The following is a 144,179-nucleotide window of genomic DNA, read 5'->3' as shown; positions in this document are numbered from 1 at the left end:
GCACCAGTGGGAGGTACTGGTGCCGGCGATGGACACGCGGGTTAGCCGGCAAGCCCCACCGGAACTCCTGGGTCCCCCCGAGACTATCCTCTAGGCCGGCGATCCTCCTCCACCACTGGAAGTTGGACACCTCCTTTGCCGCAGGCCTCACGGGCCAGACGACAGGCCCTTGGGTGCCCTGATGGAGCCAGTTCCCCACGGTGAGGTCGGTTAGGTCAGGCAGAAGGACCTGGGTCCTAGCCAGGGCTTGAGGCTTTGGCTCAGCTGCGTGTGCGGATGGCTTATTATTAGTCTCACAATAGGCCTCAGAAGACATCCATCTCTCAGAAAGTAACAGTGATGTGAAAACAGCCCAAGCTCTGCAATTTTATCACAGAAAGGAAAGGGGCTTTGCTGCAGGAGACTGGGGTAGGAAGGAAAGGGGAATAAAGGCTTGTTTTAAAGAAACCATCATGGCCATTGAAGGTACCTACCAGTGCTCTAGCTTTCCACCTGTGCTTGCCCTGGGCTCTTTTCCATGATAACGAGGTCAGTGTGCTTCCCAGTATCTGCCGCACGATGGGCAGTGGCCTCGGAAGGATTTGCTCCACACAGTGACCCCACACCCCACGGGGCCAGGCCACCCATCTGACCGCCCCAGGGCATGTTATGCTTCAGCACGGAGGCCCCTACTCAGGTGGCTGGGCCATCCTCCTAGGATGAAGACCCAGGGGTGATTGTGGTGTTCTGGGTTAGAGAAGAAGCCCAGCACCTGACTTCTAACCCAGAGCTGAGACCTGGAATTTTTATTTAATTTTTCCAGCTCAAAGGATTTTTTTTTTCATTACTTGGCAATACTGAGTGCATGTGGTGGGGGAGAAGAGAGTAGCTTTCCATTCATCATTAGATGTCACTCCAGAAGGAGGAGATGAGTTCTGGGACTATGGGATTTAGTCGTCAGCAAGTCAAGAAGAGGATTTTTTGAGACCGAGAGAGGGAGGCAAGGAATACTTAAAAGAGGAGATTGTCCTTTGCTTTTTCTGGCTCTGGTTTTCTTGTTCCAGCCCCAAACGTCAAAACGAAACACATTTGACCTTTTGTTGTTAGGCGCCCCCTTAAGAGCTCTCTGTGAGATGCACATTAAGGGCCCAGCTGGGGATCCCATGCAAACTCCTGTTGTCCACCTCTGCGTGCAGCTTGTCTGGGAAACGATCAATGGTGTGAGCTCCAAGACCCCACAGTGGGCAGGAAACGCAATGGGCAGCAGCCCTCCACTGATTTGATGAAGACTGCCTCTGTAACAGAATTAGCCAGAGTATCTCTCCAACAGGATTCACCTTATACGAACCCACAAGAAGATGGATGCTTGAATCCCACCACTTCCCACTGGGGAGGAGGGAACTTTAGATCGGACGGACGTATATTATAGATAATAAGAGAAAATAGCAGAAAAGGGCCAGAAATAGAGAAATCAGTGGGAAACGAAGAGGAATTGAGTTGGAAAGCAGAGAAGAATGAGTGTGCACACTCAATTTTCAAAATAAGGCTTTCTACTTCCAAAGAGTGATGGAGAGTGCACAGTCTTTTAACATATCAAGGTTACAACTCTCATCCATCCAAAGGAATACTTTACATGCCCAACATCTGTATGTAGCTTATCTCACTTTGCAAAATAGGTGGATCCCTGGGAAGGTGTCCATAAATGCATTTTTAAATCTTATTTTGTAAGTGTCAGAAAATCCTCTTTGTGACCCTGTCATGAACATTTTGGAATCTAGATGATCAAATTTGGTTTATAGACCCATGTGTTGGATGTTTTTAAATTTCCCAAGTGATAGGTGGAAACGAGTAATAAAATGCTAGCCTTTAAATAATGATCCAGATTAAGGATGAATATAGAAATTAAGCATGAAATTCTCTACTCTCCTTTTGATGGACCTGTCAATTTAAGCACATGCAATTTGGGAAAGCACAGAGCCTGGTACCATGTACTGAAATGCTGTCATTACTGTTGGAGCCAGGGGGTCAGAGAAGACCCCAAATGAGCAGTTCATACCTGGAATTAGCTAGAAATGACAAATCCAGATTGAGTAGCATGTTATCCTTGATATGATTTATTTCTGCTTTGACCCTGGCCATCCCAAGGTTATATAGTTTACACTATGTATGTAACTTGAGATGGTACTACTAATTTAATATTTATTGAGCACCCACAAGGCAGCAAACAGTGCAAGCCCCAGCCTGAAGAGCTTCATACAGTGAGTCAGTAACACATGCATCTTACACATATAACAAAGACATCAACGCATGGAGGGAAATCCATCGAAGATCTACTTGGTAAAAGTGCTCCTGACCTCTCGTCTGTGGGGGATGAACTCTGGGTTCACTCTCAGATCTAGCTATGCTCTTTCCTGGGTCCCCTTGATGTCAGCTCCATGCCTTGCATTTGCAAGACTACTAAATGTTCATAAATGCAAGCCACAGGACCGAGATGGTTAAGTAGCCCACCTGAGAAAATAAACCTGGAACTGAGCACCCGCAATAAAAGAGCAGGCTGAAAATCCACAAGAACAAAAAAGCAGGAAGGTTACATCAATTGGAATATTGTTACCTTAGCATCTCTCACAGTTGCTATTTCCAGGTAACTGTTGCCAACACATATTGAAACACTCCCCGGCTGATTTACTGAGATAAATCTATTGATTGGCTGCCAAAAGTGAGACCCAGTGACAATGCTTGCAAAGAGGATTACAGAACCTCCCGTCAGCCTCGGAATGGGCTGTTGCCAAGTACCCGGCTGGCTCCGCTCCCAGCTTTATGGGTTGGATGACTCCTTGCAGGAGGAGGACTGGATGCTTGGTATTAACTAAAATAAATTATATTAAATAAAATTTTCTACCTCAGCGCTATGTGAATTTCTATAGGACTCACTTCTGAGAGATTTTTTTTTAAAGTTGGTTTGTTTTACAGTCAAACTAGTCCCAGATAGATTTGAGATAGGGTAAGAATTAATTAGTTGCTGTTCAGGGGGCAATTTGGATCATTCATAAAGATGTTTATAAACACAGCATAATTCTCCAGCCTCTTTAGGCTCTCCATAGAGTCCATGTAAATGTTAAAATTTTTAACTTAAGTTGTAGGCTGGAAACAGCGGGCAGCTTTTCTAGTAATTAATGAGGACACTTTCTTCTCACAGTTGATGTAGATTTCAATCAAGCTAATCAGAGAACGCTTCAATTTTTTTAACACCTGGAAACCAGGATTTGGAATAATTCATGGTGTATAACTTTATACTGCAAATGAATCTAAAGTTGAAAAAAAAACTGGACTCATGCACTGCCTTACACATAGGAGATTTGTAAGGAAACTGTTGAATGAATACCTATATATTTTGATTATACGGATTTGCCTCTGTGTGATTCATGAATACTGGTTTGAAGGCTAAAAGAATATTATTCCCCAAGTGTAGCATGTAACACCCTGACAGAATTCAACTCCAAATTCATAATACCTTTGGTAGGTACAATCAAAGCTTCATTCAGATGTTGCTGAGATTCATTAGAGGATAATTCTTAAGGGGCTTAACCTTGGATGCATATTAAAGTCACCCAAAGTGCTTTGAAAAATGCTGAGGCCCGGGTCCCATCTCAAATCAGTTGGACCCTCTGGGGATAGGACCTAGGCACTGATGTCTCTTGAAAGCTCTCCAACTGATTCTAGGAGCAGCGAGAGCTGAGAACCAGTGACTTAAGGCTTCCAAAACTGAAACCACAATTAATCAGATCCTTCCCCCAACTAATCCAGCCTTTCCCCAATCCCCTCCATTCTCCACACATTCCCATCAAAAGAATGCTCTGAGGAAACATGAAATGCCTGTCTGTCCTTGAGCCTCCCAAGTAATAGAGCTGCTGGAAGCACCGGAGTCAGCCTCCGGGATGCCTGGGGGATGACTCGTTTGGAACGGGGGAGTGACATAATGCTGTTGGTGGGCTACATTTATTAGAGCATAGCTTTGTTCTCCACATCCACAGATGAAGCTCAAAGTTAGTTATTTGTGCCATTGCCAAAGGTAACTTGCATCTCCCAAGTTAACCTGCTTTTTTCTTTCTCCCAAGCCAGGCTTTTCCCGCCCTCCCCCATGCTGCGAACAGTCTGGTTATATAACTACTAAAGATACATACTGCTAACTAGCCCAACCAGGAATTCTTACTCTCCCATCAGTGGTTGCTGGCATTGGAGTGCTAGGACTTAATTCTTGTCATCCCCAAGTCTTTCCCCTCTTTCCCTTCCTTTCAGGGCACACTTTCATGAGTGAATGAGCTCATTTTAGAGAGTAAGATAAGGAGAGAAGTTAATTCTACTGTATAGTGAGCTAGGGTGGTACTGGAGTCTTACAGATGATAATGGACTTGCAGTTGCTGCACTAGCTCATGCCCTATATGCTCAGGGGCTGATCTGACAGGTGGATATCATGCATCACTTCCCAAGACTCTCACCCTCATTGTCCAGTCACTGCTCCCACATCAATGTGAAAACCCTTGTCCCAGGGCACTGGCCTCATATACAAAATTCTCAGGAGGTGAAGGTGAGGATTATCAGCCTGGTATCATGGCCCAACAGTCTTCATCTCTCCCCTTAGGCCTGGAAGGAATGAAATGTTTGATTGCAGTTGGGTGGTAGTTTATTTTTTGGTTCTGGCCTTAAGTAAACTTCTCCCAGTCCTTGCATTCTGGGTTGATTGTGTTCCAAGCGTGTCACCACCGAGCAGGTGCTGAGCAGTCAGATGACAGCTGTTGAACTGTTGCTACTGAGCAATTAGAGAATGCAAGAGAATGCTTTGGAACATGGTTTACATTGAATATTCAGAAAGCCAAATATCTGTGTACCTGCCTTGTGGCAAACACTGGGTGTGTATACACAAACACACACACAGAGATGTCTGTCCCATGCACAGTTACATGCCCCCTTAAGTGATTTGGACCTTTCCTTCTTTATCCCTGTATATCTACCCCTTCATTGACTAATTCATCTTATCATTTTCAAATAGAAGTTAGGGGATAAGGAGGAGGGAAACAATAGCAAGACCTTTTGAAACGTGGCTCCTGAGTGGTTTTGTGCTATAAATTCAAGTGAATTTCAAAGTAAAACCCTTTTGGTGTGGAAAGGTCTTATTCAGGAAATGCTGAAATCCCAGATACAGATTTGTAATACATATTTCCCTGGAATCCTAGGAATTAATGGATTCAGATTGACTCATCAATATCAGGTATGACAGCTCAGTTGAGTCTTTTTAAAAGGCAACCCGAAAAGCTTCACCAACCCCAACGCAGTCATTTTAAATCTCACCCCCATTGTTCCTTCAACTCACCATTGAGCAAGCAGAAGGGAAAGCAAGGAAGACAGCCACGGTTCTGAATTACTGTCGTGAACCAGGAGAAAGAGCTTTGTTTGGCATTCAAGGGCATAAAGAGGAAATAATAAATCCTCTCCCCTCTCCCTGGCCTCTTCCAAGCAAAGCACAAGACTCCCACCAAAGCCCACTTCACATTTTACATAGACATAAGGACAAGGCAAGACAGCTGGACAAGAGGCCTAAGCTGGAAGTTTTGCCACGTATTGGATTAGCCCTGGTGCTGGGAATAAGCGCTCCAGTCCGGCCCCAGGTGGGTACCCTCGAGCCGAGTGGACGTGGAGCTCCCCAGCCAAGCCCTGGCGCGGTGGCATCAGATGACCACGCTGACTGTCACGGTCTGGCCGTGCGGCGCGATCTTGCGGGGCCAGGCAAGCAAGAGCTTGCGCAGCTCCTCACGGAAGTTGTCGTGCAGCCAGGCGTAAATGAAGGGGTTGTAGCACGCCGAGCTCATGGCGAGCCAGTGGCAGAGCAGCTGCACCAACCCGAAGGCGTAGGGGTCGATGGCGTGCGGGTCGAGGTCCCGCAGCAGGTTGAAGACGTGCAGCGGCAGCCAGCAGACGGCGAACACCACCACGACCACCACCAGCAGGCAGAAGGTGCGGCGGCGCCGCGCACGGTCCCAGTCGGCCTGGCTCTGGGTCACGCAGCCCGGCACCACGCGGTTCCGCAGCTTCACCGACACCCGGACGTAAGACAGGAGGATGACCAGCAGGGGGAGCAGGTAGGTGACGAGCAGCAGCCCCCAAGCATAGAGCTGGCGCTGGCGCTCCTGAGACCCCCAGAATTCCTCGCAGAGGCGCACACCGTGCGGCTTGAGCTCGACGTGGTACGTGTGCACGGCGGCCGGCAGCGCCAGCACCGCGGACAGCGCCCAGATGGCCAGCACTGCGTAGGCGCTGAGGCGCAGGGAGATGCGCCGGCGCAGCGGGTGCACCAGCACGACGTAGCGGTCCACCGCGATGGTGGTGAGAGTGAACACCGACACGTAGACGGTGACAGGCTGCAGGAAGAAGACCAGGTGGCACAGGCCGCCGCCGAACACCCAGCCGCGTGGCTCGAAAGCGTAGGCCAGCGTGAGCGGCACGCAGGCGGTGCACATGAGCACGTCGGACAAGGCCAGGTTGCCGATGAGGAAGTTGGTCACGTTGTGCAGCCGACGCACCCGCGCAATCACCAGCACCAGCAGGCAGTTGCCCACCAGCCCCACAACCACCACGATGCTGTAGAGCAGCACGATCAGCCCCTTCAGCTGATGCACCAGCTGCAGGCTTTGGAAAGGCGTGACGGCCTGAGCGCCTGGGTCAGCCGCCGACCCATTGACCGCCGAGGCCTCCGTGCTCTGGTTGGCAGGAGTTGAGGCCGCCGGTGGCAACCCAGAAAATAAGTCAGGGACCGGGGGGCCCTGAGTCGCCAGTGAGGCCATGGCCACCTGTCCAAAGAGAATCAAAGCCCGTCACTTCCCATTGTCCATCCATCCCTCCTACACCAATCGTGCCTCCCTCCCCCACCTCAATTACCCAAATACTCCCTTTAGAATAACTGGCCAAAATAAATAACAACAATCAGAAGCGCTGTCATCCCCCCTATATAAAAATAAATCTATGGGAGATTACGCGTGCACAGGTTATTTAAACGCCTCCTATTCAATGTAGAGCCTTGGCAGTCCACGCAGGTCAGACCCAGAAGCATGGTCCTACCTGGTGAGTAGGGCTTGGCGGGCGGGAAAACGCTCCGCGGAATGAGGGGCCGAATCCCGGCTGTCCCCTAGCGGTCCTCAGCCCACGACGGCGGCGCAGGCTTCTCGCTTCTCCGCGGGAGCTCAACAGATTCAGGAGTTCCCAGTGGGCTCGCAGTTTTTGAGAGGGACCGGGAGCGCCTCCCCTCCGCCCCGCCCCCCACTTCAGCGCTCCCTTGTATGGAAAAATGGGGGCGGAGCGCGCACCACCAGAGTCGGTGCTTAGACAACTAGGTAGAAGGACAGTGTGAAGACAATGGAAACAGAAAAGGGAGGAGGGGCAGACAAACCTGGGTCAGAGGGACGAGGGAGAATCTCGATGCGGGAGCTTGTTGCGCCTTGGGAGAGTCCTGCTCCGGAGGAGGGAGCGGCGGATGAAGAGCGAGGAGCGGCGTCAAGCGCTAGGCTCTCAGGATGCCCTGAAGCAGGGTAAGAAGTGGAGTGAGGGATTGGGGCTACACCACGGGATGTGAGGGAGAGATGAGGGACCCGTCCTTAACAGCTGCTTAGAGGGACCCTGCTTAGAGTCTGGGCTGGAGTGGATAGGAGGTTCTGGCAGGGATTTAAAATTGAGAGTCTGGAGCTCGCCGCAGACCTTCAGGCCCTCGCCCTTCCCGGGACCCCCTGAGCCCTTCACCCAGGCTGCGGCGTGCCTGGAGAGCCGCGAATCCAGCCAAGTAACAGAGTTCAGAACAGCGGACAGCTCCAGCGGCACACACACACACACACACACACACACACACACACACACCCACGGGGCGGCGCGTGGGTCCCGGGGGAGGACAATTAAGGAGTTCCCGCCCCTCTCTGGGTCCGACGCTTTCAGAGAAGGGACCTGGCCTGGTTCAAACAGCTGCCTCACCACCTGTTTTCTGGGCTGGGGGCTGCCGACTCGAGAGCAGTAGGGTGGAGTGAAGGAAAATAAGCAGGGGTCCCTATGGGGTCGGAGGAGGGTGCTCGGGCTGTGGGTCACCGCACTTAGTGCCAATGACGACGCTGTCTTACCTCCCTAAGTCAGAAAATACTGCCCTCATGCCAGTTACCCTACACAGGCACACTTCAATACCTGGCCCCCAGTACTCCCCTACTCACCCTTGTCACTCTTTCTTTTTTTTAAGATTTTACTTATTTGTTGGAGAGAGAGCGCGCTCACCTGCGCGCGAGCGGGAGGGAGGGGCAGAGAGAGAAGCAGACTCCCCGCTGAGCAGGGAGCCCAACTGGGGGCTCATCCCAGGACCCTGGGATCATGACCTGAGCTGAAGGCAGACACTTAACTGACTGAGCCACCCAGGCGCCCCTGATCTTTCTTTCTCAGCCACCGTGACCTATCCTTTATCTGCCTGATTCTTCCAGGACAATAGGCAAGTTCCAGGACTGGGATCCTACCATCTTCCTCCTACATAAACACACCCAGGCCTCCTTACCTCATTTTAGGATTAAAAATAATACTAGTGATTGTAGGATTTCCACAAGGATAACAAAAGTAACAAACATTTGAGAAGCTTAAAAATTACATAAAACCGCCAGTAGCATTAAGTTGTCATTGAAATGTATATTAACGCGGACCACCGTGGGGGAGGGGATCAAGGAAGGAGGTTTTGTAACCTCCCTCCTTTGAAACTATCTCATCCCATCATTGTCCCCTCTCCGGTAAGCTCTTGTCCTTTGTCCTCTTAGCTGCAGATACCCCGCTTAGGCTGGAAAGAAGTAAAATTAGTCCACCCTGCAAATTCAAGTGATTCACTCATACAGGAGGAAAAGTCAACATCGGAAGAAAAGCAATCAATCTGATGCAACTGTATCTATTCTAAACCCACACACTCCCTGAGTTATAATCAATATAGCTAAAGCCAATATGATATGGAGAAAAAACATCAGAATGAAATACAATCTGGGCCTGTCTAATCCTTTACCTGGTAATGTTTCCCATCATGTTCACCCACAGGGTTATATGCACCCATGAGCAGAGGCACACTTTTGCTTCAAAATATCTTAAGCAGAGGAAATTGTGCTAATGAAGGTGAAAAAGGATTTGGGATGTAGTTAGGCCCCATAACTAGAGCCATCATTCTGGTCGCTATCATTGATACATAATACTAAAAATAATAAAAAGACAACCTTCTCAATATTTGCATGCAAATGTCAGTATTTGGAAGTTCACCATCGGGGCAACTTCCAGACAAGAGAGTTGGTCATTTGCCAAGTTCCTGATACAGACAGATAGATAGATAGATAGATGATAGATAGATAGATGATAGATAGATAGATATAGATAGATAGATGATAGATAGATAGATGTTTAAGCCAAACTGGATGCTAACATGTTCTCACCATTCCTGTCCAATAACTCTCTCAGGGGTTGTTCCCTTTCTCTAGCATGCTGGTTGCTTGGTCCCCACTCAACTCCACATTCTTCACATCCCACAAGACCCAACTCAAAGATTATCCTGTCCTCAAAGTCTTTTCCCTTTCATGATCTTTCTGTCCTTTATTATTTTCTACTTTTCAAAGTGTTTTAGCCCCCTGTCTCCACCAACCATGACAGTATACTCTTTGTGAATACCTACAACATGCCTGAACCCTGCAGATACCCAATACAGGTTTCTTTTGTTCCAATTTTAGTATATGTGCTGCCGAAGCGAGCACTACAGGTTTCTTTTGATTGAATGGATGAAAATAGCCACTCTTTGTTGAGGGCTTTTTACATACCAGACACTAGGCTAAGTACGTCACACGTCACATATTTATCTCACTTGATCGCCTCAGAACTCTTATTATACCCATTTTATAGATGAGGAAACTGGCTCTTCAAGGCTAGTTGAATAATGGCACAACTAATAAGTAGCAAGGCTGGAACTTCCACTTAGATTCACCTGATTCTGGAGCCAAAGTACTTCACTACTTTACTGCCTCTGAATGAATGAGAGATGCACCTGCACACACTGAAAATACAAGTAGATTCAAATGGGATTAAATAAATATAGGAATCCCTCTGCTGTTGTGGTTTATCAAGGGAAGCTCTAACAAATCTAAGGGCAACCCTAGCATTATTATGTTTAATTTAATGTTAAACAGATCTTTTTTTTTTAAGATTTTATTTATTTACTTGAGAGAGAGAGGGAGAGAGCACAAGCAGAAGGAGCAGCAGAAAGAGAGAGAGAAGCAGGCTCCCCACTGAGCAGGGAGCCCCTAGGACCCCAGGATCATGACCTGAGCCAAAGACAGATGCTTAACCCACTGAGCCACCCAGGCACCCCTAAGCTAAACAGATCTTTATGGCTCACCCCAAACGTCCCTTGCTTAGATCCCATGTAGGAGATAAAACCATGGGCTGTATGAACTTCAGGAGATGGTATTTGCTTTATGGTGGCAGGAGGCAACAGGATATAGAGAACAGAAGACAGAGACAACAGAGATAAGGACCGCAGTTAGAATTCTGGGAAACTGGATTAAGGGATCTGAAAATTTTATGCCAGCTAAGTTCATGCTGATACACTGCGGTTAGCCCAATCATATGAGAAACCACTAGGGATCTTTTTTTTTTTTTTTTTTTAATTACTAGTCGGGAGACAGCAATTTTTTGAGACTTGTCTAGGTCCAGGCAATAACAAAATAGATGCCCCCCAGAAGAGAGTTTTCTCTTTTAAGCCTGTCCTGTGTGTATTCCAAGAGCCAGGGTCCCCTGCCCCACCCGGGCTCCCCAGGCTGAGCCGTGCAGAAGATCTAGAGGCCACCTCAACATGGCAGGGCTGGTTGCATACAGAAGACAACAACCTGAGCCCAGCAGTGTAAGAACTGACATGACATTACAAACTAAAGTGGAAAAAAAAAAAAAAAAAAAACGTGTTTCCCTTAGATCACTTTGAGAAAGTGCTTTTCATCACAGACTCCAGACATATCAATTATCACTTCCAGCTTTGTCAGTGCACACCCTAGTCATTTTTAAATTTTCCAACACAACTTTGCCCAAACAGAATGGAGGCTTAAAATCTATTATGCTGACCAGAAACAGTCCTTGGCTGGGCTTTTCTTCTCAGCCTATTCAAAATCAAAAGTGAGCCCCAAATAGCCTTGTGCCCTCTGCAGTGGTCTGTGGGGCACACATCTTGCTTCTGCCCATTTTAATCTGAGCTCTGGAGAAAGGAGTGGATGAGCCCCCAGAGTCACCTATTTACCTAAGACGTTGGGGAGGAGTAGGAAACGCTTCCCTGCCACAAGAGAAAAGGGAACAATGAAACCTGCTAAGTCAACAAATATTTGTGATACATCTATGTGAGAAGGGGTAGACAAGGTGCCCTGAGTGAGAGAAAGAAGTGTAAGTAAGATATATTCCTGCCCTCAAAGAACTCACAGTCAAGGGCAGAATTGGCTAGACACAGTTAGCTAGGTGAGGAAACTATGAAAACAATCCTAGGTGCTACTCTAGGAAACTCAGTCTTAAAACTGAAAAACCCTGTGGCTTTAGTAAATTAGCTATCCCTGAGACCTGATTTCCAGTTCTTTCCAGACTTATATATCTCCTTATAAAGCTGTTTCTTTATATATTTTTTTAAATAATGGTTTATGCATGAATTATGCACTCAACTAAAAATAAGACCTTGAGGGGTGCCTGGGTGGCTTAGTCAGTGAAGCATCTGCCTTCGGCTCAGGTCATGATCCCAGGGTCCTGGGATCAAGACCCACATTGTGCTCCCTGCTCAACAGGGAGTCTGCTTGTCCCTCTCCCTCTGCCTCTCCTCCCTGCTTGTGCTCTCTCTCTCTCTCTCTCTCTCACTCGCACTCTCTCTTTCTCTCTCAAATAAATAAATAAAATCTTTAAAAAATAAAAATAAGACCTTGAGTTAGCTATCAGGGAAATAAGAATAGAGAGAAGCACTGAAGTACTCCATATTGACGGGCACTCTTGCATCTGTCCCTACACCCACCTCTGGATAAGTTTCTTTACTATCCAAATACTTAAAGAAATAAGTGCAAAGGACCTTTTCAGACAGACATAAAAATTTCCTCACAACACACACTGAAAAGGTGATCAACACATAAAATTGAAATACTATATAAAAGGTTTCTCTAAGCAAAGCTTGTGCCACAGCAAACAAGAGCTGCCCCCTTGGCTGGGGGAGGAGGTGATGTCTCAATCCCTCCAGTTTTCTTTCACCTCCTCTAGGTCTGGAGTGTGACGCTGTCTGGTTCCTCAAGCAGGGCTCCCTCAGGAAGTAGTTCCATCTCCAGCTGCCACCTCTTCTGCCTGCTACCAAAGTCCTAAAGCCCCACATCTAGAGGCTATCAAGACGGGAGAACCTTCTGCCTTTTGTTTTAAACTGAAAACTCACAACGTTATTGAAAGAAAAGAGTCTTTGCAAAGGACCCTAGGTTTCAAATAACGCTGCCACTGATAAACCCTGTGCATCAGCCTGAGTTCCTCCTTGCAAACACTAGAGCCCACTCGCTGGTGTACATAGAGAAGAATGGCAGCTAGCCCACATAATTGTTGGGAGAACTGGTCAACCAGCCTCAAGGCTAAGCTTCCAAAACCATCGCTGGTGAAGAAAGCCCCACATACAGTTTTGCTGCCACTGTTTCTGTCACCTCCACCAATGCCACTTCCGCATTAGGAACGCAATCTTGTGGCCATCACTGTCCCTAAAATCCAGGCGCCTCTGCTGCACTCTGTCCAACAAAATGAGGCCCCCTTCCCTCGGGTCATTCATGTCTGAATGCAAGTCTCATCTGGGTACATCAGAGCCAGGATGCCAAACCTGAGTTTTTTTTGTTTTGTTTTGTTTTGTTTTGTTTTGTTTAAAGATTTTATTTATTTATTTGACAGAGAAAGACACAGCGAGAGAGGGAACACAAGCAGGGGGAATGGGAGAGGGAGAAGCAGGCCTCCCGCGGAGCAGGGAGCCCGATGCGGGGCTCGATCCCAGGACCCTGGGATCATGACCTGAGCCGAAGGCAGACGCTTAACGACTGAGCCACCCAGGCGCCCCCCAAACCTGAGTTTTAATTGCAAATTATTCTGGGAATTTGGAGTCTGACCTCCACTTTGGGAATTTAATGAGGAATTTCTCCAAATACAAGCAGATTATGAGCAGCCGTGAGTCATGACAAATATTCACTAACCCCTGTTATCAGTGTTTTATAGCGGTGACACTGTAAAGACCAAAAGTTATGAGGAGACCCCTATACTCTCTTAATTTCCTACCCTGCTTCTCTATCATTTTCAATGAAAATGTCAAGAGAAACATGAGAGAATTAAGGTTGTCTTTTGAATACTTTATAATATATTAATTTAACCTACCCTAATATATATAACTGATTGTGCTCCTCTTTATGAAAAATAAAAAATGCCAAATAAAACTAGTTTTCAAAGATATAAGGAACATAGCACCACATTATACCAGGGTTGCTCAACTTCAGTACTATTGACATTTTGGGCTGGATAATTCTGTGTCAAGGGGGGCTGTCCTGGCCATTGTAGGATGTTTAGCAGCATCCCTGGCCTCTACCCTCTAAAAGGTAGGCACACATACCCAATTATGACAACCAAAAATGTCTCTAGACATTGCCAATATCCGCTGGGGGTAGGAATAAGGGACAAGATCATCCCTGGTTGAGAACCAATGCCTCACATCAATACAGCACACTCAAAGTACACAAAGTACTCTCCTTAGAAATGCTACCAGCCTTCATGGCCAACTCTCTTCAGACATCTTGACCCCAGCATTGCATTTGAAAAACATTTCATTTCCCGTTTCTCACCACTTCCTGAAATAGCAACAGAGCAAACAGACAAAGATGATATTTAAGAGGAAAAAAAAAATCCGCAAGGTAAGGTAAGCCCAAGTTTGTCAAATGGAGGAGAGAACTGGTCCCAAAGCCCAAAGAAGGAATAGCACAGGGCTCTTGGGCTTGGGTAATAGCTGTACCTCTACTAAATGTGAGTCGCTGGGCAAATTCTTTTTTTTTTTTTCCTATTTCTCTATGTTTATTTATACACACAAAACACCTGTTAACTCAATTATTTTCACTTTTTAAGCTATGTCCAATCCTCTGCGGAGCAAAGTAAGAGATAAATGAACAAATAATTGTACGTTACAGAAAAGTTGAGAAATATGAATCAGAATAATAAAGGGAAAAGATGATCCAGAATCCTATTATCTAGAATATTCATTAATTCTAATTTAGTGTAGTTATTTCTAATATTTTTCCTGAATATTTTATTTTTTTAAATTTTATTTTATTATGTTATGTTAGTCACCACACATTACATCATTAGTTTTTGATGTAGTGTTCCATTCTTTATCCTGGAAGAACCCCAACCCTGAAAAATATAAGAAATCCATAACGATGCCCACCTCTGGAGGATGTGGAGAAGATCCAACATGAGTGAAAGAACTGGTACGTAGCTGGCATACAATAATGGTGGCTACTCTTGGATAATTCTTTGTCCTGCCTTATGTCACTTCCTCTTGTCAAGAGGGGGTCATTCTAGGGGACATTCCCAAACTCTTCCACTTGAACATTACTCCAGAAGACAGTCTTTTTGAGAAGAATTTTCTCTTTCTCAGTCTAAATGCTTTTCCTCATTTCATCATTGTTTACCAGGCACGCAAAGTCCAGGGCAAGATATTGTAAGAAGAATCAAAGACAAGAAGAAGGAGGAGGAGGAGGATAGGGAGGGGGAGGAGGAGGGAGAAGGAGAAGAACATTACTGTCTAAAAATCTGCAGTGTAGTAAGAGAGAAATCTACAAAAATCACTGAGGTGTATGACCATGGTCAATGCCACTACTACCACCTACTATGAAAGAAAGACATTAATGATCACTGGGAAATTTGCTAATTGATTTAGTAAATTTGAATTGTGTTGATCCTTATAGATCATATTTATTTTCAAGCACAAGAGTCTTTAAAGTGTTCATAGCATTTTTCAACTCAGCCATATCAGCACTGCCCATGTTACTTAAATATGTTCCCCTTCCTGTGTTTATGTGAGCCATGCACAACTTCAGACCCTCATGAATGTGTATGAGTGCTCAGGTGGCGGGAAATGAACAAGAAGTGAGTGCTCATTATGTCTTTCTAATCATCAAAGTGTTCTGCAGGCTGGAGTTTTGTGTCAGGAATCCATCTCCTTCTTTCCCCAGCCACTGCTTAGCGTCATTTCTTCCCAGAGGAGGACTGCCAGCAATCCCGGCTTCCTTGTCAGGGCCTGGGGTGGAATAACTGGGTGAAATTGCTTCCTTCTTCCTCTTTGCTGATTGTTTCATTTCGAAATGTAGTCTTTAACAATATCCCAAGTGGTCCACGAAGGATGCTGACAATGCAGCCTGTATTTGGTGTGATTATGCAGGGTTGGGGTGATCCAGTTTGGCTGAGTTGCTAGGGCCCTGGCAACATTCTAGAGCAGTTCTAGCCCCTGCTTGCCCATGGCATATCTGGGATTTCTCATCAAAGACGGCCTCACTGCAACCATCCTGGGCCTCATTGAATTCCTAAAGATCCGTGACCCAGCCAGGTCACCTTCTCTGGTGACACTCTGTACAAAGAACCTCTAAAAGACACAAGGCTTGACCAACTTGTCAAGATCTTCAAGATCTCAGCACATTTTATTTTTTCACTTTTGATTAGACTTTCACCAATACTTTAGACATTAGCAGCATGGATGATGGATCTCAGTTCTACTAGTAGAAAATATATACAAATACAAAAATAGATAAATAAACACAGAGACAAAAACAAAACACTTGAAAGCCATTTTTATTACATTCTTTTTGAAAGACAGAGACAAGGCAATTTGCTTTCCCATTTTGATCCCAGCCCTGCTTCATTATCAGCTAGAAATGGCTTTTATGGATGGCAAAAATCATCTTGCATCTGCATTGTGCCATTTAGCAGTGAAGGGCTCTTTGTTGTCACATTTAGATGGGAACCTTGACCTTGCAGAAGCCCCTCATTTGGGTTTCCATTAATATATGTCTCCTGACAAAACTCAGTGATGAACCCAAACCATATCTCATTATGTCCGTCTCTGAATTATTATGTAGACACATCTAAATTCATTCTAGTGTCACTATCTAGGGTGACAGGCCCTTTCCAACATTTTTTTAGACAAAATGCAGAACTGGAATGGTCCTCATGGTGTTTCTCAAGTGCATTATACATGTGTGCACACGTGCATGACATTCAGAGTTGGTAGTTTGGCAGCTGGAATGTCTGGGATGGTGCGTCTTCCCTGTGTCTTATCTTTGTCACCAGGGAGACAGCCCTGGCTTTCATACGAGGAGATCATGAGCAGTGTCCCTGCAAAAGGTGAATAGCAGGAAGGCATTATTCTTCTCCCGGTGTGGCCCAAAGACCACCTTCATCAGAATCAACTCTGGTGCTTATTTAAAATGCAGATTGCTAGATCACAAGACAGGCCCATTAAGTCAGAATTACTGATGGTGACACCCGGGAAAATGAATTTTTCACAAGCACTGCAGATTATTCTGATGGACGCTCAAGTGTGCGTGTCCTACAGTCTGCCATCAAGTGGTGAATCTATATAATCCTGGCTCCCTACTTCCCCAGCGTGGCTGGGATGCCAGCCAAGGGGGCACAAGGCAGCTGCCAGGGGAGCCAGCAGCGGATTCCAGCCCTCCCTCTCTCCTTACATGATAGGTATTGGAAGACAAGTCTATTATACCAGTTGGGTGCTTTCTCTACAGTTTATCTTTTTCAAGTTATTTTTAATGACATAAGGTGCACATGAACACATTCCCCTGTTTAATAAAAATGAAACGGATAAGCCTAAAGTCCCCTTGATCTTAATCCCAGTCCCTCCCTCAGAGGTTACACAGGCCCTTCCCCTGCACATTTACCTACATATGTCTAAACCCATAGAAAAAAAATACTGATGGACATTTAGGTTGTTTGCAACTTTTTGTTTTTTACAAAACTTACTATGATAAAGATGTTCCAGATGTTGGTCAAAGAATACAAACTTCCAGTTATAAGAGAGCTAATGTACAGTATGGGAACTATTAATAAGACTAAAGTAATAGTATATAATATTAAAGTACAATATATTTTAAAGTTGGCAAGAGGGTAGATCTAAAATGTTCATCCCCAAAAAAGGAATTGTAATTATGTGACATGATGAAGGGGTTAGCTAATGCTACAGTGGTAATCATTTTGCAATATGTAAGGGTATCAAATCAACTCATTGTACACCTTAAATTTACACAATGTTCTATGTCAGTGATATCTCCATAAAGCTGGAAAAGAATATTCCATATATTAATATTTGGATTGAAAGTAAAGCATATGATCAGTGATGATGTTTTCTAGCTGCCCAAAATATTCTTATACAGATCTGTATTCATTATTTATTTTGCAAAAACTCAGGATTTGAATTCAGAGAAATCAAAATCAAATCAAATCAACATGTTCCCATATTTCTCCTTGGGGAGAATTCTCCTGGGGCCATTCAGCAAAAGAAAATTTCTAAGTCACAAGATATGGCCCAATTCACATTGACCACCAGCGCTGCAGGGAACTCTCTTTTGCTTAATGAATTTTAAGAGCTCGTTATATATGACATGAGTTCTCATCATGGTCAGATGAGTATGGAAAAGAAATGCATCATTCTTCATGGATGTTGGGAACAACCACCACATCCTCCCAACTAATAGCTAATAAAATGTCTAAGGCAAAATCTAAGCTACTGGACCCCTGGATCAGGTGGAGTCCATAGGATAGGCTGGGACCTGAATCACCATCCAGGCTCTTATAGGAGTGAGCTGGACAGGAGCGAACTGCTTGAAAAGGTGTAAGGGGGACATGAATGTTTCCAGCCTATGAACCAGGACACCTGGGTGCAAACTCCCACACTTATAATAACTTTCTCAGTCACCCAGGGCAAGCCCTATCCAACTCAGGATCTCCATGTCCTCATCTGTAAAGCAGGTTGGGGAGGAGACCTAGACAATCCTGAAGGTCTCCATAAGCTCTCATAGTTCAGGAGTCTAAGATTGTGGCCCTGAGATAGTCAACTATCTACACACCTGGATGACATCAGCTGTCCATACACCTGCATGGCATTTGTCTCCAGTTCCACCTTAATAAAAAGTGGTCCCCCTTCTGTCCTATGTATTTGGACATCCTTGGCAGCCTCACTGTGGCTTTGCTCACTGCAGGTCTGGCCTTCCTACATATCTAGGAAATCACCTTGGGCCCTCGGATTCACACTTCACTGAGGAAGAATCCCTGCGGGAAATAGTTTGGTCCCTGCGTACACCTTGCCACATTTCAGCTCTCGAGCCCCAAGCATTGTGAAGAAAATCAGCCTGTGTTATTGTTGGCAGACTTCAGAGTTTAGTAAGTTGTGTTTTGTTTGTTTCCTATGATTCACCAGATGCAACCAATTCAGTTCCTCACCCTCCCTCTGCAAGCATTTTCGGAACAGGTGAAGGCTCCGCTGGTTACCAATGATGCGTGTGCATGCAAGATTTAAAAAGTTGCAATAGTCTGTCTACTGTTCCCCAGCTACTTTCCTTTCGTATCACAAAGTTCAAAAATGTAATTAAAGGAGGCAGAGGGGTTTTTCCCCTTACGTTAAACCCGCAAAATTAAACATAACTAGAGAGCAACCTGAGATATTTCATATGCAAGTATCTTCATTAACAAAAAAAGAAAACACACAGGACATAAGGCAATAAGGTGGGGGTCTTGGGGGATTTTTTGTTTTGCTTGTTTTTAGGACTTGTCCTGTCATAAATCGAATGTTTAAGCAACTGACAATCCTGGGAAACTATTCGATAAGACTTAAGACCTTCATGTTTTCATTTCACACGCAGACACACTCAGGCCAAAAATCACGTTCTGAAAAATCCTGAAATTCTGTAGCTTACCCAGACCCGGTCCTGTTCTTTCCAGTGGAAATACCTTACCGCACGCGCAGATCCCAGGCCCCATTTCGTTCACCCCAGCCGCCCCCCCCGCCATGTTCCTGCCCCCCTTGTCACAGGTGCGTGCGTGCGTGCACGTGTGTGTGTGTGAAGGTCAGATCCCAGCAATTACCGTCATCTGTCTGAGTAAGGCCCCTTGCCTGTAAATGTTTTATTTTTTCCCCTTGTCTCCCTTTATAGGCACTTACTCTAATGATTTCATATATATATCCTTGAATATACACGTAAATCCTTGAAATAAGTGCTGTGGGCTTGATGGGAGGCTTAATTTACATAAATGTTATTGTGCCATAAATCTTGTTCTGGGGACTCATTTTGTTCATTCAATACTAGCTTTGAAGGTCTATCCCTTTCGCCATGTGTCTTCTACTTCCCCGCTTGTACCTGCCGCCTTGCTGCCCGGGGAGACGGCATAGCATGCGTCTGGGGGGACGCTTCAAATCGGCGTGGAAGAGGTGAGCCGTGTGGACAGCCTCTCTCTGCCTCAGTACAGAAGAAGCTGCTGCCCCGGAATGCAGGCTGCGCTGGTTTTCTAAGAGGCCTCGAACATACAGCGACCAACGAAGAAGCTTCTTTTCCTTCCAGGGGCTCTGCCATCCAACACGGGGTTCCCATCTCTGGCGGCTCCTCGGCCAGAAGGAAAGCGTCAGAAATCCCGGGAAACACACGCCCAGCCCTTTCCCTGGCAAGACCCAGAAGTAAGATACCTCTTGTGCTCACAGCCCACATGGCCATCGCTTGCTGCAAGGGAGGCTGGGGATGTCACACATACCCAGCTAACGTTCTGTTCCTTGTCAAAGGAGCGGTTCCTGTGACAGCTAACCGTCTGTCACGCGGCACTGCTCCTAAGCTGGTGGGCAGGCTGTGCTTCGTGGCCCTGATCGTGCTTTCTGCTCTGAGCCGCCCAGGGCCCCCCCTCTGGGGCTGTCTCGTGGGAATGCACAGGGCTGCGAGGTCCGTATTTGCGTGCAAGGGGCACTCTTGTCTTTGTTGTTTCTCTAGCTTGGCTCTACTTTCTATCTGATTTCCTCACTTCCCTAATTTCTGCGTGATGGGAAACGATTTGTTATTTATAATCCATCTGCATTCTAAGAAGAGGGGCTCCCACAAAGAATCCTCTGTTTGCTAAGCAGGGAGGGAAGGGGGAGAGAAATTGAGATTGCCCAGCCTAGGGAATAGGATGGAGGTACGGGAGATGGACAATGTAGTCATGGGGGGGAAAAAAACCCCACAAATATCTTGAGGGAAGTTGGACACAGCTTTATTGTTGTAAGAAGTAACGTCTCACAAACCTTCAGGAAACCCTAAACCTTTCACCGGGGAATTTGGCATTTGATAGAGGAGGAAGTAAGGACTGGATCCAGAAAGTGCTGAGTCTGGCACGCAGCTGGGCGCGAGGTGAAAGTAGCGGCTGTCCGTGGGGTCCCGGTCGTTTCAGGTTGAAATTCCACGTGTCAGAACCAGCCTCGATCCTTCTGGTTTGGGGAAGAGGGTGTCTCAGCTGCTGAGAATGTGTTGTTGCTGGGTCACTGGCTCCACCTAACGGTGCTCAGCCACTGCCCCAGGTCCTTCCCAAAGGAGCCCAGGGAGATAGGCACGCAGCCCGGAACTCAAGGGCAAAAGGATTTTGTCCAGGTGAGGAGACTGAGGCCAGGGTGAGTGGCAGGTCAAGGTTACCCAGCTGTTCAGTAGTGCTGCAAAGTCCTGCCTCCGGGTCTCTGGAAGTCCCACCCTGTGCTTTCTCCCCGGGGTCCGGGTCTCTGGAAGTCCCACCCTGTGCTTTCTCCTCGGGGTGCAGGGTGCTTTTTTTGATGCCAACAACCACCTGGAAGAGTCACAGCTTCCGTCTGGTTTCCCCCATCTTTAGGACATGTCTCTCTATTCATTCAAAATAGAAATCCAGGCTGGTTGTGCTCCCACAGTAGGAAAAGTAGAGAAAAGAGCTGGATGCAGAGGTCAGCTTGGTTCCTTCCCGGCTCAACGCCTTTGGTGAGGCTGTGCCCACCCCCGGGGGTAAGAACATCCTCGGTCATGTTTACCTTGGAAAATCCTGCTTATTTGATAAAACCAAGAGAAAACTGGACTGCTTCTCCCCATTTTGAGTCCACTCTGACCTCTGTCCCCTTCGCAGCCCCTCCAACGCCGGCTGCCCACCCTTGTCAGCTCTCTCCTGCCTGGACTTCCTCCTTCTCGAGGTTTTATTTGTTTGGCTGAGGGTCCCCGTGAGACCAGCCAGGGACAGTGATTTATCCTTCTCCTGTTCCCCACGGTATTCTGTAAGTTCTGGTTAAATTACACCCAGATGAAGCCGACTTGACAACTTCCAGATTTAGCTGAAGCCGCCGTGAGCAGGAGGGCACCAGAAGACATACTGTTGGTTCCAGTCAGTTGGGACGCGTCAAGGGAAAAAAAAAAAAAAAAAAGCTTTCTCTGGAGATAGAGGGAGACAGTATTGTATCTGTTTTGTAAATTCAACCTTTGCCTTTTTCCTTCCATTCCTTGAAGGCAAAGCAGTGATTTTACAAGAGAAAGGATTGATGTGTACAATGTCCGTTCACCTTCCTCCTTTTCACTGAAATGGCCCTGGAGCCGAAGCAGACACCACTGGGGAAGAGTTCAACTTGGAGCAGAGAGCAGGTGGGCTTTGGTGTCTCTAAGATGTGAGGAGTGGGGCACGGTCCCCGCGAGGAGCAGTAAGAGGACTTGTGCTGACGGGTGTCTCCGCCCTCCTCAGCCCAGCCCCCTCCCTGCCATCCCAGGAGTCCTGAGACTAGCAGCATTCACGCAGCACATCCTCTGGATTAATTCCAAGAGTGGAACTCGTATCTCCTGCGGCATTAGCCTTTGCCTGCCCCGCTTCATTATCCCAGCGAGGTCTGGTGTCCAGAGCAGCCATCCCTAAGCTCGGTGGTTCAAGGTTACAAACTCCTAACATCCAAGTCTGGGCAGAGTTCTGGGCCAGAACCCAGAGACAGGAACAGGGGAAATGGGAAAATAGTCTCACTGCACACCCCCCGCCCCCCAAAAAAACAACTGCTCTGAAAGTTAGAGTCTCATGGGAGACACAAGCAGGTCGGGGAGAAGGATGGCTAAAGAGAGGCATTACACTTGGGAATAAGCTTGTCGTGGTTGGAACACACGCATGAGGGAGGAGGCATTGGGGTAAGTGAGTGGGTGCCCAGAGGTGGTCATCCGGAAGGCTTCACGGAGGAAGGAGTAGAGAGCTTTCCTAACCACCTTCTGGTGAGGGGGGTGGCTGTGGTGGGAGCATGTGGTGAGGACATGGGCTGTGGCTGGCTGTGATGCTGGGTGAGTCACCCGACCTCTCTGAGCCTGTTTCCTCTTCTGTAAATCAGTTTTGTATAGCCCTGACCTCCTAGCGCTCCTGTGAGTCTAGACGACACACTGCATAATGGGCTCGGGGCAAGCCCTTGCACGTGGTTAGTGCTCAGTAAACGTGAGCTGTCATATCAGTCCTTTACGGCTGTTCTCGGGGCTCCCAACGTTCCTTGTTTTGTTTCTATCCCACAGTAGCCTTGAGGAGTAGGTAAGATTGTTGTGCTCATTTCCAAGACTTGGAAGCTGAGGCTCAGAGAGATTGAATGATTTCCTGAAGACCCTGGACCCTGGGTCCATCAGCCTCCTCACCCCACCGCTCCATGTGAGGGCAGGACATCAGAGCGGTGAGTGCTGCTAAGAACACCAAGGAGCTTCTGACCTTGCAAAGCAGTTCATGCAGCACACACAGAGTCACTCATTTAATTCCTTCATAAGATAGAGAGGGCACCCGTTCTCACGCTCCACAGCTTGGGGTTAAGAGTGGGGATTATGAGCCAGATTGCTGGGTTCATCTCCAGACTCCACCACACATTAGGTATATGGCTGTGGGCCATTACTTAAACTCTAAGTGGGCTCAGTTTTCCTATCTCTAAAATGGACACAGTAATTTGTGTCCCTATCTCATAAGATCAAATGACTGGCACCTGGCATAGGGTTAGTGTTCAGTGAACCGTAGCTGTGATGATCCCCATTTTACAGACGGGAACCTGAATCCTAGAGGAGCAGAGGCTTAAACCTCGGTTTGTAGGATTCTTCCCATTCTCCCTTAAGGGCCTGGCCCATCTGCTCCAGACTCGACTCGCCAGCTGGAGCATGTCAGTGTGCGTCAGCCGCCCGCCCAAATGAGCAGCCACCTCATCTAACTGAATCCGTGCATAATGCCTCCTACTATCATGGGATTCTTTCGAAAGTATTAAATAGATTTATTTTTATTTCCAGCAGCTCCGTCGCTTTTTAGCCCAAATCAAGAATTTAAGTCTCAAGTGTAAAGAGCCATGTAATTACGACAGAGATTAAATCAGCATTGAAAGGCTAATTTTGACGTGTGCCTTGAGCAAGGAAAGTCAGAATGAAATAAGCAGGTTGAAGGCACACTCGGATTCTAGACTAGGAAGAGAAATGCCTTCAAGTTCAGGTGAAAACACTGGAAACGTGATGTGCTTTTTTTTTTTTTCCATGCCTAATAAAAATCTAATTAAGTCCCAGAGTTTGCCACTCCAACTCCAACAAAAGCATGATGTGATTTAATAAACAGGAAAATGCTCAAGGGCGGTAGGATCACGCACGAACAGATTCAAGCCATCAAGACGTGGTGTTGCCAGGATTTATATAAAACTGATAGTAAGCACAGTCTACAAATTTGAGAACTATTGCCAAACTGTGTATGAGTACCCGATGCTTCCAAAACAATTTTAAAACATCAGTAGTATAAACTCTCATTTACAAATGATGTCTGATCTCAAATCTTTTCTTCCCGCTCAAAGATAAGGGCTTGGAAAACAAAGATGGAGTACCTGTTATTTTTCAAGGGTCACAGGGCTAGAGTAGAGAATCTCTTCCCCAGGACAGAGGCAAGTCACGTGGACAAGGTGTGAGGGGGTTACCAGGGCTGTACGCCCAGCCCGAGCTCACTATGATGGGCAGTCATTAAGAAAATGAACACATATTTAGATAGCATTAATAATAATAATTACAATGATGATTAATAGGAGCATAGGGTCTGAGTATAAGGAAATGCCTGTCCCCATATTTCACTTATTTACTTAAGGCTCAGCCTGCCCTGAAGCCAGTCTGGAAGAAAGACGTGGGCAAACTGGTGTGCATATGACAAGAAGAAGTGCAAACTGATAAGAAACCTACAAGCCACATCCAGGAGGAAAGAGGAAGGCTCTGGAACTGTTTAGGTTAAAGAAACAAAAGAAGAGCAGTTAACAAGACCTAGGTCTACCGCAGGAGACGCTGAGGGCTCCAGAAAACTTACATGTGAGATTGTCTTCAATAGGAAGTGTCCTACAAATATATTCCTCATTAATGTATTTTTACTCATAAGAATATAGCAAGCAGGGGCACCTGGGTGGCTCAGTCGTTAAGCGTCTGCCTTCAGCTCAGGTCATGATCCCAGGGTCCTGGGATCAAGCCCCGCATTGGGCTCCCTGCTCGGCGGGAAGCCTGCTTCTCCCTCTCCCACTCCCCCTGCCTGTGTTCCCTCTCTCGCTGTGTCTCTCTCTGTCAAATAAATAAATAAAATCTTTAAAAAAAAAAAAAAAGAATATAGCAAGCAGACTCATTTAAATGCAAAAATATTATTTGTGCACATATTTTTCTTGAATATATTTTTAAATGAGTTAACTATATTCAATGACTATATCATCTTAAGGCTATAGTCTTATGAACATGTTCTTATAAATATATTCATGTCGCCTCCGCTTCCCGTCGTTTCCTCTGGGACTCCCACCTCTGTGGTCCTCATCATTAGTCTCTGTTCTCCAGCCTGACGTCAGCAACAGGGAGTGAGGGCAAAGACAAACTGAACTTCTTTAAAACACTTCTATGAAGCCAAAGGGAAAATCAGTAAGTTAAAACGACCTAGTTTTATTTGATTTTTTTTTTTTTTTTAAGTCAACGTGGTGAACTGACCATGAGTATTCAGCAAATTGATCTTTTGTGAATTAACCTGGTGGCAGGTTATCTGGAAGAGGTAGAAAGGTGTGCTTTTTAGCTGGCCCCAAGTCCAGTATGACCTCATTGTGTTAGTTGGTATCAAAATCATTAAAATAAATTGGTACATTGGCTAATAAGAAAGCGAAACATATTTAGATAACATTATTAATGTTAATGACCCTTCTTCTTGACCATGGGTGATTGAGTCAGAGGTGGTCAGCTGACCCTGACCCAAGCAAGGCCATCAGAAGTCTTCCCTAAGACTTCTCAAATTGAAAGTGGGAAGGGAACGAGCCCTCCCTAAGATAGATCCTTGTTTCACCCACCAGGTAAAATAAGCCCCCACCTGCAGGGAAAGAATAGAGCTGACCGGCACAGAGTGTCAAAGGACATGGAACAAGAGAGCATATTAACAGTGTCCAAGCACCCGGATCCCACTCTTCCTGAAGCCCAGGAGGAGAAGGTGGCTAGTTCCAGTCTCACTGGATGGGTCAGGCCACGCCTAGAATGAATCTTAGAAGATAGGAGAGATTGAAAGAGGAAAAAAAACAAACAAACCCAAAGACCTGGGAGGTCAGAGTGGCCCAGCCCCGAGATGCCAGTGGCGCAGGTGGCTGGGCAGTCTGGACGAGGAGAGTTAGGTGCACAGAAAAGTCCAGCTGGGGAGACAGGCCACATCTGGAAGAGCCCTCCAGGCCGGGCTAAGAAGCTGGAGCTTTACTCTCTAGGAACCGGGACCCCCTGATGGGGGCCTTCAATAGGGGAATGAAGCTCACTGGGGGTAGGGAGGATGAAGGGGACTGAATGGGGAAAGGCAGGAGATGGAGCGCCCATTGGGAGTTCCAGGGGAGCAGTGAGGGGAGCCCACTGACGCAGGGAGAGTGTCGGAACCACCCTTCAGCCCTTCCCACCACTGGGTGTGCCAAACTTCTGTGTGGGGCTGGGGGTGGGGAGAGGGGCCTCAAAGGGAAGGGAAGCTGGCACAGGCAGCAGCCTTCTGACTGTTTCACGCGCTACCCAGAGCACCTCGCGCGGGCACAACTGCCCGTCCTGGGTTCCTCAAATGCTGGCCCGGCGCATCTCCCCTCTAGGTCTGCCCGACCCGTGCGTTTCTCCCGCACTTGCCAATTTAGCTCTTATATCTACTGGCAGAACTTGGTTCCCCGTTCTAAACCAGAGATCCCCTCTGACCCATACGTTCTACCCAACTTCTTATCTCTCTACAAAAAAGGAGCTCAGATATCATAATTTCTTCCATCTGCCCTTTCTGCTTCATTTTTCCCCCTCCTCTTGTTCTACACTAAAACATACTGCCAATAAAATAATAATGCTATCCCCGTTGACATGATTTCCCTTATGAGGCTATATAATCAATTCCTAAACCCGTTCTTGGGCAGAGGGTCACCCTCTTACCCAGCCCAACTGCTATACCAGGGAGCTGTTTTTTTTTACCACTGCAGATGGAGGGCTTTGCTTCTTTGTCCCTTTGTCCTGTGCACCTCATAACCCCTGCCATTTGTTGGAATGGTTTTTTTAAGTGCCGTGCTGCCCATAGTCAAGGTAAGTTTCTTTCACGATGAGAAAAGGCACCTTCATTTTTTGCCACTGCATTTCAGGGCCTTCTGAGATGTCAACAGTGATGTCCTTTTAAAAGCACTGTTACTCGGGGCAGGAAAAGATGCAACCCGCTGCGGTAGCACTCTGGCTTGTGCGCTCCTCCAAACAGGGCTCTTCCCTGTCCTTCCACTGGGGTATCCCCAGTGTCCCCCAGGTGGGAGTGCAGGGGGCGGGGACAGGGGCGGGGTGGAGGGCAATAAAGCCTGGGGCAAACAGGCCTCTGCAAGGTGCAGACAGGCCCATTGTGCCCTCTCCTCCAGAAGGGATCAGCGATCTGTCTCCAGGGCCCACTGCTTTAGCTTCTGGTCAAGAAGCAAGACGGGCATCCATTTCCCTGACCAGGACGTGGGACACAGCCTTACTTTCCTTTCGGCCATGCTCAGAGCTGGGCAGGACCCAGCCCCCCATCCACTTCTGGCCCAGCTCTCCCATAAGAGTCCCAGACTCTTGGTGGGGATCCTTGCGCCCTGATGGCATCAGGCAGCACTGTCGGCCTTGGGGTCAGCCAGCAGCGCCGCCCACCCAGTGAGCTCACAGCGAGGGCACGGTACTCGACAACCTACCTCCTTTTACGCGTGTCTTTCCACCTTTCCCATAAGTACCGCCCACGAATCTCCTAGGTCAACAGAACTTGTGTTTAAATAACTCTTTCCCTCGAGGTCTACAAATTTCCATTTCCTTGGCTCGTTTTGACTCTTGGCTTTCTGGAACTGACTTCAAGGTGGGTAGGTGTAGGCATCGCCTGTCCTAGGGCATCATCCCTTGCAGACCAACCATCTGAAAAGAGAAACCCAAACCTCTCCCCAGAGAACCACCCAGGAGCCCTAAGGTACAGAGCGTCCAATGTAATTAAAAAAAACATTTTCATGCACTTAAAAGATACAACTGAAAGAGAAAGAATAACAAAATATCAGCTCCAACAGTTTTGTTCAAAATCCTCCTCTAATTTTCTCCACTGGAGCTCCATATTTGAATGTTTTTGAACAACAACAAAAAAGAAGTCTCTTTCTCCGTTACTCTCATACTGGGCTTCTATCATGTTCACATTCCTGTGACCAGATGTGCAGGCTTTTTTTCCCCCTCCAAGCAATTCTGCAAGTCTGATCACTAGTCGTATCGATCATGTTGAGAAAATAGATTCTGGCTGAGGGGAGGGAAGGACGGGCGGCAGATTCCAGGGGCTCTGGCTTGTGGGCTGGGAAGAGAAGCACGCTTGGGGGAAGATGACTGTTTCGCTTTGGGGCATGCTGTGTTTGAGATGTTGTTGTCCTGTTGTCCAACCAGGTGGAGATGCCATGCGGACGTATGAGTAGCTTTGATGGGTGCTTTCCTGTGCAGATGGGAGGTAAAGCCATGGGCACGGACCATCTGCCAAGCATGCTGTCACGGGGGCTTCTGATGCCTGCGAGCAACTGGAGCATCTGAGCCATGAGGATCAGCCAATTCTGGGGGGAAGAAAGGAATCGAAGAAGTTTTGCCATCCAGCAAAGCATCAGGGTGGTCAGCACATTTTGACCACAGAGACAAGCTCTGAATCTAGCAGTGCTACTCTTTCAGTGAGAAAATGCAAACAGAAAAGCTGAGGCCCAGCGCCCCGGGAGCCACGTCCCCTGCAGGTCAGAGCGGCTTCACACAGGTTCTTTTTTCTCGCCACACTAAGGACTCTCCGGAGACATAACTGCCTTGACACGGCCAGCATGAAAACTCCGTGAAAAGCCTCAGATGGAAAGGAAGAGGAAGGTCACAAGACAGCCAGTTGGAGGTCAGTGGGGTCTGTGCCTTCTGCCCCCCACCCCTACCCCACAGGGAGAAGGGCAGTGCTGCGAATAGGGCCACGGGTCAGAGGGCCCTGAGGGCCAGATCTCAGCGCTGCCTTGCAGATCAGCTGCACTGAATCAGGGAGCAGAAAAGAGTTGGGGACAGCAACTCTGTGACCAATGCAGCCCCTCTCCCCCCTGGATCTCCCCAGGCTTTCGCAGGGAGCGGTGGGGATGATTCTTCTGCCAGTCCATTCCCATACTCATTTCTGAGCATGCAGTGGACGTTCAGAAAAGGATGGGGCCTGTGCAAGGGCTGCTGGGACCTTCCCCAACCCCTCAGCCCTCAGCTTTCTGATGCCCCCCACAAGCTAGGGGACCCCCAAGATATTGTGGAAAGATTCCCTGAGCTAACGAGGTCTGAAAGCTGATGCCACATCTACTTGTGACTTGCTGTGTGATTATGGAAAATTACAACTCTTCTCTGTGACTACTTTCCTCGTAAGATGCGTAAGAGGCAGTTAGCACAGTAGAGGCTCGTGGCAAACGCTCCATGAATATCAGCTATTTTTGTGACAATGAGAATGAAAATGTTGATGGGCATTTGGACTAATGACCCTCCCGAACTTGTAGTGGGACAAGCAAAACATCTGTTTGTAACAAGCTGATACAATAATAATCACAGACACTGTTTACTAAGCACCTGTGTGCCAGGTACTGGAGCCACGTCATTTCCTTTACTTCTCAGACACACCTTGCAAGGCAGGTGATCTCAGCCCCTGTTTGGAAGATGACAAAACTGAAGCCCAGAAAGGTGAAATAACTTGCCCAAGGTCCCCAGCTAACAAACGGCAGAGCTTGAATTGGAAACCAGGTCTTTCCATTATCCCACTAAAGCCACCTCTGTAAAAAATGGAGAAGTCCTATCAAAACAGCACGCTGCTTACAAGAAATAAACATATAGATCCATAGAATAGAGTAGAATAGAATAGAATAGAATAGAATAACTAGAATAGAGAGCCCAGAAATAAATCCAAGCATCAACAGCCAAATGATCTTCAACAAAGTTGCCAAAAGCATACAATGGGGAAAAGGCAGTCACTTCAATAAATGGTGTTGGGAAAACTGGCTATCCATATGCAAAAGAATGAAAACGGATCCTTATCTCACACCATATACAAAAATCAATTCAAAATCGATTTAAGACTTTTTTAAAAGATTTTATTTATTTATTTGAAAGAGAGAGAGCACAAGCAGGGGGAGGGGTAGAGGGACAAGGAGACTCCCCACTGACCTGAGCCCAAGGCAGATGCTTAAAACTGAGCCACCCAGGCACCCCTAAAGGCTTAAACATAAGATTTGAAATTATGAAACTACTAGAAGAAAACAAGGGGATAGCTTCTTGATATTGGTGTGGGCATGCATTTTTTTGGATACGACACCAAAAGAACAGGCAACAAAAGCAAAAATAGATAAACAAGATTGTAGCAACCTAAAAAGCTACTACATAGCAAACAATTAAAAAAGCAAAAAGGCAATCTATGGAATGGGAGAATATATTTGCAAAGCATATATCTGATAATGGGTTAATATCCAAAATACTCATATAATTCCATATAAAAAAAAACAATTAAAAAATGGGCAAATGGCTTGAATAGACATATTTCAAAAGAAGACATACAAATGGCCAATAGGTACATGAAAAGATGCTCTACATCATTCATCATCAGGGGAATGCAAATCAAAACACAATGAGATATCACCTCATACGTGTTAGAATGGGAATTAGCAAAAAGACAAGATAACAAGTGTTGTCAAGCATGTGGAGAAAAGGGAACTTTGTACACTGTCAATGAGAATTTAATTTGTATAGCCATTATGAAAAACAATATACAGTTCCCCCCAAAATTAAAAATAGAACTACTTTATGACCCAGTATCCCACTTCTGGGTATATATCCAAAGGAACTGGATCTCAAAGAGATATCTGCACTCCCATGTTCATTGTAGCATTATTTACAATAGCCAAGATATGGAAACAACCTAAATCTGTCCATCAACAGATGAATAGATAGAGAAAATGAAATTAATCTCAAGTGTTCTCACTACAAACAAAGAAAAGGTAACTATGTGAGGTGATGGGTATGTTAATTAGCTTGACTGAGGTGATTATTTCACAATGGATACATTTATCAAAGCATCAATTCATATCCCTTAAATATATTCAATTATTTGTCAATTATACTCAATAAAGCTGGGGAAAAGAAAGAGAGAGAAGCCCTATGCCTAAAGTGGCCACCTAATTTATAGTGAGTGCAAACATTTCATTGGGTGACCAACTGTTTTGGTTTATCCAGAACTGGGGAGTTTCTTAGGACATGAGACTTTCAGTAATAAAATTGGGATAGCCCTGGGCAGACCAGAACATTTGGTCACTTTACTTTTGAGAGTGAAAAGAAACCCTATTATTCATTCAATTTGTTCTACTTTCTTTCTTTTAAGATTTTATTTATTTCACAGAGAGAGAGATAGTGAGAGCAGGAACACAAGCAAGGGGAGTGGGAGAGGGAGAAGCAGGCTTCCCAATGAGCAGGGAGCCCGATGTGGGGCTCGATCCCAGGACAGTGGGACCATGACCTGAGCTGAAGGCAGATGCTTAACAACTGAGCCACCCAGGCGCCCTGTGCTACTTTCTTATTCTCCTTACGATTTCTTCTTTGACCAATGGATTGTTTAAAAGTGTGTTGCTTAATTAACAAAATATTTGGAGAGTTTCTATTTTTTTTATTTCAAATGTAATTCCATTTTGGTTACAGAACATTATTTATGGGGCACCTGGGTGGCTCAGTCGTTAGGCATCTGCCTTCGGCTCAGGTCATGATCCCAGAGTCCTGGGATCGAGCCCCGCGTCGGGCTCCCTGCTCAGCCAGGAGCCTGCTTCTCCCTCTCCCGCTCGCCCTGCTTGTGTTCCCTCTCAAGCTGTCTCTCTCTGTGTGTCAATAAATAAAATCTTAAAAAAAAAGCATTATTTATATAATTTTAACTTTTTGAAATTTATTGAGACTTGTTTTGTGGTCCAGCATATGATCTATCTTGGAGAATCTTCCATTTGCAGGGGAAAAGAGTATGTGTTTTCCTATTATTGGGCAGAGGTTCTATAAATGTCAACCAGTTTAAATATGTTGATAGTTTTGTTCAGATCTTCTGTATGCTTTGTCTACTTGCTCCATCAGTTATGGAGAGAGGGGGTAATAAAATTTCCTGCTATGATAGATTTGTCTATTTCTCCCTAAAGGGAGTTCTGTCACTTTTGCTTCTTGTGTTTTGAAGCTCTGTTATTGGGTGCGTTTACTTTTAGGCTTGTTACATCTTCTGATGAATTGGCCTTTTTCATTATTATGAAAGGTCCCTCTTTATCCTTTGCAATATTTATCTTGAAGTTGAGATTAAATAATTCACAAGCTCCCTCTCACTCTAAAAAAGAAAAAGTTAAGAAAGTATGTATGTCCCTGCAGCAGCCCTGACTCATTTAAAGTCAGAGATATTCTGTGGGGTTCTTTTCACTTCCTTTCTTGGAACATGACATATCTCAACACTTAGAACATCCATTTATACAAAAAGAAATGTTTTGATTGGTTTAAACCTTCCCAGATGTGATTCCAACTTGGCTGCAAGAGAAGCAGCTATTTCTGTCAGCTGGGCTGATAATGCTTTTTGTCTTGGGAAAAAGCAGCAATTTATCAGCTCTCTTAGACCCAGTTCGCTGGGGTTGGGGGACAGATGCTAATGTTGCCCTTTGGAAACCTCAGAAACACAGGCGACCTTCTCGGGTAGCGGGCTCCTTCCTCGTGGCTTGTCTGTCATTTCATCTGCACAGGGATACACTGGGATAGGGCAGGGCCTCAGGGTCCTATGTCATCAAATCAACAATTTATTGAAGCTCACTATGAAGCCAGAACTTACCGAGGGGCCAGGATGTTGGGATGCTGGCGGCGAGTGTTATAAAAAAAAAAAAAAGCGTGAAAGGCCTATGTGTGGTTCCTAGTTTAGAAGACAGGAGAACGGCATTCCCCAAGCCTGGAAGAGGGGTGTTGGTTGGTACCATCTTATTTTGGTATTGTATCCCCCATGTTCAGCACAGTCATAGGCACTTAAGAGATGCTTAATTCATATTTTTGGATGGTTCAATAAATAAATGAGTAAAACTGAAGTCAGAATGTGCTCTCAGAAAGTAAAGGAATAAATCAGGGGTCAAAAACCTTGTTCCTTCAGGATCCCTATCAGTCGGGGTTCAGTTGCATACGATAACCACTCTAGGGGCGCCTGGGTGGCTCAGTCGTTAAGCGTCTGCCTTCAGCTCAGGTCATGGTCCCAGGGTCCTGGGATCGAGCCCTGCATCAGGCTCCCTGCTCGGCGGGAAGCCTGCTTCTCCCTCTCCCACTCCCCCTGCTTGTGTTCCCTCTCTCGCTGTGTCTCTCTCTGTCAAATAAATAAATAAAATCTTTATTAAAAAAAACAATAACCACTCTAGCTAGTTTAAGCAAAAGTGGCTTTAATTCCAGGAATCAAGTGCTTACAGAGTCATTTGGAAGGAACGGATGAATAAATAACCTCTAGGCTAAGAAGATTCCAAAAAAACTTCTCAGAACTGGTTCACCAGGGAAAAGGAATTGCTCCTTCTGCCGTAACCAGGAAACTGTGGCCCCAGGAAGTGACTGCTGGCTCCAGGTCTGCACCACCGGTGGTTGGAGGTCAGGAAGCTGCCCCTAGAATCACCCACTCCCGAGCTGCCCTGTGCCTAATGGAAACACTGCAGCAGAACTGGTGCGACTCTCCCCCTTAACTGAGGTCTGAATTCAAATACCAAGCAGATGCACCTGGTTAAGTGAATCTGAATGCCTTCTGGAGCCACACCTGCAGGGAGTTTGGAAAACCCTGATCTTAGCCTCCCAGCCTCTGCTGTGGAGGAAGTATCCCAGGAGATTGAAACAGACGCCAAGTGAGCCAAACTCTGTCTCCACCAAAGGCGCCAGGAGGGTAACCTCAGTATGGCAGGTGTAAGAAATTGGGGGCTGAGGGTTCACATTCTAAATGTCTCAAGAACATCGTGCTGGCCAGGTGAGACAAGTCTCAGCCACGTCTGCTTCTCTCTGTGAGCTGAGAGTCCTGGCATAAATGAAGAATGGCAGAGCCTGGGTAGGGAGATGGGGAGAGGAGAAGCCTGGAAGGGAAGCAGAAAGAACAAAGCGGGGAGAAAGCAGGAAGGTGGGCGTGGCCAGTCATCCTTAGAGAAGATGAAGCTGGTCAGCAGCCCCTGGGTTTGACCAGAGGAGGCCCCAGTGAGATTGGAGGCGGGAGCAGCCGGGTTGGGGCGAGGGGTAAAGGAGGGAAGAACACCGTGGTGTCAGGGAGACAGGTGCACGCACAGGCTCACAGAATTGGGGGAAATTACACCTGAATGTCCAGGGAGAGGAGCCGCCGAAAGCGGTCTATTCAGACGGTAACTACCGAAGTTAAAATGAAGTATGTGTGTTATCTGTGTGCGGAAGGGTCTACAGCAGCCCCGCTGAGGTCGCCTCAAGGGCATGGAGGAGAGAAATGGAATGAGGAAGATAGTTGAAAAAAACTTTAGCTCCACTGCTAATGTTTACTATTTTTAAAAACGCAGATAAAGGGCACCTGGGTGGCTCAGTTGGTTGAGCGACTGCCTTCGGCTCAGGTCATGATCCTGGAGTCCTGGGATCGAGTCCCACATCGGGCTCCCTGCTCAGCAGGGAGTCTGCTTCTCCCCCTTACCCTTCCCCCCTCTCATGCTCTCTCTATCTCATTCTCTCTCTCAAATAAATAAATAAAATCTTTAAAAAAAAACGCAGGTAAAGGGGCGCCTGGGTGGCACAGTTGGTTAAGCGTCTGACTCTTGATCTCAGCTCAGGTCATGATCTCAGGGTCATGAGATTGAGCCCCACATCGGGCACTGCGCTGAGTGGGGAGTCTTCTTCTCTCCCTATCCCTCTGCTCCTCCCCACCCCTGTTCTCTCTCTCCCTCTCCCTCCATCCCTCTCTCTCTAAAAATAAATATTTTTTTTAAAAAGCAGGTAAGAAAATAGGATAATATGTTAACAACTATTAAGTGGTGACAATATGGGTGTTGGTTATATTCTTTTTGTGCTTACTTTTCTGCAGAATTTAATGTCTCACAAAATAGATTAGTGTTTTTAAGAAACGGAGGCAAGTGATTCGGAAGGGGTTCTGCACGTTTAATGGAACTCAATGAACATTTGTTGCTCGCTGACACACTTGGATTCAATGATTGCAATCCAGAGGGGCCCCGCATATCCTGCCTCTCCTGAGGTTTAGGCAAGCGGATGGGGCTTCAGGCAGCTCAGCTCTGCATGTGGAGATGCAATTTTAAATCATCACAGCTTCTGCTCCTGGCCTTGAGTCTCTCCCACATCGTGGTGCCGGGGCACGGGGGCAGGCTCAACATCCTGGGGGCAGAGGGAGGGACAGACACCTCAGTATCCATGGTCCCCTCCCTGAGCTTTCTTTCCCCTCACCTTGAGGAGTCAGAAGGGAGTGAGAAAAGGATCTGAGGAGAACAGGCACACCAAGCAGGGAAGTGGAGAGTCCTCAGAGCAGATGGAGCCCCGGCTCACCACCTCACGTTGGGTGCTTATCTCAGCTTATAAACTCCATGTCAATAAATTCTCCTCTGAGCAGAGACTGGGAGAGAGCCCTGTTGGCTGAGCGTCCACGTTTACCAAGCTCTGAGGCAGGCACGTAATTATACTGGGAGACCCACTCTCCCATCTCCCAACAAACCTGTGGTGACTTAGGGCTCTTTAGTTACAAGCAAGAGAAACTAACTCCAGAGAATTTAAGCAAAAACGAATCCACTGGAAGGAGATTGGTTAGCTCATGGAAGTGACAAGAAGGCTAGAGAAAGAGGATCAGAAGAGTACCTGGAACCTGGGCACATCCAGGGGTCTTAGGAGAAGCAGGACTCACTCTGGAGTCTTGTCAGGGCTCGGCTGCCAGAGGTCATTCTGAGGGTGTCCCTAGCTTGGTCACACAATCACTCCGGCCAGGGGAGGGCAGGACACCTGGATCTATGTCCCTCTGATACTGCACATGGTGGAGATGGTAACTGCCCAAAAGAAAAGGAGCTGTTACCAAAGGACGGAAAGGAGACATTGAACAGCAGATAAACAATCAGTGTCCCTAGGACATGCACCCATTTTACAGATGAGAAAACTGAGGCTCAGAGGAGTCAAATCATTTTCCCAAAGCCACACACAGGGCAGAACTGGGATTCCAGCTCTATTCTTTGTGTTCCAAGGTCTATGTGCTTCCCACACACTACTCCCAGGTCTCCAAAGAACACACACTGGCCAAGGGAACAGACATCACCCCAGACGCAAGGCCCTGCCTGAGTTTTCCCTCTGGACACTGGTCGTCTGAAAGCTATGGCTTCTCAAAATTTCCGTGCATTCTCACCCCAGATGGAAATTAAGGCCGTGACCAAGCTCAGAACTTATTGCCGTGGTGTGGGACACGGCCAGAATAATTGTCTTATTATAGCAGACTCAGAGACATAATTCCTCAAACCGTCTGTCTAGAGTATGTGCCTGGGAAGGACAAATTAAGATGCCCTTGGTAAGACTAATCAAATAATAATTGGCAGACACACTCTGAGATTGCTGGTTCATGGAGAAGTAGCCTCGGAAGCTGTTAAGGACTCGAAGCCCGAGACAGCCCAGCCGGGCCTGCGCACCTGCTGTTGTGGCCTCCCCTCTCTGCATGAGAGGGCAATGTCATCACAGTGGGGAGATGGGGGGGCGGGGGGGGCGGGGAGGGAATTGGGTTCCAAATGGGAAGCTTTCCGAATGAATGAAAGGAGCTCGTTTCTCTCTTGAGGAACCCGGTTGATCATACTCGGGATAAGACCTTTTAGATACAATCTCCCAGGAAGCTTGTCACCATGATAGTGACCAATATTTGGGCCGTACTTTTCTCCTAGAGAGGCTATGGACAGACAGGGCGGGGACTAAACGTGTAGAAACATCTTACCTCCTAGAGCTGCTTTCTGAACAAGGAGCAGGCAGCTTGCCGCTGGCCTGATTGTATGCCAGACAGAGAGGTGGCCTCAGGAGGGCACTGAGGGGTAATCCCCTGCTGCCTGGCTCTGAGTTAAGGGTGCCCACGTGTGTGCATGTGTGCATGCACGCATGTGTGTGTATCCTACCATGCACAGAACAGCCCCGAACAGGAAAGATTCACTCAACCCAACATACATCAGGGGTTCTCAGCCTCAGCACTACTGACATTTGGGGCCAGGTAATTCTTGGTTTGGGGGCTGTCCCATGCATCGGAGGACTTTCAACAGCACACCTCAGGCCTCTGCCCTCTGGACACGGGGAGCGCCCTCAGCCTCCTCTTTTCCGCTCCTCTGTCCTTTCCAAGCCTGACTGCCCCTCCCCCGCCCACTTCAGCTGCAGCTCTGACAGCTGGGCTCCGGAACTGCTGGGCGGCAGGCCAACTGGGGCTGTTTGGGTTTGGTTTGCTAGTGTTTTAAAGGCTCTAATCAGCTACCTTCCAGCAGACAAGTCAAATTTCCATCTCATCCTGATAATTCAAAAAGTCCAGAAAACAGTTGATTTCCCTGGCTGGAGCAGGGTGGGGGCCTACAGACCCCAGCTGCCCTTTCGCCCACGGCAACCTCCCTTCCCCCGCTCACCCCCACCCCCACCGGGGGCACCAGCCCAGCCTTCAGGCACTCGTGTTTGTGCTGCTCCTGAAGGGGTGGGGTGACGGACTCTGTCAACACCCTTCCCAACCAGAGGTGAGCCTGACAGGTGGGGGTTCCCCAGGGTTCCCAGCTCTCCTTTCTCATAAGATGACCTCTCATTTTGGGGTCCCTGACTATTTACAAGGCTCTCTCCTAGCTTCACAGTCATCGTCATCTTCATGACCGTTCTGGAAGGTGGGAGGCAGAGGTGCAATCTCTCCCAGAGTACAGGAGGGGAAACTGAGGATCTCAAAGACGTCGCATCACTCCACCCAAGTGACTCAACATGTAAGCAGAGGAGCTGCTTGGAGCCCAGGGTCCTGCTCCAGAGTTTGCTCCTTGTTATGCACTGGACGTTTGTCCCCGCCCCCCAGAAGTCACCTTATGTTGAAGCCTTAGCCCTCGGTTTGGCTGTGTTTGGAGACCGGGTCTCTAAAGAAGTAACTAAGGTTAAATGAGGCCATGGATGGTGCTGCTCTGATAGGATTGGCGTCCTTATAAGAAGAAGCAAAGGCCGTGAGAGGACAAAGCAGAAGACAGCCCTTCGCAACCATCCTGGCTGGCACCTTGATCTTGGACTTCGGGCCTCCAGAACTGTGGGAAAACAAATGTTTAAGCCACCCAGCCCACGGTATTCTGTTATGGCAGCCTGAGCAGCCTAAGACAATAGTCTACACCATTTTATAAGCTGCTTTTTTAATGTAATAGGGTATAGTAGACATCTTTTAGGGTCCTTCCCTGCAAGGGCTACCCCCTCATTTTTAATGCTTCTATTCGGCATATACTAAATATTTCTGAAATGGAGGCTTCTTGTGTGTCAAATCAATGCCTCCTGTCTCGGGGCAGGGACTCCCTGAGAGCCGTATCCTGAGCCTGCTGAGGTGAGAGCAGGAATGGCTCCAGCCCGGAGGACCCAGGAGGAAACCCCCGGCCCACGCTGCAGAGCCCGCATCCCGGCCGGCACCTGCCAAACGGGCCCATCCCCTCCCCCCCCAGCCCCGGGACCAGAACCCCTCTCCAGGGCCTCCTTCCTGCGGGCAGGAGCTTCCTCCTCCGGTGGCTCAGGAGCAAGTGGTGCTGCTGCGAGCCCCCGTCTCCCCTCCCTCAACACCGGATCATTCTGGAGGCTCTGCGGCAGGAACTTGCCAGGCAGAGGTGTGGTGCGTTCTCCGCGTGATTAGGGATAATGGCGCTGAGTCACACAGGAGGTCTGACTGTTTTTCAGCTCAATTTTTCAAATTAGGGTTGGGAAGGTGTGCCCCCCATCATCACCCAGGCCGGCTGCTTGAAGCGCCAGCCCCCCCCCACCCCCACCGCTGGCCACCACAGCTGCCTTTTTCCAGCACAGGCCTCTCAGAAATAGAAAAATCCCACTTCCGATGAGAGGACATGAGAGGCCCAGCTCCCGTCACCAGGGCTGTGGACAGAAATCGGCAGGATGCTGAGGCAGGACGACTGAACGCCCCCCCAACACCAGCCACGTGCTTTTAAAGCCTGGGTGCCTGCCCCTGGCTTGGGCTGGGGACGAAGACCCTGAAGCCTCCAGAGTGGGGGCCCCAAGACAGCAGGGCATGCCGGCCTAGAAAACCTTGCTGCGGGCCCCCGATCCCTCCCCTCCCCAAGGCTGCCTCTAGGGGCCCCCTCCGTCCCCATTCCCAAAGATGGCACCATGACAAAGAACCACTCAGTGAACAGCTACTACGTGCCAGGCAGCGTCCTGAGCCTTTTACACAGACCATCTCACGTAATGCTCCATCTGTCTGTGTGTGACGGATCCTAACACTGTCCCCCTACAGATCAGGAGAGGAGATCAGACAGCTTGAGGACATTGCCTCGTTAGGGAGTGGCGGCGGCGGCAGCAGTGCTGGGCTTTGCACCCTACACCTGCTCTCAAGTATGCAGTAAGAGCCTGGACAGGTGGGTAAGGTGCGGAAGGCCCCAAGTTAGGGGCGTGGGCATCTCACTGGGGTGGGAATGAGCAGCCCCTCCATTGGATGCCGCTCCGATGTCACCCACATCAGATGCTTTCATCGGGTCAGCAGTCTCGGGAGGGAGGAGTCCCCATCCTCGTCAGCTCTCAGAGGGCACAGGGCATGCAGCAGCCTTGCCTGGTGCGGCTCTTTACACACCCGTTTGAGGCCTTGTGCCCAGATGGACCACAGGCCAGAGAAGTTCCAGCCTCCTTTAGCTGCGCTGACACCATGCCTGGCCCTGCCCCCTCCCCAGCGGGAGGCCGGGGTCCCAATCTTCAGGAAACTTCCAACCCTGTGGGTCAGAGCTCGGCCATTGGGGTATAGGTCCAGCCCCATGCCCCAGCAGTGGCTCCATCCCCAAAACCCCAACAGAAGGTTCCCGGTCATTTCCATTCCAGTTTTAGCCTTTGACACCTGCTCTGTCCAGCCTGTCCCTCACTCTGCTATCCACCGGAGACCAGGGGAGGGGGAGGCAAGGCAAGATGTGAAGGATAGCTGGAAACACTAGTCCAGCCCCAACCCTCCACCCCAAACAAGGTTCAGACCTGCCTCCCTCCAATCCAGACTGACCTCTGGGGCTCAGTTGCCTCATCTCTGCAATGGACATGAAAGTTACTGACCAGCCAGAGGCAGCGGCCCGGAGCCCATGAATTCCTAAAGGTGTGGCCTGCTCCCCAACGCCCGTTTGGGTGGTTCAGAGCTGCAGGAGGGTCTTCTCCTTTAGGGAACAAGGCAGCAAAGGAAGGGCAGACACAGGCATCTCTGTTCTCTGGCCCCTAAATGCCTCAGGGGGTCCTAAGAAACGGCCTTTGACCCTTCCTTGGTACTGCCATGGAGGAGACAGGGCAGGGGGACCCTCAGAGGGAGACGGTCATGCTGCGAGGGGAGTGGGAGAGCGAGGGTGCCGGGTCCAAACTCCTCCCAGCTCCCACCCCCAGTCTGTGCAGTCTGTCTGTGGCCCAGTGACCCCGTCGCCAGGAACTGCTTAGCCATGGGCTGGACTCTGCTGGGGAGTCGGCAATATAGGGTCTGAAGCATCTCTCTGGTCTAATGGCCTGGCTGTGCTATCTTAGGCAAGTCGCTTAACTTCTCTGAGCCTCATGTTTCTCAGCTGTCAACTACAGCATTTGAATAAAAAGATCTAGTTTTCAAACACATTTAGCAGCAGATTCCCCAAACGTAAAAGAAGTGAAGGCAGAGCCTGATAACTTTGGGGGTGGGAGTTGCTCTGGGGCAGTCAGGGGCTCACCCAAAGACCTACCTGTGTGGTTTCTCTGCCCAGGGCTGGCCAAAAGACTTCTTTGTGGACACCATAAGCAGCCCATTCACCGAGAATCATCTTGCCAAATATCAAGTCATGCAGATGAATTGAAAATACCTTACATGGAAAATTAGCATAAATGTTAAAATTCTCTAATGAAGTGCTGGTGATTGGCTTTCTGCTGATGAAATCTCCTAAGCAAAAATGAACTTCCCTTTAATAAGCTACCAAATATCGCCGCACTTACCGAATCAAACAGGAAAGCTGATGATGCAGACGCATTGGTCATTGGCAAACTGAAGGGTGACTTCTCTTCAAATGCAGATTCTGGGGCCCGACTCCACACTCACTGAGTCAGGACCTGGATTTGAAACAGGATATCCAGGATATTCCAGCCTCTTTCAAGGGTGAGACGTGCTCATTTACAGCAATGGCTGGCTTCCGGCCGTAGCTACACATTAGAACCGTGGAGTCACTCTCTCGCAAAGATACTGCACCCCCATGTTCATCCCAGCAGCCACGGACATGAGAACAACCTAAGTATCCACCAGTGGATCCACAGATAAAGAAAATGTGGTAGATATAGGTATCTATAAAAAAAGGAGGGAATCCTGCCGTTTGCTAGGACATGGATGGACCTTGAGGGCATTATGCTACGTAAAATAAGTCGGACAGAGACATACAAATACTGTATGATACTTAGATGTGGAATCCAGAAAAGCCGAGCTCATAGAAACTGAGAGTGTAGATTGGGGGGTGCCAGGAGCTGGGAGGTGGGGGCACGAAGGAGATGGTGGTTGAAGGCTCCAAGCTTCCAGCCAGAAGATGAGTAGGTTCTGGGGATCTAGCGCATGGTGACGGTGCTTAACAATACTGGAGTGTGAACTTGTGAGTTGCTATGAGAGTAGATCTTAAATGTTCTCACCACTCCAACAAAAACTAGTAACTGGGGTGATGGATGCGTTAACTAACCTTGTAGTGGTCGTCACTTTACAGTATATACGTGCATCCGATCACCGCACGACACACCTTAACTGACACAGTGTTATATGTCACTTGTGTCTCAGCAAAGCTGGGACAGGAAAAGAATCATCTGAGGCGGTTTTCAAAACAATCAGCACCCAGGCGCCGGCCCCAGAGAGTCTGAGTTCACGGCCTGGGGCGAGGCCCGGCTCCCGGTTTCTGAGCTCTGCAGACAATGCTAATGAGCAACCAAGGCCCCCCAGTGACTGCACCAGAGCCTCCCCAGGCTGTCCGGGGCCCACATTTCTCCATGTCCTCCTCCCTTCTGTTCCCCTGAGGGCCTGGGAGCTCCACACTATGGCAGGGGTTCTCATCAGGGCCCCTGATTGCAGTCATTTGAGACCGACAGTCAGTCACACTGAGCCGTCAGCCAGGAAGATGCACCCCTTTGCAAACGACCGAGTGGTGGCCTCGCTGTTCACACTGCTTCCCATGGGGCTACTTACTGGGCAGATAACAGCCTGAAAAGCAAGCCCTGCTGCACACAGCAGGTTCGTAGTGCCAGCCCGGAGCTGGGCCAGCAGCAGGGGGACAGAAGCGGGGCCAGCCCTCACTGACCACCCACCTCTCACGTCCACGGGCAGCTCTGGAGGGGAGGCGCTGTACGAACATGGGTCGGAGGGCAGCCAGGGCAAGAGGGGGCTGCTGGGCTGGGGAGGGAGTTTTGTGGGGACCAGTAGAGACAGCAGAAGCTGTGAACCCCAGTGGAACTCAAAGCCAATATTCTGAAGGCCCCACGAGCTACACTTCTCAAACTCTAGGGCCCAAGAATCAACCTGGCAGGCTTCTTAAAACACAGCTGGCTGGCCCCTCCCCAGAGTTTCTGTTGTTCTAGGGTGAGGCCCAAGAATTGACATTTCTAACACCTTTCGAGATGATGCTGATTCTGCTGGTCCAGGGACCACACTTTGAGAGCCACTGCCTTTGAGAATATACTTTGAAGCAGCCCTTCAACCACAGACTGCTTAGCACGGTGGTTAGTGGAGCAGACTCAGGAGTCAACCAAACCTGAGTCTGAAGCCCAGACTGCCACATCCTAGCTGTGTGACCTGAGGCAAGTTACTTAACCTCTCTGTGTCGATTTCCCTTTGTGCCTATCTGCCAAGTGGAGCCAAGGACAGTAGCTATGCCTTAGGGTCTTAGGGAAGAATAAGTAAGAAAATACCAGGTTCCTGGAGCACTGGGACACCTCTTGACTCTCATTAACTGAGCTGTGGTCAGGATGAACCTGGGAAAGTGAGTCCGTACCTCCTGTGGGCCTGGCCCCTGCCGGGGTTCAAGTGTACTTTACCAAATTATCTCTTTTAATCTTCAAACAGTTAAAGCAGATGCTAGTGATACCCCCCACCCCATTTCACAAATTAGGAAGCCTGCTCAGAGAGGGCAAGTAACATGTTCAAGGCTACACAGCTGGGAAGCTGTGCCTAGATTTGAACCCTGGCGACCAACTCCATAGCCCTCCTAACATTCTGTTCAAAGTCACTGCATCGACCTGACCTCAGCCTGTGAAGCCTTAGTGGCTACAAACAACTTGTATCCAGGAGGGTCCTGAAATGCTGAGAATGGTGAGAGTCTCCTGCGGCACGGGGCCCGCCGGCTGCCTCAGTTAATGCTTCCAGACCCGCGAGGTCCAGTACAATAGCCACGAACCACCCGTGACTATTGACCTTTAAATTTAAATGCACTAAAATTAAACAAAATTTAAAATTCAATTCAGTTGCACTAACCACATTTCAAGAGCTCAATAGGCACACCTGGCCGGGGGCTGCCGTATAGGATGGCACAGCTCTAGAACATTCCCACCTTCCCATAAAGTTCTGTTGGACAGCACTGCTCTAGAGCTTTGATCAAACTGTTCTTTGTACTACCCTGCATTTTTAAAAGTTTTTCCAAATAAGAAGAAAAAAAAAGAGAGCTTCGGTCCATTATCAGGAACAAAGTGACGCTGACTCAATGAAGCAAACATAAACACAAAGGGCCCCTGAACACATGACGAGATGCTCACATCAGTCAGTAGCAGAGAAATACAAATTACACTAGATTGAGATAAACAGCCTGTCTGATCGAGAATAAGCCAGAAAGTTCATAGCACACCCTGTAGGTGGGGCTGTGGGTAGACAGGCGGTCTCAGGTACATCAGCGGGAGTCTAAGCTGCTTGTTACCACTTCTGAGCAGGGTAGGTTGGCAATTTAAATGCACATGCTATTTTATTCAGCGATTCCGCCTCTGGACATTTTCATTAATCCTAGAGATAAACGTGTTCATGGTGCAAACGGCAGAGACGCAGGACTTTCACTGCAGCCTATATATCAGACAAAGATAGGAAGCACGCAAATGTTCGTGGATAAGGGGCCAGCCAAATACACTGGAGCGGGGGAATAGGATGCAGCCGTGCAAAGGAGAGAGGGCGTGGTCTCTGACCGTAGGGAAGGGGAAGGATAGAGTATGAAGGGGGACGAATTAGAATATACAGGTGTATTTGCTTATGTTCACCTGTTTTCAATATAAAAGAATACACGAAGCTGATTAAGGTGGTTGGCTATCAGTGAACAAAGGAAAGGTGAGGAGATTTGGGGCACAACATTTTTAGAGGGAGAGAGAGTGAGAGAGAAGGCAGGGTGAAGACAGCCCTGGCAGGTGCCCAGTGCTGGTCACGCCGAGCCTCAGCAGCCGAGCCCGAGCCACTGGCCTCACAGCCACCAAAAGTTGGCACACCTGGCTTCCCTCGCGCCCCCAAGCCCTCCCATCGTCTCTCCACCCAGGCCGTCTCCAGACGGCGCTGTTCGAGAGCTCTTTCGGCAAGATGGAAGCTACCCAGCCTCACGGGGCTACTGACTGCTTGCTTGCAAGGTGGCTGGTGCAGCTGAGCAACGGAATGCTTCACTTAATTGTAATGAAATAGCCACACGTGCCTAGTGGCTACGGTACTGGACGGGACTGCTCTCACGCATCTGGTTCTTGGGTCTGCCATCATCTATTCGGAAAGGCAGCTAAGAATCATGAAGCCAGATTTAAACCGTGCTCAATACAAGCTGGTGCGCTGTGCAGTGAGGTGTAGAAGTGTGCAAGGCATTCAGACAGAATTCCTGAAAAGATGGTCAAGTTAAAGAAGGAGGAATGAGAGAGGGAGAGAGGAAGGGAGAGAGGGAGGAAGAGAGCGCGGGAAGGAGAGAGGGAGGGCGGGAGGGAAGAAGGGGCATGAGTCCCCACGACAGCCGGCTCTGGGGAAGCTGGCCTCCCTGCACAGCCTTGCGGATGGGGCACTCCTGTAGGTCCTTGTTCCTGCGCAAGTGGGGACGCTGTCCTGGGGAGGGCTGAGCAAGAGCCATTCAAAGACAACGAGAGAGCCCAACTACTGCCCAGAAGACGGAATCTCCACCAGGACAGACGAGAAGCCCAGCACGCTCCTCTGCAGGAGCCAGACCTGCCTCTGCTGGGTTTCCTGTGTGAAGGCCTGGCTCAGAGGGCAGCCGGCCAGAGTGGAGGGGGAGGAGGGTGGTTAGCTCTGCCCTCGCCGTCTCCCCATCTGAGCCTGGCAGGAGGTTTTGAAGACGATTCCTCTGCCATGTTCCATGAGCTGAAGTGGGGGCATTTGCCTCTGCGTGGTGGGTGCGGGATACTGACAAAGGGATGCCGTCAGCCTCCCTGGGGAGCGGGGTCAGAGGGGTGGGACGGGACTGACACTGGAGTCCCAGACACATGCTCAGAAGCTTTAGGGCTCTCCCTGATTGCAAGGACAGTACCTGCACAAAATAGACACCAAAGAATTGAAGGAACAACTAACGTAATGGGTGTGGGTTCTGGAGCCAGACCACATGGGTCCACACTGCGTGTGCTGGCTGTGCCACCTCGCACCAGCGCCTACCCTCTCTGAGCCTCCCGTGGCTCCTGGGAGGCAGCAACAGATCACGTAGTGCTCAAGAAAGGGGGGCTGCTACAGTGAGGATGAGAAATCCACCTGAGCCCAGAAGACTGCTTTCCACCTGACGGGCCGTTGGCATCAGTCTGGTCTCATCGCTCATGCCGGGTCAGCACTGTCTGCAGAGAGAATTCTGAGCGGCTGGTAGTGTGGCCCGGTGCCACCCAGCTCCACTCGTCAGGGGTCCCCTTCCCAGTGCTCCTGGGGTCCTGCCTGGCGTCTCTGCGAAGTACAGGCTGCACTCCCCAGTTCCTGCGCTTCTTGCCTTGGGGGGAGCCTCACAATAGGGGGCCCCAAGAGCAGGGAGGGTAGAGGGCAGCACAGGGAGACTCTCCACAAAGCACCCTGACTCCCAGCTAGAGCCCTCCCCCAGTGCCAGGCAGCCGAGAAACCTCTCGGCACGACGCATCCTGGATCGGTGCTCCACAGACAAGTTCCGCGTGTCCTCGGGTGTCCGAACTGCGGCTGCCAGCTCGTGGTCCCTGGGGATGGGCCCACTGGCCCAGGACTCCGGGGCCTAAGAGTCCACACCAGACCTGCCTTACTTCCCCCGCAGTGCCTGGCCTCATACTAAGAGGCCAGCGGAGCCCCTTGAATGACATCCCTCCTCATGCCACCCCCTGGTCTCCCCACCCCAAACTCAGAGACTGTGAAATACAAGGACAAGAGGAGAGATCCTACCAAGCTCACTCTCCTTCCCCTGGATAATGAATGGAAGCAGACCTCGTTGCCAGAGTAACCATTCAAAATCCATTTATTTGAGGAAATCAAGAATCCTGTTTATGCTCATTAATCCATATTAATAAAGCCCTTGACTGCAGAGGGCTCTGGAGGACTCCGTTCCAAAGCACCCCCCACCCCATCCCATCCTATCCCCAGCTAACTGGGTTGTCACACCACCCTGAGTGGGCCAGCAGACAACAGGCTCCCCGGGGCTCAGCGGCCCCCAGAATGTGGTCTGTGCACTCCGAGCCGCAGCAGGGCTCATGGGCGGGAGAGCGGGGGAGCCCGGGCCAGGCCCCTGTCTGGGGAGGCTGAGAACGCTCAGGGAGAAAAGCATCGTCAAGTCCAGAAAACACATGTACCCTACATGCTGGGCCCCCAGTGGAGTGTTCAGCTCCTCCTTGTTGTTGCCAAGGGCTCTGTTATGAGAACCCTACAGCAGGGGGACTGGGACCGCTGTGTGTCCCTGTCAGCCCCCCATCCCAGGTCCTGGCACCAGAGTGGGTGTTCAGCGCATGGTGACAGGTGAATGAAAAGGTCAACTACATTGGGGATTCTAATTTCAGCCCTGGATGAGAAAAGTTGAAGGGTGACTAAGAATTAGCCTTCAATTAGACCACATGGAAATTCAAACCTTAGACCGGATCAAGCCTGTGTCCCCTTCCCACCTGTGGTGGGCCCCACGTGCATTCAAGGCACCTGGAGTGCCAGGCTGAAATGCAGGTGTCTGGGCCATGCTCCAGACCTAGAGAATCAGAATCGTAGGGGGGTGGCAATGATGGGAGTCACAAGCCTCCTGGGGGCTAGCTGTGCACACCGAAGCTCAGGAACCCCCTCTTCTTGCCAGCGAGAAGACAAAGGGGCAGCCAGTTGGCCAAGGGCCCCTTGCAAGGTAATGTCAGGAGAAGGTCTGCCACCCAGCTCTGATCAATGCCACACTTGCTGAGATGGGGGGGCAGAGACGTGGTGCCAGACCTCAATTTGTTGGGGGGGCAGGTTGACATAAGGCGCTGGGCGTTTGCAGTAAGATGGGTCTCAGCTGCACATGAGCGGACGGGGATCTGGCAGCCCTTTTAGCCAGTGGAGTAGATGCAAGACAGGCAGGGAGGCTCAGCCCAGTGGGGTCTTTGGGAAGAAGCACAGCTACTGGCCTGGGGTCCACGCCACGTGGTGGCAGCCAGCCAGCAGAGACGATAGTGCAGGGAATAGTTCAGGGGGGCTCTGATTCGGGTCTGACCATCTCGGCTCTGCCACCTACCAGCTGTGCGACCCTGGGTACCTACCTCCCTGAGCCTCCACTCCTCATCTGGAAACCGGGAATAGGGAGAGTTCCTCCTTCCTGGGGTAGCTGGGTTGGGGGCTGAGATGGTGTAGGCTGCTCAGGTCCTTTCGGGCTCCCTTCCGCCCACGCTCATCCCTCTCTGTTTCTATGCAGACAGAGGGGAAGAGGGCAAAACAGGAGCTCCCAGACCAAAGGTCCCCAGCCCTTCCATCGCCTCCTTCCCCGGCTCCCAGCCCCACCAGCCTCCAGGCTGCCTGCCCACAGTGCAATTAAGTGCTAACTCACCTTCTGTTTCATTAATCACATCTTTAACTGCCCATCAGGGCCAATTAGACTCCAGTTGGACTCCCAGGGTGGCCATGAAGAGTTAATAGCGTTTCAGCTGCAGAGTGAGCCAGCCCGAGCAGCCTTTTAGGGGTAAATGATTGGTTCCTATGAAGTGTCCTGAAAAGCTGAGGTGGCTCAGAGCCCCATTCCCACTCCGGGGTCCTCAGTGTGGCCCAGGACTGGGGGCACAGCATCTGGGGACAGACCCAAGTTGGACCACATCTCTATCCCCTGGCTGCTGAGGGACTTCAGATGGGTCACTGAAATTCCTCTGAAGCCCACTTACCCCTCCGGAAAATGGGATTGAAAATGCTAGTAGCCCCCTCATGGGACTCCTCTAGGGCTTAAATGCCATCGTGTATACAAGATGCTTAGCTCACAGCCTGACAACAGACACACTCAGTAATTGAAAGCTACTGTTTTTACCCAAGGACTTCCATTCCGGGACCGCAGCCTAGGTATGGATCTAATAAGATGTGTAGACACATCGATTACCATGGAGACCGCCTAATCTAATCCGTGGGGGCTGCTCTGTGGCTGTTTATTGAGTTAAAGGAAAACAGGCACCTAATTTTAGCCCAAAGAAGAGAAAGTTAAAAAGCACCCTGAATAGTGGACTTTGGCTGGACAGTATGATCAAAGCTGCTGTCATTCTCCGGCACGTGATAACGACTTTTAAAGGAAAGAAGTCATTCGCACTCACTGCAATCGGAGCCGCCCTGGTTTTCCTGGGACTACGACTAGCCCCACTCCCAGTGCCAGCCCCCTGATCGGGTGCGGGAAAGGCAGGCCACAACTACGCTGCCCTAAGTACTTTCCTAAGTGGCCTGGTTCCAAAGACATCCGCCTGCTTCCAAAGAACCGAGCGGCTAACCAGCACCCGGTACGCAACGTCAGGAAGAAAACCCCACAGCAGCTAACACAGCACGAGCTCTCCCACTTCTGTCTCGCCAGGTGGCAGGGGACCCATGACAAGGCCCCACACAGCACTGCAACCTCCCCCTCTCCAAGTAGGCACCCCCTGGTGCCGCAGGCCAGGCGCAGGTGCATGGATGGAGCAGTGTTGGAGAGGCGATGGCCCTGGGGCTGGTGCGGGGAGACCTGGAGTGATCGCCAGCTGGCTCCCCAGGACCACGGTGTAGCAGAAGCCCCCGTCGACTCAGACAGCCCTGCTTGGGACCCAGGACTGAGCCTCATGTGGGAAATGGGGTGGTAACAGCAGTGCCTGCCTCCCAGGGCTGAGCGAGGGGATGTGACACAGAGCTTGGAATGAGGACTTGCTCACTGGGGCTGTTCTCCTACACGACCTCATTTACAGACAGAAACTGAGGCCTGCGGTTTGCTGTCCTGCTCAGGGGGCTCCTTCCAGACGTCAGGTGGTGGCCCCCGCCCACCCCCAACTGTTAGAGCCCACTAGGTCCCCAGAAGGTGCCCGTGGCCTGCCCCCTCCCTCCAGGCTGCCCTGGCTCCCCCTCTCCCGGAAGGTCCCCTGTGTTCTCAAAGCCCCCGAGCCCCCATCCTCCCTGCTAGCTCGCACTGCTTCCGGGGATGGGAAATGCGTTTTCTTTTTTTCTTTTTTTTAAATTTAATTTAATTTTATTATGTTATGTTAGTCACCATACAGTACATCATTAGTTTTTGATGCGGTGATCAAAATAGGTTCATTGTTTTCGTATAACACCCAGTGCTCCATGCAGTACGTGCCCTCCTTAATACCCATCCCTGGGCTAACCCATCCCTCCACACCCCTCCCCTCTAACAGCCTCAATTTCTCAGAGTCCATAGTCTCTCATGGTTCATCTCCCCCTCCGATTCCCCCCTTCATTTTTCCCTTCCTTCTCCTAATGTCCTCCATGCTATTCCTTATGTTCCACAAATAAGTGAAACCATATGATAATTGACTTTCTCTGCTTGACTTAATTCACTTAGCATAATCTCCTCCAGTCCCACCCATGTTGATGTAAAAGTTGGGTATTCATCCCTTCTGATGGCTGAGTAATATTCCATTGTGTATATGGACCACATCTTCTTTATCCATTTGTCTGTTGAAGGGCATCTCGGCTCTTTCCACAGTTTGGCTATTGTGGACATTGCTGCTATGAACGTTGGGGTGCATATGGCCCTTCTTTTCACTACATCTGTGTCTTTGGGGTAAATACCCAGAAGTGCAATTGCTGGGTCATAGGGTAGCTTTATTTTTAATTTTTTGAAGAACCTCCACACTGTTTTCCACAGTGGCTGTACCAACTTGCATTCCCACCAACAGTGTAAGAGGGTTCCCCTTTCTCCACAAGCTCTCCAACATTTATTGTTTCTTGCCTTGTCAATTTTTGCCATTCTGACTGGTGGAAGGTGGTTTTCCACTTTGTCGGGCACCAGGGCAAAAGCAATTTACAAATAGCCGGAGGAGAGCGGCAGCGGGAAGTGTTTTGCAGTTCGTTAAGCTGTGGTAACCGGCCTTCGAGAGCCACGCTGGCAGCCACACGGGAGCACCTGCTCACGCAGACCAGAGGCCTGGCTGCGCCCGACAGGGTGGGTTAAGGACGGGGCCAAATCAAGGACGGGGGCTGCTAGGGACCCCACGCCTGGTTACTCCATCCTAGATCCACTGTGACGTCTCCCTTTACTTCCCAGAGAGAAAATGCAGAGGAGGAAGAAGTCCTCATCTCTATGTTCAATGTGTTCATCTATGTGTCCACCACCTCATTTCAGAAATGCTCCAAAGTGGATAACAGAGTCCTCACTCTAGGGAAGGGATCCTGCACAAGAGATCTTCTGGGGGTCTAGCCAGAGCACTTGGGCTGCAAGCACCAGTCACTGACTGCCACCCCTGAAGATGGAGGTAAGGCCACAGTGGGCGAAGGGAGGGTGGTCACCAGGTGGAAGGAGTGCTGTGAGCCACGCTTTGGAGCCCCCACACCTGGCACGTGGGCTATCTCCATGGCAGGACCCCCACCCAGTCCCTGCTGTCTCTGTTCTTGCGAAGGGCTGGCTCCTGCCCATTTCAGACTGCAGATTGCTCCACACACCATCCCAACTCCAGGGGAGAAAGCCTGGGTGGCTCGGGTGGCCTGCCCACCCAGGCTTCACCAGCAGCGCCCCTAAGACTGTGGTAAACAGGAGGAACGATCCCCCAGAGTAGACTACATGAAGAAGGGAAATGGAAGGTCAGAAGACCCAAACAATGATGTTCACCACCATGGGCCAATTTTTGGTTTTATAGATGAGGAGACTGGAGGTCAGAGTGGTTCAGTGACTTGCCCAGTGAATTAATGGTGGAGCCAAAATTCCCGGTCAGCTCCAGATTCTAAGCTGAGCCCTCCCTGCAACAGGGTTCAGTCTCCCCTGAGTCTGTTTGCCCTTGGCTTAGAGCTCTGTCCCTCCAAACAGCAAACAATAGCCACTCAATTGCGATTTCTGGCTGTGTTGGCAGGGCAGTCATTTTTTAGCCTCGGGAGTCTCTGGCTCTGCTGGGAGAGCTGACTCTTGACCACCTGTTGTGCACCTGTTCTTCCCAAAGTCTGGTCTTCTCTGAGGCTGGGGCACTCAGATGGGGCTCCATCTGCAGGCCGAGCGGCCACCCGGAGCTTAGAAGACACTGCCCAGCAGAGAATGCTGCTGGCAAGAGAGAGCCCGCAGGCTGAGGACTCAGCACCAGACGGGAGGCTGAGTTCACGCCCCTGGGACCCCTCTGCCATCCAGACAGCTGCGCCCTGGAGCAGCATAGCCACAAGGAAGCAAGTGAGCCCTCACTGGGCTTGCCAGGCTGTGTTCTGGTTACATCTTGCAGCCCTTACATCAACCCAACAGTGTGTGATCGTTGAGGACCGGCTGCTGTGTCCCTGGTGGGTGACCTTGGACAGGTCACTTCACATGTGAGGTCCACCTTTGTCACCGGAAAATGGAGCTGCTGTGAGCATCATTCAGACGATGGACAGAGTGCTTCGCACAGTGCCAGGCACACAGCCGACACTGGGTGATAGAGCGGTGGAAGAATCACCACAGTGGTAGTTGTCATCCTGAGAACTGAAGGATGAGAAGCATCTAAGCCATGGAACAAGTGAAAGCCTGAGCCCTCTGGCTTTACATCAGGAGAAACTGAGGCTCGGAGAGCTAAAGTGACCTGCACAGGGACATACCGCTCATGGACCGGGAGCTAACCGACCCCAACACATCTCTGTGTATATTCTTTCAACTGCACCATGCTGCCTCTGAGAGGTCCTGGTCAGTGTCCCAGCTACTTGCTTCCCTAGCCTGAGGCTCAAGCCCCACACCCCCCACACACACCCCATGTCTCCAGGCCATGGTGGCTCCCCATGGGCCCTGGCCCAGGATGGCCTGATGTGACTGGCAGTCTCGGTTCTTAAAAATGCCTTCATGGCCGGGGTGCCTGGGTGGCTCAGTCGGTTAAGCAGCTGACTCTTGATTTTGGCTCAGGTCATAATCTCAGGGTCATGAGATCGAGCCCTGCGTTGGGCTCCATGCTCAGCGGGGTAGTCTGCTTGAGATTTTCACTTTCCCTCTCCCTCTGCCCCTCCCCCTGTGAACGCTCTCTCTCTCTCTAAATCTTTTTTAAAAAATGCCTTTACATCCAATCTTCTCTGCAGCACCTGCCTCTCACTTGAATTTTCCCATTTTTCTTTCCGAGGCTCCCCTGTACCCTAAGATAGCACTCCCAGCAGAAAGCCTGCTTTCCTTGATCTCCTCTCCTGTATCAGCACATGGGGCTGGGGCCTTAACCTTCTTGCTGTGCTTGCACAGCACCTCCCCACCTCACACCTTGGATCAGCTTGACTTAGCATGATTTTCAGTCAATGTGAGAACTCCAGGTCTGTGGGAACTAGGGAGTATCTGACTAAACCCAGGTTATCCTTGCAAAACCTGAGAGTAGAGGGTGCAAGGAACCCAGAAGAGAGGGACCCCCCCCCAGGGCCCCGGGGAAGATCTCCCAGCTACAGGAGACCCACATGCCAGGGACTTCAACTGCCCCTTTCAAAGCTTCCTCTGACGGGTTGATGAGTTGCCATGTCATTCTAGCTAAAGTTAGGCTGGTAATACCAATACCAACCCAATTCTCCAATCCCTGACTGGAAGCCAAAAATGTACTGTCAACACCAGCAAGAGGGCAGTAGGAGCAAAACACAGGTGTTAACACAGACCCTTTGATTTGAAGATAAACATTTAAGTCATCTCAAAACAGATTTTTTACTGGCAGAGTTGGCAGCCTGCCATCAGGCCCAACACCACGTGCACGTTGGGATTATTGTGGCTTCCCTGTGAGCTTCGGAAAGAGGATTGGCAGCTCAGGTTCCTTGAGAACTGTTATTTCATACCCTTTTATAACCCTGAGAAATCCATGGGATTAAAAAAAAAAAACTTTTTGGGAAACAGTTTCTGATTTATGGAAGAGTTGCAAAGACAGTACAGAGCATTTCTATAAATCCTTCCCTCAGCTTCCCTGAGTGTTAAACCTGGTGTTTGGTTCGTTTATCCAAATTAGGAAATCATCATTGGTACCACGCTATTAACTAAGCCACAGATTTTATTCAGACTTCCCCAGCTTTTCCACAAATGTTCTTTTTCGATCCCAGGATCCCACATTGTGTTTAGTCGCCATGTCTCCTGGAGTCTTTTGTAACCTAATCACAGAAGTGACGCCCATCACTTTTGCTGGATTAGAAGTGAGTCATTAGGTCCAGCTCCCACTGGAGGGTGAATGAATACCAGGAGGTGGGGATCACAGAGGGCCATGTCAGAAGCTGCCTACCACACTTCTGGAGAGTGAGGCTAATAACTGCCTTAAATAATTGAATGCTCTTAAAATGTGCACAAAGCACCTGCCATACAGGCAGACAGCCAGTAAATGGCAACCATTACCCATAAAGTAGGCGCTTGGTTCACATCTATTTCCTTTCCCTCTTTTACACCGTTTGAGCCATCTCCTTTCATTGATAGACGTGTTCACCAAGCACTAGCTCAACTAACATGGCCCTTCCTTTGTTCCCCGATGCCCCGTCACTGTTACGTTGTTACACACCACCACCCTACCTAGCTTCCTTATGGGTGAAACCAGTCACACCCAAGAGAGAACTTTTCCCAGCCAGGGACCTGGTTTTCTTGGGACTCTGTTCAGCTAGTTCAAGCTCTGTTCGGCTTTGTGCTATTTCTTGTGCCCTGGCTATTACAGTCAGGGGTGTGCCTATATCCTTGTTTACAGATTCTAGATTTGGGCCACTGTGACTTTCAAACAAGAGTACATCAGTTCATGCTGGCCAAGAGGTGGTATGAGTATTTGTGCACTTGTGTGGAAAACAAAGTTGATGTAGAATCGGGGATGGGGGGAGGGTTGTTTCTGGCATCTCCCAGAGGCTCCTAAGTAGCAGAAGTCATTGCCCCATGCAGTGGATCCCAGCACCCAACAGTCGCCAACAGCCATTCTTCCCTTCCCCCTTCCTAACAGAGGCCTGGCTCAGTTCAGGTCCATCCTCCTCCCATGGCCACTGGGAAGTTGAGCCCAGCCTCAGCCCCAGCAGGGAGACATACCTAAGTCTCCCATAGTGGTCCCAATCTCTTTCCCACTTATTAGTTTGGGCATGTCTATGTATCCCAACTTCCCCAAAGGGGGTGGGGGGAAGCTGGGAACAAGGTCTTCTTCTCAAGTGGCTGGCCTCATGGTCTGACAACCATAGCAGCCAAGAGACGACCCTGAAGGAAGCAATTCCAGAACAAAGCTAACATACTGAGGCTGGCAGAGCAGAGAACTGGAAGAAACCTGGCTCCTTGATGATGTCAATGAGCTGCTGTATTTATCGACCCTGGCACTGCCCAATCTTGGGACTTTTGTGAGGTAACTCGACTCCCTTAATGTTGAAGCTAGTGGGTCTCTGAAGTAAAACAAGATGATCCACAGAGATGCAGGAAGAAAACATGAGCTGTATAGGTTTTTAAGAGTAAAGAAGCTTTACCCAAACACAGTGCACACGTAAGGGGTCAGGCAGCGCGCAGGAGACACGAGGTACGCCGCAAGAAGCAGCGAGAGCTCCACGAGCAGAGGCAGCGAGCGACCCATGCGCCATCCTCTTGCAGAACAGAGGAGTCTGTGTGGCAACTGGACTCACGGATTTGATCTTACATAAGAGCACGCTCACAGTATTTTATGCGATGGGGAAATTTAAATCCCAAAAGAGGTTGCTGGTTTTCTTAAAAGTATTGTCAAACTTAAAGATGGCATATATTTATTGAGAAAAGAAAATGTTTGCAATTTGCCAACCTTTCTTGTGGTGACAAGTGCCTGTCAGTAATATGCAATGTAAAAGGTATTAAAAAAAAAAAAAAAAAAGACTTTATCTGACCCTTCAAGGTAAAGAAGATATTCTAACAATGAGTAAGAAAGTAGCTATCTGTTCCAAAAGAAATTCATGTTAAAAGCATTTTGAAAATGGCTAGACATGTTTCCAGCTGTATAAAAATGTATTTACAAAAACTGTCACCTATAAAAACTCTCTTAACACTTAAAGCTTGGGAAATGAAACCCAAAAATGACTTTCAGTAAGTTTTGAACCCATTTTTTTTTAACCAATAAAAATGCCACACTTGCAATTGAGCAAGAACAAGGTACTGATAGTGAGAAAGATGGACATTTATTATAAAGATTTCAACAAACACTTTTGAAGACTAGTAGATGGAGTTGAAAATGAGCATTGTTTCTCAGTAAGCACAGTCATTTGGACCCACAGATCTTAATGAAGTGGTTTTAGCTACAATAGCCATTAAAACCCAGCATTAAAATAAACTTACCTTAGAACCAGAAATTAAGTAATTTTTATCACAAAATGTTAAAACTAGAAGTTTCAAAAATAATGAAGCATTTTTAATTGTATAGCTCTCACTAAAAGAAAAAAAATTTTTAGAAAGAGCAAAAGGTATTTTTTTTAACAATACACATAAAAGATACTTTAAACATTTTCACCTTTTTTTCAATTTTTTTTTTTTGCCTTATGTGTATTGGTATTATATGTAAACATTAATTTAAAAATATACATGTCTATATACACATGCTGGGGTGGGTGGTGCTCTACACGCACTCAGGTGACTGGTTTGGACAGCGATGTTTCATGCCATTGCTTACATCCTTAGAACAAACTTCTCCAATCCCCCAAATATTAACTATATTGTCTTCTAACTTTTATAACTTATTCTTAAATTTTTAGTCCAACTGGAATTTCTTTTGGCGAATGGTCTGATGGGAATAAATTTAATTTTCTCTACTTAAACCAGCACCTTTTACTGAGTAATCCATCATGGTCAGAATTATTTCAAAAAGCCACCTTTAATGTACTCTAAATTCTTAAAAGCATTTGGGTCTATTTTTAAAACTACTTTCCACTGAATGGTCCATTTTTATGAGTGTAAAAATTTAATTGCACTTTAAAGAAAAAAAATTTTTTTGGTACAGCAAGTTCCCTTTTTTCTCCCCTTACAATGATCCTCTTATTTTCACCTGTTATACTTCCATATGAATTTTTAATTTGTATTAAAAATAAATACTCTATGGCATTTGGATTGACTTTGCACTGAATATACACACCAACTCAAGAACTGACATATTTACAACGGTCAAAATGTTCCTATTATCAAGCGCTTATAAGCCCGTGTTCCTCTCTCCTTTCCTTCCACCCATCCCTAAGGACACCGTGATCTTACATGTTGTTAGTCTTCCTTTTCTTTAGTTTTACTACTCATGAATCATTCTGACTTCTTTAACTCATGATTTCTGAGATTCATGATGTGCAAAGCTCCACACTACACTTACTGCTCTCCAGAATTCCATTGCACTGTGGATGGGCATTTGGCTTTCTTCTTCCTTCTTTTTATTATAAGCAACGATGTTGCGACCACTCCTGTGGGTTTCCTGGGTGTATGCACCCACACAGGAGTTTCTCTGAGCGTAAATCATTGCCTGTAAGATAGATCTGTGGTCAACTAGATAATATTGTTTTCCAAAGTGATAGTACTGACTTACATGCCAACAGCAGCAGATGAAAAAGACCCTGCAGTCATAATCTCTCCAATTGTTGGTATTTTCTGATTTTTTAGTGGCTGCCAATTTGGTGGCCAGGAAATGATAATAATGGGTTAATTTCCTGATGACTAATCAAGTTAGCCATCTTTTCAGGTTTATGGGTCATTTCTGTTCCTTCTGTGAAATGCTTGCATCTTTGCCCATTTCTCTTCTTTTTGTTACTGATTTGCATGCAGATAGCTCTTTAACAAGTTAGGTATGTTGCGAGTATCTGTATTGTATTCCACTTTGGGCTTATTTTTTTCACTCTGTGGAATGTTCAGTAAACAAAAGTACTCTATCAGTGTAGTCAAATTATTCATCTTTCAATGTTTTGCACCTCCTCCTTTGTTTACAAAATCCTTCCCTTCCCAAAAGTCATAAAAATATTCTTCTATATTGTCTTTTAGAAGTTTTATAGTTTTAACTTTCCTATGTGAACCTTTAATCCACCTGGGATTGCTTTTTGTGCCTGATGCAAGGCAAGGTCCAAGTCACTTTTTTTTCTTTGTGAAAAATTACTGAAACCCCATTTATAAATAATCCATCCTCCTCCCCAAGGTCTACCACGACTGCCCTTTTAAAAGTTAAGTTCTCGTACTAATTGGGTCAGTTTCTGAACAATTCATCCTTGTCTGTTCATCTACTCGTAATCTCTGTACCAATTCCACATTGTTTTAATCACTACATTTTACAGTAAGTTTTTTGTTGTTGCTTCTTGAGATGTCTGAGTAATGGTTTCTGGTTTTTTTTCATTTTAGAGTATAGTTTTAAAATCTGGTCATGCTAGTTCCCCTCACACTTCATTCTTTTTAAATAGTGTTTTGAATACCCCTGGCCCTTTGCTCTTCCATTTACATTTTGGGATCAGCTTGTCAACTACTACAGTGAAAATCCCTGGGACTTTTTGCTGGCATTGCATTAATCTATTAACCAATTTGGACAAAGAGTTCAGACCGAGATGATCTTCTCCATTACAGTCTCTCCATTTATTTAGGTCAATAAAGGTGTTCGGTTTTTTTAAAATCATTTTCTCATTAAAAGGCTTACACAGCTCTTAAGATTTATTCTTACATACTTTATATTGTTTTGTTCCTACTGTAAATTTTATTTCTCATTACATTTGAATTTTTAAGACATTACAGCTTGTAGCTGGATGCATGGAAATGTAATTGACATCTGCATATTGATTTTGTTCCAGGGACCTTGATAAACTCTTAAGTCTTTTTTTTTTTTTTTTTAAGATTTTATTTATTTATTTGACAGAGAGAGACACAGCAAGAGAGGGAACACAAGCAGGGGGAGTGGGAGAGGGAGAAGCAGACTCCCCGCTGAGCGGGGAGCCTGACACGGGGCTCGATCCCAGTACCCTGGGATCATGACCTGAGCCGAAGGCAGATGCTTAACGACTGAGCCACCCAGGCGCCCCAATAAACTCTTAAGTCTTTTAATTTGCCTTGTAGACTCTGGATTTTCACAGACAATCTGATCATATTTTAGTCCATTAACAGATAAGTCACACTGATTGATTTTCTAATATTAACCAATTTGTTTCCTGGGATAAATCCAATGTGGTCATCATTCCTTATATTTTAAATACAACGTTAGATTTGGTTTGCAAAAAATGCCTATTTTCGGGGCACCTGGGTGGCTCAGTCATTAATCATCTGCCTTCAGCTTAGGTCATGATCCCAGGGTCCTAGGATCGAGCCCCGCATCGGGCTCCCTGCTCCACGGGAGGCCTGCTTCTCCCTCTCCCACTCCCCCTGCTTGTGTTCCTGCTCTCCCTATCTCTCTGTCAAATAAATAAATAAAATCTTAAAAAAAAAAAAATGCCTATTTTCTTATTGGAAGGTGCAGGGAAATTTTATGTATCTCCATCAGGTCTAATTTATTAGTTGTGTTATTTAAATCTTCCATGCCCTTCATCATCATGATCTTGTCTTCTTCATGATCTATTAATTAATCAGGGAGGTATGTTTAAAATGCCCATTATATTGGTAGATTAACCTATTTCTCTTTGTAGTTGTAGCCATTTTTTTAATATATGTTTTGAGGTACATGATTAGTCACTTAAGGTGCATAATTAAGAAGTTTAGAATTGTTCTATACTTCTGGCCAATGAAACCCAATGCCCGAGGCAGAGGCTCTGTCATGAGTAATCTGGGGAGGAAAAAGGGCTTAATATGGAGAGACTAAGGTTGAGAAAAATAACCTTACCCAAGAACACACAACTCAATTAAGCTAAGACAGACTTTTGCTCTCAGATTATCCGTATGATATTCCTTCTACCAAACCATATTCTTTGAAATCCAAAATGTTTTGGAATTTTAGATTATGAAGACATAAGCCAATGGAGGAAATAAATTAAACACACATCAACACACACAAAGAATACTCTAGTAGAAAGGTTTTATGCTCAGTAAAAAAAAAAAAAATCTGCTAAAAGAAGGGAGAGGATTTAAATAACTCCCTATGTGGCTGAAACAAAGAAAAAGCTGAAGGAGGAAACTGTCAGGTGATTTCAATGCAGAGAAAAAAAGACAGTCGTGGAATCCTGCTGTGTGCGGTAATCAAAAAGAAGGTACCAGTACAACACAGCTTAGGTTTTAAAAAAGAGGAGGATGACAACTGGCATTCTGAGAACACAGCAGGAAGGACACTTGAAAAGAGAAAGCAAGAGGAACTAAAATTATAAAGTGAGATTTCAAAAAACCTAGTGGATAATTATTAATTTCATAGCAAGAAACCACAAAGGGTTATTTTTTTTAAAGTGTGGTATCATCAATGCAAAAAACCACAAGTCAGAAACTTTTGATAAAGGTCCACAATGTGCCAGTGTTTAAAGAAGAAAAACGACATATATATATGTACATATGTATACATACTACATACATATGCAGAGCAACTAAATGTATATAATTAAATACACACACCACAGTTTTTTTTTAATCACTGGTACAAAGGTCAAGATGGACACTCACCCTGCCAGCTGATTAACCAGCTGACAGAACAGACAATGTGCTGAGGGTGGTTATTATTTAGGAGGCATTATGAATATACTGTAAGCAAAATCATATGTTCTGTGTAACAAGTTCCCATGAACCAAGTATCAACATAACAAGCCAAGGACATCTGTACAAGATTTATTTCATTAACCACAATGTTTTCGAGTGATGGTATACACCCTAATACAGAAGGAGTGAATCCAAATCCATCAAGAGTTAAAGGTCAGAGCCAAAGTCAGTGGCTTTAATCCCCAATCAGTAAGAGTTTCATCCACCATTTTGTTTTTCTTGGATTGATAACAGAGATGGTGTACAGAACACCCTGTTCTAAGCTCCACCACGCTTTCCAACAAATAAGCACCACCAGGGACTAGACTTCATTGCTTCATCCTTGCTCTAGCTGTGCTGGTGGGTGGCAAGGGCCTCTTGTCTGCATTTGACCTCCTATTTATTCATAAGCATTCCTGTTTCCAGCCATAACTCCCCACAACTTCACATTTGAGTAATTTCTCCTGAATCGCATGGTCGTAATATTGACAACCAGGGCTAATGAGAGCGATTAAATTGCCATCTGTTTAACAAAACATACCCTTCTAAGAGAATATCCACAGTCTTATTGCATTTAGTACATCGTCACCACATTGAAATGACATGTTAGAATCAATACAAAATATTTATTTTTTTCCAAACCACAAAATTTACCCCAGAGCCACACTACAAATTTCCTAGAATTATAAACCATTAACATTTTTCTAAACAATGCAGTCCAACCAGAAATGAAGATAATTTTTGACCAGCCGGGGTACAACGTATACTGAGGTCCTATAAGAATGTACCTCTGATGAGGATTTTCTCTAATGCTCCCACAGCCACACCATCAACATCAGCAGAAATAGTGTATGTACTTGTGCCACTCGGCTCTGGAAAGAAGTTCAAAATAGGGTCTTGGCCAGGGGAGGAGGGAAAGTGTCAGTGACCTAGTTCATCAAAACTAAGGGGACAAAACAGGTATCATTACCCTTGAAAAAGAACAGGGGTCCTTTAATCGATTCTGGTGGCCAGAAACTAGGGCAAATTTCCACAAGGCAATGAAAGTAACCAGAAAGCCATTTCTCCAAGAACTCCTATTTTAACTTCTGATAAACGTGAACTTCATCTTATGCAATCTTACTGAAAACTGCAACCACAACCGAAAAGGTCCTATAAACCTATTCTAGGTGTCAGTCAAGGGATTCACATTCTGATCTTACATCTTGAAGTCCCCTTAAGAGGCCTAGACCTGGAGTAAAGTAAACATAATACTCTGAAGCGCAATGAGACACCATAAAAAAAAAAAAAAAAAAATCAGCTCAAAACATCCTAACTGACTGGATACCTAATGTAGGTTTTGCTAATTTTTAGTTTTAGAACTTTTTAATATCTCAGATTAGTGTATATTCATAAAACAATGTTCAATTATTTTTAATAATAGCTGCTTATTAAACAACTGAATTTTAGCTCAAGGGCAATGCCTCTATAATAATCATGGAAATAATTAACTGCCATAAAACAGAAAAAACACAGAAGAAAATATAGCCAGTCTCAATAAGAAAAGAAGACAAAATCTGGAAGTGCTACTCTGGAGATTAAACAGGCTTATTTAAATACTAGGATACAAGTGCTCCTGCTCACTTCATGCTGCAGAAACCAATCGTGTTTGCTAGATCACCATGACCTTTGCTAGTACGTGTGCACAGACCACCACTCTGAAGCTCTCCTTTTGTGCTGAAAAACGTTCAAGTCCCTTGTTCGGTCAGTAACGAATATTGCAAGGCGATGGTGCAAACTCTTCCTGAGGAATTCTTCATGTGTGCAAATTTGCAACCCGACAGAAAGCACGGCGTCTGCAGCCACGGCGTCTGCACTCCAGGGGAGTGTGGCTTATGTGGCTGGGGCACTGGAGACGCGCACAGCAACGCCACGGGCGCCCATTCTCCTGATGTCTCACTTACCACTCAGTTTCCATCCTATACCCCAAAGAAAGGGAGAGGAACTGCCTCAAACTTATAATAGGGACAGGAAAAAAAAAATAACTTTCCCACAAAATTTAATAATGCACAACTCATGCATCCAGGTTTGTGTTTCTTCTAAATCTACCTAAGAACTACTAGATTAAGAGTCACACTCTATGAAGTTTTGCCTTCCGCCCCACAGAAAACAAAGCAGTAGCTCCTGTCAGGGTAGGGTGCAGCTGTGATAACAGAGACCAGGAGAGGACACCGTTACTGAAGCACAAGGCCAACTTTTAAAGGAAGTACCGTCTCTCAAAACCATCGTCATTTACTCTGACGGGTCATTGTTCCAAGGTGACCGAGCTGCCTTTCTTTTGGGGAGTCTAGCTTCGGGCTGCACATACACACCAGTCGGGCTCGCCGGATCAACTACATGTAGCCTAATGAGACAATCAGTGTATAATTTTCTGTCCTCCGTGATTTGGGCCCCACAAAAGCTAGGATTTAACTGGGCTGGAAAAACTAGATACTGTACTGGCAAGAAGAATACAAGTAAACATGAGAAGAAAATACTTTCTGGCAGACCGGGCTTAGTCAATACAAAATGGAGGGCAAATCTTATTTCCTCTCATGTTGCAAACCAAGAATTTTGTTAAACCCAATTAAATAAGCAAGGTCAATTTCTACTTAAAATAAAGAAATAGGTTTTTCATCCTGCAACGTACCTCCAGGGGCCAAGGTGAGTAACAGCAAGTCACATGCACTAGGAGGATGCGTGTACGATTTCTGTAGTGCCTCCCACTCCCGGCTTTGCAGTACCAAGCCCTGGCCCACTGCGAGCTGCAGTCGCTGCACAAATATTCAGAGAAACTAAATTTTGCAAACTTGGCCCACTTTTTGTTAACACATACATAATAATAATAAAAAGAAGACAATATAAAATCTTTCTCCATTAACTTAATAATGCAAAAGCTTCAGAAGATTTTAATGCCAGTTCACATCTTAATACAATGCTTTTATAGAGAAAGTTCCATTGTTGGCCAAAGAATACTCTCCCAGAAAAAGCATTTGGGCACATTATTAGGATAATGAAGAATTCATCCACATTTAAAGAATCATCCCAATTTTATTCCTTTCAGAAGTATTATTAAAACCACTCAGGAGAGACGTTAGTCGCAGGTGTTATTTATAAGCCCGTAGCGAGCACTCCATGGCAAGGAGTAAAATTTGGACTTCACAATGGAATGCAATTCTTCCTTGACACCACAATGTTACTGGGGTAGCAAATCAACCTGCACAGGGCACAGTGAGAGCCTGTATATATTCTTACAGTAATTCAGTGTTTATCAGTACAATCTAAGATGCTCACAGAGTTAAACAAGTCCAATTCAAAGTCCTCTGCAAAATCCACAACTCTGGTTAAGTACTTAAAAAATAAATCTGACACCCTTTACATTAATTTCTCAGAACAATAATTTTACAAATAGAGGACTTCTATTAGATGACTTCCTTGCTCCTATCATCACACTTCAAACCCTCCCATCCAGCCTGCTCCTGAAAAAAGACAAACTGAATCGGCAGAGGCAACTATATGAGAAACCTGACAATCAGAAGTGTGACACTATCCCTGATACACCTTGTTTTGCCCCAAGTTCTCTGAAGAGGTAAATATTAGTGTGACATAGCCAAACAGAATCAAGCATATGCTCAATTTAGAGTCAAGCAAAATTGAGAAGAAAAATATTTTCACCTGCCACATCTATTTTTCTTTGCCTTCCAAAAACAACTAGAATAAGCTTTGGACTCTTTTGTAAGAAACTAAACAGCACTGTGGGTGCAGGAAAAAAACAACATATAGCTGTGTCACAGGTGGAAGGAAGCTTGAAACAGCAGTGCTACTTCTCTATTATACTTGAATATAATGCTATAAAAGATGCAAACTGCAGACTTTTTTTTTAAAAAGTACCTACTCACCCATTTAAAATGAAATGGATCCGGAAGCCCACACCAATTATTATATTTGGATTTAATAACCATATCTGCTTCCTAGAGCATCACAGTAACTAGCTGTTACCACTGGAAATTTCTCCACAATACTAAAAAGGGAGCTTAGTGCTCAAGTACAGCCCACCCCTACACTAGCATCATGCCAATACTCCAGCAGCTGGTGAAATCATGTGAAGTAACAGAGGGAATGGATATGTTCTACAAGAGTTGGTCCCCAACATTAATATGAATATGCCACGGTGAGGCAGGGGGAGATCTGACCAATGAGCAACACACTTCTGTTTTCCCACTTACTTAGCATCCTGCTACAAAGTCACACCTGACAACTTACTGGGTTCGTCTGTGATACCATCAACTTTCTCAGGAAGCATTTGTGAGTTGAACATCATGGTCACAGAGTTGCAAAGTGCACAAAGCTCAAGGCACACAGTAGAAAAAAGTTGTGAACTGGTGAGGGGAAAAGTTATAGCAGAAGCCAAGTTAGCATTTTCCTTTAACAAGACTCTCTAATGCTAAACAAAGACCAACTCTTTTAAAAGGGGTTTGTTTTGGTAATGGGTGAAAAACACTGTATTGTAATGATCTGCTTGATTTTAAAGCAAAAGAGATCCTGATGTGTAAAGCCAATATGCTGAAGTGCCAAGTCCACAAATGAACAAAACAAGTGCTTTAAAATTAAAAAAAAAAAAAAAAAAAGATTCTTCTACTCTTGTATTTTTGGAGGAAGCTGCTGATGTTGGCTGCTGGATTTCCCTTAGCAATGGTCACTTTTCAAGACGTTTGTTCCTCATGGAATCTGTAGATAAACTCATTAAAAGATTGTCCCATTTCAAAATCATCCCCAAGTCTAGCAGCAACTGACTGTTTTTTTTGTTAGTTTTTTTGTTTTTTAAAATTACAAACCAAAGTAAGAAGTCCAATATCCTCTTCCAAGAACAACTTTGTGACAGAGCTCCTGAGTGTCTGCAGGCCCCCCCCGCTGTGCTCCGAATACAGTCTCTGCAGCTCCAGTGTGTCCTCTTCGGGAAGGAAAGTACATTCAATACATTCACTATCTGTACCCTCTGGAACTTGCACATGCTGATGAGCTGTCTGGAAAAAAAACATTGCAACGGGAAAAAGTATGAATAGCAGACAGCATTTGATAATGGTAAGATTCTGTTTATTTATTACGTATTTCTCACCCCTCTCAATCCCCAAAAGGAGATTTAAAAAAAAAAAAAAAAAAAAAGAGCTGACTGAAGTGAAAGGGGCTGTGTCATCAGGAACTATGTCATCATCCCATTTTTAGTAGAGACTCCAGAATCTGGGAGGCTCCTGACAGCTGCTGAAAACCACTGCCACCAACTAGACTCCAGCGCTGCCACAGCTCGCAGAACAGTCTGGCGTCAATGACACAGAATGCCTCGTGAGGCCACCATCAAGAACACTATGGATTTCATTATACTCACCGCACGGTCCCCACCAGGAGCTGCCTGACATAACAAAACCATCAGAAATGGTAAGGAACATCATTACTTACTATAAGCCAACTCATCCCCAGCTCTTTTCCGGGACTGGTCACCTCTGGGGATAAGAAAAGAAGGAATCAACAGAACACTCGGACATCTTCATATACCAAAACAGAAGAAATGAAAGAACAGAACTGATAACAGAAGTAGAGCAGGTATTTCAATTCTAACAACCTATCTTAAAACAGACACTAAACTTAAACAGTAGTCCAGTCATATATAACATGAATATTCTTAGCTAAAAGGTGCTGCCTTTTAAATATAGAAAGCTATTAAATGAAGGAAGGGTTATCTATAAAAATGGCTTACACTGGGTTCTAGAAACAGGTTCAGACTAAAAATGTCTTTGAAGATAAACCTGAATTCTGCTACCAACATCCCTAGTGACCTGGCATATACTAGGACAAATTTCAGATATGAATCCAAAATGTTCCCCCCAAACGCCCCCCTCTTTTTAAGTAGGCTCCACCCCAGTGTGGAGCCCAACATGGGGCTTGAATTCATGACCCTGAGATCAAGAGTCAGATGCTCAACCGACTGAGCCACCCAGGCGCCCCTCCCCCAAAAAGCCTTATTATAAGACCAAACACTGCTTAAGGCTTTGAAAAATCTCAGAATCTTAATGTATACGAATGCCCTTCCCGCAGGTGGGAGAACACGAACCTTCACGTATATTAAGCAGTTCATCTTCAACACCTGTAGAAGTTCTAGTTCCGCTTTACAGATAAGGAAACGGAGGTCCTGATTAGGTCCTGTGCTGCCTGCAAATCCTAGTTTTGTCTCTCTGGTTTCTCGGACAATAATCCATACAAATAACTAAAATGCTCGAGTAATGAGTAATAACAATGGATTTGCTAGCTTTTTCTTGCTCGGTCCCTTAGTAGCATCTACACCGTTCATCTCCTCTTTCCCGAAACAGTTTTGGCTCCACCCAACACCGTCCCTGGCCACTGTTTCCTCTCCGTGTATATATTCCGCTTAGTCTAAGATGGCAATCATACCAGCCTGTGACTTGAAATACTATCCATATGCCAATGACTTCCAGATTTCTGTCTCTAGCTCTCATTTCTTCCCTACACTTCAGACTTGTAGGTCCAACTGTCTAATCACCACTGTCACTTGGAAGATTGATAAATACTGCCAGTTTACCATGACCAGTGACTCCACTCCATCCCCACTCCTTCTCCAGTCTTCCTCAATAAATGGTACTACTAGCCACCCAATTACTCAGACCAAAATCCTAGCTCATTCTTGATTTCTTTCTTCCTCTCACTCCAGAGCACTCTGTAGCAAAACATAATCCAAAATCAAACACTTCCCATCAACTCCCTGGCTACACTCCCAACCCACGCCACTATTATCTCTCCCCCACGCAATCTCCAAGAGTCTTATTATTAGTCCAGACCAGAGCCAGAGCAATCTTACGTAAAAGCATAAATTAAATTATTTCATGCCTCTGATTAAAGCCCTTCAGTGGCTTTCCATCACAGTTAAGAATCAATTCAAATTCATTTCCCAGTCCTATGAGACATGGCTCTTGCCTACCTCCCCACCCTCATCTTCTACCTCTGTTCACTGTACGTCAGCCATGCTGGCTTTCCTTCTTCCCTGGCACATGCTAGCACTTTCAGACCTCCCATCTTCTCTGCCTGCAGCACGCCTGCCACCAGTTAGCCATGTGGCTGTCTCCTTATCACCTATGTACGTCCTCACTGGAATGTCTCCCCCTCAGAAGGCATGTCATCTCCAGTTAGCTGGACCAGCCCTTCACACATGCCCTGTCATTCACTCCCTCTTTATCCCACGCTCTGTCTCAGTTTCTTCACAGCACTTTTTATTATTTGAAATAATTTGCTTACACGTTTGTTGTTTATCTCCCAACATTAGAGCATAAGCTCCATAAAAACAGGAACTTGTTTACCCAGTACCTAGAACAGTGTCTAGCAGAAAATAAATATTTGCTGAATTAACAAATCAGTGAATAATTGATAAATGGCCTCTAGAGACAGACTATGAAGATGCTAGCCCAAGTAATTATTTCATGCTTCAGAGTGATCTTCTAGATTAGCAGTTTCCCTCTCCCTTTCTCTGGCTGTGCTTAAGACCAGGACAGAAACCTCTTACTGGGCGAGGTGAGGCGTCTCAATGACCAGGCAGGAAGAGAAGATGCCAAATGGCCTCCAAAGGGTTCTTCTCTAGGTTGGGCATTTAGAGAAAAACATGCACCACATTTAGCATGAACCAGCCTTAGACAGCCTACAGAGCTCCTAACACCTGTGTCCTAATGCCCTTTTTAAATACCTCCTGTTAACACTATGCCTACAAAGCCAGTTGGTATCTTATATTATTATTTACACTTATGTATTACCTTACATGAGTACCATCACAGTAACATTCATCAAATATTCTGAAACAAGTAAGTTAATGCTGAAAAGGAAGACATAGAATTTTATATCCAGAACCTCAACTTCTATAGATAACCTTCATTCCCAGCCCTGAAAGGTTAAATAAAAACTGAACGTGCAAAAATAATAGGAGAAAAATATAGATATGAAAACAACAGAAGGCAGACAGAGAATGTAGATGTGATCTATGCAAGAGGCTGCCAAAGATACCACCTAATGCCCCACATCTGGAAAGCTATGGCTGCCCTCAAAACCAGACCCCTGTTACTAAATGAAAAAGTGCCAATTTTAGAGTGCCCTCTCAGCTAAAAAATCAACAATACCCCTACAAGGTACCATTTTGTTCCAGAAATCCAAGTAACAATTACTCTGCAAAGTACTTGCCTTTAAAAGCTATTTGGTACAAGCTTTGAAGAGGCCCAATAGGCTGGTTTGAAAGAGAATGTTCCATCTGAGGGCATGCACGTTAGAAGTTCCCAAACAAGCTTCCCTCCATAATGTAATCTCAGACACCAACCTGCCCTCTCCCTCCCTCCAATAATCAATTCAATTACACAGATAACTGATAAAAACAAAATGTTGCTCTTAGCTTATATGTTAATTCTAGCTTACAAACAAGTGTATTTCCATGTATCTAAAGATGCTGCACATAAACTCCAGCTCAAATGAGAAATACCCATTAACTATAATTGAGGATATATTTGACAACATTCACAACATTTCAAAACACTTTGAAGACATTCTGTGCCATCTACATCAAAGCTGGGTGCTGCCTTTCAGGACCATACCACGTAAACAAAACACAGTCCTAAATGAAAAAATAGTTTGCAAAGCTGAACAGGAATCATGTGACTGGTTAGGCATAAACCATAAAATGACTGCTCAATCGGAACAGCCAGTAACAGAATTCTTGCTGGATAGCCTGTACTATATTCTCAAGGTTTTCTGCACCACTGGACACCATTTCTTCCAAAACAATCCTAGTCAAATAATGATCAAAGGCAGCATGAGGTCTGCCAGGGCAGAATGTGGAAGGCCCATACACAAGAGCTGGAAGCATAGGCAGACTTTCTCTCAGCTGCTAAGTATATGACGGATGCACATCCTTTCCGACGGGTCTGGGCCAGCTCAGCCGTGGACTGCAGGAAGTCCGAGAATGCAGGTTAGGCAGGACCTACAATGTGCAAAGTACCCACCAGAATAATTTGTAAGGCAGACTTTAATTCTCATATTTATGTATAATATGTTGTTAATTCTAGAAATGGCCTAATTTGGCTTGTACAACAAAACAGTTTAATTGTATCACCTCTTGGAATACTAACGTTTAAATGCAGCCCTGCACCCTGGTATCTTCTTTCAGTTCCAAAATTAGGGTTAGGAAAATATCTCTGGATATGTTTACATATTTCTACACACTGTTGTGAAAGGTGAGTTCAAGGTGTTCAGAGAAATCCACAAGGGCTATCTTAATACATTGCTTCATAGAAATGAAAGTTTTCAGAAGCTTGTTTATTTTTTAAAGGTATCAATAAACTCACCTCTAAAATTAAAAGCAAACATTCAAATAAAAACATGAATCAAAGCATAAAAGACTTCAATATTATGGTAAGCCTAGAGAAAACCATAAAAGGCAGACTCAGATTATTTTGCATTTACTTAATTTAAGAAAAAACTTTTAACTGTAATTCAAAACCCGTAAGCCATAAAGAAAAAACCTGATAAAGTTACACAAAAATAAAAAACTTCTGCATGACTTAAAATAAAACAAAAAACCACCATAAGCAAAGTCACAAACTGCAAAAATCAACTGACTTATCTTGGGCAGAAAATCAATCTCTTCAACATAGAAAGAGCTCCTAGAATTCAAGGAAGAAAGGCTAACAAATAGAAAAGTGAGCAAAAGGCATAAACAGGCCATTTACAGGAAAAGAAATACAAACCTGGTAATATTCTTAGCCTCACTCTTAGTAAGAGAAATGCAAATTAAAACAATTTTTCTGAGTAATTATTTTTCACCTGCCAGACCAGTGAAAATCCCAAAGCCTAACAATATACTCTATGAGCACGGCCATGAAGAAGAGGAACTTTTCAAACTGTGCTGGTGGATATGCAAAATGGCACAATCCCCCATGAAGGGCAATTGGGCGATATTAATCAAAGTTACAACTGATTGACTCTTGACCCAGCAATCCCACTTATCGGAATTTACCCTCCATATATACCTGCAACAGGTACACAATTATGCATGTACAAGGGTATTCATCACAGCATTCTCTATCACAGCAAGACTGGAAATCATTCCAATTGCCATCCACAGGGGACTGGTTAAACAAGTTCTATCTACACAACAGAATGGGTAAGAAAGGAGAAAAAGTAAAAAACCTCATATATTGTGTCTGTGTTTGCTTGTATCTGTATATTAAAAGAAGCACTGAAAGGAATCATAAGGAACTAATAAAATGGTCACCTAAAGGGGTAGGAATAGATGGGGAAACAACTAGGAGCAAAACTTCTCAATGTGTACTTTCTGTAACATCTTGACTTTTGAACCACATGAATATAATAGCTCCTTAAAAATGAATAAGTAAAATTACTATAGCATTAAACAGGCTCATTCTGTATATGAAAATAATACCGCTATTAGAAATATTGTAATTAATGTCAGAAAACATCTGACCACCGGACTTCAGGGAGGAAAATCAGCTGCCTACATTCCAGCATTTTCTATGGCCTTGCCTTCCCTTAACTTGACCCAAGAAAGTCAGGTCTACCAGACCTACCTACACAGCTTCCATGAGCCTTTCCCATGTGAGCTGCCAGTGAGTGGGCAAATGACCAGTGGATGAGTCAGTGCCCCCACGTCCACAGGAATACAGATGGCACCAGGACAAAAGGGGAATAAATACCAATGCATGAGGCTGCAAAGAACAGATTTTCTGCTTTCTTTCCTAATCTGTGCTGAGACTAGAGACAGTAAAAACAATCTTGGTCAAGACTGGTATTCTGAGATGTAGCTCGGCCTCAGAACCTGTAAAAGAGAATGTCCATCCCCAGCCCTAGTCAGATAAGCGAGTCAATATTCAACCTACTATTTATGATCACAACTATACCTCAGGGAGAAACCTAGGTGTCTAACCTTCCATAACTTTCTTCCTTTAATGTCAGGAATTCAAATAAGAGAAGATATATAAAAGTGCTACCTTACTGCACCCTTCAATCATTTGGTGATGCAACTAGGTGTTTTCCCATAATCTATTTCGGTTGAAAATACACACTTTTCAAGATTTTCTGGGATACGGCTAAGATCCTGAATTGCAAATTTTAGAAAAATCAGCCACATGTATATATCAAACCCAAGGAAGGCAAATTTTCTGGATTCATATAAAGAGATATCCTACTTTTTAAGAACAAACAAGTAGAATTTAGGGCAGAAGTAAAAATAGAAAACCAGAACTGAAAAGCCATTTTACTGGTTTAGTCATAAACTAGTCATTTGCTAGTTCATTCATAAAACTACATTATAACTAATCATAACATCTCACTAGTGCTGAGAACAATGTAGAGGGTCACAACTGGAAGAGCGCTTATAGGCCTCCCAGCCTCACTGTCTCCCCAGTGAGAGCTCCTTTCTTCCAAAGCCATGTTTAGTGAAGGGCAGCTTCCATCAAATCAAATCCCAGCTTCACCATTTCCACAGACAGGCAGCTAACCCCCTCCCCCAGCAACATCACCTTGATTGCTCAATGGCTGTTTCCCATTCTAAGAACCCTGGCCTCCCTCCCTTGCCAAGCCAAACTGGCCGAAGGAAATGGACATATTTTCTCAAAAAGGAAGAAAAAAAAACTTGCCTCGTAAAACCATTCTGTATAAGTTCTCTTTGAAGTTTCTGATCTTCAGCAGCATATTCAGAAAGTTCAGATTCCACAGCCGGAGGGAGAATGTTTGGAATAAATTTAGAAAACAGAGTTGGAGCCATCTGAACCCACTCTGTGAGGGAAGGAAAAGATTCATTAAGGAAATCATAAAGACAAATTAAATGAAAAAGGGAAAGTTTTCTTTTGTTCACAGAAAGAATATATGTATTAAACCAAACTTAAACTGGGGAAAAAATTAGTGCAAGCCCATTCTGATAAGGAATATACGAACAGATTAAATGTCCTTTCTAAAAAGAATTTATAGTACAAAGAAAGCAGATATTTTTACATTTTGCTGATAAACACTCTCTTCCCCTTATTCTGTGAATACTAAATATAAATAACATCCACCTGTATCAACGGCATGCTAAAACTAGCACTCCCCCTTCCTTGTTGCTGGTCTTAATTTAGCACTGTTAAACCCCTGGTAGATTCTTTTAATCCTGCCCTTTCAAATTTTCCCTTTGGAAAACATCTTGGCTGTATAGATCGAAAACCACAAAATGTCAATCTGTATTTAATCCAGTGAGCTCACACTTTAAAAACTGTTATCTGAGTAAATAATTCTAAATCTAAAAAAAAAACAAGGGGCACCTGGGTGGCTCAGTCATTAAGCATCTGCCTTTGGCTCAGGTCATGATCCCAGGGTCCTGGGATTGAGCCCCGTGTCGGGCTCCCTGCTCAGTGGGAAGCCTGCTTCTCCCTCTTCCACTCCCCCTGCTTGTGTTCCCTCTCTCACTGTGTCTCTCTCTGTCAAATAAATAAAATCTTAAAAACAAAACAAAACAAAACACAAAAACAAGCCATGTTTGATGCTGCGCAGTGCTGGATGCTAGGTCAATGGTAAGTAAAAAATGTCCAACAGGAGAATAGTTAAGTTAGACATGACCAAAACAAAACAAGAACAAAAAAAACAGGTACCACAAAAAACAAGACCACAGCCAATCCACTCATCCCTTGTATAAACTCATGGCAAAATGTTCTCAACAGTGTCCCTCCTTCCAGCTCAACTCAAATATACCTTTAGAGTCTCAATACAGTGCCCTGGAGAACCACTGACCCACCAGGGAGGGGTGGCAGGAGTCAAACTGATCTGCCATTTTATGGAACTCCAGGAAATCATTAAAATAAAGATGAAGAAATCAAAGAAAAGTGTGTGTATTAAACGAAGAAGGGCAGGATAGAAGAGTTGGCACTGTGCCTAAACTAAGCTTCCTAAAGATCAGATGGAAACATACCAAAAATTCTAATAGTCATAAGAATCTCCAAGGATTAGGGTCCAGGAATTTAATTTAAAAAACTTCCTCAGGTGATTCAGATGCTTTCATCATATGAAGATTAGCACTTGAGAACCAGTGCAGTGGACTCAACTTTTACACTTAAAATTCAACTTTTAAAATATTTTAACCTTAATCAGTCAGGTGAATAAAACTATTTCAACAAACCAGGAACAGAATGGGTACTGGCAAGACATGTAAATGTCAAAATATTTTTAATAGTATCTCAGAAAATGCCTAGTGCAGCAAAAGGTTAGTCTTTGATAAAATTCTCCTTTTCAAAAGAACAACTCTCAAAGACAGAATTCTCCTCACAAGTAGTATGAATCCTATTACAAGAGCTCAAACCTGGATAAAACAGCATTTGGATAAACATGTATCTGTGAGTTTTTCTACCCTTAATGATTACTTTTATTTTGCCATTTTGTTATTTATGGTAAAAGCCAAAGCTGATAAAGCTGCCTACTTGGGAGACAGAATTTAGAAATGTGTTTGATACCACATTTGGATGCCTTCCAAAATAAAAGAAAAAAAAATCATTCATAACCTAGCACTAAAAGAAAAATTCATGAGCCATTTTTATCACATTTAGTAAAATGAATACAAAACTGAGAAACTAGAAACATCAGTGTATTGGACATATGTAATATTTTTGCTACTTTATAGAAGTAATTGCTAAGAAAAACTTGTTTATGAAGTTAGAGTAAGACCCAATGCAAATTTAAGTTAACATGACATCTGGATATTCTAGAAGACCTTAACTGCTTAAAGTAGCCTGGGAAAGAAGGTATTTGTGACATCACAGTCTACCCACAATGCCACAGTTTTTAATTGGTTTCCATTTCAGCGAACTAAATTCTGATGTATCTTTCAAATTATTTAAGCAAACAATCAAGCCATCAGTTAATTAAAATAACTACTGGACCTAACTGGATAGTAATAAAAACAGCTAATGTTAGCCATGCTTATTATCAAGTACTATGTTAAGCTCTTTAGATAATGTTTTATTTCATTTAACCCTTATATGACAAAAGAATTCCACAAAAAAAGTACTGTCAAAAAAACATCCCTTATGTTTCTAGACGGTAGCACAATGTTCTACCCTGAGAACTTTTGCAATCTACTATGGACTTTTAAAAAATTTGCTAGACAACTGTATGACAAGTTTGAGGTTCTGGCTTACAAACAAAGATATATACAAAAACATCTTGGAATTCCTTTAAATTCACAGTGGCTTTTTTATTCTAAGATAGATACATTAAGATAATTTACAAACCATGCCTTTGAATATAGTGATCTTTGATTTTTGGTTCTGCTTTTCTTAGTATCTCTCTCCTCACAATACACTTATGAAATGACCACAATTTTACCAACACTTCTAGATTCCCTGCAAGTTACAAAGTAGGCCTAAGAAGATGGGAGTTGTGGATGTGTATGTCTATGCATATCTGTAGTGTGGGATGCAGGTGAAGGAGAAACTCCACAACAAAAAAGACAGAAATGAATACTGGACATGAGATTCAATTTTATCCAAAACATCTGCTACAAATTATTTCTTGTATTTCCTAAACTAGTCGGTTTTCCAAGTAAGTCCTGAGTTTACATTTCACAATGATGAGTGTACTATCTATCTACTCAATTTTTTTTGGCTGTAACAAATCCAAATACCATCAGGCCTCAAAAAAACACATAGACAAACACTGCCCTCTTGAATAAGGCTGGAGCTGTCATAAACAACCAAATCAACAAGTCCAACCCCAAAAGAAATGGTGACTGTTTACCTGGTCTGAGAGTGTACAGGCCTTTCACAATATTTGCCATAGTTGAAGGTGTGACCTGAAATGGTGTTGACTGGGCTTCTAAAAGTAAAGCTGAAAGAAGAGAAAATGGGTTAAAAATATGATAGAATACAATGACTCTCAAGGTTTCTCTATAATTATTTCTCCCAAAGACTAAAGGGCAAACAAGTGTAAGAAAAGAACAGCCCCAGAGGACAAACCAAGTCTATACGCTAAAGATTTTTTCTAAAAAATCCAATGCAGTAGAGCTCAATCTAACAAGTAAACATGTGCAGGTCTGTTAAAACACTAATGGAGATGATTCAATTCATGGAAGTTCTGAAAATAAGCTTTCCAAAAGCAGTAGTAGTGTTCATGGTACTTAGCGAGTGAGCTGAAAGTGCTTCCCATTAAGTTCATGAATCAGAAGATTTATATTTGGAAAATAAAATGTTCTCTAACTCCCCCAACCATTCCTCTTTCCCCAAATCACCATATTTGAGGCTCTTGGGATTTTTCTGAAGACACATTATTGGTAATTTTAGTAACTACGATCGGAGTCAGAAACTCACATTCCCAAACCCTACAGGTGCATGTACTTTTTCCTTACTAAACATACAGGCAAGGGATTGCCTGGCTCATCCTCACTTTCCTGACTCTCACAACCACTTGACCCTGACTGACCATGCCAAGTCAGCTTTCTTTTAGGTTACCTTCTCCAACAAAAATTTTATTAGAACATTTTTAAATAAATAGGAATAATTCTTCTAAATAACATCATTAACAGATACGAATGTATTTCATCATTTTAGTAGATACAACAAATAACAATGATTCCAGTTAATTTTTAATTTCTCTCTCAAAGACCACCTGCAATTTACTACCCGCAAAACCCACAAGACCTGGCATAACTTTATGCTAAGCAAGGCTTGTAAAGCTGTATAAGCTATGCCTTTTCAAAAATGAAAGCGCCTCCTCACTTGACCAGCAATGATTTTATAGTTTTCAAACATACAATGCGAGTTACACTTGAATTTATATGATGAAGGCCAGAGGTGCATTTAAGTGTATCCTTCTGATTCTATCAGCAATAGACAGTGATAACTCTGAATGGCACAGATAAATTTTAAAGATGACAAATGTTAATAAGCACTGCAGAAAATCAAGTTTTAGGATGTAATGTTTAACAACTGCAATTCTAAATTTTAGGTTCTGGGAGTCTCTTCTACTCAAGGTTATCTCTAATTTCAACATGTGCCCCACACACAGGCTCTATTTCTAGTCATTCATTTTCCTACTTTTTGACAATCGTTTTGGCCTTCGTAAGTCTTGTTCCCACTAACTCTTCATATTCAATCACACATTAATTATGTCATCAAATATATACATTTGGAAATGAAAAAATGATACATTCACAGATTAAATTATACATAAAATATATAAAAATTAACTTGGGGAGCGCCTGGGTGGCTCAGTCAGTTAAGCACCTGCCTTCGGCTCAGGTCATGATCCCAGCGTCCTGGGATCGAGTCCCACATCAGGCTCCCTGCTCGTCGGGTAGTCTGCTTCTCCCCTTCTCCCCCACCCCCCACTCGTGCTCTCTCTCTTTCTTGCTCACTCTCTCAAATAAATAAAATCTTTTAAAAAAATAAAAAAATAAAAAAATTAATTTGGGATGATTAATGAAAAGAATTACATTCGGGAGGAGGAGCAAGATGGCGGAGGAGTAGGAGACCTAAATTTCATCTAGACCCAGGAATTCAACTAGATAGGGATCAAACCATTCTGAACACCTACCAACGCAACAGGAGATCGAAGAAAAATACGGCAGCAACTCTCTGAACAGAAAAGCGACGACTTTCTGGAAGGTAGGACGTGCGGAGAAGTAAATCTGAGGCGATATTCGGGAAGATAGATGGCGGGGGAGGGGGCCTCTGTCAGCCGCTTCTGGCAAGTGATAGAGCAGCAGAGCACAAAATCGGAACTTTTAGAAGTTGGCTCCGCTGAGGGACGTCGCTCCAGTGGCTAAGAGGGGGGGTGGAACCCTCGCTGGGACAGTGTAGTCTCAGGACCCTCGGGGCCACAGAAAGACGGGGGGTGCCTGAGTGCGGCAGAGCTCCCAGGTATCGGAGCGGGGAAGCTGGCTGCAGAGACGGAGCCGAGGAGCGGGCTCTCAGCTCGGGGTTGCCATAAACCGTGACCCGCAGCACAGTCGGGCCACTGCTCTTCCAGCAGGGACCCAACAAGCGGCAGATCCAGGGAGACTCCCCTTCCTCCCCCAGGAGGAGTGGCACGGGAGTGCACCACAGGGATCTGCTGGGTTTGGAGACTCCAAACGGGGTCGTGTGCCGGAGATGGAAACGCTCGGTCACAGGCTGGGTGAGCACGGAGTGTGGCCAGAGACCGGGGAGACAGGAGTGATTGACTGCTTTTCTCTGGGGGCTCACTGAAGAGTGGGGCCCCAAGTTCTCGGCTCCTAGGGGGAAAATGGGAGGCCACCATTTCCACGCTCATCCTCCAAAGCTGTAGGGAAAGTTTGCAGGGAGTTTCCTGAGAGCAAACCCGAGCAGATTACTTAGCCCGGCCCCCGGCAAGGGCGGTGCAATTCCTCCTGGGGCAAAGACATTTGAGAACCACTGCAACAGTTCCCTCCCCCAGAAGATCAGCAAGAACAGCCAGCCAAGATTGATCAATGAGAATGGCAGAACTCCAGCACTAGGGGAATACAGCACATAGAATTCATGGCTTTTTTCCCCATGATTCTTTAGTCTTTCAAAGTTAATTTTTTTAATTTTCTTTTTTTTCTATATATTTTTTAATTTTTCTTTTTCCCTTTTTCAACCAACATCTTATCAATCCCTTTTTTTAAAATCTTTTTTATTTTTCATTTTTTGAGTCATATTCTATCCCTTCATCTTGTAGTGAACCTTATTTTTGGTATGTATATATAAGTCGTTCTCTCTTTAAAATTTTGGGATACAGTTTCTTCTAACAGACCAAAATATACCCTAAATCTCTACTGTATGGCTTTGTTCTAGTCTCCTGCCTGATCACATTCTCTCCCCCTTTTTTTAAAAATTTCTCTTCTTTCTTTTTTCAACCAATTTCCTATCAATTCCTTTTATAAAATCTTTTATAATTTTCATCTTTACAGTCATATGCCATCCCTTCATCGTATTTACCCTTACTTTTATACATATATAAGTTTTTCTTTCTTTAAAATTTTGGGAGGCAGTTTCTTCTAAAAGACCAAAATACACCCAAAATCTAGTATGTGGCACTGATCTATTCACCAGTCTGATCATATCTGATCATACCCTTTTCTTTTTCTTTTTTCTTTCCTTCCCTTTCTTTTACCCCGGTTTTGGGTCTCTTCTGATTTGTTTAGTGTGTATTTTTCTGGGGTCGTTGTTACCCTATTAGCATTTTGTCCTTTCATTCATCTATTCTCCTCTGGACAAAATGACAAGACGGAAAAACTCACCTCAGAAAAAAGAACAAGAGGCAGTACCAACTGCCAGGGACCTAATCAATACAGACATTAGTAAGATGTTGGAACTAGAGTTCAGAATGACGATTATAAAGACACTAGCTGGGCTTGAAAAAAAGCATGGAAGATACTAGAGGAACGCTTCCTGGAGAAATAAAAGAACTCAAATCTAACCACGTCGAAATCAAAAAGCCTATTAATGAGGTGCAGTAAAAAATGGAGGCTCTAACTGCTAGGATAAATGAGGCAGAAGAGCAAATTAGTGATATAGAAGACCAAATGATGGAGAATAAGGAAGCTGAGAAAAAGAGAGATAAACAACTACTGGATCACAAGGGCAGAATTCAAGAGATAGGTGATACCATAAGACGAAACAATATTAGAATAATTGGGATCCCAGAAGAAGAAAGAGAGAGAGGGGCAGAAGGTATATTGGAGCAAATTATAGCAGAGGACTTCCTTAATTTGGGGAAGGAAACAGGCATCAAAATCCAGGAGGCACAGAGAACACCCCTCAAAATCAATAAAAATAGGTCAACACCCTGACATCTAATAGTAAAACTTACAAGTGTCAGAGACAAAGAGAAAATCCTGAAAGTAGCTCGGGACAAGAGGCCTGTAACTTACAACAGTAGAACCATTAGATTGGCAACAGACCTATCCACAGAAACCTGGCAGGCCAGAAAGGACTGGCATGATATATTCAGAGCACTAAACGAGAAAAATATGCAGCCAAGAATACTATATCCAGCTAGGCTGTCACTGAAAATAGAAGGAGAAATAAAAAGCTTCCAGGACAAACAAAAACTAAAAGAATTTGCAAACACCAAACCAGCCCTACAAGAAATATTGAAAGGGGTCCTCTAAGCAGAGAGAGAGCCTAAAAGTAACATAGACCAGAAAGGAACACAGACAATATACAGTAACAGTCACCTTACAGGCAATACAATGGCACTGAATTCATATCTTTCAATAGTTACCCTGAATGTAAATGGGCTAAATGCCCCCAAACAAAAGACAAAGGGTATCAGATTGGATAAAAAGCAAGACCCATCGATATGCTGTCTGCAAGAGACTCATTTTAGACGCAAAGACACCTCCAGATTGAAAGTGAGGGGTTGGAAAATCATTTACCATACTAATGGACATCAAAAGAAAGCTGGGGTGGCAATCCTTATATCAGACAAATTAGATTTTAAACCAAAGACTATAATAAGAGATGAGGAAGGACACTATATCATACTTAAAGGGTCTATCCAAGAAGATCTAATAATTTTAAATATCTATGGCCCTAACACGGGAGCAGCCAATTATATAAGCCAATTAATAACAAAAGCAAAGAAACACATCGACAATAATACAGTCATAGTAGGGGACTTTAACACCCCCCTCAATGACATGGACAGATCATCTAAGCAAAAGATCAACAAGGAAATAAAGGCTTTAATGACACACTGGACCAGATGGACCTCACAGATACATTCAGAACATTCCATCCCAAAGCAACAGAATACACATTCTTCTCTAGTGCCCATGGAACATTCTCCAGAATAGATCACATCCTGGGTCACAAATCAGGTCTCAACCGGTACCAAAAGATTGGGATCATTCCCTGCATATTTTCAGACCACAATGCTTTGAAATTAGAACTCAATCACAAGAGGAAAGTCGGAAAGAACTCAAATACATGGAGGCTAAAGAGCATCCTACTAAAGAATGAATGGGTCAACCAAGAAATTAAAGAATTAAAAAAATTCATGGAAACAAATGAAAATCAAAACACACTGTTCAAAATCTTTGGGATGCAGCAAAGGCGGTCCTAAAAGGAAAGTATATAGCAATACAAGCCTTTCTCAAGAAACAAGAAAGGTCTCAAATATACAACCTAACCCTACACCTAAAGGAGCCGGAGAAAGAACACCAAATAAAGCCTAAACCCAGCAGGAGAAGAGAAATAATAAAGATCAGAGCAGAAATCAATGAAATAGAAACCAAAAGAACAGTAGAACAGATCAACGAAACTAGGAGCTGGTTCTTTGAAAGAATTAATTAAGATTGATAAACCCCTGGCCAGACTTATCAAAAAGAAAAGAGAAAGGACCCAAATAAATAAAATCATGAATGAAAGAGGAGAGATCACAACCAACACCAAAGAAATACAAACAATTATAAGAACACATTATGAGCAACTATATACCAGCAAATTAGACAATCTGGAGGAAATGGACTCATTCCTAGAGATGTATAAACTACCAAAATGGAACCGGGAAGAAATAGAAAACCTGAACAGACCCATAACCACTAAGGAAATTGAAGCAGTAATCAAAAATCTCCCAACAAACAAGAGCCCAGGGCCAGATGGCTTCCTAGGGGAATTCTACCAAACATTTAAAGAAGAATTAATACCTATTCTTCTGAAACTATTCCAAAAAACAGAAATGGAAGGAAAACTTCCAAACTCATTTATGAGGCCAGCATTACCTTGATCCCAAAATCAGACAAAGACCCCATCAAAAAGGAGAATTACAGACCAATATCCCTGATGAACATGGATGCAAAAATTCTCACCAAAATACTAGCCAATAGGATCCAACAGTACATTCAAAGGATTATTCACCACAACCAAGTGGGATTTATTCCTGGGCCACAGGGTTGGTTCAACATCTGCAAATCAATCAATGTGATACAATACATTAATAAAAGAAAGAACAAGAACCATATGATCCTCTCAATAGATGCAGAAAAAGCATTTGACAAAGTACAGCATCCTTTCTTGATTAAAACTCTTCAGAGTGTAGGCATAGAGGATACATACCTCAGTATCATAAAAGCCATCTATGAAAAACCCACAGCGAATATCATTCTCAATGGGGAAAAACTGAGAGCTTTCCCCCTAAGGTCAGGAACACGGCAGGGATGTCCACTATCACCACTGCTATTCAACATAGTATTAGAAGTCCTAGCCACAGCAATCAGACAACAAAAAGAAATAAAAGGCAACTGAAAAGGCAAAGAAGAAGTTAAACTCTCACTCTTTGCAGATGATATGATACTTTATGTGGAAAACCAAAAGACTCCACCCCAAAACTGCTAGAACTCATACAGGAATTCAGTAAAGTGGCAGGATATAAAATCAATGCACAGAAATCAATGGCATTCCTATACACCAACAACAAGACAGAAGAAAGAGAAATTAAGGAGTCGATCCCATTTACAATTGCACCCAAAACCGTAAGATACCTAGGAATAAATCTAACCAAAGAGGCAAAGAGGGGGAGACGAACCATGAGAGACTGTGGACTCTGAGAAACAAAATGAGGGTTCTAGAGGGGTGGGGTGTGGGGGGATGGGTTAGCCTGGTGATGGGTATTAAAGAGGGCACGTATTGATTGGAGCACTGGGTGTTATACACAAACAATGAACCATGAACACTACATCAAATAGATAGATAGACAGACAGACAAATAGATTATAAAATACAGTTTCCAAGACATGGTAAGGACTCAATAAATGAACTCAATTAAAAAAAAAAAAAAAGAATTACATTCAATAACATAACAATAACAGAATTGAGATGGCGTAACAGTTCACTAAAATCCTCTCCACCTAAATTCTTTTTAGGAGAAGAGTGCTTAAGAGATTTTCTAGTTGGTCTCCTCTTTTAAGGAAAAAGAAGGGAATCGGGGGGGGGGGGCGGGCGGGCGGCAGCAGCATGAGACCGAGAAGAAAATATTTTTTGAGTATTTAACAGGTGCTAGGTACTTTACAGGTTTAATTCTTTTAAACTTTAGGATTTACTTTCTCACAAGTTTATCATTTTTTTTAAACAGATAAGGAAACTGAGGCTAAAAACAAAACAATAAAAAAACACTGCATAATTCATCTGAAGTCACAGGGCTAGCAAGTGGCAGAGAGGTCTGAGAACCTGTGTTTCACTCTAAATTCTGTATTCTTTCTAGTTCACCATGACATCACTGAAATACAGATCTTATATGTAACAGGTACTAACGAAGTTTCACCCTTAGTAACAGTTTTCTCCCCAAAATTATAGAATTAAAAAAAAAAAAAAAGAATCCTCCAACAATTCCACTGATTGTTGATTTTAAGTTAACAGTTTTAAAACTAGACTAGGACCTTCCTGAACTTCCAGGACTAACCTCTTTCATTACAGTTTATGACACTGAAGTCTAGAGAGATTAAGTGCCATCCTAAAAGTCACACAGCTTCTTAATAGCTGAACTGGAGCCAGAACCAAGCTCCTCTACTCTTTCAATTATCCCTCAGAGCTACAGCCTTACCTAAGGGCTTCTCTCCTTTTCTAATTTGAAAAGTAATTCTTAAAATCAAAACTAAAATTAAAAATATTCTTGACCTTTAACAAGTTCAAACTACAAGGGTCTGAACTAAAAGGCAGAACCTAAGAATAACTGATAATCATGTAAATTTTTAAAGCCCTCTGTCAAAGTGAACTATAAATCTTCTACTGTAACTCAACATACTACATTTTCTCAAGAAACTTCTATCATTAACCAGCCCATTTTGTCACATTTGCTCAGAATCATCAATATAAAAATACTACAGATACCCTGGCTAAGGTAGATCCTAGTATTTGTTTTCAAAGTTTAATGCAAAGTAAAAATTAAATTCAAAGGAAAACAAATTTACTACCAGCCAAAAGTAGAAGCTTTTTTATTCTATAAGCACGTATGTACCGAGAGATGGTAGAAAATGGCCTTTATTTACAGTGAGAAGTCACTGTATTCATTCATGAAACAATCACTGAAACAGGGCATTGGAGTACCAATTATTCATTAGCAGAGGGGTGTTCATTTGCCTCTGCTGTAAAACACGGCCCCTAAATTCTTTCAGCACACCTCCCATGGAGAGGTGTGTCCACACCCACTCGCCTGGAATCTGGGCTCTGTAACTGCCTGCCCAACACAACACTGCAAAAGTGACACTGTGCCAATTTCCAGGTCCAGGACTTAAGAAACCGGCAGTTTCCATTTCCTATATGTTGGGACACTCACTCTTAGAGGAAACTACAGTCACCACAACTTGCCAGTCATACGATTGAGCCATCTTGAAAGTCGCCAACCCCTGGGTGAATCACATCAGCCAATGCTGAGTGCAGCCAAGATAAAATGCCCCACCAAGCCCTGCCCCAACTGCAGCTTTGTGAGCAAAATAAAAGACTTTATAAAAAGACTATGTTTTGGGGTGTCATAATAATAAATGAACACTAGCATTTTCAAATGTACCTAAAGCCACAGAAAGAAATTAACAGATCAGAATTTGTTTTGTTGGAGTGAGGGGGAAGTACAGGAAAATGTATAACTAGAGATAAGAAATCAATTCTTAGCTCTGTTCTTCCAATTTAATTAATATTAACCTTTCTATGCCTGAATTTCTCCATCTGTAACATGGAAGTAATGACTACTACACCTTAGAGTTATGAGAAATAAATGTTAGTATTTGTAAAGTATCTAAAACAGGTCCCACTACATAGTAAGTAGTGAGTGTATTTTTTAAATCTTTTTGATGACCATCCACATAGCATTAATAAACACTTAGAGTGTCCCTTGTTACAGAGCCCAAACCAATGAGGCCAGTGGTCATGTCTGAATCCCTTACTCTAAGCACAATGCCTGGTAACTGCTCAATAAATATGTGATCAGCTCAGTTTTATACAATTTACAAAAGCTCTGGGGTGCTTGGGTGGCTCAGTCAGTTAAGTGTCCGACTCTTGATCTCAGCTCAGGTATTGATCTTGGGGTCATGAGTTCAAGCCCTGCGTTGGGCTCCATGCTGGGAGTAGAGCCTACTTTAAAAAAAAAAAAAAGCTTAATAACTTTACAGTTTACTTGGAAAAGAAAGGCGTATCTACTTTTGAATGAAAATCAAACTCTATAATAAACAAGAGAAAGATTACTTTTTTGAAAAATAAAGTACAAATTAATTGAAGGTTTAAGAGAAAAAAAATTCATTTTTTTCCTGACTTTTATGTATTTACGTGGAGAGGCCTTTATGTGGAGACTCTTCACAGGGTGTGATCTTATAAAATATCATGAATCTATGGAAAGCTCACATGGATCAGAAGAGAGGTTTCTCTCACCAGATCTGGATGACTATATTCTCTTTGAATATTCTCTTTGCATATGCCCAATAAAATTGATTTCCAAATTAATGACAAATATAAAAACATATTCAAAGAGTAAAGAAGCTTTTCTACCAAATGGTAGCATTTCTCTAAAAAATTTTAACAGGAAAGACTTCAAAATGCTCGTTCTATTTTACAATGAAAGCAAAGACAATGTCAACATCAGAGATAATAGTAAGGTGCTGCTCCCAAGATTCTGGTCTCTATTCTGATTCTAGAATCTGTTGGGAACATAATAATGAAACAAATATTACCTTAATCTATCATATTATTTGAAAACTTGGCCTTTTTAAAATAAACTGGCCCAATGTTTAACAATTCATTCTCTTAATTTTCTTAATTTAAACTCAAAAATGAGAAAGAGTTTATGGTCAAGCTTAGAACAATTCTTCTGTAAATACTGGTAAGAGTTCACTGTGGTAGAAACTAATCATGACTATTAGAAAAGCAAAAAATACATACTATAAATCCAAGTATGTGCCAAATTCTAAAAAATGACTTCAATGATATACCACATAAAACATGAACTTTTAAAAGATGCTGAGACATTACGTTGCAGGGACTTCCTAAACTCCACTTAGAGAGGTATACTCTTTTAGGAAAGGTAGGATAAGACACCACCTACTGTGAGGGGACAGGGGGCCCAAGAATAGGGGAAGAGAAAAACTAACTGAACTTGGTGCTTTGATCTGCTTACTTACCAGTCTACATTACCAAGTTAAATCTTTTATAAATCCCAATTCATAGAAGAAAAAACCAGGACCAGAGGCTGAGAAGCTTGCCTAAGATATACTTAATAAATAACTAGACTAGACTATGCTAGAGAAGGGATTTCACACCAAAGAGTAAAAATCAGAGAGAATTCTGTGCTACCATTTCAAAGATACAACACTGTGCTCCTTCTAGAATTATCAGTAACGAAGTTAGGGTGAACCCCTTAATAGTATTTCCCCCATTGTCGGGGAGAAAAAAGGTAATTATCAGGCCAGATATAAAGGCATTGTCCAATGACCTGTCTAAGCTGCTCCCAGCTCTCTAGGGGACTTTAAGTCACATTTTCAATTCCTCCAGGTCTCGCCCTATAGAACTGGACTTGTAATACCTCTTGCTATATGAATCAGATGTCAACACTGGCTGTATATGCCAAAGCTCTCTGATCAAAAATCAAAAAGATCATTGCTAGTGTTATCTCATCCCTATAAGTTGAATTTACTTACGCATTAGGCTGTAAATGTGCTTTTCTGCAACATGTTCCGTAAACAGCTTTATAAGGTCATCTTTTAGGTCTCTGTTAAGCTTGGTTTCGATGTAAAACTTATTCTGAAAAAGAAAATAGTTTTTTAGTGCCTCAGGGGGAAATGATTTGTCTAATGAGCTGAAGCACCAAAAAATAATTTTAGGAAACAATTAATAAAAGTATCCATTAAAACATAAAAACCCAACATCAAAAAACAAAAGCCCTGCTACTATTAGTTATTTGTCTTTCTGGTATGGGGTTAAAGCACATAAAGACAAAATGTTATGAACCATACACCTCCAAAAGAACACAGGAAGACATTAACTAAACAGAGAGGTAGAGACAAATGGACCACACTGTGTGACAGGCACATAATACTCCCTTTAAAAATACTGTATGACCATCAAAAGGCAACAACAGGAAACACTAATAAAAGGTACCCCATTTATCAATGATCTAGGCTGAAAGCAGGCAGTGCACATGCACTGGTTGACTCCCCAACATACAATCCACTTCACTGATTACTCTGTTATTCAGCTTATGGCATTCTTAGGAATGGTCTTTGGTTCAAAGGCTGACACGAGACCCCACACAGAGCAATCAGATTGAGAGAAGCCTAGGCTTCAGTGCAAAGTATCTTATAACTCATCTTATGACCACGAGAACAAGATGAAACACATGCTGTTGTACATCAAGGAGACAAGAAAGAACCTGAGTCCCTGGTAACACTACTGAACCACGGGATTCAACCAACCCTAGAGACTGCCGTATTTGCTTAGTTTTATTACAAGAGGTTAATACTTTTCCTTATTTACTTAAGTCACTTTGAATCAGGTGTTCTGTTTTTCTGTAGCCAAAAGCATCATGATTAGAATGACTGGCAAGTCAAACAAGACCAAATTTGTTCATGTTTAAATGTTAACTCAATGTATAGGTGTGAAAAATAAAAACAGGAATGTTAACAAGTTGCTCACTGATTCTCTTAATTCTTAAACAGAACATTATGAAAATTATAAAAATAACATGCACATGGTAACAAAACCATGCAATAAAAACCAGTCTCCCAAAGCAGACCCTCTGTTGCATTCCCAAAGGCCCCATTCAAATGGGAAAACATTTGTATGTTCTTTCTAAAATGCTCCTTGCATATATATGGATATATATATCTGGATATGCTTTTTTTTCCCTAATAAAAAAAAAAAAAAAAACACTTGCTCTGAAGAAATATCACATACTGTTTTGCATTTTGCTTTTTCACCTAATGTATCTGGAGATTTCTCTCTAAACGTACAGATATGTCATTACCTTTGACTACTTGTTTTTCTACTGTAAATATCTCCCCACAAATTAATTAACAGTCCTCTGCTGATAATACAGATTCCTCTCAATGTTCTGTTCTGTTTTTTTTCAGTGAAGTATATTTTATGGAGAATAAATCATTTTGAAGATTAGTATTCCACATATAGCCATCTTTATGCTACAGAACGTAGGATCAACCCAAACATCCCATTGTCTAATCTAATAAAGAGGAATTGGGATAATGGTTGCTAACGGCCCCTGCCTTCAATAGGAACACCAACATTAAGATTCTATGATTTTATATATTTAGGAGAGAGAAGGGGCTAATCAACAAAGTCCAGAGACTACAAATTATACTCATGGCATAATTCTCCAAATGAAAGAGATCACATCACCATAATGGAAGAAAATTTTATTATTCTACTTTTTTTATGGAATGACTTACTTGGCATTTATCATATGTCATGTTTTTAGATAGATGGCTTAACTCTCTACTTTCTGAGGACAAGAAATCTTTCTTATATATCTTTATTTTCCAAGCACAGTATCTTCCGTATGGCAAAAATAAAATAAATGCTGAGTACTGATTATTAATGCCTAATTGTCTATTCAGCAGTGTTATTTATGGAATTTTTAAACAGTAATAAAAGGGTAAACAATTCTATGTCAACACAATCAAACATTACTAAAATAGATTAACTTCCATTTCTAACATAATACATAGCAAAAGATAAACAGAACATGTTTAACTGCATCTATCTGTACTTAGACCAATAAACAGAGATATTTGGAAAGGGAAAACAGCTCTAACTTACCATATATATGAAAAGAGGCACAATGCTCTGCAATGCTCCCATATACTGTCCAAGAGCTATATTAAATCTTTCAATATAGAGATCTGGAGGGCTGGCCTGTGAGAAAGAACATTAAATGTGATCGTTCTTGGAAACCAAGTTAAAGACCTTTCATCCACCACAATCTAAAATGCAAACAGACTCAGAAGTCCAAGTCAAAATTCATTCTTTCAAAGACTTTATTTATTTGAGAGAAAGAGAGAGAGAACACATGATGGGGAGGGACAGAGGGAGAGAGAGAAAGAGAGAGAAGCAGACTCCCCGCTGAGCAGGAAGCCCAATGCAGGGCCTGATCCCAGGACCCGGAGATTATGACCTGAGCTGAAGGCAGAACTTAACCGACTGAGCCACCCAAGCACCCCCCAAGTCAAAATTCATATTGAAATTTACAGTAAAGAAAAGGAGAAGACTTATATCCTGAAGGTTAGTTAAGACTTCTATCTTTGTTCCAAAATCTGCTATGCAAAACAGAGGTTTGGTTTAGCTGTCTTTAAAAACTGTAACTTTACCATGTTAGCTAAAAAGGCTTGCTCAGTTAATGAGTAAAAAGTTGCATTCACAAGTTGTGTTTATTAAGATAAATGAGTTTAAAAATTATCACTCAACCATGTGGACATTTCCTATAGGAACCAAACCATATTTGAGCCTAGAAGAAGAAGAAAGAGAGAAAAAATTCAGGAAATGGTACAGGTTTAACATACTATTAAAATGGTTGTTGAATTTTTATAATTACCTTAGGCACAGTAATATTCTGACTTTTCTACCAACTTGGCTGTAAACCACTTCTATAGCTAACCAATTAGCTACAAAGCAGAGACTTAAATGGTCCATATACATCTGCAGCTCTGGAGAGTAATACATGCCCGGCTTTTAACTCATTGTTACCAAAACACCAAGTCATAAAGCCATCAAAAGAAATACTTTCAATTTTACTGCATGTTATGGGCTAAATTATGTGTCCCCCTTCCCAAATTCATATGTTGAAGCCCAAACCAGTGTGGCCGTATGTGGAGTAAGGAAGCAATTAGGCTAAATAATAAGTAAGGTCATAAGAGTGGAGCCCTGATCCTTTAGGATTAGTGTCATAAGAAAAGACACCAGGCAGCTCGCTCTCCCTTCCCCTCTCTTCCTTTCTCTTTTCCTCTATCCTATCTCACCCCCCAGCACACTCGGATGAAAGGCCACGTGAGCATACAGCAAGCCCGTAGCTATCCACAAGCCAGGAAGAGAATTCTCATCAGAAACCAAATCAGCCTTAATCTTAGACTCCCCAGCCTCAAGAACAGGGAGAAGTAAATTTCTGTAGTTTAAACCACCCAAAGCCTGTAACATTTTGTTATGGCAGCCCCAGCGGACTAAGGCACTGTGCTTTATGAAAGTATATCCATCCACTGTTTAATTTTATTCTCTAAAGCTAAATTAATTAGGTACCATTTTAATATTGAAGAAACACACAAATGGGCAAGTCACTTGTCTAAAATTAGAGTGTTAAAAGAGGATACATCCAGGTCTCCCAGGTAAGAATTCATTCCAGGGCCAGAGAGTTGGGGAGAGGGGATGGCACAAATCGTCATGCAAACAAAAGTGACTCAAACCACTGGCAGTCTCACGACTGGACAACCATACCCTGGTACAGAAAGTCTTGCTTTCAAACAAGGAAAACAGGGAAATGCCACACTGAAAGATTCCAAAATATTAAATTTAAACAATGAAATTAAAAAACCACTTCAGCTAAGCTGTTTTAGAAATGTCCAAATGTTCCAATACTATTTTTAAAATAAGATTTCATTTCTATTTTTTTCAGGTCTACTTAGATGTTAGAACATGTGTAGTGAACTGTCCTTACTTCTAGTTCATCCTCCATGATTGCATATTTAGAGATTTGGCACACACTAGGTCCTTTTTTTACATTTATTTTTCTTAGTCTTCCTAATTACCTGCAAACTGAATGTTACAGCCATTCTACATATGAGGTCACTAGGGCTCAGAGTCACTTATCTACAGTCCCCCACTAAGCCCAAGAACGAAGACTCAAACCTTAGTCAATCTGAGTCCTTCCATCGATTTACATTACATCCCTCTTTTAGCACGCTGTACCTTAGAAAACTTTAGGGCACGCAGTCTCTCTGCTTTCACATCCTATTCTTCTCACACGCAGCCCAGCATAGTACTCCCACGGCACGACTAACTCTTCAGTGTGCTGCTTTAGACCTCCTCGAATCTTTTCTTCCTGAATGCCTTTATCACCACCCCTAATCAGTCACCCTGGCTAACTTCTATTCACTCTTCAAGATGTGTGTCACTTCCTCAAAACTGTTGGAGACAGGGGCACCTGGGTGCCTCAGTTGGTTAAGCGACTGCCTTCGGCTCAGGTCATGACCCCAGGGTCCTGGGATCAAGCCCCACTTTGGGCTCCTTGCTCAGCAGGGAGTCTGCTTCTCCCTCTCCCTCTGCTGCTCCCCCTGCTTGTGCTCTCTCTCTCTCTCTCTGTTAAATAAATAAATAAAATCTTAAAAAAAAAAAAAAAACCTGTCGGAGACATTCTGCCCTCATATAGAGCACCATTCCACTTCTTCACTTTTCCCACTAGGTGGCCTCTGCCACTAAACTTCAAGCCCCTGGAGGGAAAGACCTGTGTCTTGTCTTTATATACCTCCACAGCTCACCACAAAACCTGGAAGACAGCATGCAGAGATAAATGCGTTTTTTTGCAAGGAAAGTGTTGCTTAAATCTAAATTTGCTTAAATCTAAATCTAACCTAGCCTTGTTTCCATCTAAACTGCTTTCTTACTATCTAACAAGGTTGTATTGACATTAGGCAATTCATTTAGCCCTCTGAATTTCAATTTCCATAACTATAAAATAGGAAAAATACTAATTGTGCTACTTCCAAGATGTGCCAACAATCAAAGAAAATAATATGTGTATGCTTTGAAAAATGTCAGACGTTTAAATGCACATGCAACTACCGAGTACTGAGGGTAAATAAACTCTTATGAATTAACTATTTGTCTAATACTTCAGAAAAACCTATTAACATTATTAAAGGCATTCTTTGTTAACTACAGAAACTGGGGAAAATGGTTCTACATTATGGGCAAACTTCTAACTATAACTAATGGGCAGAATCACATGTAATGCCTCTTTCTACACTTGATCTTAGCCAAAAGGCCGAGAAGCGATGTAATACCTCTTTCTAAACTGCTGCAAAGAACCCTGGAAATGATATTTCAGCATTCAAAGAAATAAATTATAGAAGTATTATATGAGAAAAAGAAAATCTGAAGAGTTTTTGCATTAAAATAATTTTCCCTTTTCATAAAAGGACACTTTATCTATTCAAAAGTTAAAAGTATGAACATTGATCAAAAGGCACACTTAATAGCAGAGAGAATAAATAAAACTGAATTCCTTAGTTATTCTTTTCAAGAATTTCCAAAGCCTCCAAGGTTATGAGTATTAAAAAGCACTTTTTGTACTAAATCAAATGTCAGAACATTTATTTAGCTTTTTAGTTCCACATTTCATGCTGCATTTATTAAACCTTTTAAATGACAGGACTATAAATTATAACAGTCTTCTAAAATAAATCCAATCTCTTTACAAGGAACCAGAAATAACTGCCATTAAAAAAAATAACAAACTGTTCCTCCTTAAAACTTAAGTTCAGTATACCTTGGGCCCCATTGGGGGAACTGCTACCTGTTTGATTTACATTATTTCAATATGAATGTATTTGGCTTGGACATTAAATGAAATTTTTTACCCTAAAACAAGCAAGTTAGAAAAGAAAGAAAGAAAAGAAAGAAAAGAAAAGAAAGAAAGAAAGAAAGAAAGAAAGAAAGAAAGAAAGAGAAAAAGAAAAACAGAAAAAGCAAGCTGCCAGAGAAATAACTATTGCTCCAAACTTGCTCCAACTTTTCATAACAGAGCCAGATTCCCTGAAATTTGTAACATATCTGGTAGGAATGCTTCAATTTCTTCTGCCCCTTTTTTTTTTTTTTGAGTAATGCATTCATCTGGTTTAAAATTCAAATGCACTCAAAAGGAAATAAACAGTTTACCTTTATTTCCTCCTCACTGAACCAACACTTAATTCCTTTTTATCCTTCCAGAAGAATTTTACATACATACATGAAAATAAGTATCCCATTTATATCCTTTTCCACACAAATGCTAACATAAAACCACACCAATTTGTACTTTTCCTAACAACATATCTTGGAGACTTTTATTCTAGTGGTTCTCAAACATTTTGGTCTCAGGACCTCTTTACATTCTTAAAAATAACTGAAGATTCCAAAAAGCTTTTATTATATGGGTTATATTTATCAATATTTACCATATTAGAAATCAAAACTGGGTTTTAAAAATATGTATTAATTTATTCTAAAATGACAATAATAAGGTCTGTATTCTAACATTTAATGATAAAATAATTATATATTTAATATTATAAACTAGTTACATGTAAATAACTATTTTCCCAGAAAAGGTAAGAAAAATGTCATTGTATCCACATTTATGCAAGTCTCCTTAGCTTCTGCCTTAATAGAAGACTGCTAGATTCTCATTCTGCTGCTATATGGAATCAGTTGTGGTATGTTGTTTTGGTTGAAGTAAATGAAAATCTAGCCTCACACAGATATGCAGGCAGAAAAGGAAGGCTTATTTTAATATCCTTTTCAGATAATTGTGGATATTTTTCTTTGAAACTTGATGAGTTTCTTAAAGGTTAGTTGCACCAGGAAATCTGAAATTATCAATGAACTCTCTGTACTCTATTACATTAAAACCCATTGGTCTATCTTCTACTTTGAATGGATCTTTTAATACATTTTATAACATCAGAAATTGGTCATTTGTAAAATACTGAGTTACATACGTCTTCCACATGTTGACCCATTTCACTATACATCAAAAAGAAAAAATTATATTTGTTACTATCACCACCTATTTCATCAGAAGAGTCTTTTTAAGTACTGGGAAGCCATCGAGGTCATGGTAGTAGCTACACGCTTTCCAAATTCTAATTTTCACTTCAAAGCTCGAATTTTATCATTGGCAACCAATACTGTCAGTTGCTTTCCTTGAAGTGACACATTTCATTTTTGAGAAAATGTCAAATACCAAAGTCAAGTTAAATAACCATAGTTTGTCATTCTTTCAAATAAAAACAGTGTTCTACAGGAAAAAAACACCCCAGCTAGTTTAGCTCAAAACTCATAAAACCACACAAGTGCTTTTTCTTAAGCAATCACTGTTACTTTGGGGTATGAGCTTCCCATTTCTTCACACAGAATATTTTTTAAAGTATATTCAAAGTCACAATAAAATTGTGAAATAAAAGAAAAATTTTTGCTGCTTCATCTAGGATATTCTTAAGTGAAATGTTTTTGTTTTCTACTGTAAATGTGTGGAAGTGAAGATTTGTGCAAAGGCATCAACAGTCTGCCCACCATTGTTTGTGAACCATCAGAACAAATACCAACACACAGAAAAGGGCAAATAACATCTTAGTAGTACTAGAAAAAGTTTCTATTTTGCAGACCCTCTGAAAGGATTTCAGGGACACACCCCCCCCAACCACATTTTAAGAAATCTGTTCCTAAGTACAATCTTTAAATGTACTATTTAACCAATCTCCACACTGACAGCTTGTTGCTAATCTTCTGTTACCACAATGTTGCAATTAATAACTTCCTATAGATGGTACTTTGTAGACAGTGCTTTTTTGAAAAATATTTTTTAAAGTGAAATAAAGAACTAGATGATAACCTCATGGATAGTTGTATAGAAACAAAATAATTTCGGCACCTAATTTTGAAGACCTAACCTGCTTAATATCACTAGCATTATATATGTATATATTTAGTTACTACATATATTCCTTAGAGCAAGGACATAAGGGTCAGATTTGATATACCATACCACGCCTTCACAGAAGGGAAAGAAAACAAGTTTGTTATCCTTACTTTTGAAAGCTAGATAAGGAAGTTTGGTCAGTTATTCTGATTAGATATATATTTAATTTTATAACAACATGATTTATTTAAATAATTTTCTAGCCAACAGACTTGAAAATACTATGATCTAGGTCAGTACTGCCCAACAGAACTTTCTGTGATGGTAGAGAAGTCCTATATCTGCACTGTCCAATATGGTAGCCACTAGCCATGTAGGTCTACTTAGCACTTAAAATGTATTTCATTTTCATTTGAAGAGTTACATGTGGTTAGTGGCTACCAAAATGGACACCACTGATGTAAAACACAAACAAGTTCCACAATTTCATACTTAATATCCCTCCTCTTCCACCTCTGCTTCCCCACCCCACCAAAATGAAACAACAAATTTTAAGAGTATGTGCTTTTGGGGCACCTGGTGGCTCAGTCGATTAAGTGCCTGCCTTTGGTTCAGGTCATGATCCCAGGGTCCTGGGATGGAACCCTGAATCAGGCTCTATCCCAGGGTCCTGGGATGGAGCCCCGAGTCAGGCTCTCTGCTCAGAGGCAGCCTGCTTCTCCCTCTCCCTGCCCCTCCCCCTGCTTGGGCTCTCTGTCAAATAAATTAAAATCTTGTATGTTTTTATTTTATTTTTTTAGAGATTTTATTTATTTGAGAGAGAGAGAGAGAGACAGCAAGAGAGGGAACACAAGCAGGGGGAGTGGACTGATGTTCTCCAGCAGCTTTCTGCATTTCAAGAAAGTGGATGTGGAACTTCACTATTACATTTTAATAACTTTATAAGCACTGAATTTGACAGTAGTCAAGAAACTGTTAAGTTTAAAAGAAAAATTCATGTGGGGTTGTACCACTAATGTTAAAATGTTAGCATATCATATTTTTACTAATAACAAAAAAAACTAGCTAAATTACATAATTTTCCAAGCTCATCAGAGACCTCAGGTGTCTGTGTTTTACAGCTGCCCTGTCCAACCAGATGAAATGAATTCTAAAGCGTGAGCAGCTCTGGGGGTCCTGTCTGGCTCAGCTGGTAGAGCATGTGATTCTTGGTCTTGGGGTCATGCGTTCAGTTTAAGCCCCATGTTCAGGGGTAGAGATTACTTAAAAAAATAAAATCTTAAAAAAAATAAAATAAAAAAGTGACTGGTTCTTCTAATGAAAGAATGGACACATAAACAGTTTCTCCATCGGTGATGGCAGCCATAAAAGCTGGTAAGAAAACAAGAGAAGCTTTGACCAATCACTCAAGGCCAAGTGTAAACTAATAGTACAGAATCCCTGTGAGTCTCAACACAAGGACAGTCCACACCTTCTCTCCAGTTCCTTTATAGAAGTTTGCACTGGGTCTTTGAGAGTAAACTGAATTAAAAGTCCAGCCTCAGGGCACCTGGTTGGCTCAGTCATTAAGTGTCTGCCTTCAGCTCAGGTCACGATCCCAGGGTCCTGGGATCAAGCCCCACATCAGGCTCCCTGCTTGGCAGGAAGCCTGCTTCTCCCACTCCCACTCCCCCTACTTGTGTTCCCTCTCTCGCTGTGTCTCTCTCTGTCAAATAAATAAATAAAAAATCTTAAAAAAAAATAAAAGTCCAGCCTCTGTGATCCTGGATCCCTTTAGCTTATCCACATAACAATGACTAAGCTAAGTGACACAGCATTTACAAAAGGTTCACGGATTACTTAATAGAGGAAAATATCTAAAGAAGTCAGGTGGACTAGGATGACTTCTCACGTTCCTACACACCTCACCTCTTTTAACACTTAGCAAAAATTACTTACTCCTATGTGCTTATTTTAAAGGAAACTTTTTTCCTTATCTTTTCCAATTTAAGTCAAAACTGTCTCAAAACAAAAAGTTTATTTTAAAAAGAATACAACTCATAGTGCACTCTGTACACTGTGATGACAAGTAATTGCAAATAATTACTCATTATTTAAGTAATTTGACTCTCTTGCTCATCACAAATTCCATTTTCAAGCTGCTGTTTTAACTTAACAAGTAGATGGTTCCAGTAATCTCAAGCATATGCTTTTTATCAACTAGTGAGTATTTTATTGGACCTCTCTTTAGGTCTGGCATTATGTTAAGCCCTATGAGGACATATAAAAAGAAAACACAGTCCCTATCTTGAAAAAATGATAGTGAACTTACTAAAGTTATGGTCTGCTGAGGGTTACAGTGTCTCATTGGCAAATTCTGTGAGACAAGTACAACATTGCTATAACAACTGCTTTAAGTTTTAGTTTAGATTAAAAAACACATCTCCAAATAACTTATTCAGAAAAAAATTCAGTAGAATACACACATGAAGAGCAACCTACCAGTAGGCAATGACATTTATATTACTTGAAATCCATGTAGGGACAACAGGCAATTTTCTTATAATCTAAGATCATCCTCATTCAGCAAGGAGTGAATAGCATATTTGGGGGAATGAAAGTTTTTCTAAAAACACACTCTGTAGTTCAAAAGATATAGAAATTATAGTCTTTAAAAAAATATGTAAATATCCAATGACCACATGCAAGACAACCAGTTGAGTTATGCTGCCACCCACCGGACAGAACATAAACAGCAAAGCAAACCTTGCTCTGATTTTAAAAACCAAGAGAATCTGGCTCAGTTTGTTGGCAGTTTGGTAGTAAAGTTTTCATATGTAATCTGGTGTCTGTGAAGAGCGAAACAAAGTTAAGTAATGTTGACTAATTATGGTTTAATTTCTATTAATTTCCATTATTACTAATAGGTTTAAGAGTCAAATTATATTTACCTCAACCAAGATGTATTTAGCTCAAAAGATATCAAAACTGTAATCTTATTAAAATAAATGGTTAAAATGTAATTAGTTAGTTGACAAATAGTCATTTAAACTGTCCCAAATTCAGCACTGTTGAGAGAACAAAAACTGCGACACTTTTCTTCTCCACCTCTGTGTTTGTGGTCTCTCCTGAGGACCTGAACTCAGGTTAATATTATTGGTGGTTTTCCTAACGCTTTAATGTTACTGGCCTGGCCTGGGAACCAAGTCTGTTTAAACACTCTCTGTACGTGTACATAATGTACAGTGTAAGTTCCAAATCACTGACAAATTGCTGGAAGGAACCCACTTGTTAATGGGTTACTGGCTATAAAGCTAGCAGATCAAAACATCAAAACAGTTTTTATGTAGTAAAAGTGAAAATATACTCTCAACAGGATAAAATGCATTAATACATAATTTATCAACATTACATGGGGGGAAAGTGCCTCACGATTGCTCTAATGGATTCTGGATTCAGACGTACACAAAATAATCAAAATATGTAAGTGTCACTTAAGGAAAACTTTAAGAGTAAAGAATGTTATATCCATTAAACTCAATTATCCAAATGGTGATCCAAACAGGATATTCTAAATATTGTCAATTCAAACACTTTTTGTATCAGTCAAAAAACAACCCTTAAAATCTCAGTGACTTAAACAAAGTTTGGATAAATAAAATGTAGTACAATGGAATGTTATTCAGCCATAAAAAGAAATGAAGTATTAATCATGATACAAACATGAATGGACCTTGAAAACATTGTAAATTAATTAAGCCAGACACCAAAGGTCACATGTTGTCTAACTTCATTTCTATGAAATGTCCAGAATAGCCCCAAATCCACAGAGACAGAAAGTAGACTGGTGGTTGCCAGTGGCTAAGAGAAGGGAAGGATAGGGCATTAGTGCCAGTGATGACTAGCTTTCTTTTCTGGGGTAACTAAAATGTCCTGAAATTAGCAGTGATTGCTGCACAGCCTTGTGACTACACTAAAAACCAATGAGTTCATACACTTTAAGAAGGTGAACGTTAGAGTATGTGATTGTATCTCAAAAAAAAATTTTTTTTAATGGGTTAAAAATCGAGGAAAAAAAAAATACATACTTACCCAGGGACCCAGGATAAGAGAGTCTCTACCATCCACCACCATTCCCTTGGCAGGCAAAGGGAAACACGGAAATTTGGACAGCTGATCTTAAGGGCTTCAGATCTTTGGGTACACACGTAACCATACATACCTCACTTGAATTCACAATTCACAGGCCAAAGCCTAAGTCTAATTTCAATGGGATAGAGACATATACTCTTACCTTGTATTGAAAAGTAAGAGAAATGCAAACATTTGGTCAATAGCATTATGACCAGCACCTTTATCTAATGAGTACTTAACTAGTTCAAGATTACAATAGGCCAAAAGAAACCAACACTAGTACATCAGGATTCTGGCCCTCAAGAAGCTCACAATGCTGCAAAGATGGCATCCTCCTTGGTAACTAAACCTATGCCGAAGTGCTAAACTAAGGACGATAGTAGCAACACAAATACAGTGCTCCAGAATCAAAGTAGAGAAAGTGATTCATGAAGCCTGCCTGGAACACTGAAGTTAAAAGCTCAGCAAACCCTAACAGACAAGGAGAATGCCCCCTCTGCAGAAAGGGGGAGCTAGGCCCTCAAATAACATGGGTTTGAACTACGTGGGTCCACTTATTCGCGGATTTTTTTCATACAGTACAGTACTGTAAATATATTTTCTCTTCTTTATGATTTTTCTTAACAACATATCCTTTATTGTAAGTATACAGTATATAACACATATAACATACAAATCTGTGTTAATCGACTCTTTATGTTGTCAGGAAGGCTTCCAGTCAACAGCAGGCTATTAGTTAAGTTTTGGGGGAGTGAAAAAAAGTTTTGGGGGAGTGCTCCAACCCCCCACATTGTTCATGGCTCAACTACAGTGGCAGAAGAAACCAAATGAGAAAATACACAAAGATGAAAACACACAGCCCATTTAAATTTTAATAGCAAAATAATGTTACACTATCTTGCTGAGTTCACAGTGTGAAGAGCCCTGAAATCCTTGCTAAGGAGTATGGTCTTTGCTCTTTAGGTACATAGAGAGTCAAAGTTTACGAAAACAAATGCTATGAGGGGTACCTGGGTGGCTCAGCCCAGGTCATGATCTCAGGGTCATGGGATCGAGCCCCACACTCTGTGGATCAAGCGGCTCCCCCGCTCAGCAACTCTGCTTGAGATTCTCTCTCCCTCTCCCTTTGCCCCTCCCCCCTCAAATAAACAAATCTTAAGAAAAAAAAAAGAAAATGGATGACTTAAGTCTGAAAAAAACAAAATGGACTGATGCAAGGTGTACAGTCAAGACACAAACTAGAGAAGAACCATGAGAGACGATGGACTCTGAAAAACAAACTGAGGGTTCTAGAGGGGAGGGGGTTGGGAGGATGGGTTAGCCTGGTGATGGGTATTGAGGAGGGCACGTTCTGCATGGAGCACTGGGTGTTATGCACAAACAATGAATCATGGAACACTATATCTAAAACTAATGATGTAATGTATGGGGATTAACATAACAATAAAAAAATTAAAAAAAAAAAAAGACACAAACTAGAAATCTTTCTCTCTTTTTCAGCCAAGTACCAATGAGAATCTAAACTAGGCACATGGCATGGGATAAATCTGAGACACTTTACAAGGGGGAAAATTAGCAAGAATTGTGATTCATTTCTTATCTCTATCCTATTATTCATCACATTCAGTATATTAAAATGATCATTACACCTTTCCCCTAAGCAGTACTAAAGAATAAACCTACATCTTAATTGTCTCTGCAGCCTAAGCATCTAGCACATGTGCTCACACATGGACATTCAATGTTTGCTGACCTGAACATTCTCAAACCACTATCATCCTCCTTCCCTATTCCTCAAGTCCCCTCTAGCAACTGCCAACATTTCTATGGAAACCAAATCGATCTCTCAATCCTCTCACCCTGCCTCTCTTCCAACTGGTCATGGTTAGCTATACTGTTTTTCTGATCCCTGCAATGCGTCCTAGATACTTCTTCCTTCCCATTACCAACAACTCCACAATTTCTTGTCCAAGATTCCTGGGGCCAAATGTGTGCCATAATTCAGAACTTTTCAGATTTAGAAGGTATCTTGATATCTACACAATATATTATATAAAATACCCAGTAGAGATTTGGGAATATCAACACATTGATATTTCTAGGAGAAAATATATAACACATTGTTATTTTGGGAAAAGAAATATATGAATGTCCCCCCAAATTCATCACGAGTTTAGACCGTTTTACTACCACATGAGTTTTGACACCAAACTTACAAAAAGAAAAATCCATTTGCAAAGCCTTTTTTGGATTTTGGAATTGCAGATAAAGAACCGTGGGCCTGTAATTCACCTGGTCTACCGCAACCATTATTTCCCTACCTCCCATTCTTTCTTACTTCAACCCATCTTGTATTCTCTTGTATTCCACATCAATCTTTCTAAGATGCAACTCCCGGTATTTAAGGGCTTCTACAATTTGGCTCCAATCTGCCTTTTTCAGCCTTATCTCCTCCCAATCTCCCTCAAATACCACACACTATCCTCATAGGACCACGCCTTGCTACCCAAACCTCTCCAAAACCTGCCTTTGCTTATGAAGTTCTCTGAGCCTAAACAGCCCCCTCCCCAAACATCTATCCATTCTTCATGGCATTCATTTTTTTAGTTTTTTTTTTAAGATTTTGTTTATTTCTTTGGGAAAGAAAAAGCAAAGAGAGACAGCATGAGCAGGGGACAGAGGGAGAGGGAGAAGCAGACTCCCAGCTGAGCAGGAAGCATGATGCAGGGCTCCATCCCAGGACTCCAGGATCATGACCTGAGCCAAAGGCAGATGCTTAACTGACTGAGCCACCCAAGAGCCCCCATGGCGATTTATTTTTAATGCCACTTCCTTTTAATTCCTCCATCTGGCTTTGGCTATTTCACCTTTAGTCAAACAGGGCACTTTCTTATTCTGCTTTGAACCACAGTTCCCTGAATACTATTGTTCCAAAGGTCCACTAGCAAAGATTGTGATCTAATTCTTTCTTTGGGTTTCCTTTGTATTCTTTTTCTAATTTCTTGAAATAAATGCTACTAATGTCATCGATGCATTAACTTCTCATTATGATTGTGGATTGGTCTGTTTGTTTTTTTGGGTCTGTTCATTTTTGTGGCTATATTATTGGTGCATACACATTTAGAAATGTTACCTTCCTGGAACTGGAACTTTTCATTATAAAAAGTCTTCTTTATATCCAATAATACCTCTTGCTCTGAATCTACCACTTTTTACAAAATCAATGTAGTTATAGATCATCTTTCTTTCTGGTTAATGTTTGTACATCTTTTTCCATCATTTATTTGCAATCCTTCTGTCTAAAAGTATGCTAAATATGCTGCCTCATATTAGCAGCATTTAGTAAAGTTGCAGAATTTCATTTAGTTTGATAATCTGCTTACTTCCCTTAAAGTAGTCTTCAACATTTCACATAACAATTGATAGATGGAAGTTTAAAATTTTTTTTTTTTTTAAGATTTTACTTATTTATTTGACAAAGAGAGACACAGCAAGAGAGGGAACACAAGCAGGGTGTGTGGAAAAGGGAGAAGCAGGCTTCCCGTGGAGCAGGGAGCCCAATACGGGGCTCGATCCCAGCATCCTGGGATCATGACCTGAGCCGAAGGCAGATGCTTAACGACTAAGCTACCCAGGCGCCCCGGAAGTTTAAATTTATTATCTTACTATTAGTTTTCTATGTGTCCCATCTGTTCTCTGTACCTTTTTTTAAAATCCTTTGACTTCTTTACTTTCAAAATTATTCCATATTCTCCCTCTATTATCCTATTTACTACACTTTCTTTTACCATTCTTTTAGTGGTTATCCTAAAATTACAGACTGCATCCTTCTTATATCAGTCTAATAAACAAAATTAGTACTTTTACCTCTTCTGACACAATGCAAGGGCCTTAGAACATTTTTAAATCCATTGACTCCTATCCACCTTACATGCAATTGTCACGTGTTTTGATTATATATATTTTATGCCCTATAAAACATTATCATTATTATTCTACACTTGCATACTTATCTTCTCTGTTGTTCTTCATTCCTACCTGATTCTCCAGTTTTCATCTAGGAACATTTTCTTTCTCACTGAAAAACACTCCTCATTATTTCTCTAAGGTGAGAGACTACTGGTGATGGATTCTCTCAATTCTTGTCTAAAAATGTATTTTACCATTTCTCTTACTTTTATGCTCACCTCCTAATATGATTAGTTATTCTGATTGACTGCCAGATACTGTTTATGAAAAATTGCAACTAATTTGATGCCTAGGATAATGTTATCTTTCTCCAGAGAGAATTTACTTTTGCTTCTGGTAAGCAACTAGAGGTACCAGTAAATCCAGACCATCTTAATGCATCAGGAATCAGGCTCCAGCTACAATAGTCTTTAACTTATTATTCTTACTACTCCTGGGATATGATCCCTTCAGGTGTGATGGACCCTAAATTCCCAATTTTTATCATCCTACCCCCAAAAGCCCATCAAAACTCTATTAAATATCTCAGCCTATTAGCCTCCCCTTCCAGAATAAACAGGTGCCCTTAGCAGAAAAATGGCTCAAATACTAGACTCCCCTCTCTGAGTTTCCTTCCTCTCTCAGATCTTGGTCCTATAATTCTTTACTTTTTTATTAGCAACCTTGTTTATTTTTTAAATTGTTATCAGTAGGAGGCTTGGTCCACATTATCTAGTCTTATCAATCATATATCTGCTGCTATACCTAATAGAGCCCCTTGCACACCTGGATGAAAGGCACTGGCTACATCAGGTTGCCCCCTAGGAACCCCTGCAACAAATCAACCAGCTGTTTTTTATACTAACCAAAAAATCAACTGTGACTGAGAAAGGCAACAGGGAGTCTTTAAGGTTTTTGAACAAGAAAATATGCCCATCAAATTAGTGTTTTTAGAAGTTTATTCAGCCAAAAACAAATAATAGAGAAAAACAAACCAATTAGGAGAATACCGCAGACATGTGCCAATAATGACGTGAAGAAGCAAAGGGGAGAGGCAAGTGAAACGACAGTGTTCTATCAACCTTGACAATCACCTGGGAACAAGAGGTAAGGGAGAAAAAAGGAGTCAAAGATGAACATGAAATCTCAAGTCTGAGAGTGAAAATGATTTGGATGAAGAGGAATTCAGAGTTAGACACAAATATGAGGTATCCACAAGAAGAAATCCAAGTTGAAATGTTCAACAGACATTTGGGGACTCTGGTCTGAGCCCTCACCAAAGTATGGTGATTGCTAAATGTTTCAACAGAATTTTCCAAAACTAACAGAATATTATTCACTAAACTAGGAAACCACTCATCTATTTCCAGTCATTGGTATATTAAAAAAAATCAGGACTGGCAACTCATGTCTGAGGCTCTGGAGACATGGAAAAAGGAAAATATATTAATAGAGAATTTATCACATTTAAAGAAGAGAGGAGTTAAGTGCATAGGGCAGGGGCAGGGGAGAATGGTTTAAAAAAAACTAAGGCAAAATACACTGTTACAGTTCAAACAACCTAGCAGTATATAGAAAAGTAGAAATTTACATGCAATGTAATATAATAGTAAGCAAAATACTAAGTGGGGTTAGCTAGTTAAGTGATTTTAGTAACTTAATAAACTTAATAACAAAAAGCTTTTTAAAGTTACTGAAGTGAGGGGCGCCTGGGTGGCTCAGTCAGTTAAATGTATGCCTTCAGCTTGGGTCATGATCCGGGGGTCCTGGGATGGGCCCCACCATGAGGATCGGGCCCCAAGTCATCAGGCTCCCTGCTCAGCAGGGAGTCTGCTTCTCCCTCTGCCCCTCCCCCTGCACGTGCTCTCTCTCTCTCTCAAATAAATAAATAAAACCTTTTTAAAATAAGTAAAGTTACTGAAGTGATGGAGAAGTCATTGTTTCTTTTAAAATGAAAGAAAAACGATTTTAAGAGGTAGCACGTTAGATTATACTCTTACATAAGAACATTTAGGTTTAACAAAATCTTTTTAAATCTCTGAAAATAGTATTCTCTAGTTTTTAAGTTAATAACTGGAGAATATGGAACATTATTCCATATACTCTTCAGTCTCGCCATCAGGATATACCTTTTGATGGAGATGAATAAATCACTCTGACATGTAAACCATACAAACCAGTAGCTATTTTAAGATGCCCTTGAAAGATAAAGGCCCACACCCCAAAAGTCCAGCTTATTGATTTATCAACACTAGCACTACATTTCTGATTATCTGCCAAATGCAACTCATCCCACTCTTGCTTTAGCTCGTAATAACAACAATATTTCGTTTCTAAAATCAGAGCGGCAAACAAAACGTTCCAACCAAATACAACTTTTCTGGCTCATGGATCCTGTTCTGTTCCACAGGAGAAGCACCCTTAAGGTCTCTATGAAGTACATTATGCCACATATTTGTGACACTGAATAAATTAATAAACCAAATTAACTGAACACTAAATAAATAAAATGCCTAAACGTCTAGAGAACATAAAGATTAGTGATCATGTGAAACTAATGCTACTCTTTCCATGGTGTAGGTCAATTTTGGTTGCTGAGCATTCACTCAACAATCATTTGCTGAGTTGTGACTGTGCCAAACATGAAGGATAAAAAGACACACATGACAGAGTCCCTGCCCTCAAAGGAGGACCTGTCAGGTGGCTAGACATGGATGCAGAAATAATACAACACAATCACTGCTAACAGGGTTGTTATTGCCAAGATGCTATGAGTCCACAGAAGAAGAAATTCCAATGGTCTGTTTTGTTTTGAGGGGAGCACGAGGACTCCAGGACACTTCACACAGGTGGACACTAATGAGTTTAAGCCTGGGAAAACAATGAAGAAGCACTGGCCAAGCAGGAAGTAGGAGACAAGTTATCTTAGAACTCTGCTTAAAGCAACCAGATGTCTCAGTAAAGCCATTTCATTTCAATGTTGAGAAAATTTACAAGATTATATTAGCATGTTTAGTCAAAAGGCACACAGCAGCTGCATGGCAGAATTGAGACCAAAACCAAGGTCCCCATGTTTTTATCCACTTCACCAGGACATTTAATAATGGTTAGACTTTATAATCTTACAAAAGGTATGATTCTAAAGTAAGATTTTTTTTTTTTTTTCAGGCCATACTGCTGAACTCCAAGTAGAACATGTATTGATTCTAAAAATCAACTAAATTCCCTGGTTTTACATCATATATTACCTTTACATTTATCAGGATGGTTTCCAAAATGCTAACATCAAAAGAGATAGCACTCTTACATTTTAGTTTTTAATAAAAATTCCTATTATATAATGCAAAAATTATTTACTCTTATGCTGTATTAGCAAGGGTGGGGGAAAACAGACATTTCACTGATAGGTATGTAACTGGTTGGAGTGCAACTTTGGTACGACTTTTGTGAAGTATGGTCGGATGTAGTCAACACTGCAACACTGTTAGTAACAGCCAAAGACTGGAAGCAATGTAAAAATTCCTCAAAAAACAGTTAAATAAATGAATGTGCATCAATAAAGTAAGGTGTACTGAACAATCAGACATTCATGATAAAGAATGAGGAAACTCTATAGACAGTACTGACAGGGACCATTCTCCAAAGCCTCAGAGACTTACTCTCTGAAGCTCAGTGACTTCAAAGTACTGGTACCCCAGGACAGCCCAGCTAGGCAAGTAACAAGTTATCTTCATATTACTGACAATTGATCAAGCAAACTCATGGCAAAAATGCAGCCAAGTGGCCTTCCAAAACTACCAATTAGATTAAGCTTGATAATACCATATTACAGTGCCCTCCAACTTGCAAAATATTTTATAACAACATTTTAACTGTAAAAATGAAAAGAGGTCTTACAGTGCTTAATAAAACTAATACAAGAAAAACCCAGGGGCACCTGGGTGGGTCAGTCGGTTAAGCATCTGCCTTTGGCTCAGGTCATGATCTCAGGGTCCTGGGATTGAGACCCAGGTTGGACTCCCTACTCAGGAGGGAATCTGCTTCTCCCTCTCCCTCTGCCCCTACCCTTACTTATGCTCTCTCTCTCTCTCAAATAAATATTTTTAAAAAATATTTAAAAAAGAAAAAAATCCACTTAAGCAAAAGCTCCAATATGACAAATGAATTTAGTAAATCACAATTCTATTGGTCAAATTCATGATCTACACATGAAGTCAGAGCCCAAGTGTAACACACATTATAAAATCTTCAACTCACATTTCATAGATATAAATAAGCAAGTCATATGTTTTGTCCTGATAATTTGAACTGAAATGGTTTGCTTTCTGTTTCAGAAAATTATTTAGTATTATTTCAATAATAGCAAACTAGTGTTAATAAAACAATTCTTTTTGAGGATACTGAGTTCTTTGCTGACCTAATGAAGCCCTGGTACTCCCTGAACCCCAAAGACCACCTAACACTTGATGTTAAAAAGCATAATCACTAGAAAAACTTTATTCAAACAAGCAGTAAATTATTTATTGGTAAACATTTGATATACATTTCATTCAGTGGGTACTAACAATACAATAACAAAAAAGGCAGACATGTTCCTCTGCCCTCTCAGAAAATAATACTGGGGACAGAGGGAGGGACAGACACAGCTACAAAAGAAATACACAGATGAACTACAATAATGTAATAGGTGTTACAGACGCACAGACGAGGCTCCCAAACCCAGGCTTGGGAGAACAAGGTATCAGAGAATGTTTTCCAAAACAAATGATGTCCAACCTGCAGCCAAAATGGTATGTTCACAATGACCAAAAAAATAAGAGGATAGAGAAAAACAAAGAATGTTCCAGGCAGTCAAGTTAACATGGCAAAAGCCAAGAAGTGAGAGAGTACATAAACTGTTCAAGGAAGTGAAAAAGTTCAGTATGCAGGAACAGAGACGTAATATATCAGGCCACAGAAATAAGAAGGAATCAGACAATGAAAGGCTTCCTAAATCATATTAAAAAGTTTAAACTTCAAGCTAACAGAAAAATGATAATCAGATTTGTGCTTTAGAAACAGCCACTCTGACAGAAATGAAGAATAAGCAAGAGGTGCAAAGACTAGAGGCAGAGCCAGCTAAGATGAGCATTTCAGTAAAGCACTGAGAGGCTGGATGGTAGCTGGACTGGTAGTGGCAAGTGAACAGAAGCAGACAAGAGCTAAGAGAGAAACAGGGAGTAAACAAGATTTGGTAATAAACTGGATGTGAGAAATAAGGGCAAGGGTAGAGTCAAGAATTAGTAAGCAAATAACTCGAAGCTAGAATACATGGATCTTGGGTTTCATCTACAGCCTAGATACAATGCCTAGGTACTAAATATATTTGTTAAATGAGTAAAGATTTCACATTTAGTGGCAAAAAGATAAAGAAAACAGTTTACACTCCAACAACAGGAAAAGTATATATTTGGCTATGATAAACATAGCTCTCACTATAATTTAAAAAAAAAAATCTACTTTAGTGCAACATCTGTGTGGGGTAAACAAGACCAAGATACCTCAGACCACAAGGTAAGTGAGGAAAAATATTCAAGGCCAAAGCCCGCCTCAGCAGTTGCTAGAAACTGTGGATGTTGCAGAATTGCTGGAGCACTTCCTAAGTGTGGTATGGACCTGCTCATCTACTGCTGAGTGACTTTTCTACACATCATGTGACTTCTACACCAGAACCAAAATATCATCTGGCCCTGGCATAAAGACAGTCCCTGACCTTCAAGCACTGGAAACTTCACCAAGGCAGGGAGGGGCAGGGATCTGAGGCCAAGTGCTTCCTTCAACAGAGTATTTCCACAACTTGCTCCCACCCAGATTTTACAGCTGGGATGATGTTCATCTCTAGAGGGTTTAGCAACAAAATGCTGACTTCAGTTGTTTTTATATTAGCAAATATCAGAAACTAGCAGGCAAATACCACTCTTGAAAGAGAATACCAAAAAAAGTTACAGTAAAAAATTAAAATATACATACATTTATATTAAAAAAGTCACCAAATACTGAAGTTAGCAGAAATAACAAAGTTTTAATAAAAGAAACATTGAGGGGCGCCTGGGTGGCTCAGTCGGTTAAGCGTCTGCCTTCGGCTCAGGTCATAATCCCAGGGTCCTGGGATCGAGCCCCACATCGGGCTCCCTGCTCAGCGGGAAGCCCGCTTCTCCCTCTCCCACTCCCCCTTGCTTGTGTTCCCTCTCTCGCTATGTCTCTCTCTGTCAAATAAATAAATAAAATCATTAAAAAAAAAAAAAAAGAAACATTGACATAGTAATAAACGACATCAGTTAAAGTCTGAAATATATTCAATCTAAAAAGTTCCACAATTTGTATCTAATTTTCTAACAATTTATTCTAAAGGTTAGATAATTTGGTCAATATTCATCTAGGAAATATTTGTAAATTTACACCATTATCAAATTAATAAGCCTCCAAATATATATTACATATACTAATTCCAAAATTCCCAAGGAAGCAAAAATCAATATGATCAGCTCTTTACCTGCAGCTCCTTTGAGACTCGCTCTAGGTGATTAGTTATCTTCTTAATCAGATCACTGTACATCTGTTCTGAGTGCTGCTGGCAGACACATTTATACACACAACTGTGGAAAAAAACCAAAACAGAAAAACCAAGTTAACAACGAAGCACTTCATTCAACCTAAGATGAACGCATACTTCGGATATACAGCCACTAGTCATCAAATGATTGATTCAGGCCTAAATAAAGTGACCAATCACAACTTTTTATTATCTGAGACAGAGACAGAGAGCGAGAGAGAGAATGCATACACTCGAACAGGGCAGGAGCAGAGGGAGAGGATCTCAAGCAGACTCTGCACTGAGCAAGGAGCCCAACCGCAGGGCTCGATCTCACAACCCTGAGATCATGATCTGAGCAGAAATTAAGAGTCAGACACTTAACTGACTGAGCCGTCCAGGCACCCCAACCAATCATAACTTTTAAATAGAAATTTACATTGCCCCAATCAGTGCTCAGATGAAAGAGATACTACCACCAGCTGTGAATCTTTCTGAGTACTGCATTACACATTTTGTCAGTACTAGATAATGTACTATTGGGTGATAATCTGAAAATCTGACTACGATAACTACTTACAAACCAGCTTCTCTCTCATTCTTTCGTTTCAACGAATGTCAAAATAAGGGAAAGAGAGTGATAATTAGCACTAACTAACTCACGAAAAGGTTTGTAATGTAACCTCTTTGTGCATCACTGTGTAGAACAACACAATTGTCACCTCCTTTGTGACTAGGCTGATCTCATGTCCCACCCCAGATCCTCACTAATTTTCTGCTTTCATTTACCAGGACCTGGGAGACAAAATAACCACAGATAGTTAGGACTGTGTGTTAATAAAAATCAAAAGATTAAACTAGGGTCTCCGTGTGAGACAAAAAATATGTATTTCTGTGCCAGACACTTGTCATTCTTGTCTTTTTCACTTACCTCCAAAGTTTCTTCATTATCTATGGAGGGGGGGTAGCAGGCTAAGATGGGAAGAAGTCTAAGTGAGGTGGGCTTAACTCTACCTTGACTTGAGAGCCAATTCTGAAGCACAAAGTATAAATCAAACCTCCAACCTCCAAGTGTGGAATATAAAAATAACCTACAGATCCTCACCTGACATATATTACATGTGTACACATACTGCCATATTTCAAGTGTCATGAACCTTAATGTACCCTCTCAAACCCAGGCAAATGATATCTTGACTTACCTGTATATCTGTTCATAGGATATGGGGATATAGTCACCAGGACTCTGGGTTAAAAGCTGATCTATGGCACCATCCAATTTTGGCCAGTATGTGCTCTTATAATCTTCAATAGTTATAACATTCATTACTAAAAGTAAAAAGTAAAATAAATATTACTACATATCACATGTAAAGTAAACACAAATCACAGCAATTTTGTGCTCTCAAATTCCTTTCACTTACTTTAATTTCTTTGACACTCTATCACCTAAATACCACTCAATTACTATCCCATTTCAAATAACAAAACAGCAATCTTGTCAGGGATTTTAAAACAGCCATTAATTATGATGTAAAAAGGAATGACGATGAGTCCGTCCTTAAAAATAAAAACAAAACAAGCAAGCATCATTGGTTTCCTTTTCCAGTTATCTATTAACAGTGGCACATTCTCAAACACACACCCTCCGATATACATTGTCAATGAGGTGACAAGATGGCCTATCCATGACCCACAATAAAGTTCTAGGGAATGAGAACCCCAACAATCAACCCTTAGAGACACCCCTGAGAAAATCTACCTAAAAATAGGACTACGGGGATTAAAGTCCAAATGCTACCATAACAAAAGAGGTTGCTAGAAACTTGCAGGGATCTTTGGCACTACCAGCACTTCCTGGACATGACTACAGCTCTGACTCAGATTCTACCTATCTCACACTTGATAAGCCCAACAGAAAAACGTCAACGACCTGGAGACTTACAATAAGGCTTACCTTATTCCTCCTGTCTGGCTCTTAGTCCTTCACTAAAGGTTCATAAAGCTTTTATAATAGCTGGTCCTAACAACTCTGAAATCCAGGCCGACAGCTCCTTCACAACAATGAAACGCTAACGGGAAAAAGAGCGACTACCCGCCTGTCCTGGAGAAAAGAGCTATCCAAAGAGCCTAAAATACTCTTTTTTTTTTTTTAAGATTTTATTTTTATTTATTTGAGAGGCAGGGGAGGGACAAGGAGAGCCAGAAGTGGGGCTTGATCCCACAACCCCAATATCATGACCCAAGCCAAAATCAAGAGTTAGAGGCTTCATCTATTTGAGCCACCCAGGTGCCCAATACCCTGTGTCTTATGAACCAACACTATCTCAGGAGATCGGAGCTAACAACTACTAGATCAGGTATTTTACTATGTATTTCACCAGAAACTGGGGAGCAAAGAGTTGACTTCCCCAAGAGTACATGGCTAATTACTGCCAGAAGTACCAGATAAAGAAAGCCTTTTATCTAGCACCTTTCTATCACATTACTGATTTCTAAATTCAGGTTCAGAATGTTTCTCATATGTATGGACCACCCCTGTCATTCTTGTTCAGTATTTTCTTTAAATCAATTCACTCTTTCTTGCTTAAATTTATTCTAAAGGACACCTGGGGAATGAACTATTGATTCATAGAGCATGGAATAATCTTAAATGCATTTTGCCAATTGAAAGAATCAGACCAAAATGGCTACATATTAGAAGATTCTCACTTATATGATGCTAATAAAGTCAAAACTATAAAAAGGAAAACAGACTGGGGGCTGGAAAGTGGGGAGGACTGTCTACAAAGGGTGGCATGGGAAAATGAACTCTTGTGTAGAACCAGTCCTAGTGGATATAGCACTCCAGGCATTTGTCAAAACCAACATACGTATGTACCATAAAAAAGTACATTTACTGTATGAAAATTTAAAAAAAAAACAAAACCAAAAAATAAACCAGGATGTAGTAGTAAAGATAGAATGAAAATCTTGACAAATGAATTCCTGCACTGAAAGGAATGGAGAAGAAACAAATGTTTTGACTACACATAAGGCTAAAAACAGAACTACATATGCATGTACAAAGACACACACACACACACAAAAGGATGGAGGAGGCCAAATCACAGAGGGCCTTAGGGGCCATTCCTTTACTCTGAGTAAGATGGGGATATTTGGAGGGTTTTGGGTGAAGTGATGTGATCTGACTTAGGTTTTCTATGGCTCATCCAGCTGCTACGTTAGGAGTGAGCAAAGTCAGGAGGCTGTGAGGTGATGGGGGTTGAATGAGGTGGCAGTAGTGGGGGTGAAAGAGGTCAGATTTGGAATAAATTTTAGAGGTTGAGCCAACCAGATTTGCTGATGGTCTGGGTGGGAGACATGACAGAAAGGTCAAGGATGACTCCAAAGTTTGTGGCCTGAGCACCACAGGATGGGGCTGCTGTTTACTAGGCTGAGGAGGATGTAAGAGAACCTTAGAATATTTGAAAGCCCAGCGGAAACTGTTGGTGCCCCACCCATTTACTCTGTCCACAAAGGCCACTGTCAACACCAACCATTATTTGCCTCAGTGTTCTCTCTGGCTGTCAGAGTTGCTCTGACTGAAGGAGGGGCAGCTTGGAAGTTCTGAAGAATTAACAACCCCAGGAGCCTTCAAGTAACAACAAACGAGAATTCAGTATAAATATCCCAGTATCTCCCTTTTACTCTGGAGTAAGACAAGGCTGAGGTGCATGTGCTACACGGACTTCCAGAGCTCCCCACTGGGCTTACACTCCTGTTGTCCACAGTGGTGACTTCCTTACTGGCTTCCTTACCTTTTCTGTCTCATGTCGCCACTCCCCTGCAGGTGCATCCTAGAATCACCCCCTTGTGCTTACAACTATTTGTGCTTTAAAAAAGGGGAGGGGGAATCTATCAAAAATAGAAAAGCAGTATCATTTTCCATTAAACAAAAGGTGATACAGAAATAAATACAGTGTTATTATTAAATTCTAGCTGTGTCCTACTGCCTGAAGCTGGAGCTTGCTTTCCCTGTGAAAAATGGAGATTGGCCAATGTTGAGAAGTGTTACACACTACCTCCAAAATACCATCTTTCTGCTTTTTGAAGGACTCAAAGAAAACTGAAAAAGAAAACTGGAAATAACTAAAAAGAACATCACTTTCTCACTACAGGATTCTAGGTTGGTGAATCTCCGATCAATCTATCACCTAAACCATATCACATACCTGCTCGACACCAAAAGTTGAAGTTTAAAGAAGGTAAGTGACATGCTCAGAAAGAAAATTTCAAGTACAGAAGCCAAGAATTAACATAATCCCATGGGCACCGGACTGCTGCTGCGTTCAATGAACTCTGCCTCTGCTGCAGTTGGAGAGCGCTCCTACTTCTCCAACACAGGCTTTACACCTCAGCAAATTACCAAGACAAAGATTCAAAGGAGGAAAAAGAATCTAAAATGTAAAGTCCTGCAGCTGTAAGTACAGAACGGGAGTCCCACTACAGAGGGGGTAATTCATGCGGCATGGTTTTTTGGGTTTTTTTAATGTTCTGCTTTTAAATATCTTTGAAAAGAGACTTTAAAACCAAAATGAAAAAGGCATGATCACGGAAAATCTTAAAGCCTATTTCCACATGATAAAAAGTATCTATTTCCACTCTACATTTCCAAATATAAATATAATAAAAATCTATTTATATATATTTTTTGCTTGAGAAATAATAGGTAGCCAATTCAGTTGACCTTAAATGCTACCTGTTGTAGACTGAATTTTTGTGTCCCTTCCCCCAAAATTCATATGGTGAAATCTTAAACCTCCAATGTGATGGTACTGGGTGGGGCCTTTGGGACGTGATTAGGTCATGGGAGTGAGATCCTCACAAATGGAATTAATGCCCCCAGAGAGCTTCCTCACCCCTTATGCCATGTAAAGACACAGCAAGAAGACAGTCTACTATGAACCAGGAAGCAGGTCCTTGCCAGACTCTGAATTTGCCAGCACCTTCATCTTGGACTTCCCAGCCTCCAGAACTGTGAAAAGTAAGTTTCTGCTGTTTATAAGTCACTCAATCTCTGGTACTGTGATAACGGCTTGAATGGACTAAGATACTAGCTAATATAACTTTCTTCTAGGAAACCAGCCAATCTTCACCATAGTATAAAAGAATAGGAGAATACAGACAAGTATCAGAAGAACCAAGGTAGTCTGAAGAATGAACACACACTGGTATATACTCTTAGCCAAAGATTAGGAAGGTTTTCCATACCTGCAGTCATAATCTGCAGTCAACACTTAAAATAACAATCCAAAAAATTTAAAGGTATTCGTTATTTCCTTGCTAATGTCAACCCACCCCTGATTGAAAAATATATACAAAGCATGTGTGTGAATGTGTGTGGTGTGTAGTCCTGAATTTTATTTATTTATTTATTTTTTTATAGTAGTCCTGAATTTTAAAACTAGATCTTCTTGTTAGAGAAATGTAGTCAATCCCTTTCAACTTTGTCCACAAAAAAGTTCAGACTGACAAAAAGAAACACAAAGCATGGAAACTAAACAAAAATGAAATTACTATTAAATTACTAAATTTTGGGGGTACCTGGGTGGCTCAGTCTGTTAGGCGTCTGCCTTTGGCTCAGGTCATGATCCCAGAGTCCTGGGATCAAGGCCCGCTTGGGCTCCCCTGCTCAGCAGGGAGTCTGCTTCTCTCTCTCTCCCTCTGCCCCTCCCCACCCGCTCGTTCTCTCTCTCTCTAAGAAATAAATAAAATCTTAAAAAAAAAAATACTAAATTTTATCTAGGTTAGATTTTCCAGCTTGAAAATAATGCACTTCTTTTCAAACTGAAGCCAACAAAGCCCAGGCCAGGAACATAGATGAGTAAAGCAGGCCTAGTGTAAAAATAAAAAAGAACAATGAACACTTCAAAGAACTGAAGGCTGCCGTGCCCTCTGGAGACAGTCAAGTTCAAAAAAATGTTAAAACCCTAGTGTTGGCCTCAAAACATTATGCCATAAGACTTAAAGCTAGGAACACATAAGATAACAAGTTCATACAGTCTAAGTGAGTATGAGGGGAGAAAGTTGTTTAATTGACCTTTACTAAAATAAAGTGAAATAAAAAGTCTGAAACACATGGAATAGTTGAAATCTAAGGTTCAAGAAATGTTAACAGGTTACTAATAAATAAGAAACTATTAGAAACATATAATTTATACCAGGTAGGAGTAGATATGTTCAACTGTCATACTTTTTTATTCAAGTAATTTATCAAAACTTGACATTTATTACTGATCTCCCTCAAATTACACAAAAGCCTCCTGGAGGAGAAATTTACTACTAGAGCCCCAACTCCAAACAGTGCCTAGCACATGATAAGTACTCAATAACATATGTGAAGTAAATTAATTTAATGAAAGTCAAAATAAATGCTTACTATAAAAACAGTTGATGGCGTATCACTTATTAGTCATTCTGGAATTAAAGTTTAAAGCATATTTTATTTCACACAGGCTGAAGCAAACCAAGGAAGCTCTACTATTTCTTTTAAATTTCTTGATTTCTTTGTTTATAAGAGGAAGATATATTCAGAAATCATATCAGGTATTACTAATTTATACTCAGTCTACAGCAAAGACCTCTCATTGCCTTATATGAGTGGTTCTCAAATATGAGGATACCCAGAACAGCATCGGCATCACCTGGAAACTTGTTGTAAATACCAAATGCCAGGCCCTAACCTAAAACTACTGAAAACAGAAACCTGGGGAGGAGCAGGGAGTGATTCACAGTACAGGAATCTGTTTACCAAGCCCTCCAGGTGATTCTTAAACCTGCTCAAGTCTGAGAGCCACAGGACAGCCAGGATCACAGGTGTGTTCTGTTCTCGATTGCTAGCACATGGTTTGTCTGTTCTGAACAACTTGGAGAGTCGAATAAAGGTATAAATGTATCAAAGAAAAATTTTAAAGAACAACAAGGAACTGTTTTCGTATCAAAGACTCCTTAAAGTTCTACTCTTTCACATCCCTTTCTCCCCACCAAGAATACTGCCTTCATTCAGAATTGACTCCTTAAGAATATAGCAAAAGCAATTATGAATTAAATGATTAAGCCAAATTTAAGAGGCCAAATTATGTTTCAAACACAATGACTTTTTAGATTAACTATAATTAATTACAACTAGATAAGGTAAAAGAATGGACTAGGACAAAAAGCTCTGGGTTTTCTATTTAACTCTGGCTAGTACATGGGATCTCAGAAAAAAAATTATGACTTCTTGTTGCCACCCTGTGTCCATCCATCAGTAACAATCTAGTAAACTTGTGTTGTCCAAAACATTACGACCTGGCAGAATGCTCTATTCTCTATAGCACAAGGGGATGACAACCCTTTCAAATAACGGACAGAGAGAAGCTGAAGGCCAAGAACAAAGTCTGGGGGATGGGGGGAAGCCTTTGGGAATGAAGAAAAGGAATAGAGTAAAACAGAAGAATCAGAATCAGAACAAGGTAGTATATTCTAATAAATGGGGTGTTAACTAAAAAAAAACCAATTACTTATTTCTCTCAAAAGGAAAATAACTTGATACTGGCAAGAGATAGTAGTACTTAGTTGTTACTAAGAGAATTTGCAATTAAAAAAAAAAAATAGTAAGGAGGAAGAGCAAGATGGCAAAGGAGTAGGAGACCTAAATTTCATGTGGTCCCAGGAATTCGGCTAGATAGTTATCAAACCACTCTGAACACCTACAAACTGAACTGGAGATCGAAGAAAAGAATAGCAGCAATTCTATGAACAGAAAAGCGACCACTTTCTGGAAGGTAGGACCTGCGCAGAAGTGAATCTGAGTCGATATTCGGGAAGACAGATGGCAGGGGAGGGAGCCTCCATCAGCCAATACCCGCAAGTGATAGAGCAGCGGAGCACAAAATTAGAACTTTTAGAAGTCGGCTCCGCTGAGGGACGTTGCTCCAGTGGCTAAGCCGGGGGTGGAACCCTCGCTGGGACAGTGTGGTCGCAGGACCCTTGGGGTCACAGAAAGACCGGGGGTGCCTGAGTGCAGTAGAGCTCCGAGGTATCGGAGCGGGGAAGCCGGATGCAGAGATGGAGCTGAGGAGTGGGCTCTCAGCTTGGGGTTGCCATAAACCGTAATCCGCAGCACAATCGGGCCACTGCTCTTCCAGCAGGGACCTAACAAGAGACAGATCCGGGGAGACTCCCCTTCTTCCCCCGGGAGGAGCAGTGCGGGAGCGCACTGCAGGAATCTGCTGGGTTCGGAGACTCCAAATGGGGTCGTGTGCCAGAGACAGAAACGCTCAGTCACAGGCCGGGTGAGCACGGAGTGCCGACGAAGACCGGGGAGACAGGAGTGACTGACTGCTTTCCTCTGGTGGCTCACTGAGGAGGTGGGCCCCGAGTTCTTGGCTCCCCAGGGCCAGAGATTGGGAGGCCGCCATTTTCATTCTCATCCTCCAAAGCTGTAGGGAAAGCTTTCAGGGAACAAAAGCTACAGAGAGCAAACCCAAGCAGATTACTTAGCCCTGCCCCTGGCAAGGGCAGCGCAATTCCACGTCAGGCAAAGACATTTGAGAACCACAGCAACGGGCCCCTCCCCCAGAAGATCAGCAAGAACAGCCAGCCAAGACCAAGTTTACCGGTCAATGAGAACGGCAAAACCCCAGTGCTATGGGAATACAGGACATAGAATTCATGGCTTTTTCCCCATGATTCTTTAGTCTTTCCAAGTTAATTTTTTTAATTTTCTTTAATTTTTCTTCTTTCCTTTTCCAACTAACTTCTTACTTGTCAATTCCTTTTTTTAAAATCTTTTTTAATTCTCAACTTTACAATCATACTCCATCCCTTCATTGTATTTATCCTTATTTTTGTATATATATAAGTTTTTCTTTCTTTAAAATTTTGGGAGGCAGTTTCTTCTAACAGACCAAAATACACCCAAAATCTCGTGTGTGGCTCTGTTCTATTCAACAGCCTGATCATATTCTCTTTCTTTTTTCCCCCTTCTCTTTTCCCCCCAGTTTAAGGTCTCTTCTGATTTGTTTAGTGTATATTTTTCTGGGGTCGTTGTTACCCTTCTAGCATTTTGTTCTCTCACTCATCTATTCTCTGGACAAAATGACAAAATGGAAAAACTCACCTCAAAAAAAAGAACAAAAGGCAGTACCGACTGCCAGGGACCTAATCAATTCAGACATTAGTAAGATGTCAGAACCAGAGTTCAGAATGACGATGATAAAATACTAGCTGGGCTTGAAAAAAGCATAGAAGATACTAGAGAATCCCTTTCTGGAGAAATAAAAGAACTAAAATCTAACCCAAAATCAAAAAGGCTATTAATGAGGTGCAATCAAAAATGTAGGCTCTAACTGCAAGATAAATGAGGCAGAAGAGAGAATTAGTGATATAGAAGACCAAATGATGGAGAATAAGGAAGCTGAGAAAGAGATAAACAACTACTGGATCACGGGAGGAGAATTCAAGAGATAAGTGATACCATAAAACAAAACAATATTAGAATAATTGGGATCCCAGAAGAAGAAGAAAAAGAGAGAGGGGCAGAAGGTATACTGGAGCAAATTATAGTGGATAACTTCCCTAATTAGAGGAAGGAAACAGGCATCAAAATCCAGGAGGCACAGAGAACACCCCTCAAAATCAATAAAAACAGGTCAACACCCTGACATGTAATAGTAAAACTTACAAGTCTCAGAGACAAAGAGAAAATCCTGAAAGCAACTCGGGACAAGAGGTCTGTAACCTACAATGGTAAAAACATTAGATTGGCAGCAGACGTATCCAGAGAGACCTGGCAGGCCAGAAAGGACTGGCAGGATATATTCAGAGCACTAAACGAGAAAAATATGCAGCCAAGAATACTATATCCAGCTAGGCTGTCACCGAAAATAGAAGGAGAGATAAAAAGCTTCCAGGACAAACAAAAACTAAAAGAATTTGCGAACACCAAACCAACCCTACAAGAAATACTGGAAGGGATCCTCTAAGTAAAGAGAGAGCCTAAAAGTAACATAGACCAGAAAGGAACACAGACAATATACAGTAACAGTCACCTTACAGGCAATACAATGGCACTGAATTCATATCTTTCAATAGTTACCCTGAATGTAAACGGGCTAAATGCCCCCAATCAAAAGACAAAGGGTATCAGATTGGATTAAAAAAAGCAAGACCCATCGATATGCTGTCTGCAAGAGACTCATTTTAGACGCAAAGACACCTCCAGATTGAAAGTGAGGGGTTGGAAAACCATTCACCATGCTAATGGGCATCAAAAGAAAGCTGGGGTGGCAATCCTTATATCAGACAAATTAGATTTTAAACCAAAGACTATAATAAGAGATGAGGAAGGACACTATATCATACTTAAAGGGTCTATCCAACAAGAAGATCTAATAATTTTAAATATCTATGGCCCTAACACGGGAGCAGCCAATTATATAAGCCAATTAATAACAAAAGCAAAGAAACACATCGACAATAATACAGTCATAGTAGGGGACTTTAACACCCCCCTCAATGACATGGACAGATCATCTAAGCAAAAGATCAACAAGGAAATAAAGGCTTTAATGACACACTGGACCAGATGGACCTCACAGATACATTCAGAACATTCCATCCCAAAGCAACAGAATACACATTCTTCTCTAGTGCCCATGGAACATTCTCCAGAATAGATCACATCCTGGGTCACAAATCAGGTCTCAACCGGTACCAAAAGATTGGGATCATTCCCTGCATATTTTCAGACCACAATGCTTTGAAAGTAGAACTCAATCACAAGAGGAAAGTCGGAAAGAACTCAAATACATGGAGGCTAAAGAGCATCCTACTAAAGAATGAATGGGTCAACCAGGAAAGTAAAGAAGAATTTAAAAAATTGATGGAAACAAATAAAAATGAAAACACAACTGTTCAAAATCTTTGGGATGCAGCAAAGGTGGTCCTAAGAGGGAAGTATATAACAATACAAGCCTTTCTCAAGAAACAAGAAAGGTCTCAAATACACAACCTAACCCTACACCTAAAGGAGCTGGAGAAAGAACACCAAATAAAGCCTAAACCCAGCAGGAGAAGAGAAATAATAAAGATCAGAGCAGAAATCAATGAAATAGAAACCAAAAGAACAGTAGAACAGACCAATGAAACTAGGAGCTGGTTCTTTGAAAGAATTAACTAAGATTGATAAACCCCTGGCCAGACTTATCAAAAAGAAAAGAGAAAGGACCCAAATAAATAAAATCATGAATGAAAGAGGAGACATCACTGGGGTGCCTGGGTGGCTCAGATGGTTGGGCATCTGCCTTCGGCTCAGGTCCTGATCCCAGGGTACTGGGATCGAGCCCCACATTGGGCTCCTGGCTCAGCGGGGAGGCTGCTTCTCCCTCTCCCTCTGCCTCTCCCCCTGCTCATGCTCTCTCTCTCTCTCTCTGTATCTCTGTGTCTGAAATGAATAAATCTTTAAAAAAAAAAAAAAAAAAAGAGGAGACATCACAACCAACACCAAAAAAATACAATTATAAGAACATAGTATGAGCAACTATATGCCAGCAAATTAGACAATCTGGAGGAAATGGACGCATTCCTAGAGACGGAACCAGGAAGAAATAGAAAACCTGAACAGACCCATAACCACTAAGGAAATTGAAGCAGTAATCAAAAATCTCCCAACAAACAAGAGCCCAGGGCCAGATGGCTTCCCAGGGGAATTCTACCAAATATTTAAAGAAGATTAACTATTCTTCTGAAACTATTCCAAAAAACAGAAATGGAAGGAAAACTTCCAAACTCATTTTACGAGGCAAGCATTACCTTGATCCCAAAACCAGACAAAGACCCCATCAAAAAGGAGAATTACAGACCAATATTCCTGATGAACATGGATGCAAAAATTCTCACCAAAATACTAGCCAATAGGATCCAACAGTACATTCAAAGGATTATTCACCACGACCAAGTGGGATTTATTCCTGGGCTGCAAGGTTGATTCAACATCCGCAAATCAATGTGATGCAATACATTAATAAAAGAAAGAACAAGAACCATATGATCCTCTCAATAGATGCATAAAAAGCATTTGACAAAGTACAGCATCCTCTCTTGATTAAAACTCTTCAGAGCGCAGGGATAGAAGGTACATACCTCAATATCATAAAAGCCATGTATGAAAAACCCACAGCGAGTATCATTCTCAATGGGGAAAAACTGAGAGCTTTTCCCCGAAGGTCAGGAACATGGCAGGGATGTCCACTATCACCACTGCTATTCAACATAGTGCTAGAAGTCCTAGCCTCAGCAATCAGATGACAAAAAGAAAAAAAAGGCAACCGAATCGGAAAAGAAGTCAAACTCTCACTCTCTGCAGATGATATGATACTTTATGTGGAAAACCCAAAAGACTCCACCCCAAAACTGCTAGAACTCATACAGTAATTCAGTCAAGTGGCAGGATATAAAATCAATGCACAGAAATCAGTTGCATTTCTATACACCAACAAGACAGAAGAAAGAGAAATTAAGGAGTCGATCCCATTTACAATTGCACCCAAAACCATAAGATACCTAGGACTAAATCTAACCAAAGAGACAAAGAATCTGTACTCAGTAACTATAGAATACTCATGAAAGAAATTGAGGAAGACACAAAGAAATGGAAAAATGTTCCATGCTCATGGATTGGAAGAACAAATATTGTGAAAATATCAATGCTACCTAGAGCAATCTACACATTTAATGCAATCCCTATCAAAATACCATCAGCTTTTTTCAAAGAAATGGAACAAATAATCCTAAAATTTGTATGGAACCAAAAAAGACCCCGAATAGCCAGAGGAATGATGAAAAAGAAAAGCAAAGCTGGTGGTATCACAATTCCGGACTTCATGTTCTTTAACAAAGCTGTAATCATCAAGACAGTATGGTACTGGCACAAAAACAGACACATAGATCAATGGAACAGAATAGAGAGCCCAGAAATGGACCCTCAGCTCTACGGTTAACTAATCTTCGACAAAGCAGGAAAGAATGTCCAATGGAAAAAAGACAGTCCCTTCAACAAATGGTGTTGGGAAAATTGGACAGCCACATGCAGAAGAATGAAACTGGACCATTTCCTTACACCACACAAAAAAATACACTCAAAATGGATGAAAGACCTAATGTGAGACAGGAATCCATCAAAATCCTTGAGAAGAACACAGGCAGCAACCTCTTTGACCTCAGTTGCAGCAACTTCTTCCTAGGAACACTGCCGAAGGCAAGGGAAGCAAGGGCAAAAATGAACTATTGGGACTTCCTCACAATAAAAAGCTTTTGCACAGCAAAGGAAACAGTCAACAAAACCAAAAGACAACTGACAGAATGGGAGAAGATACCTGCAAATGACATATCAGATAAAGGGCTAGTATCCAAAATCTATAAATAACTTATTAAACTCAACACCCAAAGAACAAATAATCCTATCAAGAAATGGGCAGAAGGGGCACCTGGGTGGCTCAGTCGTTAGGCGTCTGCCTTTGGCTCAGGTTGTGATCCCAGGGTCCCGAGATCGAGTCCCGCATCAGACTTCCTGCTCGGCGGGGAGCCTGCTTCTACCTCTTCCACTCCCCCTGCTTGTGTTTCCTCTGTCTCTCTCTCTGTGTCAAATAAATAAATAAAATCTTTAAAAAAAAAAAAAAAGAAAGAAATGGGCAGAAGACATGAACAGACATCTTTGCAAAGACAGCCAAATGGCCAACAGACACGTGAAAAAGTGCTCAACATCGCTCGGCATCAGGGAAATACAAATCAAAACTTCAATAAGATACCAACACACACCAGTCAGAATGGCTAAAATTAACAAGTCAGGAAACAACGGATGTTGGCGAGGATGTGGAGAAAGGGGAACCCTCCTACACTGTTGGTGGGAATGCAAGCTGGTACAGCCACTCTGGAAAACAGTATGGAGGTTCCTCAGAAAGTTGAAAATAGAGCTACCCTACGACCTAGCAATTGCACTACTGGGTATTTTACCCCAAAGATACAAATGTAGTGATCCGAAGGGGCACGTGCACCCCAATGTTTGTAGCAGCAATGTCCACAATAGCCAAACTACGGAAGGAGCCTAGATGTCCATCAGCAGATGAATGGATAAAGAAGATGTGGTATATATATACAATGGAATATTATGCAGCCATCAAAAAAAAAAAAAAAAACCCAAAATCTTGCCATTTGCCATTATGTGGGTGGAACTAGAAGGTATTATGCTAAGCGGAATAAGTCAATCAGAGAAAGACAATCATATGATCTCACTGATATGAGGAATCTGAGACACAAGACAGAGGAGCATAGGGGAAGGGAGGGAAAAATGAAACAAAACAAAACCAGAGAGGGAGACAAATCATAAGAGACTCTTAATCTCAGGTAACAAACTGAGGGCTGCTGGAGTGGAGGGGGGTGGGAGGGATGGGGTGGAGGGGTGATGGACACTGGGGAGGGTATGTGTTATGGTAAGTGCTGTGAATTGTGTAAGACTGATGAATCACAGACCTGTACCACTGAAACAAATAATACATTATATGTTAATAAAAAAATAAATAAAAGGGGTTACCAAATACTTTAAATATCCTTTTCCTTATTAGGAGGGAAAAAAAACCCTACTACTCAGGTGTATTTCCATTTGCCAATAGAGGAGGGCAGCTTATGTTAAGTCCTAATGAAGCAACTGCTTCTGAAGTAGGCAAAAACCTTTTCAAAGTTGCATGCTTCAGGTATTTGTTTGTTCAGGAAGTTTAGAGTTTGTGGTTTAATTCAATTAAAATCAATTAAATATTATGGACAATATAAAATGTCTACTGTGATCATTAAGAAATCATTCCATGTAAAAATGAAGTTACATTCACATAAGCAATTAGATAACACTAGTATCTTATTTTTATTTCATGTAAGTCCTCATTAACTCATTGTTTAAGGATTCTGTGCTTCCCACCCCATCCTACCCTATCATCCCCAAAAGGAAAACATTTTAGTCCACAAAAGGCTTGTAACATACTGTGTGAAACTATATAACCTGCTTTGTCTTACTTCAAATAACATGTTTCTTTCCTCAAAACACTCTAAAATTTGTATAGGAAATACATTTAATTAGTTTTACTGCTTAAAAATCCACACATTTCTCAATTTCACAAAACGTAATGGTATAAACATCCTTCATCACTACTATCTCCGAAAACCAGCTGCAGTGGCCTACAGCAAGATTGAAATCCATATACCTTTAGCAGAGTTACCACACAACATTATTCTACAACTAAAACATCACCCAGGGGCGCCTGGGTGTCTCAGTCGTAAAACATCACACTTGAGATTGTAACACACTTCCTAAAATGAACACGTTATGATAGTACATATGAAAACGGCAAGGTCTATCATCTATTCTAGTTCTAACTCCAGCTAATCCAAAATCTCATAATATTCATACAGAATGTATCTGCTCAACTGAATACAGAGGTGTAAATCATGCTAAGTGTAGGTGTGCCATAGTTTTAAAAGTCTGTTGTTCATTTCCTACAAGTCAATCTCTCCGTGGCATTAAGACCAGGAAAGTTTAACTTTGAAATAGTAGTACAAGGCAGTGTGTGCTGAGGTAGAAGCACCAATAAGTGAGCTAATCTTGCCCTGCAGGATCCAGAAGTTCAGGGCTTGAAGACAGGACACATGAGTGTGGGTTAGAGGCAGAGAACGGGGGGGACACGGAGGGGAGAGGTGAAGATTGGCTGCAAATCTGTAGACAAAACAGTAAAAAGAAAAGGGTTAATCTGTGCAGAAACTGAAAGATACAAGCCTGGGACTCTGAGACACAGATATATGAAGGGCGGAGGGGGCACATGCACAAGCATGTCTGTATGAAACACAGAGCTGATGGATTAAGTAAAAGCCAAAAGTCAACATAAGGAACACTCAAACATCTAATCCTGCTCCTCATAAATTCTAGAATGCCATGGACCAGGAAAAATGTACTTTACTTCCTGTTCCATTTAGCTACTACCCCCACCATTCTCCCAGGATGGAAGATCTTCCCCTAGAGAAAATGAACAGAGCCAGAGAAAGGACTTTCCCATACTAACATTTGACAATTCCCCAACAAAACAGCAGCTCTGCATCTAATTAGCCTAAAGTGAAGGCCAACACTTACACTTGGTAAGGCCCCTTGTAAACACAGAACTACCACAATTAGCCTTTTTCGGTTTTATATAAATAGACGGCTATGGATCACCAAGATTTGTAGAAAGTTTTGGACATGAGAAATCAAAACAAAAACTGAAAAGATAGGGGCGCCTGGGTGTCTCAGTCGTTAAGCGTCTGCCTTTGGCTCAGGTCATGATCCCAGGGTTCTGGGATCAAGCCCCACATCAGGCTCCCTGCTCCGTGGGAAGCCTGCTTCTCCCTCTCCCACTCCCCCTGCTTGTGTTCCTGCTCTAGCTATCTCTCTGTCAAGTAAATAAATAAAATCTTTAAAAAAAAACCTGAAAAGATAATTAAGAGAATTTTAAAAACTTGAAAAAAAACCCTGTAATTATTATCCTTGAAGAGGTTAAGATAAAAATTAAAGGCACTTCCATGAAAAAGCAATCCAAATGCTCTTAAAATAAAAATATAGCAGCTGTTAAAAAAACAAAACAGAGTATCAAGAAATTCTCCCCAAACATTAAGAGGATATAGCAAAAAGTAGTTGACAGAAAACAAAAACAGGAAATTCAACACCTGACAACCCATAATTCCAGAAAAAAGGAATAGAAAAAATGTAAAGGGAGAAAAATATTGACACATTAATATAAGAAAATATCCCAGAAATTTTTTCAAGGGGAAAAAATGTCACATACGAAAGACCAAAAATTAAAATGGCACCTGAATTCTCCAATATAATACTGCAAGCTTAAAGTCAATGAAGCAACACTTGAAAAATTCCAAGGAAAAGTTGTTTTCAGTTAATAATTCTATACCCAAACTGTCAATTAAGGGTGAAGACAGAATTTTTAGACAGAGAAAACCTGAAACTTTATTATATACACACATTTTCTCAGGAAACTACTAGAAGATATGTTACACACACACACACACACACACACACACACACACACACACACACACACACACACACACGGAAAAACAATCAAAAGGAAGACATCGAGTAACAATCATTCCAACTAGTTGGGAAGCCCCTGCAAGGCAACTGTGCAGTAGCCCTAAGGAATAAACAGAAACAAGATTAACAGCTTCACAAGCAGACAAAAAGAAAATACAGATTAATTGGGCATTTTTAAAACACCAGTGACAGATGGTGGATCTGATGAAGCCATTGAAAAGTTTTAAAAATACGCTTAACAAAAATGATGTAAGTATAAACAAAGCAACTAATAATAAAGATCTATGTGAAAGAAAAAGGAATCTGAGTGCACTCCTGGCCTTTTGGTGAATATTTACATAGTCATAATGTAAAGATGGTTTATTAATTGAACGAAAAATTGTGGTATTAAAAGAATTGAAGGGGTAAGGTAGGTAGAGGTATAAGAGAACTAAAGCCTCATATTAATAACCTGAAGCCAACAGATCATATAAAAGTGATAAATCAAGCAATAACAACATTAACACACTGAAGTGTGTGGATAAATACTAGAAGAAACAGCTAAATGAATGCTAAGTGACTGACTCTGGGTTATAGGTCCAGGAATGGGAAGGGGCAGAGGAGGGAACCACTGATTCTCATTATATATCTTTTCATACAGTTTGAATTATGAACCTGTATTTTAACAAAAACAAAGTTTTGTGTTGTTTTAAGGCCAAAGAGTTTGGTGAATTTCAAATCCTCAGAAAGAGAAAAAAAATATCTAGTGAAATGAAATTTTTGTTTCAGTATTTCCAATAAATATTCTAAGGCACAGGGAATAAGAAAGCTCAGAGTTCACCAACTGCCCACTAGACCTCTCTACGTTACTATTCCACAGACCTTAAAAAAGACACACACACACACACACACAGCCCTACCTATACTCATCCCAGATCTATATCCTCCCTCCTTCACCCCCAAATTTTGTAGACTCTAGTCCCCAAATATTTCCAAAATCTGAAACATGATTGCTTCCAATGCTTTATTTGTTCAGGTCATCATCTCTTGTCTGGACTACAACAATTACAACCCCCTAAACTCGTCTCTAGGCCTCCATTCACTCTCCTTTCCAATCTAAATTAACATAGTAAGACAAATTTTGCCAAGCTGACTCTCTTAATACCCTTCAGTAGCTCCTATTCCTACAAAAGAAAATCCTACCTCTAACATGGCATATCCCTCACCAGACACCTTTCTATCCATCTGTGTTTAATTTGCACCACTCCGTCCTCACACCCTGTGTTCCAACAATGTCAACTCTGGGTTTTAGGCACAGAATGCCCCCTCTGCAAAGGAAGTCTCTTTGAACCCAATCCCACCTCCTTAATCCTGACAAACTTTTTTTTTTTTTTAGATTTTATTTATTTGACAGAGAGAGACACAGCGGGAGAGGGAACACAAGCAGGAGGAGGGCAGAAGAAGAAGCAGGCTCCCCGCTGAGCAGGGAGCCTGATGTGGGGCTCAATCCCAGTACCCTGGGACTATGACCTGAGCTGAAGGCAGACGCTTAACAACTGAGCCACCCAGGCACCCCCAAACTTTTTTTTTTTTTTAAGATTTATTTATTTGAAAGAGAGAGTGCAGGGTTGGGCAGAGGGAAAGAGAAACCTCAGCAGACTCTGCAGGGAGCTGGACGTGGGGCCCAATCCCACCACCCTGAGATTGCGACCAGAGCTGAAACCAAGAGCCTAAGGCCCGACCCACTGTGCCACCCAGGGGCCCCTCTTCTGACAAACTTTTATTCATTTTCATAAAGATTCTCTTTTTCCTCTACCATGTACTTACATAGCTTTATTACAGCATTTAATCATAACATCATAATTATCTGTCATCTCCCACACTAAACTCTGTCTCATCACCGAAGGCTAAAATATTACCCCGGCATACAGAAGACCCTAAATAAATATTTGTTGGATAAAATGTCATTCAGATGTCTGGTCAGCACAACTGCAACTACAAATTACGGATCTATAACTCTATCTATAGAGGTTAATAGCCAAATGACTACAGAAGTAGAAAGAAAAACAGAAGGCCAGTTTGTCCTGCTAACATGTTACAAAAGGCTATCCACAATTTTTATATGGATTTAACAGTTTACCATGTGATTACATATGGTCTACAACTCACAGAGTTACAGTTTAAAGAGGAAGTAAGAGCATTCATTTCCTTTAGGGATTTGGGACTGGGCCTTACAGAAACATTACAATGGCTTTCTCTTATAGCTTCACCAATGTCACTTTGTACAATACATGTCAAAAAGCGCAAGACAAGATTCCCAATGAGACCCCGAAATTCAGCCTATCAATCAATATCATAGTGCCACTTACTGCAGCACAACTCCACTAAGCTGGAAGGCAAGAAGATTCCAAACAACAACCACAGATGCTACAAACAGTGCATATTTTAAGACCTGAATGCATTAACTGATACACTTGTAAAAGGATCAGCCAATCTGGAAACTGGCAGATGTAAAGGGCAGGATTTACCAAAATCAGTAAACACTTTCATTTAATTCAAAAGTCAACTTTAACACATTTTTTAATCATTAATTTAAAAAAAAACAGAATAATTTCACTGAATTCAATTTAAAATCCCGTGAAGCTTTTGTCCCTCTGAAGAAGAGAAACTTTTGGTATACTGGGTTAGTAATTTTCCTGAGATCATGGCACAGTATCAGTTAATGCAAGATCCCTCCCCACCCTCCCTGTCTCTATCCACTCATTGCTTTTTATTATCATACCCCAGAGTCCCACCTGCCTCCATCCCCAATACATCGTGACAGGGAACCATTCTATTCTGTTTAATATATTTGCAATATGAGCAGATGTAACATGTGTTACATCTGAGCAAAAGCTTTAAAAGCCATTTAGTGCTTCTGTCCACTCTTCTGTTTGCCTCTGCCAAGAGTGACAGGACCCAGAAAAGAGCTGCTCTTGACAATGAGATGACATGTGAAAAGCCACAGGCAACTGTCAGCCATGAATGTAACATGAACAAGAATAAACCTGTGTTGCTCCATAAGCTCCTGAGATTTGGGAGTTATTGTCACAGAAAGCTAACCAATGTAGAATGGAAAGCTGAACTAAATAATTACACTTCCCAAATTAGATTCCACCAATAAGACACATTTGAGTGAAATTTGCAAGGTCAAAGTGAGGCAAAGGACGTATTATTGCTGCTGGTGATTCTGGCAAGTAAAACTAGAGACAGGAGAGTTTGTGACATCCAAACTCCAAGTTCCAGTGTCTGGTGATCCACTTCAGGGACGAGGGAGGCAGCTTTGATGACTAAGGATGGTGGTGGCGCAGCAGTGGAGGCAGCCTGCCCTCCCTCAGCTTTAATGGAGCAGCCTCACTGACTTCTACACCTCCAACCTTTCAAAATGTCTAAAGGACCTAATTTCCGGTATTAAATTATCTTCTTGCTTTGGATATCTAGAGTGATTTCTTGCACTGAACTGTAATCGATAAAGTACTGAAGCAGTGACAAGATGCATTCTCAAAAGCCAGGAAGCTGGCTTGGTTTTCCAATCTAGTTGGATTTAGAGGCAATGATGACAGTGCCAACATCAGATAACATAATGCAACAGTACATGGCAGACAGCATTTAGAGGTGAAACGCCAGGACAGGGGCTCCTGGGTGGCTCAGTCGTTAAGCGTCTGCCTTCAGCTCGGGTCATGATCCCAGGGTCCTAGGATCGAGCCCCATTTCGGGCTCCCTGCTCAGCAGGAAACCTGCTTCTCCCTCTCCCACCATTCCCACTGCTTGTATTCCCTCTCTCGCTGTCTCTCTCTCTGTCAAACAAATAAATAAAAATCTTAAAAAAAAAAAAATGATTAGCTCAACAAACAAAGACCAAAGAGCATCTGTGACTGTCATAAAAGAATCTCTTAGTTCTTATAGGCACAGGGTTGATATAGCCCAAAAGTCAGAAATAGAATGATCCTGCAAGCTACACAACTGCCATACAAAAGTAATTCAAAGCTTAGACAAATCTTTTAAGTGAAAGGATACTGGTTGTGGAACAGTAGGACCTTGAGACCTGAAAAGGGACCAGCTTGGTGGAGTCTGATCATCTGGGAACCCTGACCTCACAAAAGTCACTGAGCCTTCCCTGCCTAAGAAGTACCCCTCCTCCACAACATGAGGCTAGTCTTTACCTAAGTGAAGACTCTGTCATGACATTTCCTGAAACCTAATAAGGGAATGCAGATCTCCTCATGTCTTACCTGCAAGCAGCCCTCACTGCCCCTAAACCTCCAACCAAATCAGATTCTCCCGGAGAACAAGTACCAAATCTAAACCAACAGGAGACAGCTTACATTCCAAAAAAACTACAGACTTCGGAAGACTTTAAGACTTCCGAAGACTTTAACACCTCATGTTGACAGAAACCTAGAGAATGCACGTGGGATGAGATTCTAGGGTTACTGCATAAGAACGAAACAACTTTAGATAAGACTTAAGTTATCAAAAGGAATACACTTACTAAAGATTATTTACTGTACTACGTCAAGCAACTAGATATGGTTATAACAGTTTGCTCAGTTAACTGACAGAAATCTAGACTCAATGACAGCCTACATTAAAAACAGCTGGAACTCCTGCTAAATAAAAGCAAGATTAACAGAGCAGATTAGATACCAAGGAAGACACAGCAATGGGAACTATCTGAACTGAGGCACAGGGAGAGGGAAAAAAACTGAAAAAGATAATTAACAGAACCTTAGTGATTTAGGGTACAATAACAAGTGGTCTAACATATGTGTAACTAAGGGGTGAGTAGTAAATTTTTTTAATTATATATAATTGTAATATTGTAATAATTACATAATTATAAATATGTATTAATGTAATTATAATTAATATATAATGATATGTTAACTATAATTAATTATATAATGAACGATAATGTTCCAAATTTGACAAATTCTAAAACCTTACAAATCCAAGAAGCTCAATGTACAATAAAAAGAATAAACATAAAGAAAACCCTACCCCAAGGAACATAACAATCAAACTGCTGAAAACTTAAGCCATAAATGAAACTCCTAAGAGCAGCCAGAAAAAAAGGACAAGTTAGAGAGAGGAACAAAGATAAGACTATATGGACATGTTTTATAAGAAATAAGGCAGGCCAGAAGACAATGGAAAGGCATCTTTAAAGTGCTGAAAAACAAAAACAAAATAAAACAAAGACTGTCCATCTAGAATTCTATATCCAGCAAAAATATCCTTAGAAAATGAAACTAATATACTTTTGCAGACTAACAGAAGCTGAATTCAAGGACAAAAGGACTGCCCTGTAAGAAATATTAATGTAAGTTCTCAAGACAGAAGAAATATAAGAGGTGGAAACTTGGGTCCAAACAAAGGAATAAAGAGTGACAGAAACAGTAACTATCTGAGCAAACAAAAAAGAATTATTGTCCAGTTTTTGATTATTTAAGACAAATTTCATATATTACATGATTCCATTCATATGAAATGTCCAGAATAGGTGTATCCATAGGGACAGAAAGCAAGTTGCTGGATGCCAAAGGCTGGGGAAGGGAGGAATGGAGAATAACTGCTTAACAGGTACCAGATGTTATTTTATGGTGATGAAAATGCTTTGGAACCAGATAAAGGGATGGTTGCACAACACTGTGAGTGTACTAGATGCCACTGAATGGTTCACTTTAAAATGGTGAATTTTAGGGTGCCTGGGTGGCTCAGTCGTTAAGCGTCTGCCTTCGGCTCAGGTCATGATCCCAGTGTCCTGGGATCGAGTCCCACATCGGGCTCCCTGCTTGGCGGGAGGCCTGCTTCTCCCTCTCCCACTCCCCCTGCTTGTGTTCCTGCTCTAGCTATCTCTCTGTCAAATAAATAAATAAAATCTTTAAAAAAAATAAAATAAAATAAAATAAAATGGTGAATTTTATGTTACATGAATTTCACCTAAATTTTTTTTAAAGATAAATGGATGTTTTAGGCAAACTTAGTAACTGTATATTTGATGTGTGTTATAAGTAGAAGTACGATTAGGACAATGGCAACACAGCATAAAGGACAGGAGGGAGAAATGAAGTATACTGATAAGATTGTTACATTATATGTGAAGTGGTCTAATACTTGAAGGCACGTTGTGACATGCTTAATTTTCATATTGTAAATACTAAAATAAGAACTAAAAAAAGGCAAAAAAAAAAAAAAGGCACGCTAATAAACCAAAATGAAGACATACATGAATCATAAAAAATAATGAAAAAGAAGACAGGAAAAGAGGAAATTTAAGAAAAACAAAAGAACAGAGGGGACAAAGAGAAAACAAATCGGAAGACGGTAGATTTAAACCCTACCACATTGTTAATTACATTAAATGTAAATGGTCTAAATGCTCCAATTAAAAAGCAGAGGTTGGGACACCTGGGTAGCTCAGTTGGTTAAGCATCCAACTCTTGATTTCAGCTCGGGTCATGATCTCAGGGTCATGGGATCAAACTCCCCATCAGGCTCCACAATGAGTATGGGGCCTGCTTGAGAGTCTCCCTCTCTCTCCCTCTGCCCCTCCCCCAACTTGTGCATGCACTTGCATTCTCTCTCAAAATAAATAAAATCTTTAAAAAAAAAAACGCAGAGGTTGTCAGACTAGACTTAAAAAAGCAAAATAAAACCATAGGCTGTATACAAGAAATGCACTTTAAATACACAGAAAGGTTAAAATAAAATAGGAAAAGATATATTGTTCAAATAATAATCTTGAAAAAAAATAAAACAACGGGAATGGCTTATCAAAAAAAAAAAAAAGCATCCCTCAGAGTAAGGAATATTACCAAAGATAAAGACAGACATTCTATAATGATCAACCAACCAATTCATTAAGAAGATTCAACAATCCTAAATATGATACACCAAAGAACAGATTAATGGAACTCAGACCCACTACATATATGGTCAGTTATTTTTCAACAAAGTTGCCAAAGTAACTCAGTGAGGAAAGGATAATCTTCTCAATAAATGGTGCTGAAACAACTGGATATCCATATAAAAGAAAAAAAAGAACTTCAATCCTTATACTACACACAGTTATCAACTCATAACTTAGATCTAAAACGTAAAAGCTAAAACCATAAGATTTCTAAAATAAAATACAGGAAAAAAAAAATCTCCCTGACCGTGAGGGATTTCTTAGGATATTTCTTAGGATAAAAAAAAGTACAAACCATAGAAGAAAAACTGATGTCAGACTTCATCAAAACTTAAAACTTCCGTTCTTCATAGGACATTGTCACAGAGATAACAATCACAATACATAGTATCTCACAGAATATGTACCTGAAATTAATGATGAATTCTTGCAATAAGACAAACAACCCAAGAAAAACTTAAAGAGATTCTCACAAAATTACATTAAAGGGAAATAAGCACATGAAAAAAGCCAATGGCATGTGTAAAAGGGAAATGCAAAATAAAACCACAATGAGATATTACTATTCTCCGTCTAAAGTGGCTAAAATTAAAACAAACAAAGAAACCTTACAATACCAAGAATGTGAAATGTACCCAGTATAAATATCAGTAAGTATGTGGAGCACTGGAACTTTTACACATTCCTAACAGGAATGTACAATGATACGACCGTTCTGAAAAACAGGCTGCAGTTTCACATAAAGTTAAACATACAGCTAATGTATGACCAAGCAATTCCACTTACAGGTATTTGTATGAAAACCTATGTCTACACAAAACCTACATGATGGTTCATAACAGCTTTATTCATAATAACCCAAATTGGAGACAACCCAAATGATCACCAACATATGAACAAACAATTTGTGGTATCCCCCCCAAAAACAGAACTCAGCCCTAAAAAGTAGTAACATGCAAGAACATGTAGGAATCTCAAAAACAAGGTGAAGAAGCCAAGCATAATACAGATTGTATGATACCATTTATAAGAAAACCTAGTAGCAGAAAGCAGAGGGGCTAGGGGCAGGAGTACTGAAAGCAAAGAAGCATAAAAAGTATTTTAGTGGTGAAAATGTTCTATTGATTGTTTTAGTGGTTACTAGTGGAGAGAGTCTTCCTTGGGCTTCTTGCACTCCTACATGTCTTGCTGAGTGTGCTAAGATTGCAAGGCCCAGACCGACTGCTCTTGAACTTAAGCCATTCTATAGCTGGTAACCTTGAAAGACAAGGTAATGTCTTCCCCTGAACAAAGAGCAAGCTCACTTACTGCTTTCTAGAAAAGCAGTGGATTCCCCAAGTTCAACATTCTTCAGCTGCAACACACACCCAGTGAGGGAGCATCTATCTTGGCCATACTGTATTGCCTCTGGGAGACTTGGGGAAAGGGAAACCTATGCAAATATGCCGACTTTCACACTATTTACTGTGCCATGAATAACATACTTCTTTCTCTGATCCAGGAGTCTCCTGCTTCTGCCAGCATCCAGTAGTAACAGTAACAGACTAGCTTTTAGCTTGCTCAAATCCTAGATAAAATGTTATGCCTCAAATGGGTACAATTTACTGAATATAAATGGAAGAGAAAGGGAAAAAGGTGTATGAGAAAGAACGAAATGGACAAAAAGGAAAAAGAGGAAGAAGAGAATGAGAATTAAGAGGAAGAGGGAGGGAAGAAGTGGTTGGAACACCAGATGTTCCTTAGTATGTAGAATCAATCAATCCAGACTTATGAAGAATGTTTGAGTGTGTTTATCACATCCAACACACACACACACACACACACACACACACACATAAATGTTCTCCAAGACCCTTCCTCAAGGAATTAAATATATTGGTGAAGGATGTACTGATTTCCTTGAAAACTGCTGTGGTGGCTGTCCTTTGTAGTTCTGGGTTAAAGATGGCCAATACTGCCTTTAGAGGGGGGGCTCCCTGATTTCAATGGGATAGTGCGATTCCCAGAGTGACAAAGGATAAGTAGAAGCACTTAATCCTCAGATAAAAAGTAGGTATGGTTATAATAGGCAAGCAAGAGGGCCAGACCTATCATCAGAATGGTTTGGATCTCTGGTGGTGGCTAACCATGGTGTCCTAAGGAAAAACAGGTGGGCAGTACACTTGATGAGAAGGAAAAAAGAAAACAAAAACAAAAAAAACTCTAGGTTTATCAAACTGAGGCCTGACTTAAGTGGCCACAATGTAAGAATTATGGCATGTCACCTATACACAGGCTGAGCTTGTTCAAAGACACCGAGCCCCTGGGAAAAAAGGAGACAATGGGTTCTACCGAGGCAGGACCCTACAACATTGCATCAAGAGCATACTTGAAGTCTTCCTCCTAGCCTTTCCGAGAGAACATGCAGCTTTTCATCAAGGAGACAGTGCATGTGGGAAACAGAATCACTCGGGCTTTTTAGGGGTTACTCAGCACTGGCTCTAAGCCCATGCTAACCTTTAAGGACCAGAAGATCACTGTGGTAAACCAGTCAGATCAAGAGCTGTGATGTCCTATGAAGAAAGAAGTGTTTTGGCTCCGATCCATCTCACAGTGGACCCAATGAATCCATGGACCCACCCTGTGTTCTTGAACACAGTTAAAGGCTCCCTAAACTATGGAGTAAGGGTTATCAGCATAAGAAGGGCCAAGTGTTTTAAAAAAAAAAAAAAAAAAAAAAGCCAAGTAAAATCCCCTAGATGTGCTCCTTCCTAACAAAATAATAAATCCAAAGCAACAGCACATCTCTGTGGAAACTGGAGGACAATACCAACAAAAAAGACTTAAAAGATAGTGGGATGGGGATTGTTAGGACATTCTGTTTCACTAGCCAGTGGAGAGGACTTGGATTTTCAAGAATGACTATGGATTATAGTAAACCAAATGAAGTGGTGACTCCAATTGTAGTTGTTCCAGATACAGTCTCACTGGGACCAATCAACACAATCCCTGGCACCTCGTATGCATCCATCAAGCTAACAAATGCTTTCTTTTTACCTATTCCAAAAACAGACCACCGGAAGCTGTTTTCATCTTACAGTCCAGAAATACACTTTGACTGTCATAGCTCAGGGCTTCATCAATACTCCAGCTATCTTTCATTATTTGGTCCACAGAGTGTGGGCATCTCAACACCTCACAGGTCCACTACATTGTTAGTTCAACCAGCAAATCCTGTATCCCCACCCACACTTGGTGCCATCCAGCTTTCTACTTTTTGCCAACCTAACAGGTGGGAAAAGACACTATAACTCTTTTAATTTTCCTGTCTCTGATTATTTAATAATTCCAAACACCTCTTTCTATGCATGTTAAGATTTACTATTCTGTAACCTACTTATTAATATCCCTTGACTATTTTTCTACAGAGGTTGCTGCCCTCTTTCTATTGACATGTAGTTCCTTGTCTAGTCTACATATTAATCCCTTATCATTAATCCCTTATCAATTTGGGCACTGCAAATACCTTCTCTCATTCTTTGTCTTTCACTGAATGAAAATCTTTAGTTTTTATATAATCGAAGTCATTTTTTACCTTTATAAATTTTTGAAGCTTCCTTTTCCCTTAGGAAAGAGCTTCTTCAACGTCTTCCATTAATTTTATAATTTCTCTCACATTTAGGTCTTTTTAATTTATCCATAACCCATCCTTTCTAAAGTGTAAGGTTTGTTTTTACTCCATATAGTGAGCCACTCTTCCTAACATGACTCCTTTCTCCAGTGATTTATGATGCCACCCTTAAGTTCCTCAACACATATGGGCAAGTCTCTGCTCTCTATTTGTTCCCCAAGTCTATTTTTCTGTTCATGCACTGACACTACAGTTTTTATTACTACAGCCTTGAAACAGTGTCTTAATTTCTGATAAGGCAAGCTCCACTAAAACAAATATTAAAGATTGCTTTAGCTATTCACAAACTTTATCCCATCTGCCATATGAATTTTAGATTTAGGTTACTGTTTGTCAGACAAACCAACTGGAATCTTGATGGCAATTTAATCAAATTTATAGATCAAAATGGAGAAAAATGACCCTCATAATAATAAACAAACATATCCCAAGAACGTGGAAAGTTTTTCCTTATTTAGATCCTCTTCTAGTTCCTTATTAAAGTTTTAAAGTTTTCTTCTTAGGGCGCCTGGGTGGCTCAGTTGGTTAAGCGACTGCCTTCGGCTCAGGTCATGATCCTGGAGTCCCTGGATCGAGTCCCACATCGGGCTCCCTGCTCAGCAGGGAGTCTGCTTCTCCCTCTGACCCTCCTCCCTCTCATGCTCTCTGTCTCTCATTCTCTTTCTCACAAATAAATAAAATCTTAAAAAAAAAAAAAAAAAATTAAAGTTTTCTTCTTAAAGTTCTTATGTACTCTTGTGTTAATTCCTAGAGACTTTACAGTTTTGATGTTTTTATTTATTACAATATTTACTTTTGATTACCTTTCCTAGTTGGTTATTGCTAGTGTAGTAAATGCTACTAATTTTTGTAGTTTGATCTTCAATCCAGTAACCCTGCTAAACTCTTACTAGTTCTAATAGTTTCTCTGGATTCTTTTTTTTTTTTTTTTTTTTTTTTTTAAAGATTTTATTTATTTATTTGAGAGAGAGAGAATGAGAGAGAGAGAACACATGAGAGGGGATAGGGTCAGAGGACGAAGCAGACTCCCTGCCGAGCAGGGAGCCCGATGCGGGACTCGATCCAGGGACTCCAGGATCATGACCTGAGCCGAAGGCAGTCGCCCAACCAACTGAGCCACCCAGGCGCCCCAGTTTCTCTGGATTCTAATGGTTCTTCTAGATAAGTGATAATATCTGCAAATAATGAGTTTTTATGCTTCCCTTCATATCCTCATATTTATTTTTTCCCTTTGTAGTGTTAGCCAGGACTTTTCTTACCGTGTTAAACAACAGTGATAGAGGGCATCCTTGTTACTGATCTTAAAATGAATGTATCTAAAATTTCTCCATTAAGTATTATTATTTGCTGTAGGTTTTTGGTAATGACCTTGATCTAGTTACCTCATATTCCAAGCTTGCTAAGAGTTTTTATCATATATAGTTGTTGATCTTATTGAATGTTTTTATGGTATCAAGATAATCACGATTTTTCTCCTTTAGCCTACTAATGTGATAAATTACATTAATAGTAAACAGATGTTGAATCATATCTACATTCTTAAACTCCATGGATCATGATTTCCTTAACACAGACATGAAGTAGGATTTCATATCTATGCTAATAACTGAAACACATCTATAATTTTCTCATATCGTCCTTACCTAGGTTTAAAATCAAGATTTCACTAACACTAACTTTATAAATTGAGCTAGGCATCTTTTTATTTCTCTATTTCCCAGAACAACTTGTAAAAAGGAATTGTTAAAGTTCAAAGCAACTCACTGATCTCAGCCCAGTTTTTGAAAGTGGAGGTCTTTACCATTTCAGTTTGTTAAATATTAATTCAAGCCATCCATTTCTTCTGACACCAACTTTCAGTTTGTATTTTTCTAAGAATTTATACTTTTCATCTAGGCTCTCATATTTATTAACCCATAGTTCATAAAATTCTTTTTTAAAATTCTCATGCTTGGGGCACCTGGATGGCTCAGCCGTTAAGCGTCTGCCTTCCGCTCAGGTCATGATCCCAAGGTCCTGGGATCGAGCCCCGTGTCGGGCTCCCTGCTCTGCAGGAAGCCTGCTTCTCCCTCTCCCACTCCCCCTGCTTGTGTTCCCTCTCTCGCTGTGTCTCTCTGTCAAATAAATAAATAAAATCTTTAAAAATATAAAAAATAAAAAAAATTCTCATGCTTGTAGTTATTTCCCATTTTCCCTTAATTATATTTGCATCTTTTTTTCTTGATCAATCTTATCAGAGGTCTAGCTTATTAATCTTCAAAGAACAATCTTTTGGTTCAGCAAATCTTTTGTTCCTAATTTCACTGGTTTCTGCTCTTAATTTGATGGTGTTTTCTGAACTCTTCAAATGAAGCATATAAGCACTAAAACAAGCTTCTGTCAGCATTTAGATAAGTCACCTGGCCACTCTGTCCAAGGCCTGGTTTCACTATATATAGACTTCAATACACAAACTATATTATTCTCACATATGCATGATACAAAAAAAAAAAAATCATATCCGATTCTTACCAACCATACCTACACATGAAAGTCCTTGACCAAAGCTTTATCTTGAAGGCAAATAAATGATATTATGTGCTTGTCCCCACCAAAAAAATGAAAGTGTAAAGCTGTAATTGTACATCTGAATCAAGGCAGATATTTTCTCTGCACAGCTAATTGGACAATTACTGGTACCGCTTGATAAAATTAGTAACTAGAAATGAAATCTCCAGTTGCTTTACCAGATGCTATTCAAAACCTGCAGTTATTAATAGGAGAGTAAAATCTGGCTGCCATGGTCACTTTTCACCACTACCACCACCTCCAAAAAAACCCACTCAAAGCAAAAGCACTTTTTTCCCCTAGTTATAGAAGCATACCTCCTGGTTAGGGGCAGTTTGGGATTACAAAACAGATTTTGGTCTTCAATCTTTCTGCTCGCAATTGAACATTAAGGGAAGGCAGATCACTAACATAAAGTTCAACATTCAACATAATCTTGGATTTGGACACATGCTAAATGGCTTATTCTTATGAGTGTAGGCTTTGAAAAGTAATTGTGTACGTTATGAGCTTCAAAACGGATGTCGTTCCCACCGCATTGGTGTTACCGAAGAAACAACTCCTACATTTCCCTATCAGGACGCAGAAGGTGTACACTGAAGAAGGGAAAGAACGAGATGTAGACATTGGTCAACTTTCTAATTCCTGAGTTTTTTAACGCAGACTAGCTAAAAGCACAAGAACACAATTGACAGAGTTCAATCTGGTTACAAAAAAAAAAAAAAAGACTCTCCCTAACGAAACTCAGAAGGCCTTATTTTCCCCTCACGTTTGAAGGCGAAACTTTGAAGGGGGAACGGAGAAGAGCTTCTTAATGTTGCGAGATAGCCAGCTGTGATAAAGATCGCATTTGCAGGAGAACTTGGGGCTGTGTGCACACCAGGCTGCTTCTCTAGGCCAGGTAACACAAGAAGCCAGGGCCGCTCCGGCGCTGGCCGCAGACACCAAAAGGGGGGGGGGGGGGAGGGAGGCGGGGAGGGGGGGGGGGAGGGAGGCGGGGAGGGGAGGAGAGACCCAGGCCTGAAACAAAGGAAGCGGGGCTGGCCGAGAAGGGTGGATTCGGCGTCCGGGTGGGGAGGAGAAAAGCCAAGGCTGCTGGGGAGAGGCTGGACTCACAGAACTTGGAGGTGGAGGTGTTGATGTTGATGGTGGAGCTGGGGGTGGGGGCGGGGGCCGCCTTGGCCACAGCGGCGGCCGTGTCGCAGCTCTTCAACATCATGATCACCCCATTGGCCTCCGGCGGTGGTGGCGGCCCCATCGAGAGCCCCTCCTTGGGGCCTTTCCTGTCCACCGAGGCCGCGGGCACCGCCAGCAGCTGCCCCCCCGGCGGCTCTCGCGCAGGGGCTGGGATCGACGAGGGGGGCGGCGGCGGTGGCGGGGGCTGCCGGAAGCCGTCCACCGCGGCCTCCCAGTTGTTGTGGTTCTGGTCGTCCATCATCGCCACGTAGCTGCCCCACTCCTCCTCTTCCATGCTTTCCTCCATCCTGCAGGCCCCCAGCACCCGCCCGCCTCACAGGCACCTGCCGCCCGTCTCAACCCCGGGCCAGGGGGCACCGCAGCCTCCTCGAACTCACATCGCCGGGGGCCGGCACGGGCGCGGCGGGCAGGGGAGCGGCGCGCCGGGTCTCTCCGTCTCCGCCGGCCCGACTCTTAGAGACAGGGCTGACGGCGGTGGGCGCTCCCGGGCTCTAGCCTGGGAGAGGCAGCCGTAAAGCGGCAGCGCCCCTCACGACATTTTACAGCAACTTCCAACAGGCGGTTGGAAAGGGTAGCTGGGGGAGCGGCCAGGAGGGCACGTGGTGCGAGGAACGAGCCAGGAGAAAGCAAAGCAAAAAGGGGCAGGAGCGGTGAGTCACCCCCACGCAAAAGGGCAAAGGTTTGGCTCGCCTCCGCTGGCCCCGCGCTGAGAGAGGAGGGGCCCCGGCTCCGGAGGAGCGGGCGTCGGTCCCGCCCCCGGTCCGGCCCCACGTGACAAGGGAGTTTGCGCACGCGCGTTCTGTGTCTGGTTACCAGGGCGACCGGAATCTGGCCCGTTCCTGAAGATGCGCCCCAGATCCTCTGGCGTTCGCTGTGGTACAGGCTCCCGTTTCTGTGGTGGTTTTCTTACGCCCGCCGCATTTACTGGGTCTTCGTACCGCATAGGGTCTCGCGGCCCCGGCCTTTGGTTGACACGGAGCTAAGAGGCCACAAGAGGCCTGGGTTCGCACATTATAAAAGGGTGGGACTGCCCTGGCTGGCCCTTGATGGGTCTGCTGGTGGGCCTCTCAGCCCATACTACCGAAACCTTCGAAACCAAGAATAAAAACCGAAACATAGCAAGGTGGCTTAAAAAAAAAGGCGTTTGAGCTATTCATGGACTTTTTTTTTCAAGTTCCTTAATTTCTCTATACACCGAGGCCAGTAATTTTAAATTTTTAAATGCCAAGCTTCACACAGTGTTCAACAAATCTGACTACAAATTTGAGATTTTGTGTGAGAGTCCTGGGGGCGCAAAAAGGAGAGGTTATGTAACTACATAATTTCTTTAATTTCTCTGCATTCTCAAATTATAGCAATAGTATATTACAGGAGAACAAATGTTATTGTTTATTGTGTTTATAGCTCATTCTAGCTACTGGTGATAAAGTTGACTAGAAAAACCTGTTATTATTGACTCTAGCAGATAATGAATCTTTATTTCCACACATGTGTAATTAATGTGAAAAATCACTTCAGCTGCTGAAAAATCATTATCTCGGATGTACTTCAATGTCCACATTTATTTGGGCTTCTCTACATATGTTTTTCCAACTGTATTCAGTGCTCTACTTAATGCAACTGTTTACCAATCACTTAACAATGATTTAATTCTAGACGGTGCTCCCACATATTAGTGGCACATATTTTTTGAAGCAGTGCATGTTTTTAATTACATGGGCCTGGAACTATACTAATTCTCTGGCCCTGGGAAATTTTTGGAATATTTTCTTAAGTGAAAGATAATTGAGTAAAATGCTAAGGGTGGAAAAAATGTAACCTTAGAATTCTGTGCCCAGAAAAAAAAGAGGGTGGAAAAGGAAAACAAATTAGAATCTTTTATAGACAAACATCAACCGATAGTTTATCATCAATAGACTTTTATATAGCTGGGTGGGTGGCTGTGACTGGAGATAAAGAGGTTTCTACCTAATAAAATATTCAATACACAAGGAAGATACAAATCATTAATATACCTCTAATAACATGGTCACAAAATATATGAAGCAAAAGTTCATGAAAGTACAAGGAAGAGCAGTCTACCGTCGTGGCAGGTGATCTTCACATCTCTGTCTAATAGATTGCAGTGGGTTGAATAGTAGCCCCCAAAAAGATATATCTGTGTCCTAATCCCTGGAACCTGTGAATCTTACTTTATTTTAGAAACAGGGTCTTTGCAGATGTCATTAAAGCTCTTGAGATGAGAGGTTCCTGGATTAGCCAAGTGGGCCATAAAACCAATGACAAGTGTCCTCCTAAGAGAAAGGCAGCGGGAGATGTGAGAAGACAAAACAGGAGGTAATGTGACCCCAGAAGCAGAGACTGGAGTGATGGAGCCACATTCCCACTCAAATGTCAACAGCCACCCAAATCTGGAGGAGGCAAAGAATGGATTCTCCTCTAGAGTTTCCAGAGAATTTCACCCTGCCAGTGCCTTGATTTCAGACTTCTAGCTTCCAGAACTGTGAGAGAATACATTTCTGTTGTTTACCACATCACTCATGGTAATTTGTTACAACACCAAAGGAAACTAATACATAGATTAAGAGGATAAAAAAATCTTTAAGGAACTAGAAGATCTGAATAACACAATTACCTAGCTTGATTTAATGAATACAAATAGAACACTGCACTCAGCAACCATAGAATAAATATACACAAGGATATGTGTAAAGTTGACAAAAAATTGAACATACTAGGTCATAAAGCAAGTCTCTCTACAATGTCTAAGGGTTGGTATCATAGCAACCATGTTCTCTGACCAGTATGGAATTAAATTAGAAATCAGTAACCAACAGACAGCTAGTAAACCCTCATATTTCTACTCTTCCAGTCTACTCATGGGTCAGAAAATCATAATGGAAATTGGAAAACATTTAGAACTTAAGGGATTGGTACTCTCTTAGCAATGCAGCTTCCATCCTAGCAAGGCCCTACTCCAGAGGTTTTTACCCCACATTCTGGTGAACACTGGGCCCTTCATATGTATACTGCCAAAACGACCAATATAAGGCATTCATTTTAGTTGTAATTAAACACACCATTAGGGAAAAATCTAATGATGACTGGGCCAAAACAATCACTAACAGGGTGCAACTTGCCATAAATAAGAAATACCACCTACCAAAGGGAAACCAAATGAGTATGTATTGATAACTGGTTGTTTTTATGGACATTGTGAGACATTATTTTTTACATCACACATGTAAAAGCATAATTTTATATATAATAATATGTAAATATAATTTACATATTAAAATAATAGGTATAATATATAGAATATGCTATAATAAAAGCATATTATATTTTAATAGTTATTAACTTAAAATCTTAGATGATTTGTTCTAGGATATGGAGTTAGGGAATAACATTACTAGCAACCACTGACCCAACATTGAACAGTTATAACACATGTCAATAATTACTGCAAGTTCCCATGGTTGCAGGTATTAATCTATTTGCGTGGCTTTTAGGTTGGTTGGTTGGTTGGTTTCTATTTCCCACTAGGTTATCAGTTTCATTAAACCAGGATATATATATATATAATATATATGTAAGATATATATCTTTATATATATATAAAGGGACCCCATGGTGGGGTGGGGAAAGCCATCTTTTTCTTTGTTCCTTTTCCTGCTTCTGTTCTTGCTAGGAACTGCACCTCTGCCTTACACATGCCTTAACACATATTCTTGTAAAGGTCAAGAGTTAATGATTTCTTTGGAGTCTTCCAGCACAATACATAACATCTAAGGAGTGACCAGTCAGGGTCATAAACTTCTCCAAGGCCACTGACCCCAAACACCTTGATGCCAAGACCCCTGACTCCAGGGCATAAGTGACTTACAGAGGACACCTGAGCACTCATCCTTGTTCTACCAGTTCCTGGATGCCTGAGAGTACACGTACACCATACCACCACCCTCAGTAAAAACTCCAGACCCCTGAGCCAAGACGAGACCCCTGCTCCCTTTAAGTCTCCTGGACATTCTGTATCTGTTCTATGTCTTCAGTAAACTCTGCTCTTACTTCCTCTTGGCTTGCATTTGATTTCTGTCCTGTGCAAAGCCAGGGACCCTCTTGGCTGGTGGTGTGGGACCTGCTCTTGGGGTCCTCGGACCTGGCCAGTCTGCATCATAAGTTTGTATACACAAAGAGAAGACTGATTCAAAATACTAATAGCAGTTATCTAGGGATAATGAGTTTATGGGTGGATTTAATCTTCTTTGTATCTTTCAATGTTTTCTACATTCTCTACAATGAGTGTGTATTATTTTTATAATCAGAAAAAAAAATTCTTAAACTCTAAAAAATAAACACAACAGAGGCACCTGGGTTGGGTGGCTCAGTCGGTTAAGCATCTGCCTTCAGCTCAGGTCATGATCCCGGGGTCCTGGGATCGAGCCCCGCATCGGGCTCCCTGCTCAGCGGGGAGCCTGCTTCTCCCTCTCCCTCTGCCATTCTCCTTGCATG

General features: G+C 42.6%; 2 protein-coding genes and 1 long non-coding RNA gene across 4 annotated transcripts; all 3 read right to left on the bottom strand.

Moving 5' to 3' along the window:
* Positions 1-3,184: 3,184 nt before the first annotated feature.
* Positions 3,185-7,223, bottom strand: PRLHR (prolactin releasing hormone receptor). Its single transcript, XM_036106405.2, has 2 exons — positions 7,090-7,223; positions 3,185-6,821 (listed from the first exon to the last, which is right to left on the bottom strand). Exon 2 carries the CDS (start codon positions 6,813-6,815, stop codon positions 5,703-5,705), a length of 1,113 nt encoding a protein of 370 aa, XP_035962298.1. The 5' UTR covers positions 6,816-6,821; positions 7,090-7,223; the 3' UTR covers positions 3,185-5,702.
* Positions 7,224-34,700: 27,477 nt separating this feature from the next.
* Positions 34,701-41,185, bottom strand: LOC118544566 (uncharacterized). 2 transcript variants are annotated; one of them, XR_004921658.2, is made up of 4 exons: positions 40,719-41,185; positions 40,472-40,588; positions 35,412-35,596; positions 34,701-34,937 (listed from the first exon to the last, which is right to left on the bottom strand). It is a non-coding gene; the product is annotated as an uncharacterized LOC118544566 (long non-coding RNA). The 2 variants fall into 2 exon arrangements; XR_004921659.2 differs by lacking the exons at positions 40,472-40,588; positions 40,719-41,185 and adding an exon at positions 37,619-37,754.
* Positions 41,186-59,937: 18,752 nt separating this feature from the next.
* CACUL1 (CDK2 associated cullin domain 1) lies at positions 59,938-140,394 on the bottom strand. The gene is made up of 9 exons (XM_036106380.2): positions 139,587-140,394; positions 109,379-109,505; positions 108,138-108,240; positions 87,700-87,795; positions 85,566-85,668; positions 74,702-74,791; positions 71,578-71,716; positions 65,336-65,379; positions 59,938-64,905 (listed from the first exon to the last, which is right to left on the bottom strand). Exons 1-9 carry the CDS (start codon positions 139,951-139,953, stop codon positions 64,865-64,867), a joined length of 1,110 nt encoding a protein of 369 aa, XP_035962273.1. The 5' UTR covers positions 139,954-140,394; the 3' UTR covers positions 59,938-64,864.
* Between the last annotated feature and the right edge of the window lie 3,785 nt (positions 140,395-144,179).

Source organism: Halichoerus grypus, chromosome 7 (genome assembly GCF_964656455.1).
Source record: "Halichoerus grypus chromosome 7, mHalGry1.hap1.1, whole genome shotgun sequence".
NCBI classification, from domain to species: Eukaryota; Metazoa; Chordata; class Mammalia; order Carnivora; family Phocidae; genus Halichoerus; species Halichoerus grypus.
Note: the sequence above shows the minus strand (reverse complement) of the source record. Positions and strands in the feature narration are given on the sequence as shown.

What these genes read in the sequence shown, in the direction of transcription:
- CACUL1 (XM_036106380.2), bottom strand. Translation starts at nt 139,953, where the DNA reads ATGGAGGAAAGCATGGAAGAGGAGGAGTGGGGCAGCTACGTGGCGATG. An exon ending in CCTGTACACTCTCAGACCAG is followed by an intron (nt 71,717 to 74,701) that starts GTAAACAGTCAC and finishes CTTCCCTCACAG; the next exon opens with AGTGGGTTCAGATGGCTCCA. An exon ending in ATACAGAATGGTTTTACGAG is followed by an intron (nt 65,380 to 71,577) that starts GCAAGTTTTTTT and finishes TCTTATCCCCAG; the next exon opens with AGGTGACCAGTCCCGGAAAA.
- PRLHR (XM_036106405.2), bottom strand. Translation starts at nt 6,815, where the DNA reads ATGGCCTCACTGGCGACTCAGGGCCCCCCGGTCCCTGACTTATTTTCT.